Source organism: Gymnoscopelus microlampas (assembly GCF_963454915.1).
Source record: "Gymnoscopelus microlampas genome assembly, chromosome: 9".
Taxonomy (NCBI): domain Eukaryota; kingdom Metazoa; phylum Chordata; class Actinopteri; order Myctophiformes; family Myctophidae; genus Gymnoscopelus; species Gymnoscopelus microlampas.
In genome coordinates this window covers 6,763,398-6,881,212 of record NC_139946.1, presented here as the reverse complement: position 1 = coordinate 6,881,212, position 117,815 = coordinate 6,763,398, and the positions used below count along the sequence as shown (strand labels likewise).

At 40.4% G+C, this 117,815-nt stretch overlaps 9 protein-coding genes across 11 annotated transcripts; 4 read left to right on the top strand and 5 right to left on the bottom strand.

Moving 5' to 3' along the window:
* Positions 1–4,009: 4,009 nt before the first annotated feature.
* On the bottom strand, positions 4,010–11,105 carry LOC311052163 (uncharacterized protein). 2 transcript variants are annotated; one of them, XM_084066985.1, is made up of 5 exons: positions 10,966–11,105; positions 9,600–9,696; positions 8,198–8,287; positions 6,920–7,186; positions 4,010–6,651 (listed from the first exon to the last, which is right to left on the bottom strand). In XM_084066985.1, the coding sequence occupies exons 2-5, from the start codon at positions 9,667–9,669 to the stop codon at positions 6,209–6,211; spliced, it is 870 nt and encodes a 289-aa protein (XP_083923111.1). In that variant the 5' UTR covers positions 9,670–9,696; positions 10,966–11,105; the 3' UTR covers positions 4,010–6,208. The 2 variants fall into 2 exon arrangements, with proteins under 2 accessions (XP_083923111.1, XP_083923112.1); XM_084066986.1 differs by having other exon boundaries at positions 4,010–6,648.
* Positions 11,106–13,763: 2,658 nt separating this feature from the next.
* Positions 13,764–29,828, bottom strand: esyt3 (extended synaptotagmin-like protein 3). Its single transcript, XM_084067695.1, has 23 exons — positions 29,128–29,828; positions 27,359–27,400; positions 26,374–26,508; positions 25,795–25,871; positions 25,476–25,545; positions 25,138–25,227; positions 24,984–25,039; positions 23,744–23,864; positions 23,097–23,273; positions 21,928–22,010; positions 21,587–21,635; positions 21,395–21,484; positions 19,909–19,971; positions 19,741–19,800; positions 17,921–17,992; positions 17,463–17,549; positions 17,014–17,163; positions 15,787–16,163; positions 15,379–15,477; positions 15,033–15,164; positions 14,828–14,933; positions 14,504–14,553; positions 13,764–13,971 (listed from the first exon to the last, which is right to left on the bottom strand). The coding sequence occupies exons 1-23, from the start codon at positions 29,578–29,580 to the stop codon at positions 13,932–13,934; spliced, it is 2,679 nt and encodes an 892-aa protein (XP_083923821.1). The 5' UTR covers positions 29,581–29,828; the 3' UTR covers positions 13,764–13,931.
* Positions 29,829–31,044: 1,216 nt separating this feature from the next.
* On the bottom strand, positions 31,045–45,915 carry il12rb2 (interleukin 12 receptor, beta 2a). Its single transcript, XM_084067971.1, has 16 exons — positions 45,822–45,915; positions 44,650–44,792; positions 42,642–42,908; positions 42,031–42,163; positions 41,617–41,807; positions 40,706–40,851; positions 40,198–40,333; positions 38,384–38,454; positions 37,161–37,374; positions 36,567–36,749; positions 36,173–36,271; positions 35,383–35,538; positions 34,970–35,104; positions 33,711–33,801; positions 33,384–33,471; positions 31,045–32,499 (listed from the first exon to the last, which is right to left on the bottom strand). Exons 2-16 carry the CDS (start codon positions 44,717–44,719, stop codon positions 31,996–31,998), a joined length of 2,484 nt encoding a protein of 827 aa, XP_083924097.1. The 5' UTR covers positions 44,720–44,792; positions 45,822–45,915; the 3' UTR covers positions 31,045–31,995.
* Positions 45,916–46,506: 591 nt separating this feature from the next.
* il23r (interleukin 23 receptor) lies at positions 46,507–63,006 on the bottom strand. 2 transcript variants are annotated; one of them, XM_084066900.1, is made up of 19 exons: positions 62,927–62,986; positions 62,720–62,790; positions 62,596–62,617; positions 62,392–62,456; positions 60,923–61,046; positions 60,415–60,611; positions 59,673–59,796; positions 59,165–59,340; positions 58,012–58,154; positions 56,518–56,725; positions 56,337–56,410; positions 55,553–55,757; positions 53,560–53,760; positions 52,324–52,422; positions 51,789–51,947; positions 50,361–50,501; positions 49,486–49,576; positions 48,861–48,951; positions 46,507–48,202 (listed from the first exon to the last, which is right to left on the bottom strand). In XM_084066900.1, exons 4-19 carry the CDS (start codon positions 62,447–62,449, stop codon positions 47,555–47,557), a joined length of 2,739 nt encoding a protein of 912 aa, XP_083923026.1. In that variant the 5' UTR covers positions 62,450–62,456; positions 62,596–62,617; positions 62,720–62,790; positions 62,927–62,986; the 3' UTR covers positions 46,507–47,554. The 2 variants fall into 2 exon arrangements, with proteins under 2 accessions (XP_083923026.1, XP_083923025.1); XM_084066899.1 differs by having other exon boundaries at positions 62,596–62,614; positions 62,720–63,006.
* A 2,273-nt stretch (positions 63,007–65,279) lies between these two features.
* On the bottom strand, positions 65,280–71,331 carry LOC311051368 (cytochrome P450 2J4-like; the record flags this gene model as incomplete). Its single annotated transcript, XM_084065932.1, has 8 exons — positions 65,280–65,455; positions 67,021–67,162; positions 67,835–68,014; positions 68,648–68,791; positions 68,991–69,164; positions 69,524–69,684; positions 70,684–70,833; positions 71,316–71,331. The coding sequence occupies 8 exons, from the start codon at positions 71,329–71,331 to the stop codon at positions 65,280–65,282; spliced, it is 1,143 nt and encodes a 380-aa protein (XP_083922058.1).
* A 3,780-nt stretch (positions 71,332–75,111) lies between these two features.
* LOC311051367 (cytochrome P450 2J2-like) lies at positions 75,112–82,211 on the top strand (the record flags this gene model as incomplete). The annotated part of the gene is made up of 8 exons (XM_084065931.1): positions 75,112–75,199; positions 75,686–75,835; positions 76,875–77,035; positions 79,789–79,965; positions 80,927–81,068; positions 81,210–81,397; positions 81,583–81,724; positions 81,892–82,211. 8 exons carry the CDS (start codon positions 75,112–75,114, stop codon positions 82,065–82,067), a joined length of 1,224 nt encoding a protein of 407 aa, XP_083922057.1. The 3' UTR covers positions 82,068–82,211.
* Positions 82,212–82,798: 587 nt separating this feature from the next.
* Positions 82,799–88,133, top strand: LOC311052572 (cytochrome P450 2J2-like). The gene is made up of 9 exons (XM_084067570.1): positions 82,799–83,061; positions 84,459–84,621; positions 85,003–85,152; positions 85,880–86,040; positions 86,326–86,502; positions 86,653–86,794; positions 86,923–87,110; positions 87,244–87,385; positions 87,946–88,133. Exons 1-9 carry the CDS (start codon positions 82,879–82,881, stop codon positions 88,119–88,121), a joined length of 1,482 nt encoding a protein of 493 aa, XP_083923696.1. The 5' UTR covers positions 82,799–82,878; the 3' UTR covers positions 88,122–88,133.
* An 8,120-nt stretch (positions 88,134–96,253) lies between these two features.
* On the top strand, positions 96,254–106,174 carry LOC311052573 (cytochrome P450 2J2-like; the record flags this gene model as incomplete). The annotated part of the gene is made up of 9 exons (XM_084067571.1): positions 96,254–96,412; positions 97,641–97,806; positions 98,336–98,488; positions 100,918–101,078; positions 101,787–101,963; positions 102,065–102,206; positions 103,982–104,169; positions 104,500–104,641; positions 105,999–106,174. Exons 1-9 carry the CDS (start codon positions 96,344–96,346, stop codon positions 106,172–106,174), a joined length of 1,374 nt encoding a protein of 457 aa, XP_083923697.1. The 5' UTR covers positions 96,254–96,343.
* A 2,114-nt stretch (positions 106,175–108,288) lies between these two features.
* Positions 108,289–117,202, top strand: LOC311052570 (cytochrome P450 2J2-like). Its single transcript, XM_084067567.1, has 9 exons — positions 108,289–108,533; positions 110,269–110,431; positions 110,955–111,110; positions 111,426–111,586; positions 112,292–112,468; positions 112,565–112,706; positions 114,364–114,551; positions 114,890–115,031; positions 116,389–117,202. The coding sequence occupies exons 1-9, from the start codon at positions 108,342–108,344 to the stop codon at positions 116,562–116,564; spliced, it is 1,497 nt and encodes a 498-aa protein (XP_083923693.1). The 5' UTR covers positions 108,289–108,341; the 3' UTR covers positions 116,565–117,202.
* Positions 117,203–117,815: the final 613 nt, after the last annotated feature.

Here is a 117,815-nt window from a genome sequence, read left to right as displayed (position 1 = left end):
AGTGCAGTCAAAACACACACACACACACACACACACACACACACACACACACACACACACACACACACACACACACACACACACACACACACACACACACACACACACACACACACACACAGTCCGTAAATGCACAATATTTTCGAGCTGCGTTCGCTTCCAGCGTTCGCGCGTCTTACTTGTGTTAATACAATATAACTAGTACATCTGCTGTGGTTGGAGGTGGTCTTCCCCTGGTGTCAATGTCTACATGTGCATGGAAAGTGACATGTCCAGGGAGCAGGCAAAATCAAAATCCAAAACCAGGCAAAAAGGTCAAAACACAAGGCTGGCACAAGAGCAAATCTGGGACGACAAACACACAAACAAACACACACACACACACACACACACACACACACACACACACACACACACACACACACACACACACACACACACACACAGAACAGTATAGGCTAAGGAGCCACAACAAAACACACGTAAAATATGTCAACAAACTCGCTATACAGAACATGAGGGAAGTATAAATTGACAGTGAAAATAATGGGCAATCAACACAGGATTGGCCAGAGGGAATGAGCTCAAGTGGAAAGGAATGTGGTAGTGGCTGGAGAGGGAGGAGAGACAGCACTGGGAAGTGAAGAGACAAGGCAGGTAAAACGTTACAATATAACAGGAACATAAGTGACAGATTGTGACTGTCACGTAGGACAAAGACTGGTTGACAATGTCAATAAAGTTATTTGAAGCAGATGGCAGACTGGATTGTACATTACAGTAAATGCAGTCTTTATTCGAACATCGTTACAGTTACCTCTCCATTGGGAGAGGACATATAAGCTATGGAAATTAGTTTCAGTTCAGTATGTGACAGTAATCTGTCACATACTGATCTGACAGTAAGCTTTTTTCTTCCCTTTCTTCTTTCTATGTCTATGAAAACATGTATCTATGTAATGTTTTCAAATGCATGAATAATACAGTATGACGCAGGACTGCATGGGGAATTGCACTTACTAGGTCTTTCCACGGCTGCTCCAAATCTACCTGGGTCCAACTTGACAGCAGACTGCAATGTAAATGCAGACGCAGTTGATGATGTGTCCTGGAACTTGGGCTTAAGATACAGACACAAAAGTGACAGTCTTGGTGAGGTGAAACTTGAATTAAGGCCTTGGTCTATGTCAACTAATAACTGATAATCTGATACTAATAACCACTATAGTGTTCGTTCAGTAACAGGGGTCTCTCCATTTTTACATCTTTAATAAACACATTTTCAGGTGGGACACCAATTTCATCCAATCAGGAGAGGGAACCACCCATTTATCAGCTTCAATTTTAGTGTTCAGCAAAAAAAAAAAAATCACCAATTTCACTTGTTTTATCCTGTATCATGTATGAGTTCTCTCTCCTAATTTGGTTAAATGTGTATCCTGACCTGAAAATGTATTCAGTGCAGAGCTGGAGAGATAGGGAACAAACACTCTAGAAATTATTATGGGAATTAAGTAACATGTAACAATTAACACTTTTTAACAAATATACTTGACCTACAGCAGTCTTGTTAAACTCAAAAGGTCAAAAATATGTTTTTGTACAGAAAATGGCATGATGAATTGATGGCTTGTTTCCTTAGTAAATGGTAAAATGGTAAATTTAACTTAAACTTAGAACTTAGAAACTTAGAAAGTGGCAAGTGTTAATTGCTATCCTGTATGCAAGTATGCTACTGTATACACATCAATAAACACAATCAAAGTTATTGTGATTTCTACCTGAAGCTGTGGAAGGAAGTGTGCTGAATTGTCAGGAACCTTGGTTAGTTTATTCGTATAGGATGGATTCTGTGGGGGGAGAGACATCATATCATTATAGTACAGTGGTGTACTGTAAAGTAACTGTATGTAATTTTACTTACTGGAGTAATTCCATTTTTCAATAATTTTACTTCTACTCCACTACATCTCAGAAATATTGTACTTTTACTCCACTACAATTATTTTAAAACTTTAGTTATAGTTACTTTGTAGATTTCGATTATTTTTTTACAAAACATACATTACATTACCCACTTAAACCCTAGCTAGCACATTTCAGCCATTTGAAAATAGCTGGTCTACAAGCTCACATGCGTGGCCATATGCATTGTGAGCTTGTACATCTGCTATTTTCTAAAGATTTGTATACATTTTATACATTTGAAAACTTGTGATATGGGACATTCTGCATAATGAGTACTTTCTACTTTTGGAACTTTAAGTACATTTTGATACCAATACTTTTGTACTTTTACTCAAGTAAATGTTTAATTATTTTACTTGTAACAGTATTTCACTACATTGCAGTATTGATACACTTCAGTAAAAGAAAAAAATAGTACTTCTTCCACCACTGCAGTGGCGGAAGAAGTACTAAATGTTTTATTATGGTAGAAAAAAGGCATCGTAGGCTATCAATAGGCTCTATGCACAGCAACCATAGTATGAAGACATTCACAGGTGTTACCAATGATACTAATGAAGGCTCTGTTCCATTTAGTGTAGCACAGTGGTTTCCACGACCCCCATAACTCTGAGTGTACAAATGGAACCAAATGGACCTGTAAGGGGCCATTTGGACTTACGGGGCCATTTGGAAGCCCATGACGGTCCCTGGACCCCAACTGTAGACCCACTGGTGTTTCCAGTGAGTCAACATGCACAATATCAGCACCCTGACTCTGTTTGACCAGAATGGAACAGAGCCTTCATTAGTAACACCTGTGATTGTCTTCATAATATGACTGCTGTGAATAGAGCCTATTCAGCCCATCATAGTCCAAACTTACCCTTTTCTCCATAGCTGTATTATGTTGGTCCAGTTAAACGTTAAAGGGTGAGCGAGATGAATCTTGCTAACCTGAACGTTAGCAACACACATGCATTTATCATTTCAAGTTGGCTGTTTTCTCGCACTTTATTAACATGTCGTCTTTACTAATACTATTCATACAGGCACCCATACAGTTGAAGTAGGCTAGTGTCCAGTTACGTCCAGTTTAATCGTTTGTACAACTAAAAAGTAAGCTGGTTGTCTGTGAAAAGCAAACTTTTGTTTTTGTTTTAGGCATCCGGCGTGCCGTTGCTAAGGCTGTTTCCAGGGAAGCGACAGCAGCCTCCACACTAAACATGGATCACATGTCGGTCGTCTGTCACGACCGTCATGGATGAACTTTAACATTGTGTTTGCACTTTCTCCCTTTCTGGTCCGTACATCTACATACACGTTCAGATTTAAAATATAAAGTGCTTACCCCATGGCCACGGATGTTACAATTCTGTTCGGACTCTCAGAAGTACCCGAATCTTCCGTATTGTTCAATAAAAAGCATTTTAATCCGATCGGTGGACATTTTCTCCGTATTTTCGCCATATGATTTCAACACGCAACCCTATCGGTTGGGAGGTGTATTGCACTCTGATACATAATCAATGAGAAATTGGATCGATCGGATTAAAGTGCTTTGCAATACGGAAGATACGGGTACTTCTGAGAGCCCGCACATAATTGAAACATCCGTGGGCATAGGGTAAGCACTTTATATTTGAAATTTGAACGTTTATGTAGATGTACGGGGCAAAAAGCGAGAAAATGCAAACACTAGGTTGAAGTGTATCCATGACGGTGATCCATGGCTACCTCACACCACCTCCAGTCCAGTCAGATTCCTTTGGGCAGACATTGCGCCATAAGCCGCACTGCTTTCTTTAAACGTATCATTTCTGTAAACTCAAACTGTTCCATTTAAGCAGTTTGGGGAGGTAGCTGTCCTGTGTATAATAAAAAACAAAGCGGTGTCTCTTTTAAGAAGAAAAGAAACGGACACATGCATCAGTCAGTCCCACGGTTTAAAATGACTTGCGCTACAAAAGGAAGTACAATTCACAATACAAGGTTTACTAAACTGGATAACTCATAAAGAAAAAAAATGAGGTCCCCAGTCCCCACGCACACAAATCATGATGACATATGGGACAGACAGATACACACACTACTTAAAGAACGTCATACAATCAGCTTACAGGTTACTGGTATGAAAAGGAAAAAAGAAAGAAAGTTCGGGGAGGGAGGGTGTTAGTGGGGGGGCCAGTTTGGAATTGCAGCCTCCTGAAGGTGTCAGTTAGGGTACAGCACAAATGCTGGTTTACATAATACACAGGACACATTGTTTTCAAAAGAACAGCTTCCAGACAGTTCTGAGTTTGGGCATAGCAGTGACGGCCATTTTGTGGTGCCACAAATCGAAAGCCCATTCATTTTTCACAAATACAAATATTTATATTCATTATTTTAAGTCTGGCTGGAACCAAGCCATCCACACTCCTGGTGAACGATGACCATAAAATATTTGTTTGTGTCATTTTTTTGAAAACCATAAAACTATTAAATATAGTATGTAATATAATTAAATATGTTTTGACACTGAATCAAATAGGTTATGGTCATGAGTCGCCAATAGTGTAATAATTACTGGCAAAATGAATAAAAAATGCATGCAAAGTAGTTTTCCCTCAGTTAACTGATTTAATACCTAAAATAATTCAAATAATACCCCATCAATTGGGCATGTAATAGAATACAGCAAAATTACATTAAATCAAATGATTAAAACTAAGATTCTAGAAAAACAGTTCTACCTTATACAATTGATATGGTTAACATGGTCATCTATATAGATTGAGGAACCATTCAATGGAGTTCAATGGACAGGTGGTGCCATCTTGGGAGGTTTTCAGCAATTACTTTCAATGGTGTGACGTCAAGGACTCGTCAAGGAAGAGAAAGAGCTCGGAAATGTCTCCAAAAGACAATTCAGGCATTTAGCAGACCAGTGGCCTACCCACTGTAGAGGCAGGACAGGTGGTCGCCTGCCCAACTAAGATCTCGCCTCCCCTAGAAAACCCAAATAACCCGAAAATGTGTCATTGCGTACTTAATGTCCTCAAAGTTACGCATCCAACAAGCTTTGAACAAGAGCAGATTGGACCTTCCGTTCCAGAGATAATGGCCAAAACATCTTGAAAACAGCAACTTTCGCCGTTTTTTTATCGCCGAATTTCGACGGGGAGGGGGGGGGCCTCTGTTGACAAGAGCAATATAAATCGCTATATGTTTGTTTGTCTATGCAACTCCCTGCCAACATACAGCTGTTTAATTTGATCATTGAGCTAATTTATAGAGGACCGTAAAAATCATCCTTGGTGTGAATGCACTCTTTTCAGAGCACTTAACTGACTGAAACTCTTGTCACACGGTTAACATTGTGAAAGGAGTTTATCCAGTGTAGATAGATACTCTGGTATCTCTTCAGGTCTCCTGACTGACTGTAACTCTGTTCACAATGTTTTCAGTAATAATAATTATAACTAGAAAAAGTGCTCCTCGGAGCACAACTCTCCGCCAGAAGACTTGTGTTGGTTCGAAGGTCGCGAAGGTCGCTATCCCTCTTGTATATGTAAGTGTCCTATCCATCCTGTCTGGGTAAGTGTCCTCTTCCGTTCATTCTGTGTAAGTGTCCTATCTCTCCTGTCCTATCCCTCCTGTCTATATAAGTGTCCTATCTGTCCTATCTGTCCAATAAGACAGATAGGAACAATTGGACCGCGACTACTTGACTACTTCCGGTTCGAAGGTCTGGGAGTGAGCTAGTGGCCGGATTTTCGGTATTGGAATCTGGCTTATCACAGTGACACATGTATTTATAGGTCGCTATCCCTCTTGTATATGTAAGTGTCCTATCCAACCTGTCTGGGTAAGTGTCCTCTTCCGTTCTGTCTGTGTGAGTGTCCTATCCCTCCTGTCTGTATAAGTGTCCTATGTCATATCCCTCCTGTCTATATAAATGTCCTATCTGTCCTATCTGCCAATTATGTATCAGCCATGCAACCATTTCATGGTTCCCGTCTTACCTCACTCTGACAGTGGCGGAGACACTGTCAGAGTGATGCCATGTATATATAGGCCCGGTGGCGTCACTAGCCAATCAGATCACAGTATTTCACGTGTCACGTGAGGCTTGACCAATCGGTGTGTCATGTTTAGAAAGTGAAAACGCAGTGATAACAATACTCTCCTGGCGGAGAGTAATAATAATAATAATAATAATAATAATAAACTTGTAAAAATAAATTTGTATAGCACCTTTCATGATATGAAATGCAGCTCAAAGTGCTTTCCAGAGCACGAATTTATCATGGCTAATCTGGTGCTTCTTCAGGTGACCTGAGATATAGAAACTCTTGTCACAACGTTTACATTGGAAAGGTTTTTCTCCAGTGTGGATACGCTGGTGTATCTTCAGGTAATCTGACCGACTGAAACTCTTGGCACAACATTTACAGCGGAAAGGTTTTTCTTCAGCGTGGCAAAGCTGGTGCTTCTTCAAGTAAGCTGGCCGACAGAAACTCTTGTCACAATGTTTACAGTGGAAAGGTTTTTCTCCATCTCTGTTGTTCAGGAAGTCTATGTAAGCCTTTAGTTCTTCTGGTTGAGTTACAGCCTTGGTAAATTGTTGATGACTAGAAGATCTTGGTTGATCAGCATCTCCTTGTTTCTGGCTGGTTGTAGAGCTGGTGATTGGAGTCTGCGAAGACTGGGACCTCACTTCTGAGAGTGAGTGAGTGAGAGAGAGAGAGAGAGAGAGAGAGAGAGAGAGGGGGGGAGGGGAGAGGCAGGTTAAAAAAAGAAAAAGAAATGGTGAGTACAAATAGCTTCCATCATCAAACAAGTCAATTATTTAGGAGCACTACGGCTTCCTTGTTAATATTTCTGATTTAATATTTTTTTCATCTTTTATTCCCCAATTTAGTCGTCATACCAACTCCCAGTTTTCCCACACATGTAATTCCTGTCCCTGTGTTTAACACTGACTGACCTCCACTGGTCTCCTCCCAATCATCACTGTCTTCAGTGACTTCAGTGTCAGAATCAAGCTCAGCATCAACTTCAGAGCAGTGTGAAGAGATGTCTTCATCATCATCACTTTTCACTGCTATTAATGTCAACATTGACCCATCAGGCTCCTCTGGTCTTTGAAGTATCTCCTCCTTTTCCTCTTTAATGTGTGGAGGCTCTGGCTCCTCCTGGAGCAGACTGGGGCTCCTCTTTACCTCCTCTTTACACACAACCATGTGCATGATGTCTAGGAGCAGAAAAATAACATGATAGTGAATACTGGATTCCTAAAATGTACATATATTTTTCTATCGTCCATGTTCCCTGTACAAATTGAGCCATCAGCTAATTTTATTGACCAAACATTTACTAACTACAGGTTACTACAGGTATTTCTGCAAACGGAAATTCAGAACATCATGTTTTAGGTTTTAGCAAAATAAATAATTTGAAATGTAATTTGAATTTACATATTAGTTATTTTACCAAACAAGTGAATGTTGTTGCTGCAAACTTGAATCATTAAATTATTAAACAATATTAAACCATAAAACTTCACACGTCAGCTCTGCCGTATAGAACAGGGTTCACCTGTACCTTAATATGTATGTACTGTATGCATTTCCCCTCAAAAGTAGACCAATCACAGCTCATGCCTTTACCTGCATGACATCATGAAACAGAAACTTCTCCACCCATGAAGTTGGGTCATAGTTTAAAATATAGAAATGGTTCTGTGAGTCTTTGAATCTGTTTGTCTGTGTGTCTGTTTGTTCGGGGCGAACTTGACAAACCAATGTACCGATCAGCGCCAAAAGTCTGCACAATGCCAGTAGGCCAAAGAAGTATTTTTCACATCTGATAGAATGACTTCTATACCTCTATACTTAGTGAGATAACCCTCTATTGTTCCACCCTGAAAAGGGATGCTCGAGTTCACGTGGTTGAACCTTAAATCAAGAAGCAGAGAAAAAGCCTGCCAAAGCTCTAAAGTTATTATGCTGCCTTTTTTCTCTCTCTTTTTTTTCCCATTGATCCACACATAAAAGGATGTGCTTTTGGATGTTAAAGATATTATAATTTTTCTTTACAGGTATTGTTATGATGGCTATACATATTGGGATATTAGCATTGTCAAGATGATTTATGAGCTATGATTATCGTATAGTGAAAATAAGACATTGTGGCAGCCCTACAACAGAACAGAAAAAAAGAAGAGAAAAAAAAGAAAAAGAAAGAGAGAGCACATGAAACTTACTGAGGTGTGGCTGGTCTTCAGGTTCCTCCTGTTTAATAGAAATGTCCCTGGCTGAGTCTGGAGAGTTCATCTTCACCTGCAGTCTGGACTCTGAAATCAAACAAGGAAATTAAACAAAATTGAATAAGGACTTTAATAACTGGACACCCAGTGGTGTCAAAAATAGCATTAATATTTGCAGAATGTAAAGGCAATATGGCCTAAGATCAACTCTCCAACATACTGTATGAATCTCGGGTGCAAAGATTATGAGGTTTATCCAGTATATTAGTGATGAATAATAATAATGATTTAAAGTAAAGATAATAAGTTGAAAGTAGCCCATCTGTTTTTAGCGTTTCTGTAGCCAAGCATCCTTATACGCCCACCTCATCACCAAGAATGATTACTATAGGACAGTAATATGGACCTTTGATGTGTCAGAGTTGTAGCAATGGTTTAGAAAACATAGCGTGCAAACAAAGTAGTACGTTATAATTACTACATCAGTACTGAGGACAATGTGTCCAACACTTAAAACAAATATTTCAACTAGAAAAAGGTCTCTGCCAGTTCAGGTATGTTATTGTGGACCAGCAATGTTCGGAATTTGCCAATGAGGATGGAATATGGACGGATTCGTCTTGATCACTTGACTATAGAGATAATGCGTACCGATCTGCATGATGTTGGGACAAAATTTGTAGGAGTACCGGTAATTTTGTAATTTAGCAAAGATCAGCCTCCTGGTGGTGCTATAATAGGGCAAAATTAAAAAGGTTAAAAAGGTTTTTACTTGGCGTCTAGGGAGTGAGCATACAAAGTTTTACACAGATCGGTGCGGATACAGGTTAAAACACAAATAGGCCTGTTATAGTGTTAAAATGATTTGAGGCATCTTGTTCAAAACGGAGCAGTCCTGCAAATTTTGGAAGCCAATCAGGATGGAATATGAGAAATCTGAAAGACCCATGACTATAGAAATACTGTGTACTGATTTGCGTGATGTTTGGAGTACTGTCAAAAAAAAATGTTTCGCAAAGATCTGCCTCCTGGTGGCGCAATAACAGGCCTATGTGAACCATTTGGGAAAGAGGTTCTGCTCTGGCATCAGGTTTCTCTGTGATCAAGGCAACGGTGCCGGAGATTAGCTGTTCACAGACGGACGGACGGGCAGGGTGGAAAATATAGTCTCGGCCATGCCTTCGGCCTGGCAGAGACAAAAATGAATAAATGAAAATATTGTGCTGCATTCCATTTCACAATGACATTCTAGTTTTGTCTTGTGTTTTGTTAGCCTAATTTACATATGTGTACTTTCACCACTCCCTGAAGCCCAAAGTCAAGTGCCAAAGTGTCAAGTCTGTTGTAACAGCTCTAAAACATAACAGCAAATATGAAAGAGAGAGCACATGAAACTTACTGAGGTGTGGGTGGTCTTCAGGTTCCTCCTGTTTAATAGAAATGTCCCTGGCTGAGTCTGGAGAGTTCATCTTCACCTGCAGTCTGGACTCCACACACTGGTAAGAAATTAAGGAATTGAAAAAGGACATTAATGACTGGACACAGTAGTCTTCAGTTACTGAAGTCAAACAACATATTATGAACGTTGGGTGCAAGGATAATGGTATATACAGTTTATATACAGTATTGTAGAAGACATCACGCTAAACTTAAGATTACACAAATGGAAATGGAAATGTATCAAAAGTGATTCCAACGATGCAAATAATGGTGTAAAGTGAATAAGGTGAAAGTAGTAGGCATTAAATATGACCATAGATAGTCTTTTACCATCCATACTGATACCAAGCTGTCTTTTGAATGCTCTGTCTAGGTTTTTTAAAAACAACAAATGCTGTCAGAACAGGACATATGCCAGCTAAGCTTAGCAATGTTTTTTTGTAAACTTTTTATTTTTTATTTCAAAAATAAAAACTTGCCCGGTCGGGCAACCTCAAATCTGCAAATCTGGCAACACTGACAGCATGACAAATGTTTTTAGACAAAATCTTCACTTGACAATCACATTAACATTACGGTGAACAGAGTAAAGATCCTACTCATGTATTGTAGCCTTGATACAAGACTGTCATATATTATCTGACAGTCTGGAGTAGGTTCAAAATAGTCTTTGCACTTTCACACTTGGGGTCCGTACATCTACTTAAAAGGTTAAGCTTTCAAATATAAAGTGCTTACCCCATGGCCACAGATGTTATGAGTATGTACGGGCCCTCAAACGTACCCGTGTCTGCCATATTGTTCAATAAAAAGCATTTTAATCCTGATCGGTGGCCATTTGTTTCATAGTTATAATGTATCAGAGTGCAATACACCTCTCAACCAATAGGGTCACGCAGTTCAAAGCATATGGAGGAGATATGACACAGATCGGATTAAAATGCTTTTTATTGAACAATAAAGAAGATAAGGGTACTTCTGAGGCCCGAACATAATTGTAACATCCGTGGCCATGAGGTAAGCACTTTATTTTTGAAACCTGAACGTTTAAGTAGACGTACGTAACGTACGTACCCCAAGTGCGAAAGTGCAAAGACTATTTTGAAATAACTCCAAGACATATCATTATGACCGTCTTCATTCAAGGCTACTCATGTACAAGCGACGTTTGCACCTCATTGCTTATGTGGAGATTAACCATTACATTGATAATAGTCACAACAATCACATGAATTATAATCTAGCAAGTAACAGCAATTAGATGTATATTCCATATTGAGTCAATAAACACAAAAGAAACCCAACATGAATGAGTTGATCTTTACCTGCTGTTTCAGTGGTTGAGCTGCTAACAAACATTAACGACAACACGGTTTAGAAACGACACGTTTTACTTTTCTTTGTATTTTACTTTTACATAAATCTATGGTATTTTAACGCGTGAACAACAGTCAGTCAACACACCACCATGTTGTTTTCACTACTGCATTGTGGGTATGTTCTTCTTCTGACGACCACTTTGTCTAGACGCAAGTTGGCGTATTGCTGCCCCCTACTGTTGGTCTCGGGTACTGTCCATTGTTTACATACAGTAACAGTACTATGTGACCTTCCAGACCTGTAGACAAGTGTTTCTCAAACTTTTAAATTTCAAGGTCTCCCCTTAACTCTGACAGTATACAAATGGAACCAAATGGACCCGTTAGGGTCCATTTGGTTCCATTTGTATTTGGTTCCATTTGTATACTGTCAGAGTTACAGACTTGTATGGGTCAATTTAGACCCTCCTAAAGGAACCCACAGAGTCCCTGGAATCCACTTTGAGAACCACTGCTGTAGACAAGAGAACATCCATCCAGGAGTAAAGCAGTTCATCCAACTAATACATTTAATGTGTTATTAAAAACAAATTGATAATCAAATCAATAATTTAATACATTTATCAAGCTATTTTGGGGATGTCATTATTTGCACAAAAAAGAACTTCCAGAGCTTAAAGAACAGTGAAAAGAGCCGATCTACAAGCTCACAACGTGTCACGATGCATTTTGAGCTTGTAGATCAGCTAATTTCACTAGTCTTGTGCGACACTGTTGCGCAGCATAGTATAAAATAAGGCTAAAGTAATTGATTAATTCATTGATATATATTTTTAAAATATATATAAAATATATTTTTGGATGAATCAGGAAAGTAATATAGTATAGAATAATCGTGAAGAATAATCTGGTCTGATCACGTCTCATAGAAATGCAGGATACAACATACACCAAATACCATGTTACATGATACATAGTATTTGTAAATAGGGTACAGTAAGAACATCACAAGTTATTTTGTAGCAGAAATATTGTTTATATGAATCATTGCATGCATGGAGAAGAGAATGATGAAACGCATGTTCCAGACAGTTCAGAGTTTGGTTATTGTACCAGAATGTTCTGGGAAACAGGAAAAGGGTTCTTAAGATGTATTGAATGTAATGGATGAATTGCATTGGGTCAGGCTGACCTAAAATGGTCTTAACTAATCATGAGATTTCATATTATTGTGTTCCAAGATGTAGGGCCACAAGTAGTTATAACATCAGACCCACAATCCTATTCTATCAGTCCTCTCTGCAGACCTGGCTCCATTGGTATATTAATAAATGTATACGTCTGAAGATGCATATACTTGTTCCTTCCTGTTTAGTTTAGTTTTTACTTGCTCCGTGTTCCTTTTTTCTATATTCTTTCTCTATTTGAACTCTTCCTGTAACTTCAGATGTTGTATAATTGTAATTGTCCTTAACATCTGTAATCATGTGATGTGAACATGTGACACTAAAGTTCATTCTGAATTGTGCCAAACAAAAATTCTTCCAACCATCCTAAATATAGTAATGTTAAGACATCATAGGGGTGGCACCAAAAGAACAATATTGTTGCAGCCTCCCCACATAACACCTGTAAGCCAGTTGATTTAAACATGTTTCTTTTATTATTGGATATGGTTTTGGTAAACTACAGTTTGTTGAAGCTTGGTGCGGAAAATAATTTCACCAACGCAATAAATGACAATAAGTTGAAGGTGAAGTTGGACAAGTTTATTTTGCCAACATAAAGGTTTACTGAACATATTTTTACAACACAGATACAAGAACATGTGTTATAGCAAAATCTTTTTTTTCTCCATGTGTATCAATATTCAAAGAGACCAAATTAAACATGTACCTTTAACAAAATGCCTTTTTAGCAATCGCCAGAAGGACAAAAAAAAATACAATACTTGCCTATTTAACAAAGATTTACAGAGGGGGAAGCATATGCCATACAGACATAAGAATGTAACAATCTGTGATTGAGCATGATTGTAGTTAACAAAATGTCTGATACAACAAAAGTCATTATGCAAACACCAGTAAATGACTAGTGACTGGGCTTGAGATCAGAAAGTTCCAATTCTTATTCCAAGTGGTCTAAGAATTGATGACTTTGATGGCTTCCCAAACCCATTTCTCCATAAACAAGCACCCTGAGCAAGGCACTTTAAATCCAACTGTTTCAGCAGAAAAACACTTGACCGCCAAATAAGTATGACTATTTATGTACAAACTAGTAAGGAAAACCCAAGTTCAGAAAGATAATTGTATCGAGTAGCCCCCCCCCCCCCCCCCAGATGGACGGAGGACAGATGGACGGGAGCAAAAACATAGTGTCCGGCCTGGCGGGGACAAAATAATCCCAAACCAATCTTTAAAAATAATAAATAAGACTATGTCAGACTGTAACAGACATTTTTTTCTTTCTTTTTTTTTGTTGCAAAGAGCCCATTCGTTTTTCTATGATTAGCAATAGCAATATGGGGTATTGTCAAATTCCCTCTGAAGGCATTGGCACTGTGGTAGACAGTAGAATCCTGTGTTAATTTAACCTTGATTGGACTTTTTTTTACAGTGCAGAAGTGAGGACAGTGGATGTGTTTAAAAGCATAAAAAACATTTTCATTCATTTCATTCATTACTCAGAACGCACAAGCATTCTGTTTGGTTGTGCAAAACACCTTATTCAGAATAAGCAAAATAAGCTCTAGTGACAATTAAGACAATGTGCACTTTGTCTAATGACCCGTTGACAAGTGAAGCTCAACAAAAAAGACTCCCACTTCCACCAGTGTATTTGTTCAGTGGTCAGTCAATTAGTGTTGCTTTTGGACAAATAAACCCATTGGCTTAAATTTTGCTCCGTTGAGACTGGGAAGCAACAAATCCTTTATACTGCTGAGAGCAGAAAGGCTGTCGCTCCTTCCTCTAGTTTGACTTCTTCAGGTCCGGCAGTGTGAGCTCATACCTTCAGAAGAGAAAGAGGTGATATTGATATTGTCAGCCTTAATCACTTTAACCCTGGTGTCCCTATTTTGGACATGTCATTATAGATTAAATCCTTCAAAAACGAATTTTCTTTTTTATTTAAACGGGGCATAAGTAGTTAAACAACGTAACACAAGTTTCTGCCCCCTCCATTTTCTATTTTTGATTCATTGTTGTATTGACAAAGGTTTCTTAGGATCTCATTTTAAGATCCTGAAAACCTCCATGGAGTTCCAGATGGGTAGGGCTTACCATATACTGTAGACGCTACAGTTGTCTAAGTTTACAACAGTAGAGTTGTACAGTGTAGAGAAGATGAATGCCAGCAAACTTGGACAATTACAGTATTTGAAAACAGAAACCGATTGAAGAATGGAGATCTGTCATCTTGCCCATCAAGTCATGCTATATTACTCTCTAGCAGAGCTCCAATACCAGGAGCTACATTCACAGACTTAGATATTCTTGCTAAATCTTTAAATATTCTGGGGAAATTAGAAGAGTCTCTTTACCATTGTGTGAAGCCTTTCTCCAGATCCAGCTGGGAAAGATCTATCAGTACCTGTGGATAGAAGGAAATTTGCTACTGAAATTGAAAAACGTGTGAAGCAAATAAAGAATAAAATAAGAAGAAAAAGCATGCTCCCCAGGGGGAATAGGCATTGTATTTACTTTTTGGTCTCATGAAGAGTGCAATAGTAGATTGTTTACATTATTTTCCAACATGCCAATAAATAGTAAACATTTCTAGGTCTAAAGCACAGGATTCTGCAACTGATTCTCCAATATGAACATAAAAAACACACAACAGAACTTTAACTGTTACCACAGCGTACCTGGCCAATCTCCTTCCTCTCTCGTGTGTGGAACATCCTATTGTTTTTCACTGACACGTCCAACTTTCTGGTGGCAGCTTCTTGAAGGGACTGATCAAATTCAAACCTGTGGGAAAAGGCGTTTGGGAAAAGAAATGCGGGAATGAAATGCTAAAAAGGTAAAATGACCCGTGAACAAATAGTGTGCCGCATGTAATGGACTTACTTTTCATTGAAGACTGGATTGACTGTCCTCCTCTTGACCTGGGTCTTCAAGCGGTGTCTCCAGGACTGGTCAGGGAGCAGGTAGAGACGGACGTAAGAATCTGTGCCATTCTCACTCCAGGGAAACAGATTTCTGTAGGAACAAGACTGGGTCTAATTATATGGAAGGGACGCCGCCGCCTTAAATGTATTCCGTCAGTTTAAGTATATACATTTTTATGAATGCCTATAAGTTCTGATGTATTATGCCAGTGTAGAAGTTAAATATCCAAAGCATCCAGTCAGTACTATTGTGAAATTGTGGAAAAATATACACAACGGATGCGAGTCTGTAGTTTCCGGATTACCTGCAGGAGTTGACCAAGACGATGAGCTTCTTCCTCAGGACAGCGTAGCGTACAGTCAACTGGATCTCTCCAAAGGACCCTTGATGGTTCATGATGGCCCTTCAATTTGAAAAACAATATATTTTTCTCACTCATAACACTTCAGTGTCCAATGTTACCAGACAATTCCGTAGACAACCATATAAAGTTAGGTTGGCAAACGATAAAACATGTACATTGGAAACGCACGCACACACATACATAGCCATGAGCCTAAGATCAAGAACCTTCTCTTCTCTGTGTCCCCAGTACTGTGACCCTCTCTATCCTCTCACATAGATTTAAAAAAAAAAAAGGAGAATGGGAATCCTCTCAGATCGTACAAAGCAGGTCTGAAAGGCCTCATATTTAACCGAGCAGCATACTCACTCTGGATAGGGGTGTCCTTCCGATAGGTCCAAACGGGATGAGGCGATGGAGTTCTCTGACAGCAGGCTGTGGGAGTCGTACCGCCGCATGCGCGGCGTGGCCGGAGCCGTTCGATGCCCGTTGGAGGCCACGAAGGAGTCATGGCGACGGGACACATAGTTGCCGTGAAAGCCGTTGGTGGAATCAGCCATCGGAGATGGAGACAGAGAGGCTTGGCCAGGAATAGCAAGGGTGGAAGGAGGAGGAGCGGAGGGAGAAGACAGGGGAGGAGGAGTTGGGGAGGTGTTGGCACCTGGGGGGGCCTCCACCACTTGTGACTTCGGCGGTGGAGGAGGATCAAGGATGATTTTGGGTGGCGGCCTCTCAAGGGTTAGAATCTAGGTTGGGATTGAGGACATGGCTACTGTCAGTGACATAGAAACATTTTGTAGTGCCAATGTCATATGAAAAATGGGAACCGATGAATCTCTTAATTTTCAGTATTCCACAATAAATCCCCTAACCACTTAAACCCTATATATGTCGTTGATCGGGGTCCGTCAGGGTCTATACTTGGCCCCCCTCAACAAATCTCTCTGCTGAAAATAGCTGATCTACAAGCTCACAAGGGGTCGCGTTGAGAGACATGTTTTCCGAATGTTCACCTATTTTCACTGCATATTTGCATGACATGTTCAGAATAGGGACAGAATAGGGTCAAGTGGTTAAAAAGACACAATCACCCCTTTGAAGTGCATTTCAGTTAATTATTGATAATGATCATAACCGAAAGAAACAACAGTATTTACGTGAATAAAATCCACCTGTATGTTTCGGCATTTCTCATTTTGTGGACAGGCATTGGCCTTGCATGCCCATATTGTCTATATATTTTCTACTTTGCCATAAACACTGAACAAGGACAATGCCCCCGAGGGTATCAGCTAAAAAAAAGAGTTGAAGATTTCACATTCACATAACCTTTTAGAACACCTTTGGCAGCATTTCAGAGACAGAAGACTGCTCAGTGTTCTGGCTGTGAATGAAACATTAACCGTATCACAAATATAGGGGTAATGTTGAAAATTGTGAGTGTCCCTATAAGAACAGGTGGCCAGCAGAACCTCCCAAACTGAGGTACATGTTTATGTTGTAACCATGATGTGCTTGGTTTGTTTGTGTATGTCATTTTGTCTGTCAACACACAAAGTATAGAAATGTATATAATTTATATGCGAGTGTGTTCACCCTGAGAGTGGCCTTCATCTTGATCTGACTGTTTGTCCCAGAGCGTTCTAGCATGAAGCGCTGATCCAGCACCATGTCCGAAGCTTTGAGGAGACGGTCGAGGGACAAGTTGAGAGTTCCCAGCACTGTCTTCTTCTCGTGTTCTTTGACCTGGGGCCAGAGCAAACAGCAAAGGATGCACAAAATGAAACTCTTGACTGAAATAGTGAGTGTATGTATGCATGCATGAAGAGAATGATTCATTATTAAGGGAATGAATGGAAGAATGTTCTCTTTTCTATCCCTCCTTAGACATCATCATGACCTATGGCAATTTTGGTTTCATATATTGCCGATGACTACATTGCAAGCAGAAACTTTTGACCCATTCGGGGGAAAGTAGGTCACACAGGGTCTGACAATTCATCTGGAAGAGACATTTCATGAGGCATGCAGGGTCAGTAGCAGACCTGAACCGTGAGCTGTTCGTTCTTCATGCTGTGCACAAAGAAAGTGAAGCCCTCTTCCCACACTGGGTCTTTAGATGCATATGCAACCTGTGAGGAGAAGAGATGGTGTATTAAAAGGTTGCGCTCCAACAAGCTATATATATATTCATATTAGAGTACGACTATAAAATCCCAAAACAATTGTGTCAGAGAAGATCTGCGAAAATAAAGTACTAAATTCATAATAGGGATCAATAAGTAAATACATTAAAATGTCACTTAATTCTTCAATGCTTTCCCTAAGAACTAGGGAAATATCTCTTTATTTATTCATTCATTCAGCTTGTTATTTAGATTGTATAGTATTTTATTTAGACAAATGCTAGGTTTGATGATCTTGCACTTTGTACTGTATGTCACTCTGGATAAGCGCATCGGCTAAATGGCTAAATTGTCAACTGCATTTTAGAGATGGGTACCTTGCTTTTTTGGACTTGTTCAGCGATGGAGAATTCCACATATGAGTTAGGATTAGCCTTCCTCCTTGTGAGCTGAAAATGGAATCCAAAATTAGATTAGATTGATTTGCATTGTAAAAAGAAGGCTAATTCTCTACACAGGATCAAAACTGTAGTCAGAATTTGACACAGAAAACCTTGATGAGTGTAATGAATGAATAAAAACACTGATGAATTTCAGATTGCTACACTATGTCCTGGTACCATGACCATTTCTGTACTATTCAAATATGTAAAGCAGTTCAACAATATTTACATTTGATTTCCCATCTTACGAAAATGACGAAGGTCCAAATTATTAGTATAATTCAAAAACATCCATTTGCTGAGTCATGATGCAGCCTCCTTGCTTTGAGGTACTTTCACAAGAAACCACCAACGCCCAACATGCTGGAATGTTGGGAGTTTGCCTACATGAATGCAATTCCCCTGCAGGAATGCAATTCCCTTTTATTTTGCATGGAGGCTGCATTCCACTCCTAACACACACCAGAACCCCCGGCGGGCACATGTAAAACACATGTCAGGGTTGGCAAGGGGATAAAGAGATGGATGTTACACACGGCATCCACAGCGAGCACACTGACTGTTTTAACTTGACTTTATAAAAAAAAAAAACATAGTCCTCTGTGTAAACACTGGTAGGTGGTGTAATATATAATACGTCTAACTAATTACAGTGGGGTGTGGCTGTCTTGTGTGCTGGAACTGTATATTTGGACTAAAACTGAGAACTGTGACCACTTCTCTGCATGTGTAATGTATGTGCATAGAGTATATTATGAGTATGTAAAGATTTAGATTCACATATTGCTTTTGTCTGGTACTCGATAAATCTCAAGTGACATACTTATCTCTGCAAGTTTAATCAAACATTAGCATTATTAAGAGGAAATACTGTTTAGACCTCAAGATCACAGAATCAGGAGAGGAATACTACCACGTGTTTTGTCCTACACTTTACATTTCGTCACTGCATTTGCAACCATTGGCCAGCAGAGGGAATGAAGAGGGGAAGTGGGATTCTTCTCCATTGAACTCAATGGACACTGCTGCCATGTTCTATCTGTCGCCCTATTACTTTGAATGGTGGTCACTGTCCACGTTCCCGATATATAAACAGCTGACTGCCCAAAAGACAATTTGATGTCTTTTGGGCTTTCTGAACTTTATCTTCTGCATATTTCTATGTGCTGTGAAACTCTAACCCTGAATTAATACCAGCTAAAGGAAAGCAACAAACACCAGAAGTAACAACACACCCACAATTGATGACAGGCATTCACCAGACAAACAGGAAATACCAGCTGAAGCACCCAAAGAGTGATTTGGACTTAGAGTAGGCATTAGGTTACATTTTTCTCTTGAGAATCTGATATTCTCTGTGATCAACAGACACTCAATATGTTTAAATATGTTCAGAACACTGCATATGCAATCTTACCAAACCATAGCTAACTGTGTCCAAACTTTGACACAAATGTAGTGTGAACATTTTGACTTAAAACTGAGTACCTCGTTCAACTGAGCAGCACTGAACCGACATCTGCTGAATGGAAGTAGTAGTAGTCTTCTGGGGTCAGACATGGCCACGCCAATATGTGACAAGACTACATACACCTGTATGGCCCTGCAAGCTAAACTAAAGCTTAGTCCCCACCAATACTAGATTATGGTAGCCTGTGCTGTACATGTCACCTCTTATGCATGTGTTGGTGTGTGCATGAGGGGGAGTGTGCAACCTTCCCAACTTATAACAAACTGGAAGACCAAAATCTTACCCTGGTTTCTTTTGAATGTTTCCCATGCTTATCGTGGTGGCAGAACTCACTGTCATCTTTCTAGACATAAATTAAAGCATATTATTAGCAGTAATCACACAACAGTCAATGTAATGGACATTAACACGTCTCTATTTACAGCAATAAGGTCTTGAAAAACACACTTACTGGAATGTTTGACGCAGTGTCCAGATACACTGCCAGCATAGCACAGGCCAAGCCATCAGTAGTCTAGAAGAGTGTTTAGGAAACAGGCATATACATGATATGCACATCCAGTCAAGTGTGTGAAAGCAACACCAATACCTTAACCCAGGGGTTTTCAACTGATTTTGACCCAGGGACCACCATCCTGATTAAGAGCAACCTGGGACCACCACTATTGTGCGTGGTGGGTCCATCATAGACCCATCCCACACAATAGTGGTGGGGGGTTCATTCACCGCAGGGAGCTGGAGAAAATAGCTATAATATCAATAATATCTAATAAAATACAGTGATTTTGTTTGAATATGATGGAATATGATTAAGGATTACTGTGATTATGGTAAGCTCACATTTCATATCACACACACACACCATACAGTAAGAACTCCAAGTTATTAAAAGTATAAAACCACCTGCAATACCACAGACCACCGGTTGAAAACCCCTGCCTTAACCCATTTAGACCTGAGGCCGATTTTTTTTTAAACTTCTAAATCCTGACCAAGTTTTCTGAAAAACTTCAAATATGTATTAAAAAAAAATAAAAAATGTTGCTATACTGTCCTGAAAGGTATAGTTACAAATAGGGGTTCCCGCCCAAAATGGGTTAATTGTCTAGTCTAGTCGCGAGATAGACAAAGCGGCGTCACAGGTGCAATGGCGTGCTGCGTTAATCATTAGACTCCCAATCCGTAGACATCGGGTTCGAATCTCGCTGCGGACAATTGATTTTCCACGGTCCAACGCTACTTTTTGCGGACAATTTATTTTCTCAGACAAAACGCTACTTTTACTGAGAGGTTAAGTTTAGGAATAAGGTTAGGTTTAGGCATAATTTTACTTAGGTTAGGGTTAGGAATAAGGTTAGGTTTAGGCATAATTTTACTGAGGTTAAGGTTAGGTTTAGGCATAATTTTACTGAGGTTAGGGTTAGGAATAAGGTTAGGTTTAGGCATAATTGGAATGAGGTTAGGGTTAGGAATAAGGTTAGATCCCTAACTCTTTCCTGCCTCAGAGCAGAGAACGGGACTTATAACCAGAATCAGTTTGAATGGCAACTTACGTTGGTTGACTTGTTTCAGAGAGAGAGAGAGACATACAGAGAAATAGAGAATTCATTATTTAATGTCAACAATCAATAGCGCCCTGTCTCGGTCTCGCACATACTGTATCACGGGAGCCGTGCACGTTTTCGTGAGACGTCGGTTGAAAATGAAAACAAATGCATACATCGGTCTGGATAGCATCCTAGTGAACTATCCTGCAGTGTGTAATCCCTGGTCGGAGATCAATCTATAGTGTGAAAACAGCGGTATATGACAGCCGATTTCAAGAAATAGACTCCTGTAGTGTGAAATGCTTAACGATCAGATGACCCCCCTAACAGAAGCCATAATGGTGTGAATGTGAAGTTTGATAAGAGAATCACAAGGGAAAATTACATTACCTCCTTCAACAGGCTTTGGTCTGTCTGCAGGGAGAGCCACTGGAGTTTCAGATGGACCTCGCCATTCTGGACCCCTTCCAGAGGGTACCACTGCAGAAGGAATATCCATATATGATATACAAAAAGAGAGCCAATAGTGTTCTGGTCATTATTTTAAAAGTTACGTTGTTTTTTTTAAACAAACGTATTCACCTGGTCTATTTCTTTGTCTCGCTTCACGTCTCCAAGGTCCAGGTGATACCTGTTGAGTAAGCCCATTCATAATACAGGTGAACTGTTATCACAAAATATTAGGAGGGGTTCTACTACATAATGACAAATTAGATAGATTCACGAAAGTTGTCACTGACAAAAAGGTGCATTAAACTGATTTCTTATGCTCATTTTATTTCAAACTGCAAGCTGTCTTCAGTTAAATCTATTAATGAGACTACACTACACATTTCGACACAATGCATGCAACGAAAATACTGTAATTATGCATATAATTTGGTGTTGATGCACCCATGTACACATTAGGAGGTTTTCCTTACCTTCCAAGGAAGTCATCTTTGTCCGTGTCCTCGTCAAACAGCTCCATCTCCAGCAACTGGCCTGGGGCCTCGTGGACCACAAACTACAGACATACATACAGTATTCAGTTGGCGGTGGATAGGATTGTTTACATAGTGTAACAAGCAGAGTCCAGAATCAGCACTTTGTGTATCCATTTTGTTTATTCTCGTCTGTTCCTCACATATCTCAGCATTTGCAAACTACAAAATGTTGGATATGGGAATTTTAATAATTTGACAGATTGCATATTGTAAAGCCATGCAGGGGTGTCTCTAAACAATGATGATGATATGAATGATGTTTAGAATTACAGCATAGTGGCGATGGCTCAGGAGGTAGAGTGGACGTTTGGGAGCTAGAAGGTTACTGGTTCAATCCCTGGCTTCTTGTCAAAGTGTCCTTGAGCAAGACGCTGACTGAACCCTTAATTTCTCCTGGGTGTGTGAATGTGAACAAATAAGTGTGATAACACTTTGTAAAGCGCTTTGGATAAAGGCGATATAGATAGATATGCAGTATGAGATTACTAATATGTATTATTTATTTCATTTACTTTTAAGCCTTTCATACTGCCATGTGTTATGCTGTCCTATGTCTATGGTATGTCTTTACAGGCCTGACTGGTTGCATGTAAGCCTTCTACTTAGGGTGTGAGTAAACACCTTGCCCTGAAGGCCTGTCTTTGAATCAGCTGATCAAGATAATTGCCAAAGAACAGTAAATGATTGAATCAGACTCAATTATTTACTCTACCCAATCTTGCTCCACCAAAGAGAGGGTATTATTGTGTCATGTCATGTGACCCTTATCGTTTTCTTTGTCATGGGACCCCTGGGCCTGGCTTGGGAGAGAAGGGTATAAAGAAGACACTAGGAAAATATATGAGGGAAACTTCTTTTCAGAGAGCTTGGAGGGACAGCACGGTGAGAGGAGCACAGAGAGTTAGCTCAGGGTGCAGGCCCCCCTGGGCTTTGGGGACAGGACATTTAAAGAGAAAACGTGCTTGTTTCTGAGACTGTTGGATTCAACAAATAAAACTTGATTCTCATCAGCTTCACCTCACCTGCAAGTATATATTTTTCCATCCCAAAAGACCATTTATAATCTTAAGTAATATCAGAGTAGGATTGTTCCTTTGACAACATACCTCGTACACTTCATTCCACTGTGGGTGCAGGTTCTCTTTGACTGTCTTGCTTTTGAACGTTTTGTCGCCACATGTGACAACTGCATAAGGATCAGACTTTCCCTTTACCAAGCCCATCATGTATGTATCCTTGGCCACCAGGTCTCTAGCCTCCAGTAGATGGACCCTCACCACTCCCTGGGGAACAGAGGCACCAAAGGAAGCCCAACAAAAATAGGTTTTACTCTCATGTACCCGTACACGAGTTGTAACAATAAAGCACAACCTTGAACCTTGAACAAAGTACAGTACATTAATCAAACATGAACATGCACCCCATAAAACAAAAACAAAGATATCTCATACAGGCAAAGTATTTGTTAAAACACAGCCACAAAATGTCTGTGTTTTGTCGGCGTACCAACAGAATGGTTCAAATTGTATCTCTTGTATGCTTAGTCAAAACACAAATTGCACAGCCGTCCTAACAGAAATGACATCATGTTCAACACACAGGATACAAATATGCATTTTTCCTTTTTGTCTCAACATTCCAGAATACCTCAGAGGAACATTGTTCTGTGAGAAAGTAGTTTGACAATGTAGACAAAATGTCGCTGTTAAAAACCGAAGTTTAATTTAGGCAGCAGTTGGGTTGTGTTACTTACGCGAGGCAATGGGAACCTCATGGAGTCCACTTTGACCTGGTCTATGAGGGGGATACACATGCGGTTGGGCAGCACCATCATAGATGCAATGATGTCCATGATGGTGCCCTCAGAGAGCTGACTGGCAGGGGACAGATTGGGTCAAAAAGATCATTAATAGCAGAAAGTAGACACCATGGGCCAACACGATCCAATACAGGCAAAACATGCTTTTCAGTGTTTTTACGGCATGGCCCTGCAGGAGTCTAGCCGCCTCCATAACCCTAAAAGAGGGTTGGTCTGTGTGTCTGTCTGTGCGTCCAGAGCTAATCTCACATCTCAAATGTTTTATTCTTATACAATATAGAAATACTCTTTTAAAAGTAAAAGCCCTGCATTGAAAATGTTACTTGAATAAAAGTAAAACATTATTGGCATCAAAATATACTACAGTACGAGTAAAAGTACTAAAATCTTATATTTAATACTTGTGGGTAGACAGTGAGTAGATAGTGGCTGGATGAGTGGGCCGACGTGCGCCAGGAACCTAACATCTGGGTTTGATTGGCCAACAAATGTCACGATAAAAATGTCACAAACGTGACATCCAGATTTGATTGGCCAAGCTTTGCGTGATGTAGTGCTCTGATCAGCGCTACTACATTTTCAGGCCGCATAGGCCTGAGAATCTACATTTGTCAAACTTTTTTGAAAATAACAGATATACAAGCTTGCAACTCATCACAGGTTCTTCTATTTTCAAATAGCCTAAGTAATAATAGAATTTAAGTGGTTAAAGGAAGTTTTGTATTAATAATCAAATATGCAAAGTAAATAGTAACTAAAGATGTCAAATTATTGCCTCTAAATAAAGTAAAAGTACCTCGACATTGTACTTAAATACAGTACTTGAGTAAATGTACTTAAAAATATTTAAATAAATATTTAGTTTTAATTTTATAATTGAAGTCAATGGGGTTCTGATCGGCCTGAAACCTTGCCCAAATTTGGAATTATACGTTATAGATACTGTATGTCATGGACAACTGACTGTGGATTACTGATATCACAGGCTGGCCACATGAAGCCTGAGATCCACATTGGAGCCATGCCGTTCCCATGTGGATCTCCATATCCATATGATTAGATTTTTAACCAATTTTTTCCAAGGTACAATTTGCAGACAGCACATGCTATTTGTCCACAACATTCTTCACATTCTTTACACTAACACATAATAATGGTTTAAATGGTAGCAAACCTGAAAGCGGGCGTGTCTAGGAGGTTGGTCATGCCTGTCCAGTTGATCTGCAGGGTCTGAAAAATCATTCATTCACCTTTCAATTCAGCTAAATGAATACAGTACCATTCTTAAAGACAGTGAATGATTAGGAATACAATCCATGCAAACTCACTGGACGACGAATGAAAAAGAACGTGACTCCTCCCACTATTGGGGCTTCACCAATGAGAGGCTCCAGGATGACCCTCAGCATCCCGTGAAACTGGAAACATTCAGAAGTTTCATATTGTGACTCAATGCCTCTTAAATCACAACACAACTATCATCATCATTATCTCTTATTTTAAATTGTACAAACAGTAAAGTGGGGAAATATTAATATAGATTTTGAGTACAGCACTAACAGAATACAGTAGCGTTTACATCCTTAATGACAGTGAAACAGTAGCTTATTATATCCATAAACTAAAGCAACTCAGCTGCTAATAGACAGAAAATGAAGACGTCCACCTGAAGACCTTTGACCCCAGCTGTGATTGGTGGCTTCACTGACGTGTCAATGTCCACATCACCGTCATAACTGCAAAGAAAATACAGTATTATTTGTGAAAATAAAACATATGACTGTACAAACAGTGAAAATGTGACAGTATTGTCGGGGAGTCATAAGCAGAATCTACAGATAAATACTGTATTTGATTTTGACCTGAAAATATTGATGAATTTAACACAGATGACATCAAGTGATGAACCGATGACCACAATTACATTACAACACATTGTGTCCACGGGGCAGACATTACCTTTAATGCATTAGCGTGTGACTCACCATATATTCATGTCCAGAACCACCTCACGGCTATCCACTTCATGAGTGAACACTTGCATCCCAGTTATTTTGAGAGGCTGAAATTAGGAAGACATCTTATCAATAGGATACAAAAACGACTTGGTTGTTTCGCATAGAGATGGTGACATCATGGTCAAAACCACTTCAGCCACATGCAATGCTGCTAACCTGGGATCAAATCCTTATCCTACCAGCACTTCCTTTACTGTTTATCTCCTTCTCTGTGTCTTCCATAACTTTCATACTTCATTAAAAAAAATACAAAATGGAGTCACAAAATTGATGGTGTAATTTGGCACACCATCCCTTGTCACTGAAGTGCATCATTACTACTGTACAGTGATCATGTGAGTCACAAGGTGGGAGTTTGTTAGAAGGCAAGCATTGTCTGATTCTTTTCCTGTTAGAGTGGATGTTGGAATGTAAAACAAATGAATGACCTGAATGGCTCTAAAATGCAGCATGACAGCTAGGTATACATAAACAAACAAACACATTTAGATGTACAGACATGAAAAAACGCATATCGCAAGAAAGCTCATTGAGATGCCAACTCACAATGTGTCCAAAGTGAACCTTGGTGAAGGTGAATGTTTTAAGAGCAGGGCTAGACAGTCTGATGGCTGGCTGGATCTTCTCTTTAAGGAGCTTCTCCATAAACATTCCAAAGAAGGGCCAAGCCTGCTCCAGCACCTGGCAACACAGGATCAAACACAACATGTCATGCTTTATTATACATTATTATCATTATTATTATAACATGTCATACAGTCATTGTAATGGCTGAGATATACTTAGTTGCTCATTGTGTTGTGCACTGCAAATAGCCGATCTACAACAAGCTCACATTGTGTGCAATACTGTCGCAACTAAATATACTGTAAATCAGGCTTAAGACTAAGCATTTTCTCTTATCTGCAGTGAGTATCATATGTGTGGCATTTAAGGACACTTTAACCACGTAAACCGAGCATCTGTATTCGGTGGGGAACAATCACCAAAAATATCAGATCTAGATTTGGTGTAGACGCTACACTAAAAAGTCTAGTAGAGGGACAAAAGAGCGGACCAAGTACAGAGCCGACCCCGGTCAAGTTTAATAAGTATAGAGGGTTTCAGTGTAAATTGTGTCAGGTATGCCATAAGCCACGGGAAAAAAGAAGACACTTTCATATGACCTTTCTAAAATTATTGGCAGTCAATTAACTATTCTGTATAACAAATCCCAAACTTCTTACAGCTAAATAGATACAAACATTCATGGTAGAGCGTACCATAAATATTTTGCATTTGTGTGTAAACAGTACAGATATAATGGATAGTAGGACTAGAGTTTCCTCTGCGGTTGAGCGTCCTTTCAACAACTGAGCCTGGCTAATCCTTCTATTCCAACAAAAATAAAACAAATTGAAAGTGAGTCTAACCTGCATTTTCAACTCTTGTACACGTGGGTTATGAATTATGATTAAGGCAGGAAATGATTCTGAATACAATGACTGTAAGAGCATAGAATGAGGTGGGTCAGCTTAATGTTTTACCGTACCTTGTTGAGCCACTGGACTTTCTCAACTTCAGGAAAGTGGACCTGTGGCAAACAGGAAGAGATAGATCATAATACTGTAAATACTGTACATACTGTACCTATACTATGTAAGAGGGATTTCTTTTTCCAGGTACTGATTTCTACTGTCCAGCAGCTGACAGCACGGTGACATGCTTCATTGTGATGATAGTGATAATTATGATGATGGTGAGATGTGTTTTAAATGAATTACCATAAAGTGAGATTCATGATTTGTCCCTTAAATAATAGCTGTTTTTGATCATTAATCAACATCCATTATCCAAAAGTTAAAGTGACTTAAGACACAAATTAGGTAAATTACATCAAATCATAAAGCAATGGTTATGTAGTGAAATAATTCACCACGAATGGAAATGGAGGATGGGTATTTCGAAATGGTATCAAATGAAATGAATTAAATCAATTTCAGAAATTTTAAAGGTAAAAAAATATGTATGTGTGCCAAATAGTATTCAGGGCTTACCTAGGCTTCTCTGGAGTTATAAAGCTGTGGACTGCAACACAAATTGTCCTATCATTTTCCAATATGCAGCATCTGATGCAACTAAGTAGCATATTCTTTATGCAATTGGTGTTTGCATAGAAATGTGGCTTGGATGTTAGAGGAAAGGGAGAGTAAAAGTGTAGGCTACAGTTTACTGTACATAGTTTTACTCTTAAAATTAACTAACACAGCTCTCCTTAAAAATAATACTTTTATGCCTTCCTTTCGAAGCCATGTGCCATTTGTAAATAATAGTGGTATTTCTTAATTGTAACTAAATTGTAATGACATTTCAAAGTTGTGCAAAGACTTGTAATAACTAGCTTCAAGAATATGTAATAGATCTGGCTTTGCCAGACTACAAGAAGACATAGGCCTAAAAATGTAAATAGGCAACAAGACATTTTTTGAAAATTTGCATTTGCGTTCTTTTTCTCTCACACACACACACACACACACAGTGGAGACACTGCCAGTCTGCCACAGCAGAGGTGATCGGAGGAGAGGGGAGGGAGAGAGATGCTCTCTCAAATATGCAACTATGTGAATCATATGTGCTTCTGGTCAGAACAATCTAGTCCCTCTTCTTATGATATGAATCACAAAATAGGCTATAGGTGTGGTTTAAGTGTGAGTGTATAAAAAACCTACAAAGTTAGCACGCATCAGCCTAAGTCTGATGACAATACAATATGGGAAACTACAGTCAGATGATGTCTGAATACAGTGGTGACTGGTGTAAAGTAACTAAGTACATTTACTCAAGACTCAAGTACTGCACTTAAACACTTTTGAGGTATTTTTTACTTTACTGGAGTATTTCCAATTTTCAGTACTTTTACTCCACTACAATTATTTGAACACTTTAGTTACCAGTTGCTTTGTAGATTTTGATTGTTATTACAAAACACAGTAACCACTTCAGCCACATTTCGGCCATTTGAAAATAGCAGATCTGCAAGCTCACAATGCCTTGCAATGTGATGCATGTGAGCTTGTAGATCTGCTATTTTCAAACAATTTTAATACATTTTATTTGAAAACTTGTGAAATGGGACAGTCTGCAAAATGAGTACTTTTACTTTTGTACTTTAAGTACATTTTGATACCAATACTTTTGTAACTTGTTTTACTCAAGTAGATTTTCAATTCCGGACTTTTACAGTTGTAACAGGGTATTTCTACCTTGCAGTATCGATACTTTTACTCAATTCAAACATGCGAGTCCACCACTGCTACATACCCATGTTGCCATACTCAACGTCTTCCTCAACTCCTTGCTGATGACGTGCGTCTCCTTATCCACGAAGTCTATGGCCGTTCCGATCCGCAGGTCTTTCCACTGGCGGTTCTTCTTCCACCAGGTGATCAGCATCATGCACAGCAGGACCCAGCTCACGCTGAGCCCCAGGTACCCCGTCAGGTACACGGGGTAGAACACCAGCACCGCGTTCCCCAAGTACAGGAGGACCTCCATGAGGATCTGGTTGACCGCGGTCGGGGTCAACTTCCCCTGGATCATGGCAGAGCCCACCCCGATCAGCCCCCGTCCCTGATCCGCCGCCGGTCCCGGACCACTTGGATCGGACTGCATCTGTCCGGTGGAGGAGGAGGACAGCGGGTCAGAAGAACCAGGGTCAGAACCCTGGTGAGGTCCAGTGCGCTCCGCCGCTAAAGATGCGTCGCGCCGTCGCATTCCAGAGAGAGATGTTTTTGTTTACTCTCTGGTTAAGATTGTCAATAAAAAAAAACGATATTTAAAAAAATAAAGAAAAAAAGTTTACTCTCTAGTCTGCTTACAGTCGCTTCGATACAAATGTATCTTCTTCCGTGGACACCGATCGCTGTATTATCTCTTTTCTTCTTGTTTACAAACTAGTTAAGAATCAATGCATTGGCTTCCATGGTCGTCACTGTATCTGTTGAGTTTCAGTCAGACTTCCGTGTTGGAAAAATGCAGCAGCAGCAGCCAGGTAGAGACACTCCCTAAGTAGGTTAGGAGTGACACATACACATGCACGCACGCGCGCACGCGCACACACACACACACACACACACACACACACACACACACTTCAAAGCAAAGGAGGATAGGCCTTCTATCTAGTGGAGAGTGGTGTGGTTCAGTGTCTCTGGCTGTGTAGCTATATGGTAACTAATAGCCTATGGTAGGCATGATGACTATAAACGACCTGTGGTGGAAGGTCATTTAAAGTCATCATGCTTTAAAAGCTAAAAACAAATAACATTTGAACATTATCAAAAAAAAATATATTATATTATATTCCAAATTATATTCCATATTATATCCCAACAATCAGTCAAACTGCTGTCAAGAATCAACTTTATTGTCACATCACTGGTGTAAAGAAGTGGGTGATGTGTTTAATTGCGCAAGCTACATCACTTTGTTTTTCAGGAAGGGAGAAGAAAAAGAAGGGGGACAGGGAGAGGGAGAGTAGGGAGAAAATGAAACATTAAAGCATGTCAATGAGAAGAAAATAATTATGTTGATACATACACATAGCATGAGACCAGCAGATAGCACATATGTCATGGAAATAAAAAAAGTAAATAATTATACTGTTCTATATCACATACTGTAAAGCCATAATATACAATGTCTCTCTCACGCACGCACACACACACACACACACACACACACACACACACACACACACACACACACACACAGAAAACATTATTCACATGCATTTTTATGTATATACTACAATTCCAGGATAGCATCAGGCCTGTACCCCAAAATATGCAGAAAAAATACTATGAAATCAACAGTGAAATTGCATAATGAACCATCAACATTACATGAAATAGTGAAATGTGTGACTGCTATTGAAATACACACTGTGACACTGTGGTCACAAAACAAAGTCCTAGGTCTACTGTATGACTAATATAGTGTGTGTGTGTGTGTGTGTGTGTGTGTGTGTGTGTGTGTGTGTGTGTGTGTGTGTGTGTGTGTGTGTGTGTGTGTGTGTGTGTGTGTGTGTGTGTGTGTATATATATATATATATATATATATATATATATATATATATATATATATATATATATATATATATATATATATATATATATATATATATATATATATATATATATATATATATATATATATATATATATATATATATATATATATATATATATATATATATATATATATATATTCTGCATTTTTTAATTGGCTACATCATTTTTGTAAACAGACGTATACAGTACAAGATGATTTGAGGAATTCCAGGAATTAACACAATAGTACAGAAAAAGACATTTGTAGTATGTTGATGCACTCAGCAGGTGGAGAAAACACATATTTCATTGTAATCTAAACCTAACTTACAGCATCCATTGTATTGTCTGTGCTGTTTATTTTGGTTGCAGTACTGCTGTAATCAAGACTGTACAGCAGAGTGTACTGGTAATGCATGACATGGAAGGAGCTAGATGACGAGAGAATCCTGGGAAACAAGATGTGCAATCCATATACAGTGCTGTCAAGTTTCAATGTGGAGAGCAACGACGTACTGTGTGCCCATGTGAAACTGACCGAGTGATTGATATAATGGGCAAAACAGGGGGAAAAATACTAGCCTTGCGTAGCCAGACTATATCACTGCGTGGATATGAGTCTGGTGCTTCCATAAGGACGTTTTTTTTCCCCAAGGGGCGGGATCAAAACAATGGCCCTCGACGCAATTGGTTAGACCTAAAACCAACTACCAATTACAGTCTCTCATATTCGAATACTGGGCCCTGATTGGTCACCCACGTCTTCTGGAGCAGGAAATGGATTCTCTATGGAGCGGTGCCAGACCCAAATCGCAGAGTGCAATTTTTTTTTGCACTCGCAGATTCGTCTGGTCCCAGGCTAGACAAATACATTAAACCTTAAATGCTGATTGAATATGAGGTCAAAACAGTGCAGACTAAGGCCTAATTAGCCTCCATTGCATGACAGTGTCCATCGTCGAAAATAACTGATCTGAGCTGATGACGCCACTTGTCTTGTCTACATGTCTTGTGTAAAAAAGGGGAAAAAAGCAGAAACTCCAGTCTCAGCTTGTGTTACCAATGACATGCGTTCTCGCTATGCATTGTGAAAGAAGTCACTGCAGTCGATTTTGACGGCATCCAGAGTCAACTTCCCCCCACACACCACAGAGTCCAAGAAGGGACTGTCGCTCGGGAAGAAGCCCATCACGTCCATGCAATCTTCCTCCTCGTCCTCCTCTTCGTTCTGCTCTTCTCCTATACCCGACCTGTGCGACGACACGTAGTCGACGGTGGTGTCCCGCGAGCTGTGCGTGTAATCGGAGCTGTCCGATTCGTGGGAGTAGCTCTTGATGTAGGAGGTGTGCAGGTACTGCTGCACCTCGGCCTGTGGCTCCGTCGTCACAGGGCTGAGGCCGGCCTGGGGGACGAGGAGGAGCGAGGAGACGTCAGTGGCGGCTACTCCAAGAGTGGAGGAGCAGCTGCTGCTGCTGCTGCTGCTCTCAACCTGCACCTCCTCAACCTCCACGGTACTGGGTTCATCCTCCTCTTCCTCACTCCCACTGGAGGTACTCAGCTGGAGCAGGAGGTTCAGCTTGCCCTGTTTGGACCAGTGGGTGGAAAAAGTACTTAAGTAAAAGTATCAATACTTCAACGGAGAAATACTCTGTTACAAGTACTTCAACGTAGAAATACGCTGTTACAAGTAAAAGTCTGGAATTCTAAATTTAAAGTAAAAGTACAAAAGTATTGGTATCAAAATGTACTTAAAGTACCAAAAGTAAAAGTACTAGAATATTTGAAAATACCAGATCTACAAGCTCACAACGCGTCGCGATGCGACGCGTTGTGAGCTTGTAGGTCGGCTATTTTCAAATAGCCTATGTATAAAATAGGGCTAAAGTGGTTAATGTATGTTTTATAATGTAATAATTTATATCTGCAAAGTAACTAATAACTAAAGTTTTCAAATAATTGTAGTGGAGTAAAAGTACATTATTTGCCTCTGAGATGTAGTGGAGTAGAAGTAAAAGTACTGAAAATTGGAAATACTCCAGTAAAGTAAAAGTACTTAAGTACAGTACTTGAGTAAATGTATGTACTTAGTTACACCATTGCTCAATACACATGCGTATCGTCGCCGTCGGGCAGAAACTCTGTACGTCCAAAACCGTTCCTTTTCAAGAAATTGGAAAAATAGCCTTTGTAATTGGATCCAATGTAGTTATGAAATCCACAGACAGACCTAACCAGGCACTTTCAACCTGGCGTCTCTAATAAAGCAGATCTACAAGCTCACGACGTGTTGTGAGCTAAGCTTGTAGATTGAGTATTTTCACTGCTTTTGCGTGACATTGTCATTTGACGATGTATAAGACAGGACATTAATTTATAAAAAGATGAGATATGGAGATATAAGGTTTCTGCCCCGACAAAGACAATATAATGTATACTGTATGTACAGTATATTGATCCACACTATACCTTCTCTATGGAACATTCCCGTGCCCATTTACTGTTAGCGGGATCTGGTACAGTATCTGGCATGCAGCAACCTAAAATCCTACAGAACCTGACAGAACAAGATGAGAATTAAAGAATGAGAAGGTGAAGACATTTCCCGTTAAACATGTGGCAACAATTTTACGATTCTTTGATGTGTGGTTCACTTGAGTAAACGAGTGCGTACAATTCTCATGTACAGTATCTAGTGCGGAACCAATGGAATGATTATAGTTCCCCAAAGTTATAGACACTTTTAACATCGTCCAATCAGTGTAAGGTGGTCATGTGTCACTGTGTCCACGTTACCTCCTCCGTAGTGCTGGGATCGTGCAAAGAAGAACCATGATGAAGAGTATGACCACTATAACCACAACAAGTGTTTCAGTTTGTCTCTCCGCTGAATAGTGACAGAGGAAAAAGGATTTAAAGCTTAAGTGTCTCTATAGCTTTTTCCACCAGCCAACCACTTACAGACAATGGAGACCAATATCCTGTTGTCTGTCTGCCCGACACACCACACACACACACACAAACATACAATTGCACGCACGCGCACACACACACACACACACACACACACACACACACACACACACACACACACACACACACACACACACACACACACACACACACACACACACACACACACACACACACACACACACACACACACACACACACACACACACACACACACACACACACAATTATGCTATATAAAACATTGTGCAGTCACAGTCTAAAACGCAAAGCATGCATAGATTTTGCGCATTTATACTTGTATTAAAGTGCTTGAAAAATATTGTATCTGCCGATTTAGCACAAAAGCGATTATGTTTTTTGTGGTATAGGCTACCATATCACTTGTCACTTAAATTGTTGGACGTGAGTGTTGTGTTGAAATCGGATGTGCGGATGTATTTTGATTGTAATCAGTGTGCGCTCATTATGAATCTACCCAGGCAGGGTCGTAGGAAAGGGGGGGACGGGGGGGATTCGTCCCCCGTGGGCCGCGAAAGACACCCGAACCGATCCGATGCACAAAGACACCCGAACCGACCCGAACCGATTTTTTCCCCGAACGTGGGCCGGTACAAATATATCCCCCCCAAGTGGGAATGGCTTCCTACGGCTCTGTACCCAGGCACATCTTAATCGCAATAATGTCTCTAAATAGTAAGGAAATATCTGTGCCATCACTGCACTGGTTCATAAGAGCACCTTTAAGTTGGTCTTAGCGCAGAGCACAAACTCTGTGCATAAGATAGCAGTGCGCCCTGATTGCACCAGACCACACTTCATTTTAAGACCAACACACCCATGGGCCCTAAATAGGCCCAAGATCATTTGTTATCTAGACAACCGGGGTGCCAGCCGTAAAAATGACGACTGCATCGGTCAGAAGCTAGCAATACGAATTGCAATACCCGTTTGCACTGCCTTGCGCCAGGCGGAAGATAGGGACTTTAGTCAGATGCATGAAATAGTTACAACAATAACTGTGGGACAAATGTAACCACAAAAAATTGCCCCAGATTAAACAGAACTTGAAGAATACTTACGTGGGATAATTTTAACAATCTGATCAGGACTTTTAGGGCCCTCTCCTTTGGCATTCCAACCAGTCATCCACAGAGCATAGGTATCAGGAGCCAGGTCCTTCACAGTATACATCATCTCTGATGATCGTACATGATCTGGAACACAAAATCATATGCAGTGAAAAAAAAGGGACTAAACTATATCTGACAAAGTGAAGAGTACTGGAGCAAACAGATAATATTTTATTGGTGCAAAGACAACTGACCATCGTTTCGACCTATAGTGTGTTTTCTACACGTCAGTTTAGATTGCATGAATAAAATATTAATATGCAGAAGAGTTGAACCAGCCATAAACAACAATCGATCTGTGAACCAGAAAGAGTCACACTGTTTTTGGAATGAGCTCTATCGTGTGACATAATTTTACTTACAGGGGGGAGTATCTTCTAAGTCGTTTATGTTTCTTATGTAGATGGCATAGTTGCTAATGCATCCTCCTCGTTGGTCCCTCGGAATCTCTGACCAGGTCACAGTTACTGTATTGTCCCCTTTAACATCAGCTTTGGCCAGAGGCCATCCTGTCGGAACTGTAAACCACATGAAAGCCTGAGTTATACTTATTTGCTAAATGGGTGTCACGCACCAGAAATAGCTGACACATTGTGAGCTTGTAGATCAGCTATTTGCGGTGTGCGACAACTGGCTGAAGAAACCTGTAAAGCTGTTGGTAGGATATGTGAAAAGAACCGATTCCCTTTTACAGTTTTTTTCCCCCACCCAACTGAGGAGCAAAGGACAGGGGATGTCATTGTTTCCTCAGTTAAACGTGGGCCTGTAAAGCCCTTTGATACTGTAACATTGATTAACTACTATAAGCCCTATTTTATACTTTGTTGTATGACGGCAAAAACACTAAAATAGCCGATCAACAAGGTGTTGTGAGCTTGTAGATCTGCCATTTCCCAAATTTTTCAAGAATAATGTATATATATATGTTTTTTAAAGTGATTAAGGGCTATACAAATGCAGTTTAATTGGCTTTATATCTAGCCTGTGACATATGTGCATTTAGTACCACAAATGTTTGCTACTGCGATGCCTGTGGGACTGCATGTTCTAGGAAATAATAAAATAAGAAGAACGTTTGATGAATACGAATAAATTATTTCTCCCATACAGGTCAAATGGCATAAACCCGGTTCAGTTCCTCTCAGGTCTTACCTGAGTCTGAAGTGCTGACATCCATAAAGGTAGATCTGCCCACTGAGCCCTCGTAGAACGCATAAACTGCTCCGTCATAGCACTCAGATTTCTTCATGTCTGCAGACGAGGGATAGTACAAAAAGAGTCAACAGAAAAGGGTGTGAAGGGGAAAAAAGATATTAAGCCATTCAGGTTTGGTAATGGTACTGTAACTGATCAGTGAAGCTTCCAATTTATCCCTTCTAGAATTTTAAGTGCATTCATTCAACAATATTATAGGTTGTTAACAAGGAAAGAAGTCACAATGTTGTCATGATACTTCATGTATTTGTCTAACTTAGTGATGAACTGAAATGGTTTGGATGTGAAATTATAAGCAGGGGTTGAATGAAGCATCCCTCCTCTCTTGTACCTGGGATGACCACCTGGTTGTTATCCTTGCCAAGTCTGACCCACTGCAGTTCTTTCTTCTTTTGATCTGCCGGGTACCACTCTACAAGATATCCAGTGTGCAGTGCTGTCGTTTCAGGCTTTTTCCAGGAGATGGCGCCACTGCCGTTGTTTACAATCACATGAACTCCCTGAGGAGGCTCACCTGGAAGAGGAGAGGAGAGGAGAGAGGACGTATTATAAATAAATAAAAGTACATTACAACAGAGCCACTAAATGTTCTTAATTTGACATTTTTGCTTTAATATGTTGTTAATATACTATACTAAAATACTTTATTTAATTTTTAGTACATTTCATGTCATGTAATATTAGAAGGTGCATGTTATTAGGAAGCTTGTGCTTTTTTGGACATTATGAAGGCATGTCTCTGCTTAAACAATTTGATGGGCAAATACACTTTGACATGACTGGACTTGAATTGGCTACATCAGAGATGCATATCCATAAATACATCCTTAAATGTTCCTACCATAGGCCCATGTGTGGTGCCATTAACAGCCCTGAGTGAGTGAGCTGTGACAGTACGAAGCCTACAGAGGAGAATCAACTATACCTGTGTTTTTGTGAAGAGTGGAAACCTTGGCAGGCGGAGATTGGCCTTTGGAGTTATTAGCAAACACTGTCACTTCACAACTGACGCAGGATTCGACTGAATGATGACTGGCAGGATGAGGGAGGTATTTGTCATTATGATTTCCTGTATTGGGGTTGTGAACTCTGACCGTGTATCCTGATATATTCCCTCTCGCGTTAGAGGCATCCGCTCTCTGCCGTGAAAGAAAAGGTTTCATTTATTTATTTTCTTAGAAAGAGTCAAATCTGCCACCACTTTCTGTCACAAAACGGTCAACAATCTTGTTATTTGCACTTGGTGATGATCACATAAGGAGACACACGAGAAAAGAAACAAGGGATGGAACTCCTGTCTGTGAGAGACTGAAGGGAGAATGTCCATGTCGCTGGGACCTGTCTGCCCTGCAGCATGTACCATACTGTACAGCATGACTACTGTATGTAGAAAGGACGAATCGTGTTAAGGACCCAGCAGTTCTCTTAAGCTCTCCCTTTTCTTGGAACCCGAAACTGTTGTGTCTCTAGTCTGGGTTTCACTTACCTCTCATACGTGTTAGTTTAGGTGAGTGTGTGTGCATAGGTATTATGTCTGCCTGTTTGAGGATGTGTGTGTATGTGGGGGAAGGGGAGTATGTGGTTTATTGTTGCACCTCATACGTAAGTGGTCGAGAGCTGACCTTTAGGTTTGCGTCGAAAATACAAGTGAAATCAGATCAGGAGGTATAACTATAAGGCTAGGACACCACACACATACACACTAGACAGAGAGAACAGAAGAAGGGAACGGGAACAGAGACAGAGCACATGTACTGTGTCTGTGGCAAAGACGGTCTCATGATACATTGGTGTTCCATGTATTATCCCTCATTAACATAACATTGCCGTGTAGAATTGACATTCTCACGGTAGACGACTGTGTATAGATGACAGATAAAGCTCAACACTTAATATTGAGGAGGTATTGTGAAATCTATGTTATCAGCAATGTAGCAAGTTCCTGAGTAAAGGAGTCCAGTGCGCCAGTGACAGTAATGATGACAAATGCAATAAATGTGAACAGTCACTGTGGACATACTGATACACACAGATTAGCCAAGATTGTGCAGGGAGGTGAAGATTTGTGTGCGTATGACTGAGACTGTTGGAAAGAAAAGAACTAGAACTTGTTGAAAAGTAAAGAAAAGAAAATAACTTGTTGCTTACTTTCCAGTGTACGGTTATGGAACTTGATCCAGAGGAAGCTTTACAATACCACACATCCAGTTCTTTGGGGGCTGTAAAACAGTATCACTTTTTATAATAAATAATGATACAAAATGTTGTATACTGTATATAGAACTTTTGATTTGAAGTTTAGAAAGAACAGCAGTTTAATACAATACATTTAAATAAAACAAGCAAAATCAGTAATACAATAAAATAAAACAATATATATATTTTTGATTTTTTTTAAACAACACCAGTAGTTTGAAAACAAAAACAAAGAATGCCTGAAATGTCCAGTGGCTTGACTAGTTAACTAGTTGTATGAATGATGAATGAAATGTGTTTACAATGCTGTTGTTCTATTAGTCATAATGTCTCAGTCATAGCCCACCACTAATATCTATCTGTGAGATAGCTCCAGTGGCTGAAGACAGTCTGCAACTTATTTTGGGGGTCTTGTTGAGAATACTGGTCTCTGTAATGGTGAGCAAACTGAATACAAAGAGGACATGTAGGCTCTCCACAAGATAGAGTTTCAGGAAAAAAACTAAAAAGGACTGTCTCTAAAAATCTCTCAGTAAAAGACCAGACAATACTGAGAAAGAGAAAATGAGCAAGTCATACTGCACATTCTCTCTCCTAAGGTGTCACAAAACAGAATGTTCCTGTGACTGTCTGTGGTAAGTTGCTTCATCTTAGCCATTAAGCTTGTAGAAGCTATTTTACTTCTTTGTTTGCAGAGCACCAGGACAGAACTGAGACATTTCATGGTGTGTAAATAGTTGTTTGTCTGAAACTTTATTATTATGTATTGACTTGCACTAATACCCATCTTAGCCAGGTCACTCTTGCAAAAGAGTGGTTCCAGGGATAAATAGAATAAAATGAAATAGGTGTAGCTTAGGTACCACATGAGAATAGTACCATACCATGGAGCAACTATGGTGATCATTTCACAAATGAAAATGAACATACTTGGCATAAAAGCAATGGAAGATGTTTTTGGACATTGTTATTCTCAGCATGTGACTGAAACATTTAGCCCCATTTTCAGCCCCGCTGAACACTATTAACACTACTTTTATAAAATATCCGAGACCATTAGGGTTTTATGGAAGATGCGTCTGAACATGTATTCTATTGCTAGTTTGACCACTTTAATACTACTTAAAATAACTAACTAGCCGATCTACAAGCTCACAACAATTTTCGGTGTACAATATGCTTCCATTGAAGATTTCTATGGAATACAAATGACTGAAATCAGCTGTGGTAGAACTTTAATCCATGTGTATTTAGTACTTTTACCTGATGCCTGTTCATCTGTCCTAAAAAACTATCGTTTGGAAACAAATATTATACACTGCAAATATGTTTGCAATAATAGAATGCGGTATGTTATTGACCATGATACTGTAGATAACATACCACATACTATACACATTATGCTCGTAAATCTTCCATTGTGTTAGCCACAACCCAACAGCACAGCTTTCAGTGGTTTGGGTATCTTGCAAGATAATCAATACTGAACTGATATCTACCTATCTATGTCAGAACCAAATGAAAGTAGAAAGACAGTGTTTGTTGAGTACTGGTTTATGTAGATAATGTACCACAGAGATTATCATTTTTTGTCTATACACATATTCTGTGTTCTTTCTGTGCACAAGTTAAGTAAACTACGATGTAGAACAATGAGCCATAGGCTGATGTGCTTCATCAGGAAGAGTGCGTAATATACTGTATGTACGTAAGTGCACTCACGCATGTGCGTGCGACCGTGTGCGTGTGTTTCTTTTTTAGCTCACCTTCCTCTTGAGTTGTATTAGTCATACTTTTGCTCCACTGACTCCATAGTCCAGTGCTGAGCCTGCTTCTTGCTCTGAAATCATACTGAGTGATGGGCTCCAGAGAGGAGACCGACTGGACCCTCAACGGACTCGTCTGCAAGACACAATACTTCTGTTATCAGCCTGTTCTCCTTCACGTGCATTTTGCATGAACACATTTCCAACTACCATCTTCACAAATGCTCATTTTAACAAAGATATTAGCCTGCAGAAGTGTGTCACTTTGGCTGTCCTCAGTTCAGATCAGATGTAACAACTGCCATCAAATGAAAGGCCAAAGCTCTGACGTGGAGGTGTGGGGTGGTGGTTTAACCTTAACATTAAGTTGTGCCTTGATGAGACTTCCTGAAATGTCGCAATGTTGCATCGAAATGTTGCACTGACAGTCTTCATGCATGACTGAAACCACAATGCATAGCAAATAAAGGTATGTGGCGTACAAAGCTATATAGTAGTGAGAGCTTACAGCGTTTGAAAAGGTCTTCCAGGTCTGTTGATTTGTGATCCTGTATTGCATCTCTAGGTATTGAGTCATTTGAGCCTGTTCCACCTTGATTTCACAGCTCCGGGAAGAGCACTCAGCTGATGCAAAAACAGGGGGTGATGGCATCACTGTGGAAACACAGAAAATGCAGGAAGACATCGCTAAAATCAGAACAAATGAACAGCATTGGAAGGCAAATCAAGATACATCTATGAGATATGGTGCGTTTTATCAAACAGCAACTAGCACAAGACTTATCAACCCTAGTGCAACCGAACAAAAAAGCACATACAGTAATATCCCCATAAAACTACTTTTCAGTTCGCTCCATGCAAAAGCTTTGTAGGGACCTATTACATAATTTTACACGATAAAATGAATCAAGTAGATGAGGACGGGGTGAGAAAACTGAGAAATCCAATCATTTGCGAGTAGTCAAACGTTTTTCCCCATGTCACTTTAAACATGCTCATGAAACTGTAATGTTAGATACCTGCTGCTATTGTTTATATGCTGGACATGTTTTCCACCTGCACGAGAAGCACTTCTGCCTTCCATAGTGCCATTACCAATTCACTTAATCTTATGTTGGACTTTTTATATTTGATATGACTGTGCCTTCCTGCTATTTGACCTGTTATGTGTTGTGTTCCTCTCCTCTCTATCCTCTCTTCCCTAATTCCTATTCTAACTCTTCCTGTAACAGCAATATTGAGAGCTTGTGCAAAAATAATTTCACCCACGCTTTAACACCTGTAATTGTGACAATAAAGTTGTCAAAAACTTCTGATTCTGAACATGAATAACTAAGGCCACTGCAATCCAAAGCATGACTTCAAATGATGTGATAATGGGATTTGAAGAAGACTGAAAATATGCAGCTGTCATCATACCAATGTTGGTGATTGTGAAGTTGTAGACAGTCGACACCACAGAGCCCAGGGTGTTGTTTGCATGGACCCACACAGAGATCTCCAGGACAGAGCTGGGCACTTTGAAACTGGCATTGAGACAGCTTGAGCCACCAATAGTGCTTTTATAGGGCTTAGGCTCATCTATGCGATTTCCGGATATTGTCCTCACCCTGGAATACATGAGGTAGAGATTTCTTTCGTCACAGGTCTAAGTGTCTGCTGTTACATGATGAAGTATGATATTAAAATCGGCATCAAATGAACACAAATGATTTCTCACTGCCTTTCTTAAAATGAGAAGTGAAATGTAACATTCCATATGTTACCAAACATGTTTGCGTGACTCGTGAACTAAGATCCTTCCAAACGTTTCTCTTTCCCTTTCAAACTCACCACAGCTTGTTTGAAGTATTCCAAAGAGAAGTGTCCTTTCCTCTACGCCAAGTACACACAACCTCTCTCACTTCGCTATGTGTGACAATCTGGTTGCACTTGCATTTTACATCGTCAGGGATGTCTGGTGAAACTATGCAAAGAGGAAAGGAATGAAACACAGATAGTTACGACTGGATAGAAGTATTAACACTATTAATGCTTAAGGAACACAACAAACAGATGTTTTAACATTTGAAGCTGTATTACTATATCCAACTTGCATTACAACTGTACCTTCTCAGTATAGAAAACCTTTGTTCTGAAACTTGCTTCATGCAGTAATGAAAATGCAGAACTACAGTATCCATTTGCTTTCAGCTCTTTGAGATGTACTCTTACTGGCAAATACTGGTTATGTCAGGATATATGATGAATATTTCAATATTCAAATGAACATTACACTATAATACACTCTGCATGTCAGGTGTTTTTTCCTCAGTCCTTCTTCTACTGTGCACAGTGCTCTTCGCCTGTGATCCCGTCAGAAGAACATCTAGCAAGTCGCAACCCACTTTTGAGTGCCTACCCACTGGTTAAACCCTGTTTTAGAGATACAATAGGCTACTAACATGCTGTAACGATGTCCATTCCGCAGGGATCATGTGGCCGGCAGTTGTTACAACGACAGCTGTAGGTCGATCGACTCAGTGTTATGTTCTTCACATTGAGATATAGGGTGGATGAATTTAGATCTTTGTGGCGCGAAATAATCCCGTTCTCTCTCATGGATTTCTTGCACGTGCCCCCCCGGCAGGTAAAGGAGCAGTACACCGTCAAATTGGAGCCTCGTTGCACCACATTTCCCACACTGGACCATATGGTGCATGACTTTTCACCTGTAAAAAGTAAGAATACAAGTGTTCACAATCATGCAGTTCACGATCATGCCATTGAGAGGTCTAATAATGCTTACAGGGTTTTGTGCTACCATTTGACATGTGAGTGTTGGACAGGCTGCAATTACAACATGCATTGCATTTGTGTTGGTGACAAGATGCAATTATCTAGTTCCATCTAAGGCAATCCGAATTTGTATTTATTTATTTACTGATTCTCATAATGCACAGTACTGTCAACAGACAGCTCTCAAATCCAATGCCTATTAGGCCAGTGTTTCTCAACCCTTTTAGGCTGTGACCCCCAAAATAATCATATTTGAACTGGGGACCCCCCAAAATAATCATATTTGAACTGCGGACCCCCCAAATGAATCATATTTGAACTGCGCACCCCCCAAAAATAATCATATTTGAACTGGGGACCCCCCACCCTGACAAGCACTTGGAATTGTAAAAGCAGAGGCATTACATTTTGTTTAACTCGGTTCCATAGATAAATATTGTGAAAATAGCAGATTTACAGGCTCACAACGTATCGCAACGCTTGTAGACCGGCTATTTTCAAATTTCTTTCTTATATTATTTGACAATTAGGCCAATGTTTGACCAGTTTTTATAGTATAGTTTGTTGATTACTTTTGATGCAGTAATGGCATTTTTTCAGTTAATTTCTTTTTTAGTTATTAAAAAGGTCTTAAAGGTAGATTTTTCTGGTTAAAACTAAAGGTTTTGTATTAAAAGGTTAAAGCGCTATATTCTGATAGTAATCATTGCTATAGAGTGTTTGTTCAGTAACAGGGGTCTCCCCGTCTCTCCAACTCTTTAATAAACAGAAAATAAATTTTCAAGTAGGTGAGAACATTTCAGCCAATCAGCAGAGAGTACCCATTCCTCAGCTTCATTTTTATAGTGTTCCAGTTCCAATTTGTTCAGCTCATATCTTTGCGTCATCACTTCCAATTTCACTTGTTTAATCTTTATCCTGACTGAGTTCTTTATCCTGATTGGATAAAATTGGTATCCCGACCTGAAAATGCATTTTCTGTTTAATAAAGAGCTGGAGAGACTCCTGTTACTGAACAAACACACTATAGCAATGAGTACTATCAGAATATAGAGCTACTTTAACACTTATTTTGACCAAAGAAAATCACTTAACCTACCTTTAAAGTCCTAAAATTCCCCCCCCCCCCCCCCCCTCAAATCATGTGGGGACCCCCACTGTATTAGGCTACAGGGAGTCAACAACGTATTAGGCTACAACAGTGGTTTTCAACCCTTTTCATATCAAGAACCATTATTTATTCTGCATTTGAGCCACGGACCACCGTTTGATGAGATTTAGACTCTCAGACCCAAGACTAAGAATCATTTGGTTGTCATTGGATAAGATTTTGTCCACAATGCCATGCTGTACACTACAGTATTGATGTTGGTTCCATAGGAGAGATAACAGGCCAACGTTGATCAAAATAACAATTCTTTAATTAAGTAATGCAGATGTTTAACAATAATGTAACTCTTGAGAGCGTAAAATGAAACCAAATGGACCCGTAAGGGTCCATTTGGTTTCATTTTACGCTCTCAAGAGTTAAACATCTATAAGGGTCCATTCCATTTGGTTACTACCAACTCTCCATCTTTTAGCTGGGGACCACCTGGAACCCCCTCAAGGACCACTGGTGGTCCCCGGACCACTGGTTGAGAACCACTAAGCTACAGGGAGTCAACAGCTTACCTTGGCAAGACTGCACAGCCAGTACAGTGATGATGGTGATGATGGCCCATGTGTAGGGTGTTGTAGCCATGAGTCATCGTCCGTTACACCGCTTATTGCTATGTGTTTCTCACATAGCAGCAGCTGCAAACAATTTCATGTTTCTTGAAAGACAATTAACAAATGCATAATCAATATAATATCCATGTTTCGGCAAAAAAATGTTTAATGAATATCCAGTCCAGTGTTAATATGGTATTATCCCATCCAATTAAACTAGAATTCTAACTTAGCCTATGCGTAAAAGTCAGTGGTGAAAAGTACATTTGCTCAAGTACTGAGTACAATTTTGAGGTATTTTTACTTTACTGGAGTATTTCCAATTTTCAGTACTTTTACTCTACTCTCAAATGCAAATATTGTACTTTTACTCCACTACAATTATTTGAAAACTTTAGTTACTAATTACTTTGTAGATTTTGATTATTATTACAAAACAATAACATACATTAACGCTTCGGCTTCAACCCTATAGATTTCGGCCATTTGAAAATATCAGAGCTCACAATGCCTTGCAATATGTGACAATTGTGAGCTTGTAGATCCGCTATTTTCAAAGGATTTTTTAATACACTTATACATTTGAAAACTTGTGAAATGCATATGAATACTTTTACTTTTGGTACTTTAAGTAAATTTTGATACCAATACTTTTCTACTTTTACTCAAATACATTTAGAATCCTGGACTTTTAGTGGCCCTGAAACCATGGCCAGACTTTTAGCTACTTGTAACAGAGTAATTCTACTTTGCTGGATACTTACTTTAATACGAGTAGCTACTTCTTCCACCACTGCGTAAAAGTTATAATCGCATCTATTATCCGTCTTTTCTTAGTCTAACATCTATCGTAGTATTACATGACGAGATTGACGACTGACCAATATAACGTGATCACAATGTGTAGCCTATAACAGTGGTTCTCAAAGTGGATTCCAGGGACTCTCTGGGTTCCCTTTAAGGGGTTATGGACCCTTACAAGTTTGTAACTCTGACCGTGTACAAATGGAACCAAATGGACCCGTCGGGGAGACCTTAACATTTAAAAGTTTGAGAATCGTTGCTATATAGCCTACTTAAAAAGGTGACGATCAGAGTTATTATAGTCGCTGATCAGTGAATTATATGCTTACCGATCAGACGACCCATCATCATCCTGAATGTTATAGCAAAGCATCCAGGGTGCGTCTGGTAAGGTCCGCGTCTGTCTGTCTGACTGACTGACTGCACATGCGTGGTCAAACCCTCTATATTATGATCTGACAAACTTTTCACAGTTCCACAAATGGCCACACACACCCAGTGGTGGAGGAAGTACTACTCACATTTTGTACTTAAGTATAAGTACCAAGGCAATAACACAATGTAGAAATACTCTGTTACAAATTAAAGTCCTGTATTAAGACTTTAGTAAAAAAAAGTACAAAGGTATTGGTATCAAAATGCACTTATAAAGTACCAAAAGTAGAAAGTACTCATTATGCAGAATGTCCCATTTTACACAAGTTTTCAAATGTATAAACATCTTTTGAAAATAGCCAATCTACAAGCTTGTAGATTGGCCATTTTCAAATGGCTGAAATGTATATAGGGCTGAAGTGGTTCATGTATGTTTTGTAATAGTAATCAAACTACAAAGTAACTAGTTACTACATTTTTCAAATAATAATTGTAGTGGAGTAAAAGTACAACATTTGCCTCAGATGTAGTGGGGTATAAGTAAAAGTACTGAAAATTGGATGAGTTGACGCCTGTGAATGGGCCACAACCAACACAAAATGTATTAATTTCAGTAGATAGTATATGGACTAGGCCATCTTGAATTCTTTCATCATGGCACGCATCCCGAAGCCCACACAGCCTATCAGTCTAGCACAGGGACTTCCCCTATAAGCTTTAGTGACTTTTACAACTGAAGACTATGGCAGAACTGCACTGCATTGTTATGTCTCACAAACAAAACATTTCAACAAAATATGATATATTGACATGTAATTGTGAGTTTGTGTTGGTAGGGAAGAAAACCCTTCAGCAGCTTGTCCCTAAAACACAAAAAAACACAGTCTGACTTAGTGTCTGAATTCAAACACCAGAAATGGAGAGGTCATAAAATAAACTTTTTTTTAAAACATATAGCAGAACAACAATATATGACACGTTTTGTCAGTGTTAACAGAGTTAACTTGAGAACTGCAAGGTACCACCAATGCCATAAGAAAACACTTGTGATGGGAGCAGACAGAAGTCAGAATAAAAATATATAAACACTTTTATTTTGTGGTGCCTTGCAGCGTTCATATTTCCATGGTAGAGCACCCACCAAGTTTCAGGAAATGCACCTGCTATGAGTTGATTCATAACTTAAGGACTGTTGTCATTGGGGGTGGGGGTGAGACCCCTTGCTCAGGAAGTCGATAAATCAACTTAACAGTACTTAAGTCTACAGTTAGGTCTACATAATAGAGAAGACCAACAAATAGATTACTGTAGCTATTTGCAATATAGGAGGGAACCCACAAAAAAATAAATTGCACAAAATTGCACAATTAATAGAGAATTGTCATACATTCTATACAATTATAATAATGTGCTAATCACAACACTGTACATTATTTAACACTTCTTGTTTATTTATCCTTAGTTCAACTAAGGAGTGAGTTTACACTTAAGGGCCAATATAACACAATGTCAGCCCATTCCATGTTTTTCAGATAATGCTTTTGAAAGTCCTTTGCTTAGTAGTGCAGCAGAATGTCCATTTCCCAGTTTCCAATCATTGCAGCAAAATCCAGCTTCAATTTAACCCTTACAGGTCAATTTTTACACTCTTTCTAGTTAAATTAACACTTTGCCGTGCATTGCCCCTCTATATGCATTGGGTGCTGCTGACAGTAGCCAGCTGAGGGAAATAACCATCAGTCAGTGTTGTTTCCGCCATACTCTCAGACAGACAGCTTTGTGTCTCACCAAGCCACGTCTCACTCTCTTGTATATCCAGACACACAGTGTCCATCTCCGCTTCGCTCTTCCCAGGCCTGTCCTCTCTAAAGAGGAGACTTGATATCCGGGGAGTGTTGGGGCCTAAACAGCCACCCATAAGGTCAAGAGTAAGTCCCAGAGATAAATCTGCCTCAACACCGGAGAGCCGGCCTCCCAGTAATCCACCAGGGAGTGCTGGGCAGCCCTCTCCCTGCTCATAGGCTGCTGTAACCCAGCTCAATTCTTTGTCTTCCTTGTTCCCCTCGTCTCGTCCGATGTCCTGTAGATCTGAAGTGATTATTTGGGGTTTATAGCCCATGTCCACGTGTACCAGCAGCCCCTCAGAGGGCATATTCCCATCATCTGTCTCTTGTATTGTGCCTTCCACTGCAGTTTGTCCTGAGCCACAGTTGAGCCCCAGTGTGTGAACAATGGGGTGCTGCTCCTCCTCCTCCTCCTCCTCCTCAATGGGGGACACGACGGGGTCACTGTCGGTGAACGCCAACCAGAATGGCTCAGTGTTCGGTTCCTCCTGCTGGAGATCAAGAGAACATGCATGTCAGAGCTAATAAGGTCAGGGTGGTGGCGCCTGTTGATGAAGTTGTGGTTGAGGTGCTTGTCTGAGAGTTCCTCTTGTGTTTACCCTACTACACTGTCCCTCTCAGCTTTCCTGCCATCTATCCCAATGAATAAAATGGGCTTCACTGCCTACTTCTTAACAAAACAAACAAAAAACATTTCACCCCGGAATGAGTCATTGCAAGTGGACAGTTAATAATCCAGTTTCCAGTAAACAATTGATTGTGAGACTAAGAATATAGGTCAAATTCTATGCAGCAATATCTGTCAAAAGCACTTGTTGAAGTTATTGATATCAAAACCAAGTAGTTGTTGTCAGATGTTGCAAGATGTCAAAGTGAAAGCAGCAAGGAATAGACAGCAACAACTGATTCAACTTCCAGGCTCCAGCTTCAGAACTGAATAGTTTGAGCGTACTGTTTCCAGCTAAATTCAGCTTCTCATCCATACAACAGTGAACAGCAAAAATGGCAACTATGATATATTTTACTCCAGATATCTTTGATGCAGTATGACGTTGTTGCGGTTGCTTTTGGTATTTTATTGGTGCTGTGCAGAATGAGGGAAACATAAAACATAAGAATTGTGTCATTATTTTTTATTTTATTTTTTACCTTAAGTAGTTTGATGGCATTACTGTTTCCCAGTTTTGGTAAGTTTTCAACTAGCCAGGCAGGTCCCATGGATATACACATCTTTTTGACCCTGTATGAGAAGGAAGTTACATTTGACATTGGTGCATCTTCAAATTATCATGTGCCTATTTTGTGTTTTGAGCGAAATACAATAATTCATGTTCTTCCACAGACATCACAAAGTCATTATAAGAATCACAGTTAAGAGTTGGAGGAAGGTCCTTGCACCAAAACGTTCACAATAAAAGTGATGTATTGTTAAAGTGAAGAAGACTGTGGGAAGGAGCTTGAAATGTGTTCTTATTGCAGTAAATATGCAAACCTCACAATTCATAACACAATTATAAAGTATCCCTGAATATAAGGCCACCTGTAAACTGTTGGACACTAGATTGAGGACACTTGTATGTATGTTTTAGGTTTTGCAGCTTTTCTTCTCTTTCTGCTAACCGTTGTGCAATGGCATAGCATGTCGTGCGATGGCATAGCATGTGAAACAGGTGCTAAAACCACACCGGCAGTCATTCTGGCCTCAAATGCAACTGTGATCAAAACAAGATTGGAACATTCTACAACATGTTTGTTGAGCATATCCAACTATTACCTGTTCCTCAGACAACTCCAGCACATTAGGTTGGCAACAAGCATCATGAAGAGGGCTCCAGTGACAACAAAAACAGCCAGCCACCAGCCAACTAGAGGGTTACCAGGAGATGAAGAAACAAATCAATCACTAATCAGATTTCTGTTTTGCCTTCTCTGTTGTGTCCACTGGAACTATAGGCTGTAACATCATTTATAACAGACTACCAAATACTTCAATTTCAAAATGAGGTGGATGGAACCGAATGCTTATCTTTACCTATATTTTCAACACTCAACACCCCCCCCCCCCCCCAAATAATGTCATTTTTTTGTCAAGCAAATTGGTCATGCGACAAAGTATGAATTACCCATAACATATTAACAAATGTGGTGGAAAGTACATTTACTTAAGTACTGTACTTAAGTACAATTTTGAGGTATTTGTACTTTATTTGAGTATTTCCAATTTCCAATACTTTTACTTCTACTCCACTACATCTCAGAGGCAAATATTGTACTTTTACTCCACTACATTTACTTGAAAACTTTAGTTACTAGTTACTTTTCAGATATAAACTATGATATAATGAAACATACATTAACCATTTTAGCCCTATTTTATACATAGGCTATTCGAAAATAGCCGATCTACAAGCTCACAACGCGTCGCATCGCGACGTGTTGTGAGCTTGTAGATCTGCTATTTTCAAATATTTAGTACTTTTACTTTTGGTACTTTAAGTACATTTTGATGCCAGTACTTTTGTACTTTTACTCAAGTACATTTTTAATTCTGGACCTTTAGTGTAACAGAGTATTTTTATATTGCAGTATTGGTACTTTTACTTAAGTAAAGAATTTGAGTACTTTTTCCACCACTGCGAAATGACTGACCTTCAGGGTCTACAGGTTGCAAGGAGATCACGTTCCCTGGAGGCCCCTCGCCTGCTGAGGTGGATGCAGACATAAAGAGATCCAGAGCCCCATCTGGACAGTCAAGCCATCTCTGCCTGGGTTCAGAGCCAGATACGGTCTCTGGAGAGAAAGCAAGTTGTTAGCAGAGTTATATAAATCTAAAACTAAAATATGACTACAGCACCCTTGTTGTTAAACGCTTTTCTTTTCTAAACACAGGTTAAAGTGTTCCAAAGGGCATCTGGAGCAAAGTCCACTAGATTTAATCAGACTCTGATATCGTACAGGAATCAACCTTTCAGAATTTCTTAATTGTTTAAAAAGAATATATATATATTGTTGCTGTCTCCATATTTTAACTTTTTAATGTTTTCTCGTAAATGAATGCTCTATTTATTCATACTACAGTGTCACAAAAAAGTAGAAAAATGTGCCAATCTGCAAGCTAACTTTTTTTTTAACAATTCTAGACATAATAAGGTTTCCATCTGACAGCAACGATATTCTTATCATTGTGGCTGCAATATTTAATAAAAGCTGTATTATCTATTTGGGACATTAATTTAAACAGAATGATGGCATCCATTCCAAATGATATACAAGTTGTTGCACCACAACACATGACAAATACAATCTTTCAGGCCGTTTGTGCAGCTACTGAAGTTCCTGGAATGGGTGAGTGAAATATGCTGGTTAGTAACAGCTTTAGGGTGCATGTGTGCATGCAGGCACATGGTTTCAAATGCACTAAACTTCCTGTTTGTGGTCAACCTAAGTTCTAGAATAGAAACGATAAACTGAAGACCTGAGAACATAAATAGGCCTATATCTCTTTAAGGTCACTGCAGTGTATTTGGATTTTAGTTTCTTACTCTTATTTGAGCCATCACTTTTGACTTAATTATTAAAAAAAGGGAAAAGATAGGCCAGTTACAGCACTTATAAACCTAGTTTATTATCTCAAGGTAGGCTATACAGTAGGTTACATTTATCTGCTAAAAAACATAGAATGAGCCTATGGGATTCTATAGAGAATAACCATTCATCAGAAAAGATGAATGTCTACCATTCACATTTCACTGGATTACTGGAACCAAGATCTGAAAAAAACCCTGCTGATGCTCTGTGGGTTTGTGGGTGGAGAGAGTATCAAAGGAAGGTGCAAATTGATGTTCCATTATGTAAGTGTGGAGCGTAGACAACGTATGCATACTATACACCACAAAGTGAGTTCCCACGCTCATATGTATTTTGTGCGTAAGGCTTTTTATGAAGGACACACACACACACACACACACACACACACACACACACACACACACACACACACACACACACACACACACACACACACACACACACACACACACACACACACACACACACACACACACACGAGATGCTCACTCTGGTGCTGTTCTGTGTGGTTGGCGTCTGGGCTCCTGAGGTAGATACTATAGTTAACGAGGAAGCCTCTCAGCTGGTCTACGGCCAGCTCCTCCCACTGGATTAGAATCTGTCTGGCCTCATGGACCAGCACTGACACCTCGGGACCAGACCGTGGTCCTGAAACACAGGGGTGGAGTGTTGTTAGATTGGCTCATGTAGGACTGCTGTATGCTTCTGTGCACTGTAATTATTTGTCTCATTGTTTGTTGTTTGTTTTGTAGTTATTACATTTTTTGTTCAATTGTTAATGTGGTTGTTGTTTGTTGATGATGTTGTGTATGTATTTGTATGTTTGTTACTCAGGGTGAAAAATTAATAAAGTACTAATCATAACAAAAGATTGGCTCATGTATCCTCGGTACATTTCAATTGTGTAAAATCAATCAAGAGCTAAGTGTAAACATCAGGTGGTGCACATGCAAGGCATGTTTGCACGCTACAGTAAGGAGAAAATAAAAACAGTTGATATGAACAGCTGAGTTGTGAGCCTTACTCTCTTCTTTGGAATAGACCATGCCAGTTGATGGATCACTTACGCCACTGGTTTTCACAGCATACAAAGACACATTATATCTCACACCTGCAGTCAGACCTGAGACAGTATAGGGGGAAATCAGTATTAATCAAAATACTCTCCAACATGGTCTCTTCTAATGGGTTTAACTGTCTTTTTCATGTTTTGATGTTTTATGAATTTTGGTTTTGGTTTTACAATGATTAACCCAGACTTCTCAGTTCTTCCACCACAAAGGCCTTACAAACAAGGCTCCAGACATCCCAAAACAAACTGGTCAGGCTACTGCTTGTACAGCAACTTGCAATGGACCATGGTCTACAAGATACACTACACCACAAAGACACCCCTGTACCTGTCAAACTACTTAAAAAACATCAAAGACGGCCACAAACACAACACCAGAGGGAGCCCCACAAAGCACGTTCAACCCAGATTTGGCTCAAACAAGGGGTTGAATTTGTTCTACTGCTATGCCGCCAAAATGTGGAATGCCCTACCAACAGTTATAAAGTGTGAAACCTTACTCTCCTTCAAAACCGCTCTAAAAGAGCACTTACAGGTGGCTGCAATTCGGAACTGGCCCCTGTAAAAAGTCCAAGCCTGTCACCAGATTGACCAGAAATGCCCCCCCCCCCCCCCCCGCCCGAACTGTTTACTGTACATATTGCTCTTTTACTCATTTATATGATGTTTTGCATAGTATTGTCTATGTGTCTGTCATTAAATGTTTCGATGAATTTAATACACAGGACCCTAATGGTAACAAGCTTTCTTGGGTTTAGTCCTTTTAGCATCCTTTTGTATAGAACTGTACTTTCTGTGCTTTTTTGCAGACTGTTAATAAAGTATTCAATCAATCAATCAATCAATCAAATTCCAACAATAAACACCAAACAGATGTTATACCACACATGCCCACAAGAGGACACTATTTGATCTCGTTTCATGGTTATCAATAGACCCCTTAACAGACGCGCGCAACGAAACCCATTATATCAGGTCTCGTTAGGACGCGTCTCACTAGCCAACACACACAAGAGGGGGTTGGGGTGTGCTGAAACCAGTGCACCCCGAAACAGGTTGGGAATTGATTGCGTGAAACAATCACCTGTGCGTCCAGGCTCAATGTTAGTAAACAAATAATTGGTCTATAGCATCTCTAAGCCACAACAGATGAGGGGAAACATCCAGTGGCTTGAATGGTGTCTTTACTTGTGATAAGTGTTGTGCCAACATCCTTGGAAACTCTTTGCCAGCATAGCTCTTCAGCTCCACTTCTCCATTCCACCACATGGCCCAGCAGTTCACCCCCGGAGCCAGACTGGAGTTCAGCCTCAAGCAGTGACCAGGAGACGACCACGGCACTGCCATTTCCTGCAGGAGCCAGCTCTGTCAGAGCAGGTCCAGAAACACCTACACAATTATACACCAAAAGAAAAACATTACAAAACAGAGCCTCATCCCTTAAGAAATAAATAACAAGTACAATAGTAGACAAATCTCCAATAGGCTCTATGCACAGCAGCCATAGTGTGAAGACATTCACAGGTGTTGCCAATGATACTAATGAAGGCTCTGTTCCATTCTGGTCAAACAGAGTCAGGGTGCTGGTATTGTGAATATTGGCTCACTGGAAACACTCTGTTACACCAGTGGGTCTACAGTTGGGGTCCAGGGACCCTCATGGGCTTCCAAATGGCCCTTACGGGTGTGTAACTCTGAGAGTGTACAAATGGAACCAAATGGACCTTACGGGTCCATTTGGTTCCATTTGTACACTCTCAGAGTTATGGGGGTCGTGGAAACCACTGTGCTAGACTAAATGGAACAGAGCCTCCATTACTATCATTGGTAATACCTGTGAAGGAAGTGAGGATATAAGGATATGAATCAAGATGACGAGGATGGATTTATAAGCTTGCTCCCAAGCTTTCTCGCAAAGGAGAATGCCTGGAACCAGAGTCCAAGCAGAGCATCCAGCGTACTCTGACTGGTCTGTTGAGCTGTCAATTGAAAGTGTCAACAGGAGTCAAAATATGATACTTGACGAGTTCTACAAGTTTAAGCCACGATTCATTGAAAATGAATCGTCATTACATTTATATTTTTGCCCCTTTTCTCTCAATTGAGTTATGTCAATTCCTGAGTCCCCTTGCACTGTAGTCCCTTGTCGCTGCTGACCCCTACTGGAGGTACATGTTCTTTTTCCCAGTTCAGCTCCCAACTGAACAGATGCCCTGACCAACCTGTAGGAGTTGCTAGTAGTGCAGCAACACTCATCTATTGTCTCTATTCACAGCAGCCATTATGAAGACATTCACAGCTGTTACCAATGATACTAATGAAGGCTCTGTTCCATTCTGGTCAAACAGAGTCAGGGTGCTGATATTGTGCATGTTGGCCCACTGGAAACACTCTGTTACACCAGTGGGTCTACAGTTGGGGTCCAGGGACCCTCATGGACTTCCAAATGGCCCCTTACAGGTGTGTAACTCTGAGAGTGTACAAATGGAACCAAATGGACCCGTAAGGGTCCATTGGTTCCATTTGTACACTCTCAGAGTTATGGGGGTCGTGGAAACCACTGTGCTAGACTATGGAACAGAGCCTTCATTAGTATCATTGGTAACACCTGTGAAGGAAGTGATAATATGGCTGCTGTGCATAGAGCCTATTGTGTTCGTATGGATGCCTGGCTCGCAAGCCAGATGCACCACAGAGGATTTGAACCCCAAGTCTCCGGGGTGGTGGGCAGGAACCATATTCTGCACCGCGCCCATACAATGTCCCACTTTTTGCAAATGTTCACACCTTTGTGAGGAGGAATCAGGGACCTTGGTCAAGCCTATCCTAGGCTGCCTATGATATTAGATTATAGTGACGCACTGGGCATCTGATTCGGAGGGAGAGGGGAATGTGTGGTAACTTTTTTAAACCACTTAAACCCTACAGTACATACTTAGTTGACCGGAGTTCCCCAGGGCTCTATACTAGGTCTGCTATTATTTCCCTACACACGAAATCTCTGCGCAGAAAACATAGCTGATCTACAAGCATACAAAACATGTGAGCTTACAGATATTTTTGCCGGATGTTCGCCCCCAGAATATGGATGCTATAGGGTTCATGTGGTTAGAGATATGTTTTCAGGCTACAGTATAATGACATTTTCTTCTGCCTACGCTACGGTATAATCTTACTGCACCTGAGCATCTGAGGTGCACAGCAGCAGGTGGAGATTCCCCATACAAGGTCACAGCACTGACACTCAGTGTCTGAACCTCGTGGGACACCGGAACCGAACAGTGGGTCGCGTTAGCAGGACAGGATGTTAAGGGGTGTCTCTGACGGTTATCCAGGAAGATGTCATAGCGTTGGACCTCTCCACTGTAGTCCTCTGGAGACAGGGCCTGGGTAAAACATTTCACTTTACAGCCCACCACTGAAATAGAACTCATTCATTAAAAGGAGCACTTCACCCGTTTTCAACCTTATCTTACAATAAACGCACAAAAACTCTGTACATAATGTGCATATGTATGTCTGTAGTTCACGTATCTAAAGAATTCTCACACGCATCGACGTGAACACGATGGAGGGCTGTGCCCACGGCCGAGTCGTTCGGATAGGCGGCTGTCTAGAACCGCCGATCCGACCAAAAAAGGTACCATACTGTATTAATGAACATTAGTGAGGACCAACTAAGATAGGTTGAAAATGGGTGACGTGATTGGTTTAGGTCGGTTTTATTCAGATAAATGCACAAGCAGTCTACACAGTAGGCCTATATATCAGTGTCTACAGATATGAATCATTCTAGAGAACATCACATGAGAAAACATGCTGGGAGCATTGTATAGCCTAATTTGAGTGTCCTACTAAAACTAGGTTATAACGTAGACGTGTGCTGGCTAACGAAGGAGGATTGACTCATCAAATGTAGAAACACCTATAACGTGTGAAGTTTTAGTCATAGTCATGCATAATACCTTCCACAAAATAGTCACTTCCCGAAGCTTGTTTGTCTCCTTGTCACATAAAATCCTCCAGACATGTAAGGGACCTAAACACGTATTCAAATAAATGTTATTACTGCTTTGTTGTTGCTGTATTAGCTCCATATTCTAAATATTATTATTATTATTATTGTTAAAAAGAAATCAGGCTTGCCTTTTGCAGGGCTATTCGCCCGAACAGGAGGACTCCATGTGCTGCAGAGAGGCCTCTTGCTGGACTTGGGTGTGGAGGTGGGCCTCATGGCAGGGATGGGTTCTGGTGTTGCTTTACACACTCTTATCTGGAATTCATATTCTGTCAGAGGGGCCAAGCCCCTCAGTCTGACCAGGCCCTTACTGAACTCAGTGTGTTCTCTCAGTACCTGCACAAAAGAACAGAAACACTCTGTGGGCTATGTTACCTGTATAAGCCTAAACTGGAATTTGTAGTGATTTTACTGATCATATCTAGACTTTATTTCTTAGACAGAGTGTAGAGAGTAGAGACAGGAAAGGTAGAGAGAGGGCTGCAATGGAAACAAGCTGTCAGGTTTTTTTGCGTTTATCCTTTTGATTATATGTTATTGTTGCATGTATGTTTTCATGATCAGTAAAGACGTCAATCAATCAATCAAAGAGACATCCCAAACTAAAAAGATTTGTGACTTGACTCATGGTCACGCTTTTGCACTTTTCCACTGCCTGTACTCACTTTATTTACAATGTACTTTGTTTTCCTCTGTAGAAAGTAGGCCCGGCCTACCCCCTCCATGGAGCTGGTCATCATTGTTCTTTTAGAGTGCTAAAAGAACAATTGCAACTTGTGTGGAAGCATTAAAAGTTCATCATGATCCAATGTCTTCTCTAACACTAGCTCTGTCTGTGGGACTTGGTCCCGTAACTGTGTTGTAGTTCAGATAGGGCGTATAGCGAATTTGTAACTTTTTCTGTATCGTATCAAAAAGGTAAAAGTAGATACAGTATACTACACAGATGTATGTAGTTCTGACCATCTGGAAAACATGAATCGTTGGGTTGAAACAACCTTATAAACCAGGGTTTTAGCTATGTTGAGGCGTCTACTTCAGTCTATAAGCAGGCAGAAGTAAAAGGTGATTTCAAGGTAGGATGTTGTTGTTGAAGACATGATTCCTACATCTACAACTTTTCATCATACTGATTACATTTGACAGTTGTCGTCTTGTGCCGCAGCAACACAAAAATGTATAAATGAATAGTCTATTGAAAAAAAATGTGAAAGCAACTAGTGTCTACCGTAGTTACTTTTATAATGCAGAAACTAGTAAAGTAACTCAGTTACTTTTTGAGAGCCGTAACTATAGTGACTAACTAGTTACTACTAATTGAAAGTAACTTGCCCAACACTGGTCATGTTGCAATGACACTACGATTCTCTCTGAGTCAGAGAGAAAAAACACTGCAGATTGGCTGATTAGTCAGAGACTCTGACTAATCAGCCAATCTGCAGTGTTTTCATGTCACCTTCTGGTGTCACTTGGAACTTCAACCAAAAAAGTACCAGGCAGTACCAGGTACTGTATACACAGTACAACGTTTTCCCGATGGAAAACCAAAAAAGGTGAGTAGAATGAAGTTGAGTTCAGTGCCAAAATATATCATAGTTGAATGAAATTGTGTAGACGTTTACCCAGGATCCATTCATAGGCACTGTCCTGTGCCTGGTGTGGGGCATGAGATGCTCTGAGGAGTTTTCCCAGCGCAACGTAGCTGTGATGGAATTATTCATGATCTCAATCTGCACAGACTTAATCTCTGGTACATCTGGTAACACTGGAAAAGGGAACAAAAAGCAGGGACTTCGTGAGATGAGTCCCTTAACAGTGGTCTTCAGTAAGTGAGAAGGATTGTGGCATTAAGGAAGGTTATCACCTTGAAAGGCAATCATAACACAAACATTAACAGCATTTGATTGTTGAACCTAAAAGCAGTGTTGATTTCGTCGACTAAAACTATGATGAAAAATGTTCGTTGACTACCTTTTTTCACTGAAGAAAACGAAATAAAAACTAAGCTATGATGACTGAAACTGAGACAAAATATATTGACAATTTCGTCAACAAATAAAAACTTGACTAAAATGTTAGAGAGAGACTAGTGGAGAAGAGATACAGTCGAACTAAGACAAGTCATTTTAGGGTCGGTTGCGCTAGGCCAGGGTGTGCATGCTGAAAATAGTAGATCTACAAGCTCACAACGTGTCGCAGCGCGAAAATAGCATGCTGCTATTTTCAGCATGCAACCAGGTGTAAAATCAGCCATTACGACGCCATCAAGGCTCCGCCAAAATACATTTTAGTCGACTAAATCAACTGAAGATTTAGTCGACTATAATCTTGTACTATTTAGTCGACTATAATCTTGTACTATTTAGTCGACTGAAACTAGATAAAAACTAAAACATTTCAGAGGACTAAAATATGAAAAAAAAAAAATTTTTTTTAAACTAAATCAAAATTTGCTGTCAAAATCAACACTACCTAAAAGGCATAGTCCTTGCAACAGATGGCAAAAGCGGCAAACTCAGTTAAAGTTCACCACGGTACTGATGCTAGCTGATGAGGCAGTGGTGAAATCATTCAGCATAAAAGAGAGGTTTCACAAATACAGCGAAACAGATGTCCGCTATCTGGGTCAGACTAGTCAAACTGTGAGAACGTGTAGAGTAGTATATAAGCATCTTGAAAGGGACAGCTCACAGGATGACTTACTTCTTGAGAATGAAGTTGTTTCTGACTGATAAACCGCTAAACCTACAGAACATTGTGTGAAAGACAGCTTACCCACATCCCTCACACGGAGGATGAAGGGGTCTGACTTTGATGTTCCCAAGGCATTGGCAGCAGTGATATTCAACTGGTACGTCTCATTTTCATCAAACAGTGTCTTTGGCAGAGAGAAAATATCTGTGCTTTGCACTCCATCGTAATGTATCTGGGTCCCATTTTCTCTGTTGAAACTTATATAAACATATACACACACACAACAAAAAAGAAAAATAAATACACTCACACAAGCACACATACGGTATATATGTATATAATGTATAACACAGGTAACTGCACTGGTTACCTGTATGGTTACCTGTATATTTTAGAATTGATTTTAAAGCACTTGTATTTGTTTACAAAGCACTTAATAACTTGGCACCTTCATATCTATTTTTAAAAATGTTTTGTTATGTTACGGTACAAGTTGTAGTGTTTGCTGTACTTTCTGATGTTTTATCTTTCATTTATTTGCGTAAAATGTATAGAGACTTTTGCCTTAATGCAGTACATGTAACAGTACCTGGTGATGGAGATGTTGTAGATAGTGTTTAGGTGTGTCTCCTGCCCCCTGGTCCAGAAGCAGTATATCAAATTGGAATTCCGTAATGTCTGACAACTGATCTCTGTAGGCTTGTCAGGAGGGACTGTAGAGGCACAGCAAAACAAAACAAAACATAATTGGATATAATTTGACTTCAGTACATCAGAGTTTCAGTACATGTACATCTTCCAACAGCAGAAACAGACACATAATATAACAATATATATATTAAAATATAACACTGTGTTCAGCCAATTCAAAATCACAGTACAGTACATGGCTTATCAAGCAATGACAGAAACGTTACTAATATCTCTAGAACAGTGGGCTTCAAACTTGTTGTGCCCAAGGCACACCAAAGGGCAAGTAGAAATCTCAAAGCACACCTGTATTAATATCCATGCAAAATAGCCTCGATAACACACCTGTTATCACTTATCACTCTGTAAATGTGTTTATTTAATAATAACAAATTACAAGTTTAACCACTTAAGCCCTATTTCATACTTTCACAAATGTTCAAAAATAGCAAAGATAGCAATCTACAAGCTCACAAGCTTGTAAAATGTTTTGGTGCAATTTTTATAGTAGGCTAGTTTATAGTGCATTGCAATAATAAGGTATGGTTGTCACAAAGTCCCAAGGCACACCTATGGAATTGTCTCACGGCAAACTAGTGTGCCTCACCGAACCACTGCTCTAGAAAATATTCTGTACATACATCCACTTTTGAGATCCAGTCCACAGATGGGGTCTCGTCTTCCGTTAATCTTCCGCCAGCAGATTAGGTACTTCGGCCCGGGGACGTTGACCAATCTGAATCTTGCCGTGGTGCAGTTACGCTTAGTTGCAGTTATCTCCTCTAGCTCCTGATGATATCCTGATTGATTTTTCACTTCCAGATAGAACTTAGAAGAACTGAAAGGAAAGGGAGCAAACAAAAAACAAGTTTTAAACCCTTGTTGTATCTGTTGATAGTGTTAAGCATGCAACACAATCAAAGAAAACAGCGCAGACACAAAACTAATACGAAACCACACAGACAATACAACTACAGTAGGCTACAATATGAGGCAGGGACTTATAGTTTCTGTAGCCTCTTCTACACTAGAATATGACAGAAACAGAAATAATAACGTTTTACTTTCTTGAGATATACAATAATGTATAATGACTTGCTGGAAAACAGATACAGTACATGTATTTGTATAATGCTATAGAGTACCCACCGACTTTTACATGTGGTATGGCAGTACACTGTCAGGTCTGTGCCCATGCGGAAGGGTGGCGCTGGCTCCACTGTCAGAGTCCCCTGGCATATGGGCTGACAGCCAACGAGGAGGAGAGGAGAGCCTGTCCATAACAGAGCGATGAGCAGCAGTGACATCTGTATGCAATTCATTCGTTCAAACAACCTTAATGAGGCGAAGCTTGCGAAGCTAGTTCAGGCAGGCAACTCAAGGGATTGTGCCAACCGACCAGGTGACCAGTCACATGCACTCTTCTCCTGGTCGGGGGGGTCATATATACTGCTCTGCCTACCTGCTCATTCTGGCTTCTCTGTCTGTCTGCGTGAGAGGGAGTGAATAGATTCAGAGCCCTGACGCCAAACTATGCTATATATACTCTTATATCTATGCTCAAGTATGCTCAAAACATATATGTTCTAATCCAATCCAAGTTGTCTGACTGAAATCTTTGAAAGGCATTTACATACGGTATAACATTATTAAACTTGCCCAGCAACATTGTATTTGACACAAACAGAGCATGCCTGCTACAATAGAGATACTGTATGTTCAAATTCTGGAACTTTATGTGGCTCAGTGGACTGAGATGCTGTGCATCATACTCAAAATGTCATGGGTTCAGCTAAGTTAGAAGTCGCACAACTCTAAGCCACAATACAATTCCAACCACTTTTTCAGGGTTTGAAGAGAGTTGAGTGGGTTCAGTATAGTTCACACGCCACCCCCTTATACCTCAATATCTGCCTTATTCTACTATACCATGCAACAACAAAGTATACCCAAAATCTATACATACCCTAAAATGCTTTACCCTAAGTTACTTTGTGCTTACTTGTTTTCTTGGCTATTTACATGACTGCGTTGACTAGAGTTTATGCTATTTACTCCAATCTCACACTTTGTAAATCAATCTGGATAAGAGCATCTGCTAAATGCCAAATACTAATTGTAAGTACCTCGGCCAGATCTGCATAAGCAGGACCCCACTTCTCAGGCAGGCAGAAAGAAAACCACAATGGAATCATTTCAATCGTTTTATCTGTGGTATTTAGAACACTTTCTCTCCTTATCTACAATATGTAATCTGTGGCTTTTATCTCTGAGATTATATTTTCATCTGTCTGTGTGTGTGTGTGTGTGTGTGTGTGTGTGTGTGTGTGTGTGTGTGTGTGTGTGTGTGTGTGTGTGTGTGTGTGTGTGTGTTTGCTCCTAATAGTACAGCTTTTGTCCAAAACTCACACAAATTGCAACACATTCATCAATGGAGTCATGCGATAAACATTTACAACAAAAACAACCAATTTTTATATTCCATGCCGATTGGCATCCAAAATGTGCGGGTTTACTTGAAAAAGTAAATAAAAACATCTGCACATTTAACGGCAACATACAAGACAACACTTGTGTAATAACACGGTAAAACACGGTTTCTTGTAACTACAACTCACATTTGAAATTGAGGAGGAATATAACTGTACACCTCCAAACAGTTTGGTAGAGATCCATCTTGTTCCTGTTAATGACAAATAATCCAATGATAAGGCTATACCATTTGCAAAAATCTTGATCAATCAGTAGTGATTAAAATAGATTACAAAAAAAACATCCGATTTGATTAATGTAGGCAATACAAAACAGGACTCGTAGCTTACCTCAGCCATCAATGCCCTTCTGCTTGAAATGAGAAGTAGTGAGAGTTATTAGTATTATTAAGACAAGACAAGACAAGACAAGACAAGACAAGACATTCATGTCAAGGCATGTCATTGTGCTTACCTGTTGAATCAGCTCACACTGTGAGAGGCCTCCACATGTTGAATATCTTTTTGTTAGTTTTTTTGAAAACGCTGAAATGATGTAACATTATGTAGCCAACAAGTCTGATCACAAACCTTATATCACAAACTGTCAAATCATGATCAGTGGCCAGATGTTTGGGTCACCAGCATTTCAGAAATCCTCTTAAAAAGATGAAAGGTTTACCTTGTATTAGCCTATATTATCAAAATATAGAAAGATTTTCTTCACAACTTTATCATCCATGACTAACATTCAGACAGCCTCGCGAGGTGTTTTTGTCTAAACTGATCCTTTTCGTTTACTTTGAACACTCTTAAGCAGGGCACTGACCTACTTTGGAGGCATTTCAACGTGCAAAAACATTCTTGAACCAGTTGGGTGTTCCACTTAGGCAACCACCTATTCACCACAAACACTCCATCAACTCTAAATATTAAACTGTGCAATCTGCTGAGTGTGTGCACGTGTGCTGTTACAGTAGCAGATTATCAAGGAGTGGTGGCCAGTAACTAAGTACATGTTTCTGAAACTTTCTGAAAATGCACTTCGTAATTTGTACTTTTGAATAGGCCTACTTGAGTATTTACTTGAGTATACACTTTGTCCATCGCTTTGTCCACCACTTTGTCCGCAATTAAGAACTTATGAATTCCTACAGAATTCTGACCATAAAGACTGGGCAGCGCAATAAGCTTTACTCTGACGTCTAGATTAGAACTTATTTTGTCATTTTTAGAATAAGGATGATGGCGCTGATCGACAAACCAGAGAATATATGAAAGCTCATCCACATCAAACAGGCCTACACCAGGTGCTGTAAACAGAACAACATAATACAATGGCATTCACTAACACATTTAGCCTACTACAGCATGATAGAATAGAATAGAATAGAAAGATTACAGCTTGCAACACTTCACAATCACATTTCAAGGCATGTTAGATAAACGAGACAGTCACCTTGAGCTTCTGTTCAGGATCCTCTAGACTACTTTAGAGTGTTTATTGTGCCTGGGAACAAACTAGCCTTTAATCTCACCAGATTTTTTTTATTTATTGTTGACGCTCACTTTCCATCTCTAACTTCAAAGATTTTAAGGGGAAACCCCCCAGTAAGAACAGCAAGAATAGCTTGTTTTTAAGATCAAAAAGACCACAAGTGTTTTTCTTTACTCTAGTTTTTAGAATAGTCATCTCTCTCACGATAGAAAATCAGGTCTAAATAACACTCAACCTTTAGGGGGAACTTTTGGAAGGATTTTTTGTTTTTCATATGATCACAATCACACTGCTTGAATACAAAGAATATGACAAATAATGTGTGACATGAAATATCTTATGTGATATCCCCACCCAGGAGGGAATGAAATTCCCCATCAAATGGAATGGGATCATACATGCCTACATAATTCATTAAAAAAAAACTCAACAGATGGCAATGATTGATGACATACAGTACTGTAGATCAGGCGTCCCAAACCTTTTCAGCTCGAGACCCAAGAGAAATGTAGAAATTTGGCGGCCCCCCTGTCGTAACTCTGAGGACCCCCTGTTGAAGACAAAAGGTGTAGTAGTGCATAGCTGCTAAACTTCAGTGATACTGCAACCACAGTGTGAACCACGACACAATGAGCACTGAAACTCACAATCAAAATGTGTGAAATTAAGATATACTTTCATCTTAGAAATGACTCTCCAATGTCAAACTTTTCCAGTGGTGTCTATTAAAAAAGCTGGCAAGATGAAACTATGATCAACATTAAAGTTTTCCTCCAGCATTACGGTTTGACAAAGGATTAACAGACAAACAATTAAGTTGAACTTTTTCAAATTGAATCATATCTGCACAACAAAAAGGGGGCGGCAGTGGCTCAGGGGTAGAACGGCCGGATGGCAACCGCGAGGTTCCCAGTTCGATCCCGGCCTCCCCCAGAGTTATAGTGTCAAAGTGTCCTTGAGCAAGACGCTGAACCCCTGATTGCTCCTGATGAGCAGGTTGGTGCCTTGCATGGTTTCCTCTGCCATCGGTGTGTGAAGGTGTGTGTGAATGGGTGAATGTAAAGCACAATCTACTGTACGTAAAGCGCTTTGGATAAAAGTGCTATATACAGTAAATGCAGCATTTACCATTTACCATCACAATAAAGTAGTATGGTGACATAGATTATGCGAGCACTGAGTTGAAACCAAGTCAAATTATCATATTATTGAATGTTTTGTTTAAAGATGAGTGTTATAGATATTTTTTTTTAAATCAGTTCAGCCTGGAATTGATTGGCTGTTGGGGAGTCTGCCCGAGCATCCCAATGGCCAGTCCTTCCCTGGGCTTGGGACAGCAAGTGGTTTATCGTGGTATGGCACAGAGGCGGTAGGGCTTGGGACAGCAAGTGGTTTATCGTGGTATGGCACAGAGGCGGTAGGGCTTGGGACAGCAAGTGGTTTATCGTGGTATGGCACAGAGGCGGTAGGGCTTGGGACAGCAAGTGGTTTATCGTGGTATGGCACAGAGACGGTAGGGCTTGGGACAGCAAGTGGTTTATCGTGGTATGGCACAGAGACGGTAGGGCTTGGGAAAGCGAGTGCCTCCCAAATTGAAGTCCAGACTTGGCTCCTCTCCAGCTGGAGCAGAGAAGGAGAATCTCTGAAGGAGGGAGGTAAAGAAGAGGAACAGCTCCATCCTGGCCAACTGTTCTCCTAGACACACACGCTTACCTGCAAAGGAGCAATATACAGTACACCAGTTCACTTTAATTCACCATTCTTAAAGATCTCATTTTGTCCAGAGTGAATCATTGTGGCATGCATGGCTCCTTTTTATTTAAATATTCCACTATACAGACTATAAAACAAAGGCAACATGGAAAAACAGAATCACAATGAAAAGCTTGCAAGCCAGATTGGGTCAGACAATTTGTAGTATAATCTATATTTACAGTATCTCCGCCAGGCCGAAAGGCCGGGAGGTTGAAATAAAGTTTTTTGTCCCGTCCGTCCGTCCGTCCGTCCGTCCGTCCGTCCGTCCGTCCGTGCACAGCTAATCTCAGGCACTGCTCGATCGATCAGCTTTGAAACTTTGCATTCACACTCTCAATAGGCCAAGGAAGATCCTCCACCTCACATTTTTCAAATCGGCCTCATAGTGGCGCTATATCAGGCCGCATTACACTTTTGACCTAAAACTCTTGAACCATACTGTATAGGTCTTACAATAAAAAATAATGTCCCCTGAATTCCTTGGACAATAAAGAACGCGACATTCATTCATCCCACAAATTGAATCCCATGGAGAGTCCTCTATATACTGTAGAGCGCACCTCCAAAAGCGCTTTCACTTCTGCCCATAGGGGGTACCACAAAACTCTATTTCCCCCCGCAGGCTCCTCGTGTCCTAACGTCTGCACCCCAACTCAGAGATCAGTGTGTGACCTAGTTGAGTAGCGTGCTGGTTTCGAGTATGCTCTGTATTCACTATCATTTAAACCTACTCTCCAGAATCTGTTTCCCTTCAAAGCCAGGTTGCAGGGTGGATCATCGATTGGAGATATTTTCTTACAAACTGGTCATTCCTTTATTTCCTTATGTGTCCAACATTCCAGCAGACAGGCTTTACAGAAGCTGTGGCTACATGACAAGAGCACAGGATGTCTAAATATGTCTCGACACACAGGACAGGAAAAATCCTCTTCTGAGAGACAGCAGACCTTTTTTTTAAATGGGAAGTCATAGTCTCTGAGGGAAGCTTTAAACACTCTGCTCAATATTGTAATCAGCCAGTCAAGTCTTGTTAAAATCCCACTCAGCTGACACAGACTAAGAAGAAGGTCAAAGTCGGGTCTGTATTCCGTCCTGTAGCTGTGGAAAGTGTTGCGTTCTTGTTTTGGTTTCTCTAGAAATAGACCAATTTAGAGTTGACATCACGGTGCGGTGCCGTCACTGCAGTTGCTCACTTCACAGTGTGGATCAGGCCAGTAAAAATAGGTGAATAGGTCAAAAATAACAATAGAATGTCCCAAACCTCTCCACGGTAAGGACCCCCAAATAGCCACAGAGAAGCACATCTTTCTAGTTCTGTTTTATTCTAATAAAACTGGAGAGCTATTAAAATAACTAAACATTCACCATCAAATAATTATAGGTGCTCAGCTGGAGTAATGTTTACCAATAACCCACCGGCTACCGGGAAAAACAAAGACAAATAAATAAATAAATACCATACAATCACAAAATGTGCAGAAAGAATGGTAGTTAACTAACTTTTGGGGGTGGAAACTATTTACCTGCTGAGAATGGAATGAAGGCCTCCCTCCTCCTAAATTTGCCATCTTGGTCAAGGAAGTGTTGAGGATTGAAAGTGTGGGGGGTCTCCCACTCAGACTCATCATGTAGGACTGAGCTCAGTGTAGGGATGATCATCGTGCCCTGAACGAGGAATCACAACATTGATCCGAACCACTTTATACAGAATTGTGAAATGTTGTGTCATGTTATGTGATCAAATCACCTTCAATCATGTAACACCAAGTCATAGTGTATAGAAGTTTTTTTCTTCCACACAAAAAAGTTCCAAAAAACTTTGGAAGCCAATGTTAGCCAATCAGGATGGAATATAAAAAATCAATCAGATCCTTATTGATCACATGACTACAGAGATAGCCTACTGTGTACCAATTTGCGTGATGTTTGGACAAAATCTGTAGAAGTAATTTAAAAAAATGTGTTTAGCTAAAATCGGCCTCCTGGTGGCGCTATAACAGGCCGATCTGAGAAATGTGGGGCAGCTAACAATGCCGGAGATTAGCTGCTTGCGGACGGACGGACGGACGGACGGACGGACAGACACACACAGACACACACACACACACACGGATGGACTGACGGATGGACGGACGGACACACACGCTCACACACACACACACACACACACACACACACACACACACACACACACACGGACGGACGGACAGGGTGCAAAACATAGTCTCGGCTACGCCTTTGGCCTGGCGGAGACAATTAAGACTAAAAGAAAATGCGAAAACAATTTAGAAAATGTGGTAAAAACCATGGTAGAACAGCACTTTCCCACAGGTGTACCTTTGGGATGGTATATTTCCCCAGCGTCGTGTCGTTGTTGGCTATACGGGGTACATTAAGGGGAATGATGTCGCCCAACCTCTGGATCTCATGGAGGACAGCTTCAGTGTAAGGCATGTTCTCCCTGTCTGAGTAAGAGGGTTCCCGGGATGAAGCAACAGCATCTATTTCAGCCTGGACCTTCTCTGCAAATAAAAGGAAAACACTGCTTGTCGGTGTGTCTCTTACAGATTACAGTAGTACAATGTACATCAAATTAAAGTTCAAAATTATCAACACAAATCAATAGTATTCCGGGCTGGGCAAGAAAGTAGAAAAACCTAAACTGAATAAAATCCACATGAATCCAAACCAAAATTATGGTTTATTTCATTGGTTCTCAAAGTGGGGTCCAGGGACCCCCAGGGGTCCTTGGGGTCGGTTCCAGGGGGTCCCCAGCAAAAGTAGTTAATATAGCATCACAATCATTTTAACCAATTTAACCTTTTATACGTTGGCTATTCAAAAATAGCAGATATACAAGCTCATAGCGCGGCACAGAGTGCCACGCTATGAGCTTGTAGATCTGCTATTTTTCAAAAATCTTGAACATTAGTGAACATTTTTAACACAAATCTTTGCTTCTGGGGGTCCCTGGCACAAGATATTTTCAGATGGTCCGCGGACAAATATTTATCAATTTGGGGGTCATTGACGTGAAAAAGTTTGAGAACCACTGGTTTATTTAACTTACAAAATTCATGCCAGTGACAGCTTCTAACATGTTCAATCCCACAGAATTCACACAACCCATAACTGCACACACAGAAACACCTTGCCTTGTATGTGAGGGTAATAGACCATATACAACAGTCCCCAGTGTAGAGTGGTGGAAGAGGTTTCAGTTCCAGCTCCAAACAGGTCAAAGGAGCAAATACACAAATTCTCCAGATCAAACCCAGAATCTGGGTCTTCTTTCTACCAAGGAAACGTGACAATACAGAGTCAGTGCCTGGTCAACATTAACTGTTACTTCATGATAATATATATCATAAGAGCTTGCACCGTAACGCGCTGTGAGCTTGTAGATCTGCTATATTCACTATTTTAAGGGAAAGTTTTTGGCTATAATAATCGCATGCTCAAAATAGGGACACCAGATTGAGTGCACACATACCTTTCCCACTTCTGAAATGAAGCAGTCAATATAGTCTCTGACCACTGAAGGGTCATAGTCTTCCTTGTGTTCTTTGATCTTTGATCTAACAAAGTCGATAACTTTCTTTGACACCATAAATATCCTCTGGTGAGGCCCAGGCAGCCACTTCAGCCACGGCAGCATGTTGTAAATCTACAGAAATACATCAGACATTTAGCCAGAATGATTTATTTTTGCATTTTGGAATCATGACATTTAAATAATTACAAATACATTTTTTAAATAAAGATTTTCTTTAGCTATAGTTACTTATTTGGAACCACAGAAACAGACAACCACCAAAAAGCTATCGCTATATGGCCACATCCTCTTCAAAATGTCAGGCTTCATACATTGATTCAAGTCATGTTAATGTCGTCCATCTATTTGCAGCATGAATTTTCACACATGACAACAGTCAGAGGTGAAGGTCAGTGTTGCCTTTGCTTTACATGTTTTTGCACACTGTAGGATTCTTACTGGCACTGAAAATGTAAAGATAACTGTCTCACCTGTGACCATATCCCTTGCCCTAAGAGCACTATCTCGCTGAATGCCTGAAGAATACATTGGTATTGCTCATCATCATACTCAAAGCGTTGCCCAAACACCAAGCAGCAGATAACGTTGGATACAGCATTGTTCAACAGTAGGTGGGGATTGAAGGGTGCACCTGAAAAATAGATAATACCATAGATAAGTAATGCACATCTTTTGATACATACATACTGTAGGGTGTAGGCTAAAAGGTTAAAATGTGTAATAGCAAGAAAGGACAAGAGTCTAAAGGGATGTCCACAACAATAACTACTGTATAACTATAACCACAGTTGTCGTTATAGTTGTGGTGTGGACATCAAATTGAGTTAGAGTGATTTTTTATTGGCCATGGTGTGGACAGGCCCTTAAAGCCCTGCTAGTGTGCTGCTCCCTGACCCTAACTGGACGTAGGTGGTTTGAACCAAGTGACATAGTGGCGGGAGTGGGAACGGAGGTAATAAAAGAGTGATAAATGCATGGTGGTTAAAAAGCTACAAAGTGCCTTTAAAAGATAAAGTAAGTGGACATTTAAGTTTGACCTCATGCTGGCATTAGAGAGGAAAGGCTGTGGGGCAATCAAAATCAGAAGGTGTCATCATGCAGTCTGAAACCTACTGTTTATGGGGACCAATGGCCTTTCCTCTGTTCCCCCTTAGGCTAAAATGTTGACTTGCTCAAAAGATATCCCAAACTAATTCATAATGAGTGGACTGCCTTACTGAGAGCCCTATTCCTCTAACACCATCCACAGGCCAGAATCTCAGCCACAATAATGTTGCTTTGTTTATGTTTTTTCTTCATTTTCTTTTTTTTTTATCACTTTGCTTTTAAAATTATGGTACAATATGTGTAATCCTATAGCCACCACCTCCAAAATCTGCCACTATTATTAATTGTGTTGTAGCGCTCTAAGGTTGGCCATGTTGTTTGGTTCAAAACCACAATATTGTTTCATTCACATTTGGGTTCCAACCTACCGTCTGAGAAACACTGCACCTTTCAATCCTAATTAACAGCTGCTTGACACGAGAAAATTCCCCAAATCACTTGAGGCCTAATTATTGATTCATACAGTTCATATACACATGAAGATATGTTGAAAATGGATGAAGTGGCCCTTTAACTACTGTACCTTGCTGATGGGCAAAAGCCTCATTTAGATAGTGGCACTCCTGCTGGATGGAAGGCTCAAGGCTCTTCTTTCCCAGACCAAATTTTCTGAGTGTATGCAGAGCAAATCTCCTCTGTTGCTTCCATTGCTTGCCATTTGACATCAGCAATCCTGTTGGTAAAACAAAACGTTAAAGATGTTAAAGAGGAATAGCCAGGGAACAGGAGGGTAGGATGGTACACTGCCCTCCTATTACGTCCTATGTCATGTCTTATCCAGACTTTACAAAGACACTTGGTCACTTTTATTTACAAATAGCTGACGCAACGTAATCCAGGCCAACAGTGGGGTTAGCAGTGAGTGACAGGGACCAGTGTAGTACATGTTCAGTTCACAGTGGACATGTTGAAGGCTAAACACAGCAGAAGGTAGTAGAAGTAGCCTAACATTAAATGTGGGTGTGTTACATTTAGGTGTTACTGCCTGTGTGCCAGGATGGACAGCTCCTGTACAGTCAACTCCATGCTGGCACACAGAAACACCTACATTTAACACCCAATGTTACATTAAGCTTACAGTACATTAAGTTTACGAAAAGAAACGGGTGCTTTAAGGTTCCAATGGGGAGAAGATTAATACAAAAAAAGGCGTACCTTTATCCCCTACCATGTCATGAAACACTGGTATTGAAGGTCGATCCACATAGTCTTCGCCTTTTTGAATCAAGGCTTCTTTCACAAGCTTGTGACCATTAACAATCACAATCCTTGCACCAAACATTCGAAGGCTGAAAACATTCCCATATTTCTTTGCAAACTGAGAAGGAAAACGCAAATTGTCACCTTTCACAGCTGTCATCTATGTTTATAAAACATGACAGGACAGCTGTACCTGGAGTATCAGGACAGCTTCTTTAGAACCCTATAACAACACTCAATATAACGAGTAGCTTACGCAAAATAGAAAGCTGGAAAATGAATATTATGCAATCTGTAGAGTAGTAAGCTAATACACTTGGCTATTCAGCACTTAAAACACACTTAATCTAATTTAATCCGCACCCTACTCAACTGCATAGGCTGCCATCAACCTTGTAGGCTATCAAAACTTGTATTTTAAACAACTTCAATGATAAGACAGATCAGGAAGCAAGAAGCAGAGGGTAATTATTCACAGTTGATTTGGTCACAGTTTACATTTACAGGCAATTTGAGAAAGCTTTTACAATTGAGAAAGTTTTCTGCTGCACGTATTGTACATAATTATGTTAATGAAGTACCTGGGCGAACTGCAGGTGTATTTTGCCAGTGTCAAGGCGATGTACGTCACCAATAACAGGAAGAGCCCATGGTCCAGGAGGAAAGTCTTTCGGAACTCTGTTCTTCAGAAAATCAACAACAAGCAAAAACATGCTTAGAAATACAAGTAGACTTCTGGCGTCCATCCACATGAACACATTATGCATTATGAACATAATGTCAGAAAACGCTGCCATATTCATGGTTATGAATGCAGGAGTTGTTGCAGGAGTTGCTGTGCTGGTGGGCAAAGATCAATGGGAGAAGGGCGTAAAAACCACACATGCAATTCTCCCCTCCCCTTTGTTTCAATATTGTTATCTCCACTCCACGCCAGGGTGGGGATTACTGTATGCTTTCATTCCTGCGAGTCAGTCTGTCAGTCTGTGACTCTGTGACTCTAATTGTGAGCAACTAATCTACGGCAACCCTGACCCTGGACCGATCGGCATGAAACTACTCCCAGTAGGCCAAGGAAAAACCACCATCCCATTTTTCAAATCAGCCTCATGGTGGCGCTATAACAGAACACTTCACACTTTGGCCTTCACATAACTCTTGAACTGTAGGTTGCACTGTAGGTTGCATAATTATATGACAATCAAAACATTTTTTCCCTGGATTCCTTGGATCATGACGCTACTTCCTATATAGGCCACACCAATTTCTGCCTGACTACATTTTCTGCCTTTTGCGCTTTTTCTTCAACACACACTTTTTGCTACTAAACCTACAGATTTTGTCCAAAACTCATGCAAATCGGTACACATTCTCTCTGGAATCATGTGATCAACATGTATCAGTCAGATCTTTCAGATTCCATTCTAATTAGCTATGATTGGTTTCCAAATTTTGCAGGAGGGTCCTCTTTAGAACAAGAATTAATGCAGCATCCGATTTGCCCAAAATTGTAATCACACACTGTGACAATGACAGTCAAACAGGGTTTTTGTTGACAAAATGCAGCATAAACATATATTTGTACATGTCTGTCAAAATCAAAAGGATAAAACACATTAAAGATTTCCATTGTGATCCTTTGAGTTTACTAAAACAAATTCCTCCAAATAGGGTGCAATCCCCTAGGTGGCGTAGTTGGCTACCCTAATTCTTACAGCCCTGTTACACTTTGAAGGGTGGGATCATCTAGTCCAGGGGTCATCTAGTCTAGTTCAACAGGAGGTCCGGGACCCCTAGGCCGCCAAATCTTTGTGTTATAGGGACTTTATTTTTGTATTTTTACATAAACCACTTGAACCCTCGCCTTCCTATTCTGGGCCGAAAATAGCTTATCTCGGCGAAGAGGTTTGGTGTACAGGGAAAAAAAGAGCAGACCAAGTACCGAGCCAAAGGTCAAGTGTACAAAGTATTGAGGGTTTAAGTCGTTAAATGACAGCAAACACACATTTACCGGGAAACCAATATGTAGTGGGGGGTCCCTGCTTCATCGCTCTCTCAGCTAAGGGGTCCTTGGACTGAAAAATGTTGAAGACCCCTGATCTAGCCTGATTATCAGACCGAAGCGGAGAAGCAGTTCACTCTGTGGAGTGGGCGGGGTCTATGGTCTGGAGCCTAAACTTGTCCTCATGAAGTCGGTCAAGCTCTAACTTGTCCTCTTGGGGACACTGAACTTGTCCTCATGAAGAGTTCAAGCTCTGGTGTTTGTGAATTCCCCTTTCCCCTAGTTAACCTATTAACCTATTAACAAGCTTCTGGTGCTGTTATTCACTCACTTCCACTCCACTCCTCTCTCAAAACACACCATTCAAACCGGGATTTGTCCAGTGGTGGTTTGCAAGATTCTCATCATGATTTTGCACACTTTGTTTGATTGTATGGACCTTAAATGTTGGCTGTTGTTCATTTTTGTGTTTTTGCTGGTGACTGATCTGGTGAAAAACAGGAGCCCTGTCAACTTCCCGCCTGGACCCTGGGCTGTACCAATCCTAGGGAATATTTTTACCGGACTAGACTACAAAACAATAGCCAAGGTTTTCTTTCTTTCTCAATAAACACTAAAACAAATTCACTAACTCAGACAATGAATTGCAGTTACTTGACACTTTCCTTAAAGGGATAGTTCACCCTATCGATTAGTCACATCGATTAGTCAGAGACTTGAATTAATGGATTTTTTTTTGTTGCACCTAAGCCAATAATTTGATGACCAGCGGACCGGTAGGCAGCGGTTCCGGTAGGAGACACGTCTTCAAATTATTGGCTTAGGAATGCCACAAAAACAAAAAAAATATCCATGAATTCAACTCTCCATGGGGTGACTAATCGATATTAGAATAATAATTTTGGGGGTGTACTATCCCTTTAAGTGTATAAACGATGTTAGTATTATTTCAAGCTGTTTCATGACTGTTGTAATTCTGAGAATTACAACAAGAAGAAGAAGAAGAAGATGAGCTGAAATGGAGAAGAATATTCATCACACTTTTAGTTCACAGAGGAGATTGTGTGCACATCTTATGCCTGTATTTAGGCCAGGTGCTGGACATCAAGGAGAAGGTTTAAAGCTCCAAAGACTATTTGACCTTATACAGTAGGTCTTCATCAGGCAAATATCATACTGACAGACAAAGGAACATATATACAAAAATCATTGGCTAATGATAATTTATAACACCTGGGAGTCAGAAGGAGCACAGCACTCTACTCCAATCACAGGGACAAAATACCTGTCTCTCCACCCCTCTGAGGAATAATATTTGCCTGATGAAGACCTGTAAGGTCGAAATATTGCGGCAGTAATAAAGTATGTTATTTTAGACCTTTAAACAGTGTGTGGATGTTTTACCTCCTCCTATCACACTTTTAGAGCATATCACTGGTTTTGGTCATAATGAAGATATAACTAACAATATATTTTTGTGTATTTTTAGGTCAAAAGTCCAATCTGAATGACTTCCTTACAAATACGTGATTACATTAGCAGGTCCATATGAATAATCATTCATGTACATCGATGTACACAGACTCACAGACACAGGTTCCGTGAATGAATAGATACATTATTGATTGACTAACAATATGTGAATCCCATTCAAATTATGACTTCCTATTTCAGCTTTCTGAGGAGTATGGCCCAGTGTTCAGCTTGAGGAGAGGCAGTGACAGGACGGTATTTATCAACGGGTTCAAGATGGTGAAAGAGGCTCTTGTCAACCAGCTGGACAGCTTTGCCGATCGCCCTGTTGTCCCTCTGTTTGATGTTGTCTTTAAAGGCCTGGGTGAGTGGGTGAGTAGGTCGGTGAGTGGGTGGGTGGGTGGGTGGGTGAGTAGGTGGGTGGGTGGGTGGGTGAGTTGGGTGGTGAGTGAGTTGGGTGGTGAGTGAGTGAGCAAAAAAGTGAGTGAAAAAATAAATAAGGTCAAAGTACAAGTGAGCTAGCCTGACAATCAGCCTGGATTTTCATTTAGTTTCACTCCATTATCCTGAATGCGAGGCTAGCGATTGTAGCTTGTGGCTTGTAACTTGTAGCCTGACTGGACAGGCTACAAGTGAGCAAGTGAATGGGAAGAATTGTGGAAATACACACACCGATTCAGAGATGAAGTGAACGGTGTAAAAAAGGGGAGGAGTGAAAGATATATTGTTTGATACTTGCCAGCTAAAAGAGGCCAACAATTATCTTCATCTTGAAACATTATCTCCTCTATTGATTATTAACAGTACTATTTAACAGTTAATAACCTATGTTAAATCAACCATTTTATAGGTATACTTTTCAGCAGCGGTTACTTATGGAAAATGCAGAGGAAGTTTGCCAACACCCACCTTCGCTACTTTGGAGGAGGAAAGAAGTCACTGGAGAAGCACACGGAACTAGAAAGCACCTTCCTGTGTGAAGCTTTCAAAGACGAACAAGGTAGAATTAGTGATTCTAACCTACTTTACATTTGATCTGTCTAACTGGGGGATGGATCGTGAATTAATAGAGTTAAAACTGGGAACAATGTAAATTGCAATAACACTAGTTGGGGTTTCTTGAAGCAGAGTAAAGAACTACAGCTTGACAAGTAATTTGAGTTCTAAGAGCAGAGCACCTGGAATGACAGTTCTGATAGAGTTAATTTAAAACCCATATAACCAAGGGTGAAGACATGTGGATGACATCCTCCTAGTTTTCACAAAATCTGAACACTCATTAATTTCTGTTATTTTCCCTATTTCTTATTTCTTTGTTTATTTATGGATAAAGCCAGGGATAATTGACGGCGAGCCGGTCATTGTTCAGAAATAAACACCGACAGGGGTTTTACCCCTGAAGGGATTTATTTCTAAACAATGCCGTCAATTATCCCGTTTATTACACGGCTACTTAATCGATGAAATAGTAAATTGACCCAAAAGTAACAACAAAACAAAGTATTTCCATGCTTATGGTAATGAAAGGATACCATTAATTTATGCCAGGTGCGGCCGTCCGTCCAGCGTAACTCGGTCACCTCGGAAAACAAAAGGATGTGTTAATCAAATTCTTCAGCCTACACGTATGTCATGTCCTATAATGAGCGAATAGGGGAAGGGAATCAACGTCACGTGATGCCTTTGTTTGGTCTGGCAAAAACTCAAAGAATATGATTATTGCCAGAATCGCGGAACGTTTAGAATATTTGGCGGTCCCGTTTTAATTTTAACAAGATCATGGTTGTTGCAATGACCTGCACTACTATACTTCACCTGTTGCGCTATGATGATGAAACAAACCCATAAAATCGGTCGTTATCCGGAAATAACACAACGCTGTATTCTGAGATTGACAAATCAGAATCAAGCATTCAACCAAGCCGTGTAATAAAAATAACCATTTCCCTGACCCTTGTTTAGCTTCAGCAAATCTATCATTGGTAATGGCTTATGATTTTTTTGTTAACATCACTTTCATAGCGCTGAACTATTCACAGGAAAACCATTCAACCCACACTTCATCGTAAACAATGCTGTGGGCAATGTGGTCTCCGCTCTGGTCTTTGGACATCGCTTTGACTACAGCGATGAAGAATTTCAGAACATTCTGCGATTGGACAATGAAGCTGTATTGCTCGCTGGCTCAGCTAGAGCTCAGGTGACTTAATAATTGTTTATTAGCACAACTAAAACTTACTTGACTTACTTGACTTAAGCCCTTTGCTCCTCCAGGGTGCATAGGCCGTTGACAAATGTCCTCCATTTCACTCAGTTTTTAGCGGTTCTTTCTAGATCTCCCCAGTTGAGCCCACTCTCTGATATTTCTGCCTCAACTCTTCTTCTCCAACTGTTCCTGGGGCGACCTTGTTTCCTTTTCCCCTGGGGGTTCCACTTCAGGGCTTGTCGGGTGATGTTTGTAGCAGGTTTTCTGAGGGTGTGGCCAATCCAACTCCACTTTCCCTTTCGGATTTGTAATTCGATGGCGATGGGATCCTGACTTGTTCTTTTCCACAGGTCCACATTGCTTACTTTATCCCTCCACCAGATGTGTAGGATTCTCCTGAGACAGGTGTTAATGAATGTTTGTAGCCTGTGTGTTGTGTTTTTTGTTGTTCTCCAAGTCTCAGATCCATACAGCATCACCTGTTTCACACTGGAGTTAAAGATGCACATTTTGGTGTTGATGGAGATGTTCTTTGAGCTCCAGATCTTCCTGAGCATGTTAAACACCACTCTAGCCTTCTTTATTCTGCTTCTTATGTCAGCATCTGTCCCTCCGGTGGTGTCCACAACACTGCCGAGGTAGGTGAAAGCTTCTACCTCCTCTAGGGCAGTGCCGTTCATAAGGATAGGGTTGATGGTTTTGATCACCTGTGTCTTTGCTATATTGGGAGTGATTGATTTGATTGATTGAATATTTTATTAGGCAAAAGAATGTAAAACAACACATTTACATTTAAAATACTTTGTCTAACAGGTCCGTTCATAAAAGTCCTTGCGGACTTGTTTCCAATGAGGGCCTTGGTATTCAATTCATAGACATATATAGTGGCACCACAGTTCGAATATCATTACACAAAGAAATAAAAAATAAAACAGCAAAAAAATTATATATATATATATATATATATATATATACATACATACATACATACATACATACATACATACATACATACATACATACATACATACATACATATATATATATATATATATATATATATATATATATATATATATATATATATATATATATATATATATATATAACACTATGTACAGCCAATGGAATAAAAAAGGGGGGAAAGATATGTACAAGAACAGGGGGGGGGGGGGGTCGGCTGTCTAACGGGAAAATGGTACTAGCTCCTCTTTTGGCCTCCTGAAAAGTGATTTTTTAAGGCTCTTTTAAATGAGCCCAGCGAACTGCATTTTTTGAGGGATGGGGTTAGACCATTCCAAACCTGGGTGGCAGTGCTGTAGAAGGAGAATTTGCCCATGTTTGTTTTATGGGTGGGTGGTACCAAATTGTTGTTTGCACTCCCTCTGGTATTGTGACTGTGGGTGTCACTAACCTTTTGGAGGTATTTACTCAGATATGCGGGAATAGGGGGCATATCGGGCAAATTTTCATTTACAATTTTGAAGGCCAGTCCCATTTTTAGTTGTTTAACCCTGTCTTCCACCCTGAGCCAGCCTAGGCTGGCAAAATGGGTGGGAGAAAGGTGGGTCATGGGCCCCAATCCGAGGAGTAGCCGAATCAGTTTGTTTTGGGAGGTTTGAAGTTTAGTCTTCAGTGACACTGAGGTGTTGGAGTACCAGGAGGTGCTAGCATAGTCAAAATGTGGTTGAATCAGGGCCCCTGAGAGGGTCCTGAGGGCCTGAGGGTTGACAAAAGAGGAAACTCTGCCCATAAATTTGGTTCTCTGGTTTACTATTTTGACCACCTTTGTCCCCATGCTTTCACCTGACAGGTATTTGTTGAGAATACAACCCAAATAGGTAATCTCTTCTTTGCTAGAGATAATTGTGCCATCGACTTTGACCTTGAAATCATTTACATCCATCTGTCTGAGGGAATGTTTGGTCCCAAAGAGAATGGATTCAGTTTTCCCAAGGTGTAGTGACAGTTTGTTATCAGTAAGCCAAGTACGGATTTTTGAGAGTTCGGAGCTGAGCGCCTCCTCAACTTGCAGCTTGTCCTCTCCCGAGATCAGGAGTGCCGAGTCATCAGCGAACAGGAACAATTTGCAGTTACAGGCAGCATTCATGTCGTTAATGTATAAAAGGAACAGTAACGGCCCTAGAATGCTGCCCTGAGGAACCCCACAGCTCACCGGGAGGGAAGAGGACATGGTTCCGTTGATGTCAACCACTTGTTCTCTTCCCTCCAGGTAGGATCTCATCCAGTTTAGTGAGACCGAGTTTTATTGCAGTTTGTGAGAGTCTGTCTGCTTTCTCTTGCATTTGTTCTTGTGTATGTGAAAGGAGAACTATGTCATCCGCAAAATCAAGATCATCCAGCTGCTCCCACATTGTCCACTGAATTCCATCTCTCCGCCCCTCAGTTGTTTCCCTCATGACCCAGTCAATTGCCAGGAGGAACAGGAATGGTGAAAGTAGGCATCCCTGCTTGACGCCCGTCTTGACATCGAAACTAAAACTTACAATGCCATGTAAACATCAAGGGCAAATGCACCATATTACTACAGTTTGGCAGTAACAAAACTTAATCAATAACATTTAGCTCTGACATTTAAGTGCCAATGCTCAAAAATGTAGATCAATGACAATGTACCAGCATAAGCCTAATTAACTCTGATAGACTAAAAGGCCGGGAGGTGGAGATTATGTTTTTGTTCAATCACAACAGTATGTAATCTGTTCTTCCTTGATTACCTTTACCAGCTGTACGATGCCTTTCCAAGCCTACTGAAGCACCTGCCAGGACCTCATCAGACCATCCACTCCAACTATGCGGTGATCGTGGCCTTCTTGCAGAGTGAGATAGAGAAGCACCAGGAGGACTGGGATCCAGAGGACCCCCGTGATTACATAGACACATACCTGGCAGAGATAGAGAAGGCAAGTATTGTGTCCCAAAAGAAAAGGACAAAAATGTTTTTGAGATGACAAATGTTCATGCAAGAGGAATAGACTTCAAGGAGCCATGATGGCTTTTGAACACCTGTGGACCCTGGTCTTAGTTAATAGCGTGAAAATGTCCTTTTCACATAGTTTTATTTACCTCTACACGGACAGAGCAATGGACACGTTTCAACCTAACAGGTCTTCAAAGGACATTTACTGTGTGCTGGCATTTTTTTCAGTTTCATGATATTGTTAAGCCGTGCTTTCTCTTAGCTTGCATTATTCTAAAGCTTAATTTATAGTTTGTCACACAATCGTGTCACTTGCCGAAGATTGGTGAGGGACATTCAATTTAGATCTTCTGAAAAATATGTTTTTCACCCTTTTAGAGCATAATTATAGTTAACAATATATGCTCCAGAAAACATATTCAAAGATTATTCAATTTTGGTGAATTTTTATATAGAAATGCCATTATTTTTGTAAAACAAAAATGTCATGCGTGAGTACGTCAGCAACGAATTAAATCAATAATATTCCATTAGAGGGCGGTGCTGCATGTTGAACGTAAACAAACTTGCCACGTTGCAAACGATCATTACAAATGTTACAATCTCTTTTTAAAGCTAAACGGTACACTGAAATATGTTCCTGAAAACATTTGAGATGAGAAATAAGCAATGCAGTAAGAGAAACTTGCTTTAGCACTGCCTAGTCTGATAGTGTATTTCTTTACCTTTGTGGTCTGATGTGACCTCCAGGTGGGTCATGGAATTTGGGCCCCAGGGCACATTCCCCTGCACCTGCTGGCTCCAGGCGTGCAGAATATTTTCTGCCTTTCAAAATAGCAACATAAAAGGTTATATTGCATCCAACATTAAAAGTGGCTGAAAGCAGCTCAATACAGTACATCAACCACATAACAGCATGATCTTATTTGATATCACAATACCAGAGGAAGGGGGATCCCCAGGCTGGGTTTAACATAGAGACATTGAGGATATGCACCCTGGACATCATTGAGGCTGGGACAGAGTCTTCTGCCACCACCTTACGCTGGGGTCTGGTTTACATGATGAACTATCCAGAGGTACAAGGTCTGTGGAACGCTCATCACCACCACTGCACACACATGAAACTGCACATTCCCATTTTCACAAAAAAGTACCCTGCTGTACTGTATGTCTACTACTACCACTTTCAATGAAATCTACATTGTTCTGACCATTATCACACAGACAAGGTCCAGGAAGAGATAGACAGAGTAATCGGACAGTCCCGCCAGCCCAATTTGGCTGATAGACCCAACATGCCCTACATTGATGCTGTCATCCACGAAACCCAAAGGATGGGAAACATTGTGCCTCTGGGTCTCTCCAAAATGGCCAGTAAGGACAGTATGCTTGCAGGATATTTCATACCCAAGGTAAAATAATTTTAGCAAAACATGAGCAAAACTAACCTGACCCTGCCAGGTTAGAGCAAAACATACGAGCAAACATATGAGTAAAGTTAAGGCTGGTTTGAACCTGTGTAACATATATTACTGTCTGAAAGTCATAAAATCAATAATTAAGGGTCTTACCATCAACATCTCCTGACTCTCTCTAGGGCACAGCTATTGTTACAAATCTTGCATCTGTGCTGTTTGATAAGAATGAGTGGGCAACTCCAGAAACCTTCAACCCAGAACACTTCTTGGATTCAGAGGGCCGGTTCCGCAGAAGAGACGCTTTCCTGCCATTCTCAGCAGGTCCCTCCTTCGATACAATTCAGCTTTCAGCAGTGCATTTTATACCATTTAATACATGATATCTAAACATGTGTCATTGTCAATGATGAGTTCTTATATAGATATTTATATTTTTAAATTATTAATATAATTAATATTAATATACTGGCATCATTCATTCTCTGCAGGTAAACGTGTGTGCCTAGCGGAGCAGTTGGCTAGAATGGAACTATTCATTTTTTTCGCATCCCTGCTCCAGCGCTTCACCTTCTCCCCAGTCCCTGGAGAGATGCCAAGCATGGAGGGTGTGGAGGGCTTCACCAATGGCCCCGAGGATTTCAGGATGCTGGCGGTACCTCGCTGATGACCTTATCCCCACCCGCCTTTTGCTTGACAAAATGTTACATATCTTTAACTGGAAAAAGTCTACACTTTTGCCAGTTGAAAATAAGTTACTTTTGTCACCTGAAATAAGAATTAAACCCCAATAACGAATCATGATTATTGGATGAGGAGAAAAATAATGAAAAACTCATTACACTTTTTCATAGACTTGTTTGACATCACTGTCGAGTTGGATTAATGTTAATGTGTATTGTCAGACATTTAACCACCGTCAATACTTAATTAACTTGACCTTTCATTCTGTACTTCCGCTCTTTTTGCCATCTACACCAAATCTCTTTGCCAAAAATAGCGCTGCGAGGCGTTGTGAGCTTGTAGATCTGCTATTTTTGGCTAATGTTCAAGTGGTTAATGTAAAAAAGATACATCTTATCACACAAAGATTTGGCTGCCCCCCTGTAGTAACTCTGAGGACCCCTAGGGGTCACAGACCCCCTGTTGAAGACCCCTGCTTTAGAGATGACTAAAACTAATTCCTAGGGCACAATCCCCTAGGTGGCGTAGTTGGCTACCCTAATTCTTACCGCCCTGCTACACTTGGAAGGGTGGGATCATCACTAAACGTGGCCCCATGAAAAGGTCAAGCTCTGGTGTTTGTAAATTCCTCTTTCCCCTAGAGGATCCCAGAGGCAGCTGTGTTATGTAATACGTCATTGTTAACTGATAAACAAGCTCTGGTGCTGTTATTCACTCACGTCCACTCCACTCCTCTCTCAAAATATACCATTCAAACCGGGATTTTTCCAGTGGTGTTTTGCAAGATTCTCATCATGATTCTGCAAACTCTTTTTGAGTGTATGGACCTTAAATGTTGGCTGTTGTTCATTTTTGTGCTTTTGCTGGTGACTGATCTGGTGAAAAACAGGAGCCCTGTCAACTTCCCGCCTGGACCATGGGCTGTACCTCTCCTGGGGAATATTTTTACTGGACCAGACTTCAAAACAATGGCCAAGGTTTTCTTTCTTTCTCAATAAACACTAAGACAATTTTACTCACTCAGACCATGAATTGCAGTTTTTCCTTATGTGTATAAATGATGTTAGTATTATTTCAAGCTGTTTAATGACTATTATAATTCTGAGAATTGCTTTAAAGGTGAGCTGAAAGGGAAAAATATGTTTATCACACTTTTAGTTCACAGAGGAGATTGTGTGCACATCTTATGCCTGTATTTAGGCCAGGTGCTGGACATCAAGGCAAGAACCATGTATAGACATGCATAGTTCTTGAGATCTCTCAACAAAAGGACTGAACTTACTTCAGCTTAGGATCCCTCTCCTCTGGACTGAATAGCCCACAACATAAGAGTGTTAAATATACCAGAAATGTACTCATTTAATGTAATGTAATGTGATGCCCAACATGACCTGCCTGTTCTAAAAAACAAAAAAAAGAATAAAAAGAAAGTTAAAAAAAGAAAAGAAAAAAAGACATGCATAGTTCTTGCTGGACATCAAGGGCTAGGTTTGGATGCAGGTGGGTGTTGTCTAAGAAAATACTGGAGTGCCTCAAGTCCACCACGCATGTAGTATGTCTAATCTGGTGCCCCTGTTAGTTGGACAAGACATCCTGGGCTCTGTGCACCAGGATTACTGAACATAGGAGTAGTATAAGAACTGGTGGTGAACATAATCCTGTTGCTGCTCATTTTAAAAAGGCCATAATCTCAATAATTCCAGCCGTATGTTGGTGTGGAGAAGGTTGAAAAGACACCCAGAGGTGGAGAGTCTCGAAAGGTTACTTCTCCAACGTGAGACCTATTGGATTTATTTCCTCGATACAAGGTGTCCTGATGGTCTAAATGAGGAATTCGATATAAAGCCTTTCCTCTAGTCTAGGGTTTTACTTTTGTTTGTACTTTCATAGGGACATAGATGTATTCTGGGCTAGCGCTCTATACCTTTGAGCATTCCTCTGAGGAGTGGAGAGACAGGTATTTTGTCCCTGTGATTGGAAGTAGGGTGCTGTGCTCCTTCTGACTCCCAGGTGTTATATATATTTGTCTGTCAGTATAATGTTTGCCTGATGAAGACCTATAGGGTCAAAACGTTGCGCCTGTAATAAAGTACGTTTTTGGACCTTTAAGCAGTGTGTGGATGCTTTACCCTCTCCTCACACTTTTAGAGCATATCAATGGTTTTGGTCATAATGAAAATATAATTAACAATGTATTTTTATGTCAATCAAGGCCAATCTTACTTCCTTACAAATACTTGATTACATTAGCAGGTCCATATGAATCAAATAAATGTAAAGAGACTCACAGACACAGGTTCCGTGAATTAATAGACAGATTATTGATTGACTAACAATATGTGAATATCATTAAAATTATGACCTCCTATTTCAGCTTTCTGAGGAGTATGGACCAGTGTTCAGCTTGAGGATAGGCAGTGACAGGACGGTATTTATCAACGGGTTCAAGATGGTGAAAGAGGCTCTTGTCAACCAGCTGGACAGCTTTGCTGATCGCCCTGTTGTCCCTCTGTTTGATGTTGTCTTTAAAGGCATTGGTGAGTGAGTGAGTAGGTGAGTAAGTGGGTGGGTTGGTGGGTGAGTGAGTGAGTAAACAAGTGAGTGAAAAAATAAGGGTCAAAGTACAAGTGAGCTAGCCTGACACCTGAGCCTCAGGCTACAAGTGAGCAAGTGAATGGGAAGAATTGTGGAAATACACACACCCATTCAGAGATGAAGTTGTGAAAGTTTAAAAAAGAAGTGAAAGATATACTGTTTGAAGCTTGCCAGCTAAAACAGTATCTCCTCTCTTGATTCTTGTCAATGCAGTAATAGAGTATAACAGTTAATAACGTATACATATTAAACGTAAACAACAATAAGTAGACCCAACAAACTCATAATACTGCTGCTTTGTTAAATCAACCATTTTCTCACAGGTATAGCTTTAAGCAACGGTTACTTATGGAAAATGCAGAGGAAGTTTGCCAACACCCACCTTCGCTACTTTGGAGGAGGAAAGAAGTCACTGGAGAAGCACACGGAACTGGAAAGCACCTTCCTGTGTGAAGCTTTCAAAGATGAACAAGGTACGTACTGATCATAAGAGATACCCCTCTGTAGAGATGTACATTGTGGGAACAATGTAAATTGAAATAACACTAGTTTGGGGTTTCTTGAAGCAGAGTTAAGAACTACTGCTCGACTTGTTCAATTAGTTTGAGTTAGTATAAGAGCAGAGCACCTGGAATGTCAATTCTGATAGAGTTGTGGTTCATATAAAACCCATATAACCAAGGGTGAAGACATGTGGATGACATCCTCCTAGTTTTCACAAAATGTGAACACTTCTTAATTTCTCTTGGGGGGGCATTTTTTGCTAATTTTCTCCCCAAATTAGTTATTGCCAATTCCCCATACTGTAATGCATTCCACGTCGCAGCCAACTGTTGGAATGGGAGGATTACCCAACGGACCTAGTGGGCCCAGGCGCCCCTGAGCTAGGGGGGCCCCTGAGCTTGAGCCTCTGCGTGACCGCGTCACTGTTATTAACTTTGCAGGGGCCCGTGCAAAGTGCCCTGAAAAGCCCCTGCAAAGTGCAATGTGCAGGGGCCCCTGCAAAGTGCAATGTGCACGCACGCTGCGTGTGACTTCAGAGGGAGGGATCCAAACAGCAAGTGCAAAACAACCAAAATCTGATGTTCTAATGTCCACGCATTACATCTCTCTTATGAAATACAGATGTTAACAGAAATCTGACCAATGGCTTATGAATTTTATGTTAACATCACTTTCATAGTGCTGAACTATTCACAGGAAAACCGTTCAACCCACACTTCATCGTAAACAATGCTGTGGGCAACGTGGTCTCCTCTCTGGTCTTTGGACATCGCTTTGACTACAGTGATGAAGAATTTCAGAACCTTCTGCGATTGGACAATGAAGCTGTATTGCTCGCTGGCTCAGCTAGAGCTCAGGTGACTCATTTATTATTTATTCTGGCACAACTCAAACTTGCAATGCCATGTAAACATCAAGGGCAAACCATATTACTACAGTTTGGCAGTCACAAACTTAGTCAATAACATTTAGCTCTGCCTCCGACATTTAAGTGCCACTGCTCAAAAATGTAGATCAGTGACAGTAATGTACCAGCATAAGCCTAATTAACTCTGCCAGACTAAAAGGCCAGGAGGTGGAGATTATGTTTTTGTTCAATCATATCAGTACAAAATCTGTTCTTACTTGATCACCTTTACCAGCTGTACAATGCCTTTCCAAGTCTACTGAAGCACCTGCCAGGACCTCATCAGACCATCCACTCCAACTATGCGGTGATCGTGGCCTTCTTGCAGAGTGAGATAGAGAAGCACCAGGAGGACTGGGATCCAGAGGACCCCCGTGATTACATAGACACATACCTGGCAGAGATAGAGAAGGCAAGTATTGTGTCCCAAAAGAAAAGGACAAACATGTTTTTGAGATGACAAATGACCATGCAAGAGGAATAGACTTCAAGGAGCCATGATAGCTCAATACAGTACATCAACCACATAACAGCATGATCTTATTTGATATCACACTACCAGAGGAAGGGGGATCCCCAGGCTGGGTTTAACATAGAGACATTGAGGATATGCACCCTGGACATCATTGAGGCTGGGACAGAGACTGCTGCCACCACCTTACGCTGGGGTCTGGTTTACATGATGAACTATCCAGAGGTACAAGGTCTGTGGAACGCTCACCACCACCACCACTGCACACACATGAAACATTACCATTTGCACAAAAAAGTACCCTGCTGTATGTGTACTACTTGCAATGAAATCTACATTGTTCTGACCATTATCACGCAGACAAGGTCCAGGAGGAGATTGACAGAGTAATCGGACAGTCCCGCCAGCCCAATTTGGCTGATAGACCCAACATGCCCTACATTGATGCTGTCATCCACGAAACCCAAAGGATGGGAAACATTGTTCCTCTGGGTTTCCCCAAAATGGCCAGTAAGGACAGTATGCTTGCAGGATATTTCATACCCAAGGTAAAATATTTTTTGTAAAACATGTGAGCAAACAAGTTGAGGCTGGTTTGAACCTATAACTTAGATTACTGTCTGAAAGTCATAAAATCAATAATTAAGGGTCTTACCATCAACATCTCCTGACTCTCTCTAGGGCACAGCTATTATTACAAATCTCGCATCTGTGCTGTTTGATAAGAATGAGTGGGCAACTCCAGAAACCTTCAACCCAGAACACTTCTTGGATTCAGAGGGCCGGTTCCGCAGAAGAGACGCTTTCCTGCCATTCTCAGCAGGTCCCATGATTTATACATGATATCTAAACATTTGTCATTGTCAATGATGAGTTCTTGGATATTTATATTGTTATATCTATCTATATAATCGAGGACTGACTTCCGCGCGCCGCTGACGCTATAGCCACAGCTCTGTAATCGACTAAACACAACACCGACACACCACATCTCGCCAACACAGTAGCGACAACGTGCGCTCTGAATTCACGGCTGGCGTAGGCTACGTCACACTGCTCACTACACATTTTCCACGTCGCAAAATAATTAATTCCACTCACCACATTACGGACAAAACGCGGGTCCCGACACTCCCAGGGGGTCCGCGGACCACCAGGGGGTCCACGGACCCCCAGGAAAAAAACACTATTTTTTTATATATTTTTTTACTTTTGGAAATTTTAATCCGACGATTTTGGTACCCCAATATACACGCGCCCACGCTGGGCCCCGTGCGCGGCTAGGGGGTCGGGCGCCCGTAGGGGGTCGGGCGCCCGTAGGGCGCCCGGACCTCTAGTTATTCATATTATTAATATGCTGTTGGCATCATTCATTCTCTGCAGGTAAACGTGTGTGCCTAGGGGAGCAGTTGGCTAGAATGGAACTGTTCATTTTTTTCGCATCCCTGCTCCAGCGCTTCACCTTCTCCCCAGTCCCTGGAGAGATGCCAAGCATGGAGGGTGTGGAGGGCTTCACCAATGGCCCCGAGGATTTCAGGATGCTGGCGGTACCTCGCTGATGACCTTATCCCCTAGCTCACACATGGGCAACATACGGCCCGGGGGCCAGACCCGGCCCTTTCACCATCTTAATCCGGCCCGCCAAGTCCTCAAAGAAAAACAAAATCCCCCCCCCCCGCCAAAAAAAAAGGACATTCTAAAAGGCTGCCGTATGTTAATGGTTTTGAGAAAAAAATATTTAACTCGACTCCAATTAATAGTAATTAATATTACTATTTGAGTACTATACCTACTTGCATTCCTCCATCCGTATGTACTCAAATGTTTTATGTTTATAATGTAACAGTGAAACAGTCAACCTTGAGTCCATATTTATAATAATGCAATGTGTTTGATCAGTGACCTATGGAGTGGTGCATATCAGACAAGATAAGATACTGTCTACATTTATAGGCTCATTTAAAAGTTGATACGGCATTGACGTGGATTGTTTTATGCAAGTCATCTTTTTATTGTAAGGCCAGAGTACACCAGAGTGATACAGTACAGCTGTAAATTATTGTTGCGAAGACAAGTACCTTATTGTAGTAAGGTAGGCTACTGTCTACCAAATTCATGCAGTTTTAACATAATTCAGCACCATGTGTTTCAAGTTTCAATTCAATTGTACAATGTGTGGCCCTTCACTCACTTTATCGAAGTCAGTATGGCCCCCTGGAAATAAATCTTGCCCACCCCTGCCCTAGCTATTCACTAGCTCTACGTGCTACAGTATAGCTACAGCAGTGGATCAATTTCTAATGCCAACAGTAACGTGGATAGCGAGCAACCTCGTCTTGTAATCCTACAAAGGGGAAAACAACAAAAAGTAGAATAATTGCTGTTGGTACCGTACGTACACATGCTGTGAAAGTGTACAGTATTTTAATCCAAGACAGAAAGGCATATTCTTCCTATTTATATAATCTAATCTCTCATTTCATCCTAAAGTGCATAGTGTTAAAGTACCTGGCAAACTGCAATATGTATTTTTGCAGCGTGAATTCAATGTAAGCAATAAAAGGAAAAGACCACGGTTTGGATGTGGATGATAGGCAGAGAAAACAATGAGCAGAGCACGCCGATGTATATTATGAACTGTAGGCTGACCCTGGGCTCCTTAATATATATATATATATATATATATATATATATATATATATATATATATATATATATATATATATATATATATATATATATATATATATATATATATATATATAGTCTTTGCATGCATTATCTATAACATGGAAACACAGGAACTTATTCCAGGCCATTTTAATGTATTATTATGCTGTATTTAATGTACCATTCTGGGAAAGGGGTGGGGGGGAGGGTTTGGGAGGACTGTATTTTCTCTGTATTTTTTGAAAAAAAGAAGAGAGATATGCTAATGATATATGTGTACATTGTGCATTGTCAATAAATAAATCTTTAATATTGATTATTGCCTTTTCATGTTATATTTCCCTGATGAGAGCGACTGTGGCATTCAATTCCCCCTCTGGGATCAAAGTATTTCTATTCTGTTAAAACATTTATGATTTTGCTTTAAACTAGGATGTACGCCATATGGTATTTATTCAGTTTGGTATTTGAAAGAGCTTTCTAACATGCAAATACACACTTGACATGATCGCACGAGGTGGGTAAAACTCCAACCTGGCCCAAAGAACAGGTGAATCTCTTGTCCTGAATTACACTTTACCCTAGAGAATCCTATGCCAGCTGTGCTACTGTAATACCACTACCAAGAAACCACTAATAAACAAGCTCTGAAGGTCCGTTTCTCAATGGATTTGTCATCTAGGAGGGTTATTAAACAAATTTAGCCGGGGTGTCTTTTTTAAAACGGCGGGGAAAATTTGTGAGAGACCAAAATCCAAAATGGCGACCGTGAAAATGAACTTTTTAATGGTTTGACCTATAAAGATGCACAATACATGGTTTCAGAGCTTATTTTGTTCAAGGAATACATATTTGGTGTTTATATAATGATTTGACCTATTGTTGACCTTCAAATGCAAGATGGCTGCCAATTATGAGCTCCAAAAGGTTTTTCTTTCAAAATCGTCACAGAGCCTTCTTATTAGGCTCTAATGAAAGCTCTACTCATGATGAGTTGAATAATATACAGTATAAGTACACAGAAGTAATCTCTGAGGTCAATACAGTCAATGTTTGTGTGTAAACAACAGTTACTGAGTTGCAGTTTCCCATTAAATAGTGTAGGCTACTGAGAATATGGTGTCCAGTTCATCCCATCCCATTTTCATAATGAGCCAAAAATAAATTAGCACTATAGCCCAACATAACATAGTATTCTGTATGCAAAGCTAGAAAGGCTAGTTGCTTGAGGTGAATCTAAATGTCAACTCATTGTCACCCTTATTTTATAGTATTATTGCTCCCAGTGTTTCCTGTCTGTCTAGTTACTTTTAACTGCCTTGTCTAGCCAGTCCTGTGATTTTGTCAGTGTTTCCACCTGTGTCCTCCTAGTCCCCCAGCCTATCCCAGTGTTGATTGTCTGTTGAGTTCACCTGTGTCCTATTAATCCCTGTCTATTTAAGCCCTGTGCTTGCACTGTGTTTATGTTGGTCTGTAGACCATTGTCATGTGAGGTTGTTAGTCCTTGTTTTTTGTGCTCAAGAATCTTGGACATTTGATTTTGGATAAGAACCTCTCTCCAGAGCAGGATGCACTGCACGCCCCATCTGTAGTGCTTTCCTCGTAGTGCTTGGTCTACCAACCCCTCCACTACTACCCCTGCTGTAACCAGAGTGTCTGCCATTCCAGAGCCATTGAATCGCTTGTAGATGGCATAGATGGATGACATCAGCTGGTGGAAAGGTGAGGATTGGGAAGATGTCCTTGAACATTTATGGATTCTCTGCCTTGAGCTGAGTGTCTTGTAGATGCAGGTCACCAACAAGAAAGGAGAATGGAATATTCTTCTGCCGCATGGCCTCCACATGTTTCTCCATGATTCATTGAGTCATTCACCACTGCTTGAAGGTTCATTGTATGTTGTGTGGTAATCAGGCTTGCTCTTGTTGGGTGGTGGATGACAGCAGGACTGGGCGTGGTCTTGTACCATGAGTGTCTACACGAGACAGTGCATGTATCACAGAGCGAGCACACTGCAGAGCTCTGTTATCAACCTGGGCGTAAATGTCCATGGCATGACAAGGAGTAAAGATCTGGTAGACATTCTGCACAAGAGCGGTGTCTGCATCAGCTATGCAGATACACTGCTCCTCTATGACCATTGGGCTCTGATGGATGTGGAGGCATCAGCAACCTGCCCACAGGAGTTCGCAGACAGCAAGCCAGCTATTGTGATCATCGACAATGACGACTTCAAGATTGACACTATGACAGGTGAGTCTACAGGAGTCCATCGAACAAATGCCATGTACATGCAGCCAGAGAGCTATGAAAAGAAACCAGGTGAAGAGACTGCTGAAAAGCTCACCAAGAAGAAGGAAATCTCTGCACAGCTAAAGCAGAAGTGTGCAGAACTAACAAAGGTTTGCCAGTACAGATGCCCCCCTGGTAGCAAGAGTGAGCCACCTGCTCGTCCCAGGGTAGATCCACCAGTGGATGGGTCAGCTCCACAGCGTGCTCGCTCTGTCATGCACTGTCTCTTGTAGACAATCATGGAACAAGACCACCACCTGAAGACCAGTGAGTTCCAGGATACAGTGGTGCCCAGTCCTGCTGTCATCCACCACCCAACAAGAGCAAGCCTTATAACCACACAACATACAATGAACCTCCAAGCAAGTCAGTGGTGAATGACATAATGGTGAAACATGTGGAGGCCATGCGGCAGAAGAATATTCCATTCTCCTTTCTTGTTGGTGACCATCCAGAAATGTTCAAGGACATCCTCCCAATTCTCCACCTTTCCACCAGCTGATGTCCTACATCTATGCCACCTACAAGCGATTCAAGGGCTCTGGAATGGCAGACACTCATAAGTCCAAGATTCTTGAGCACAAAAAACAAGGACTAACAACCTCACATGACAATGGTCTACAGACCAACAAAAACACAGTGCAAGCACAGGGCTTAAATAGACAGGGATTAATAGGACACAGGTGAACTCAACAGACAATCAACACTGGGATAGGCCAGTGCCGGCTGCAGACAGTAATAAGCAGGGGGGCATTAATTATTCTAGGGGGGGCACCTGCCTGTCCCTCACGCACGCGCGCGCAGCGCGCGTGCGTGATGGACCCGTGCGCGCCGGCGCGAAGCGCCGGCGCGCGATTTTTTTCGGTTATTGGATGGATATTTTACTTTTTTGGGGTGTTTTGTAACTCTATTTCGGTTAATTCGGTTCATTTACCTTGCCCCTATATGCAACAACAACAAATACAATTACAGCATTAGGCCTATAATGTCTTTAATGTAATGTCGGCATTGCATCTCCACAGGCACAGACTCCACAGCGGGAGAAAAAAAAGGCAGGCTATACTGCGCTGCGCTGCTTGAAAAAAATTAAAATAATAAAAACATCTGGCCAATCTGAACTGGGGGGGCACAAAGTCTAATCTGGGGGGGCATTGCCCCCCAATGCCCCCCCATAGGGCCGACACTGGGATAGGCTGGGGGACTAGGGGGACTAGGAGGACACAGGTGGAAACACTGACAAAATCACAGGACTGGTTAGACAAGGCAGGTAAAAGTAACTAGACAGACAGGAAACACTGGGAGCAATCTAACTATATAAATGGCGACCGACTTCCGCACCCTCGGTGTCGACACCCCACAGCTCTGTTATCGAATAAACAACGCACCGCCAGACCACATGTCGCCAACTGACTCGCCACGGCGCCCGCACTGAATTTACGCCTCGCGTAGGGGACATCTCACTGCTCACTACACCTTTTCCACCGCGCAACATAATTAATTCTACTCACCAAATGTCGGACAAAACGGAAGGGGAGGCAGCTTCGTACCGTTTACCGTGCGCACGACCTCATCACCACAACAGCAGGCAGCCGGTGCGGGGGCTTTTTCCTTTTTTTCCAAAAAATTTTTTTGGTCACCATTTTCTCCAGGCACCATTTCTGGTGTAACGCCACCGCCAGCATGCGCTGGGTTGCGCTGCCATTGCACTCTGCCCATCTCCTCCACACCAACACACACGCAGCTCCTTTGCTTCAACCCCCCCCCCCCTTCTTACGTACCTCCTTTGTTCCACCCAGGCCGTTACTTTCACTTCAGTCATGTCTCGATCACACTATGTCCGTCCTTCACGTGCCATGTTCATCCCAAACACAAAAACAAACAAGTCGGGTTGCCAAGTTCAGGTTGCCAGGTCCTCTAAAAACAAGCGCCAGAAACAAGCAACCACCTTCATGAAAAAAAAAAAAAAACCAAAGGGCTCCGCCATGTTCCAGGGGGGTCCCCGCGCGTCCCAACACTCCACAGGGGGTCCGTAGACCAGCAGGGGGTCCGCGGGGGTCCCCCTCAAACATCAAAAATATATTTTTTTCCAATTTTTTTTTTTTTAAATTTACTTTTCCACAGTTTTACTCCAGCAATTTAACCGCCATGTTCCAGGGGGGTCCCCGCGCGTCCCAACACTCCACAGGGGGTCCGTAGACCAGCAGGGGGTCCGCGGGGGTCCCCCTCAAACATCAAAAATATATTTTTTTCAATTTTTTTTTTTTTTTTTTTTAACTTTTCCACAGTTTTACTCCAGCAATTTCAGTACCCCAATATACACGCGGCCCACTGGGCCCCGTGCGCGGCTGGGGTTGAGGGGGGCGTAGCCCCCCGAAACTCTAGTAATACTATAAAATAAGGGTGACAAATGAGTTGACATTTAGATTCACCTCAAGCAACTAGCCTTTCTAGCTTTGCATACAGAATACTATGTTATGTTGGGCTATAGTGCTAATTTATTTTTGGTTCATTATGAAAATGGGATGGGATGAACTGGACACCATATTCTCAGTAGCCTACACTATTTAATGGGAAACTGCAACTCAGTAACTGTTGTTTACACACAAACATTGACTGTATTGACCTCAGAGATTACTTCTGTGTACTTATACTGTATATTATTCAACTCATCATGAGCAGAGCTTTCATTAGAGCCTAATAAGAAGGCTCTGTGACGATTTTGAAAGAAAAACCTTTTGGAGCTCATAATTGGCAGCCATCTTGCATTTGAAGGTCAACAATAGGTCAAATCATTATATAAACAACAAATATGTATTCCTTGACCAAAATAATCTCTGAAACCATGTATTGTGCATCTTTGTAGGTCAAACCATTAAAAAGTTCATTTTCACGGTCGCCATTTTGGATTTTGGTCTCTCACACATTTTCCCCGCCGTTTTAAAAAAGACACCAGGGCTAAATTTGTTTAATAACCCTCCTAGATGACAAATCCATTGAGAAACGGACCTTTGCTCTCCACGGTCACGGAAGTGCCATATATGACCCAACTAGTACTTCTACAGATTTTATCCAAACATCACGCAAATCGGTACACATTATCTCTAAAGTCATTAAACAGAACTGGTCTTTCAGATTTTTCATATTCCATCCTGATTGGCTAAGAATGGCTTCCACATTTTTCAGGAGTGCTCCGTTTTGAACAAAATGCCACAAATCATGAACACAGCATGCAATTTCTGTGAAATTTTGGATGCACATTCTCACTAGGCCGAGGAAGAAATGCCACTTGAACACTTTCAAATCAGCCTCATGGTGGCGCTATAACTTTTATAATTGTTCACATTCCAGCCTGATTTGCGAATCCTGAATATTGCTGGCCCCCACCAACCTTCAGGTAGGTTGGCCGAGACCTGAGCAGACTAATATAAGGATGTTTTTGTGATCACACTTGATGTAATTTTCCTTTTATACTTCTTGCTGATATGAGATTACTTTTCATCAAACAACCAAAAAATAAAAAAGCCAAGCCTTATTCTTTTGCTGAATAAGCAGCAATAGACAGATTAGGACATGAACTTTGCTTCCATTAATGTTGAATTCTGATAAGTGTCCTGGTGATAGGTGCCCTTAGCACGCTAGGGTCAACCATGTGCAGTACTTAATCTGACATTTTACCCCCATTAGTGACAGTCCCACATTATCACTGTCACGCACTACTGTATACATTCAACTAAATACACATAATCACAGATGGATCAATCAGACCACCACAAACAGCTTTGTAAAAGACGATAACACATGGTTGAATAACAGAACAGGACATAAATGTTACGGTTGGGATTCCTTGTACTGTAAGAGAATTTGATGTATGTTTAATCGATTTATCTTTTCTGCAAGAATGGAATCAATAAATTGTATTTTATTATATATATGCCGTATTAACAAGTTACAGTATATACACCATATACAACTAAATATTTTGTAGGTATATATAATCCAGGATATTGCTTTGTGATGGTTTTTTTTTTCATTTAGATTTTATGAGAGAAAAGGGGTGATAAGTATTGAAATGTGTCATTTTTATTTATTTCATTAATTTATTTTATATGGGAAAAAAATAATTATTAGAAAGGAATCCATCTCCACTTACATATTTAGACTGACACCCAGTGGATTAGTTAAGACAACTAGACCATACCCGGTCGGCGCAGCGCATCCGTGGGGGGATATGCGCACATGATCTGGCAACCCGGGAGGCAGTTCGTCCCATAGCTGGGCAGCCCCGTAACCATGGTGACAGTGTTTGACACAAAAACGCTAATAAGAAGCTGAGATTTGATGAAATTGAAAAAGGGGCTTCACAGTTAAGTTCAGATGGTAATGGTCAATGGCTGTGTGCAAAATCAGAGCAATTGGTCCAGCCAATGAGGAGAACCGGGTAGCTTCACCTCCACTACACTCACCTCCACTACAAACGCACAGAGGTTACTAGAATTATAGTAGGATAGTAGGATGTCCTCCTCTTCCCATCTACCCTGTTTACATGGGTGGCCACTCATTAACATCTAATCTGTAATCAAATCACGTGGTTGGTTCATGGACTAAAGGAAAATGCTATCTCATCGCAAGTAGTTTGTTGGATACCCAAAACAATACTGCTGTGATGGGCACAGTACTGAAATATGCATTATTCACAATGTGGATTTACGCCTTTTTGACAGGCCTTGACTTCAAGGGAATACTGCTGTTTATTTGCGTTTCTCTCCTAATATTTGATTACCTCAAATATAGGAATCCATCCAACTATCCACCAGGACCAATGGCTCTTCCCTTTGTAGGGAGCATGTTCAGTATTGACATGGAGCGGGCTCACATTAGTTTTACCAAGGTAAGGCAAGCCCCCACCCCCCAAATCACAATAGAAGTTACCTTTTCCCAGAGAGCATGTCTAGACCATACTCTTAATTAAAGACAGAAAATATGTTATTTATGTTATTTATTTATTTTACGTGCTTTCAGACCACTGAAGTTTTTTTTTTCTACCAATTTCATTTGGGAATCCATTTGAATCATACCAAGACTATTCTGTAACTATTCCTGAAATAACTATACAGCACAGTAGTGTTATGTTATGGGAACAATGTAATTTTGAAATGTACTGTAGGCATAAGTTGAAGGATATACTGTAGGATAGACCTACTGTACTTGGGAAGTTGGTAGCATAGCTTGTGATGGTCAAAGTTGTATTTCACAAAAATAGGATTACAAAGTTAGCCAGAAAATTGTGAAAAAGATGATAATTGGTTGGTAATACTGCCAACCCCCCCCTTCTGCATTCTAAGCCTAACCCTAATCCAAATTAATGAATTCAAATGTGCTTAATAATAACTTGCATGCAATATCTTCACGAGACAAAGTGAAATTATAAGAACACATACTTGCCAAATAATTCATTTAATGAATACTAATGAACGTCACCTTGCTAAACTAATGGCCTATTTTTTTAAGTTTTTCAGAAAAAAATACAAACTGATCCAAAACAAAACTATATTTCTTAATAATTTCACCCAAAACGTTATAACAAATTATGACTATTAATATACAAATAACACCGTCTGTCAGTTATGTAACATAAGAGATTTAAATGGGTTTAAATAGGATTAAAGACTAAGGCCAAACGATTTGATGATTTTCTCCAGACTTAGGCAATTTCTTTGGCCTAAGTCACAAAAACATGTGACTTAGGCTAAAAGAATGGCCTGTTTTGGCCCAAGTCACACTAGGGAGTTAGGCCATTATACTAGAAGGGGAGGGAACAGCATGATCCTTTTCAATTAGGAAACGATGGTGATTTTACCAGAGGTGGCCAGTGTCATGAGGAGCTGACTGAGGCAAAAATATCATTTTCCTCAAAAAATGACATTAGTTTAGCAAGGTGACATTAAGTAAGTACAGTAATGAATAATATACAGTATGACTCATTAGTCATTAGTATTTGTTGATTTTGATTTGATTGTTAAAAATTTAAATAAATCAATAAAGTATTTGGTCACAAAAATGCTACTTGGTCCGACAATATCAGCTCTTGTTATAATCTCTTGTTATAATGTCCACAGATGGCCGAGGTCTATGGGAACGTGTTTGGCGTGCGTCTCGGCATCGATAAGATCGTGGTTGTGTCAGGATACAAGATGGTGAAGGAGGCACTGGTGACACAAGCAGAGACCTTTGGGGAACGGCCATACAGCCCAATGGCAGACAGAGTTTATTCAGGAAGCTTAGGTGAACTTCTCCGTCTGACTCACATACTATTCATGCATCACCCCTTCCCTCAAACAGTGGTGTAAAGTAACTAAGTACGTTTACTCAAGTACTGTACTTCAGTACAATTTTGAGTATTTTTCTACTTTAATTGAGTATTTCCAATTTTCAGTACTTTTACTTCTACTCCACTACATCTCAGAGATAAATATTGTACTTTTAATCCACTACTATTATTTGACAACTTTAGTTACAAGTTACTTTGTAGATTTTGATTATTATTACTAAACATACATTAACCACTTCAGCCCTATATACATTTTGGCCATTTGAAAATGGCAGATCTACAAGCTCACAAGTACAAAATGTGAGTACTTTTTCCACCACTGCCCTTAAATCCATACAGTATACATGTACACACAATGATTGAACAACACACAATATTATTATTGAACGTACACACAGTAAAATCCTCAGTGTTCATTTAACAATGAACATAACACTGAGGATTTAACTGCGTATTGTCTGTCCATGTTTGTTCATTGAGTAGATGGTCTGTTCGCGAGCAACGGCCCAAGGTGGAAGGCACAGAGGCGCTTTGCCTTGTCCACCCTGCGTAGGTTTGGAATGGGTAAAAGCTCATTGGAAGAGAGTTTGTACGAGGAGTGTCGCTACGCCCAGGAAGAGATGGAGAATGAGAAAGGTAGGTGGCAGCAGTTATGAAGAAAGTACCGTTGAAAAGAAACGGTATTTATAAAATAAAAGATTATTACAGGGACAGAGCTCTCAGCTCTGTACCTGTTTTATTCTTCGCTTTATTCTGTCGCTTCTTCTGCCACTTTTGGCAGTTCTGGCTGAACCGTGCATACGCTTTTTACGAAACTCGGCCATATGGTAGATGGTCACGAAAAACGATCAAAAAATAAATCTCACAATCTTTCGTCCAAAGGTGGCGCTATAGCACTCAATTGAAAATGCCAACTTTGAACAGGTACAACTCATGCCCTATTTGACCTACAGCCATGAAACTTCAATACACATATGCGTCTCCTCATGCTGAAGAACTTTCACACTCTGACTTTTGACCTCTGACCTTTAAATCTCCCACCATTTTGAATTATATGAAAAACAGTCATTGGCTCCTAACTTCTGCATTTTTTCATTTACGGAAAATCCGCTTGCACCGTTTGGTCGGCATAGGTCCAAAGTTCATGTGTAAAACGTTTCGTGCAGATTGCTCAAAAATCCCAGGAGGAGATAGATTTTAACTATTACAGTTTTATGAAAATTATTCATCTGTGCCTAAAATATACATGCAGACTCACATTTCTTTGAAACTTTGCAGAAATGTACAGGGTCATTCCAAATATCACTGAAACCAATCTTACTCCAATTGGCCAAAGGGGGGCGCTATAGCAATTTTTTGAAAATGCAAACTTTAAATAGGCCTAAGTCATGCCTCGTTTGGCCGAAAGTCGTGAAACTTGCTTACACTTGTGCCTTGACTCATGAGGAACACATGTATTGCTTTGATCAGTAAGCTCCGCCCTTAGATTGTCCGCAATTTTGAGCAGTTTGAAAAACACTTGTTTTTGGCAGTTCTGGCTTAACCGTGCATACGCTTTTTACGAAACTCGGCCATATGGTAGATGGTCTTGAAAAACTATCAAGAAATAATTCTTACACTCATTCGTCAAAGGGTGGCGCTATAGCACTCAATTGAAAGTGCCAACTTTGAACAGGTACAACTCATGCCCTGTTTGACCTACAGCCATGAAACTTCGATACACACATGCGTCTCTTCATGCCCGACAACTTTCGTGGTTTGACTTTTGACCTCTGACCTTTAGATCTTCCACCATTTTGAATTATATGAAAAACAGTCATTGGCTCCTAACTTCTGCATTTTTTCATTTATGGAAAATCCGCTGCATCGTTGAGTCGGCATAGGTCCAAAGTTCATGTGTAAAACATTTTGTGCAGATTACTCAAAAATCCCAGGAGGAGATAGATTTTAACTATTGAAGTTTTATGAAAATTATTCATCTGCCCCTAACACACACATGCAGACTCACATTTCTTTGAAACGTTGCAGAAAGGTTCAGGGTCATTCCAAATATCACTGAAACCAATCTTACTCCAATTGGCCAAAGGGGGGTGCTATAGCAATTTTTTGAAAATGCAAACTTTAAACAGGCAAAGGTCATGCCTCGTTTGGCCGAAAGTCGTGAAACTTGCTTACACTTGTGCCTTGACTCATGAGGAACCCATCTATTGCTTTGACCAGTAAGCACCGCCCTTAGATTGTCCACAATTTTGAACAGTTTGAAAAACACTTAAACCCAGGATTTTTCAGCTATTTGTGTGAAACTGTATCATCTGTGTGATCTCCTTTTTCACAGTTTCTTGTCTGTTGGTCCAATGGCGTCTCCCTTAAATAAGTGCCTCACAATCTCAAGGTCGCCAGTTCAAGCCTCACTTGAAGCAGACTTCATTTAAGTTGAATTGCAAACAACATGACTGTATCAATGAATACATGTGCAAATGGTAAAGATAACCTGAAATGCTTATTTGAGAGTACGTACATTCTGAAAATAGCCGATCTACAATCTCAAAACTTTTCAGATAGCAACGTGTTTCTGAGTTTGTAGATCGGCTGCTTTCACTGTTTTCGGTTGCGAGGACACATACAATTTCTCTATTGGTAAATGGTTTGTGAACGAGTGATCTTAGTGTTGGCTAGGTTCATGACAGAAGGCAAGAGTTTATGATCTTCAACAGACAACATCAGCCTGGACAAAGCTATACGACTATAGGTAGTGTTGCAGTGCTCCAGTTTCCATGTCTGGCCCTGTATTATCGCTGCTTGCAGCTATATTTTTATTTGTTATTTATCTAGTGTGGTTCTAGACTCCTACTCTTACCTGTACCTCGCCTATGTTTCATTCTTACTGCTGGTGCTGCTATAACACGTACATTTCCCACTGGGGATCAGTAAAGGTTTATCTTATCTTACCTTATCTTATCAAAGACAACAATACTAGAATGAATAGGACGACATCAAATAATAACTCATTAAATGGAATAATTATATGCAAATAACAGAACAGAGAAATCTGTAATTTTCTCCAGGCAAGCCTTTCAACCCAAAATCCCTACTGGACAACGCTGTGTCTAACATCATCTGCCGGATGGTGTTTGGGAAACGGTTTGACTATAGTGACCACGACTTTCAGACCCTGCTCAAGAATCTGAGAGTAGTCATTCAACTGCAGGGCTCTGCCTGGGTTCTGGTGAGGAAATATCCATCCAACTCATTGTATAGGGCAGTCGTCTCTCTCTCTCTCTCTCTCTCTCTCTCTCTCTCTCTCTCTCTCTCTCTCTCTCTCTCTCTCTCTCTCTCTCTCTCTCTCTCTCTCTCTCTCTATATATATATATTATTATTATTTTTTGTGATAGAAGAACAACAGGAAGAGATACATAACAGTAGAGAAAGATCTGAAGGAACTGATCTCCAGTAGTAAGCACAGGGCAAATGTAGTCTAAGAGAGTGTGAATAACTCCTATCTCAAATTCAGATTCATGCTGTGTAAGAAATATGCTTTGTCACGTAGCCTACTGTATACAAAGTGCATGGACACTAGGGATGCCCCCTTTTTTGTTTAACCTATGGACTGCGGGCAGTTAACCGCGGTTAACCGTCAAGCATGAATACATTGGGTCTATATGTCATTATGTAAGGTTGTTTCCTTCTCTTCAAATGTTTTTCTTTACTTTAGTAGGTATTGTAAAATATTGTATGAGGAACAATTATAGATTATGTTTAAGTGACTTTTTTGACATTATATCGGTTAATTTTGGTTATTTAGTCCTAAACGTTTAGTGATTTCTGTCCCTACTGGACACACAGGTTCACAGGATACAGGTGATACTTTTTGGAGCACACTCACAGTATAATCAAAGTAACTCTTATGTCACCTTAAACTGTTTTCTCACTGTAGCTGTATGAGGCAATCCCTGCAGTCATGAAGCACATGCCAGGTCCTCACAACAAAATGTTTGCCATCTTCAGGGATTTGATTGCCTTCATTCGTCAGGAGGTGAAGACGCACAAGCTGGACTTGGATCCTAGCAATCCCAGAGACTACATTGACGTTTTCATCATAGAAATGGAGAAGGTAGGCTACGTGAGCAAACTGCACTACACATACACTGCACAATATCTGTTGTTTCTTTCACTCTATTGAACTCACTGAGTCTTTTCCCCATGTTTCAATAGCACAAAGGAGAGACGGACCTGGGCTTTGAGGAGAGCAACCTGGCTCTATGTGCTTTAGATCTGTTCCTGGCTGGAACTGAGACCATCTCCACCACTTTGCAGTGGGCCCTGGTTTATCTCATCAAGTGGCCCCATATTCAAGGTACAGAAAGTGTCTGGTGAAATGCAAAGGCCTGGCCCTACACCAAGAAGCTCATAGTCGAATTTAGTTCAGTCAGGAAACTGGTTGATATGTAAACCATACATGTCGAAGTGTTCCTGCAAGACACTTACCGCCTAACAGCCCCCCAAGTAATTTCCCATCCCTTAGGGACAATACAACACTTGCCTTTAACATGATTTTTGTTATATTGTTTTTCCCTGCAGAGTATGCAAATGTAACTATAATGGCTGAGCGACAGATACACAGAGAAGATCTAGTTATCCAGCAACACTATGGTCTGGATAATGAATACAGTATTGTGGGAAAAACTATACGTTGATACTCAGCTGTGTCAAATTCTTTGCACTCTTTATACAAAATATTTCACCAATAACAACAAAAGTGTTTCACAGGAACAATGCTGGTGTAACAAAGAGATTTCCCGAAAGAAAGAATGTTCAAGGTGCTTCGGTTTTGAGACATTAAGCACGTAGCAGCATGAGCTATGAACGATTGGTGTACTAGAGACGGATGGTAATGTGTTTAACAGAGAACTCAAATTATGGTTGAAATCAAATCAAATGTGCTCACACGTATAGTTGCTGATTGGTTATCTGAATGATTATGTCTTCTTTTGTTTGGTTAATGTATTGGGTCTGAATATTGATTTTGATGATGTTAATTATCAGTGCATGTATGTATGTGTGCATGTGTATGTATGTGTATGTGTATATGTATATGCAGGGGTGCACATAACTGGTGCGCAGGTGCGCATGCGCACCCAAAATAAAAAATGCGCACCACATCAGGCGACGCGAGGCGCTTTTGCGCACCAACAGCTGGGACAGGAATTTCCAAGCTTTTATTTTTTAGCAAAACTAAAAAATAAAAGCCTGGAGATCGAGGCTAGGAATTTACTTCCTGAAGCCACACTCACACAATCACTCTAAAGCACCCGTCGGCCCCATGTACAGCCATTATAGGCACAGGGGTAGAGATATGACTCGTGCACGCAGCCAGCAGCGGCTGTTCGAGGCACTCGTCACCGATGATGTGCCAAATATGCCGTGAACGTCCCGATCTGGCGGATAAAATCAGCGCAGCAGCACAGGGCACCAACCTTGGGGGCTTTATGTAACAGCGTGAGAAAAAAAAACGGCGAAAATCGGCGGAATTTAGAAGCAGAGCGTCCTTTTTTTTCTCGCCCCCCCCCCCCCCCCCGTTGACAAAACTGTCCGGTGGGCACCGTGCTGAAGCCCCCCCCCCCCCCCCCCGTTGACCAAACTGTCCGGGCTGAATCACCCCCCCCCCCCCCCCGTTGACAAAACGGGACGGGCGCCATGCGCACCAAGTCACAAGTCCAGGTGCTCTTCTGCGTACCAGACCTAAAAAGTTATGTGCACCCCTGTGTATATGCATGTGCATGTGTATGTATATATGTATATACATGTATGGATATATATATATATTATTATTATTTTTTGTACTTGATTGGGTTTTAGATTGGTATTACTGTATTTTAGAAAAGCTTCCTGTGGACAGGTGATGAAGATTAGCACTCGTGCTATATACACTGTAAACAATGCATCTGGTTTTGTCCATTGTAATTGTGATGTCCATATCAAATAAATAAAACATAACATAACATAACGTTTCAGGGAACAGACATACATGCATACACACATTTACACACATAAATATGATTGTAGAGATGAGGGTGTGTATGACCTTATTTGATTATTGAATGCTTAAAAACCTTCTATTTCATCACACAGAGAAGGTCCAGGCAGAGATAGACAGAGTGATTGGACAGTCCCGCCAACCCAATATGGCCGACAGACCCAACATGCCCTACACTGATGCCGTTATCCATGAGATCCAGAGGATGGGAAACATTGTGCCTCTCAATGTACTCAGGATTGCCACTAAGGACACAACACTGGGTGGTTTCTTTGTACCAAAGGTCAGCGGTGGAAGCTCGTTTTTTTACTTAAGTAAAAGTAGCAATAATTAATGTAGAAATACTCTGTACTTGAGTAAATGTACTTGGTTACTTTCTACCACTGCCAAAGGTCCACCTATTCATACATATTTTAGCCAGCAAAGCAATGTTTGCAAAGTTTGCAATAAAAACAACCACGTAATAGTATGGAGTGCAATAATAATAATACATATCTCGCTACTATGTTCAATCAAATCTATACTTATGAAGATGTGCAACTACAAGCCATCTGTTCACAATAAATGGAATGGAAGTCAGTACAGTAGGTTGTTTCCCCCCTGTGTTGTGTAGGGAACTTCACTGATGCCCAGCCTGACTTCCGTTCTGTTTGACAAGAACGAATGGGAAACTCCAGACACTTTCAATCCTGGACACTTCTTAGATGCCGATGGCAAGTTTGTGAGGAGAGAAGCCTTCATGCCTTTCTCTGCAGGTAAAACTGAGCAAATTCTCTGGTAATAAGACGTATGGCTGGAATTGGCAATGTGTGAAAATTGTGAGTAATAGGCTCTATGCACAGCAGCCATATTGGGAATGAATTGGGCCCCTGCCTTACTTCCTTTTACAGGTGTTACCAATGATACTAATTAAGGCTCTGTTCCATTTAGTGTGGCATTGTGGTTGTCTTATTTTCAAGGACCCCCATAACTCTGAGTGTACAAATGGAACCTCCATTTGTACACTCTCAGAGTTACACACCCACCATAAGGGGCCATTTGGGAACCAAAATGGAGTGTTTCCAGTGAGCCAACATGCACGATATCAGCACCCTGACCAGAATGGAACAGAGCCTTCATTAGTATCATTGGTAACACCTGTGTAGGAAGTAAGAAGAGGCCCAATTTCTTTCCAATATGGCTGCTATGCATAGAGCCTATTGAATATACCATATACACAAACAAGATAGACATAAGATGGAAGCATGAACAGTTGGAGGTAGTTTGTGTTATTATGAACTACATCCAATCTAAATTTGCATTAGGATTGACAAGCAACCCTCCATCAAACAGTAGATCAGTGGTTGTCAACCTTTTCAAGCAGCGACCCCCCAAAATAATCATATTTGAACTGGGACCCCCACCCTGACAAGCACTTGGAATTGTAGGAGTTGAAGCATTACTTTTTGCTTGACTCGGTTCAACACATAAATATTGTGAAAATAACCGATCTACAAGCTCACAACGCCTCACGTTGCGAGGCGTGTGAGCTTGTAGATCGGCTATTTTCTAGCTAGTTTTCTAGCTAGTTTTAGCTAATTTCATAGTTTGGTGATTACTTTTTACAATTTCTTTGCAGTATTAAGAAGGTCATAAAAGTCCTTAAATTGTCACAGAAATGTGCAGATACCCTGTGTACACTTATACTGTATGTTGGTTTGTTTACTGTTGAGTGAGAAAAGAATGTTGCACATTAAACAAATCATGTGGGGACCCACATGTTGAGAACCACTGCAGTAGATTATAGTTGGAGGTGCTGTATTGGAAATAACTATAGAGTTTTGAAGAGTTCACAGGTATATACTGACATAGATATACTGATTCCACACTGTCCCAGGCCCAGCTCTACCTTAGGGTCAACTTTTACACAGAGCATTTTGCGTCATTCTATTTCTATCCTTAAACCACACTTTTATGGATCTAGTTTGACAGTTTGGATCTATCTTGACATTTTGCCACTGTTTGTGGGTGTATTTACAGTATGCTTATGTGTACTATATACTATAAGTGATTTGTGTGTGCTTGTGTTTTGTTTATGGCTAAGGTTATGATTATGTTATGTGTGTTTTTCAGGGAAACGTGTATGTCTAGGAGAAAGCCTCGCAAAAATGGAGTTGTTCCTGTTTTTCGTCAGTTTCTTCCAGAAGTTCAGTTTCTCCACCCTTGATGGAGTAGAGCTGAGTACAGAAGGACTCGTTGGGTTTACACACATACCACTCCCATTCAAGATTCATGCCAAGGTTCGCTAGACATTACATTATTACATTACAGTCATTTAGCAGATGCTTTTATCCAAAGCGACTTACAATAAGTGCATTCAACATACTAGGTAGGGAACGAGATTACTAATCACCAGAAGTCTTAAGTGCATTCTCTTCTAAAACAAGCAACTAAGAGCATACCTAGCGCTAAGGTAAAAGTGCAATATATCAGCTACCTACTTTCTTAAACAGATGAGACAAATAGGAAAAACAAATGAGCAAGAGCTAAAACAAATAATTGTATAGAATAAACAAGGTCCAATAAAACAAGAGCTCGTACAACTAGTTAACAAGTAGGCACGGCAAAGAGGAAGGGTAGTGTTTTTTGAAGAGGTGGGTCTTCTGCCTGGGCCGAAAGATGGGCAGTGACTCTGCTGTCATGACATCAGTGAGTTCATTCCACTCATTCCATTTTTCTTTTTAAACTCCTACAAATGTCTAAACACGCAAAACGGTACATATTATCTCTTTAGTCAAGTGATCAAGATGGATCCGTCCGATCCCTCCGACTTTTCACATTCTAGCCTGATTTGCGAATTCTGAACATTGCTGGCCCACACTAACCTACCTGACCTGGCGGAGACCTATGCTCCGAGGAGCACCTTTTCTAGTTTTGTTAGGTGCTGCAGAGAGATCCGGTTAGCAATCCATCCTTTTCTGAAATGAATGAGTTGAATTGAGTGGCCCATTTATAACCCAGCCAAGAGTTGTCCTCAGAGCAAAGAGTCCATTGTCCTGACCGGTTTCTTTGTGTAACGTCACAAGAGACCTTGAAACTGTCTTTTTTTCTATTACACCACCCTCTGTTTTCTCACTGGTACTGTATTATGTTCTGCCTCGGAGATTTGGAGAAGACTAAGGATGTTTTTGTGATCACACTTGATGTAATTTTCCTTTTGTAATTCTTGCTGATATGAGATTACTTTTAATCAAACAACCAAAAAAAAAGCCAAGCCTTATTCTTTTGCTGAATAAGCAGCAATAGATAGATTAGGATATGGACTTTGCTTCCATTAATGTTGAATTCTGATAAGTGTCCTGGTGATAGGTGCCCTTAGCACGCTAGGGTCAACCATGTACAGTACTTAATCTGACTTTATAGCTTGACATGTTTGTCATTTTACCCCCATTAGTGACAGTCCCACATTATCACTGTCATGCACTACTGTATACTTTCAACTAAATACACATGATCACAGATGGATCAATCAGACCACCACAAATAGCTTTGTAAAAGACGATAACACATGGTTGAATAACAGAACAGGACATAAATGTTACTGTTGGGATTCCTTGTACTGTAAGAGAAGTTGATGAATGTTTAATCGATTTATAATTTATAAATTGTATTTTATTATATATAAAAATGATGTCGTATTAACAAGTTATATACACCATATAAAACAAAATAATTTGTAGGTGTATATAATCCAGGATATTGCTTTGTGATGTTTTTTCATTTAGATTGTACAAGAGAAAAGGGTGATAAGTATTGAAATGTGTCATTTGTATTTATTTTCGTTAATTTATTTTATTAGGAAAAATATATATATATATATATTAGAAAGGAATCCATCTCCACGTACATATTTAGACTGACACCCAGTGGATTAGTTAAGACAATGTCCTCCTCTTCCCATCTACCCTGTTTACATGGGTGGCCACTCATTAACATCTAATCTGTCATCAAATCACGTGGTTCATGGACTAAAGGAACATGCTATCTCATCGCAAGTAGTTTGTTGAGAGCTACCCAAAACAATACTGCTGCGATGGACACAGTATATGCATTATCTTTTTTTTTCTTTTCTTTTTTTAATATATAATGGCAATCATTGAGCATTGGGTTTTGATATAATACTGTAAAATACATTTATAAGATACATACTATAGCTAAACATGAGAAATTAAGTCATATCTGTCTTTCAAGAGGTGTGGCTTAATGCTCTGGTACAGTACACCTTTAAGATTACTATGACTACAGTACCACCTTTGTACACACAAGGAGTGTTCAGGACAGCTTCAGCGTACTGTACCTTATTTTCATTTATCCTTTCTCATGCAACCACACACACAACACTATGCTTTAAAGAGAGGGAGAAGACAATTGCATAACTTTCAACACTGTTGACTGCTGATCCGGTCCAGCTTCACAATGTGGATTTACGCCTTTTTGACAGGCCTTGACTTCAAGGGAATACTGCTGTTTATTTGTGTTTCTCTCTTGATATTTGATTACCTCAAATACAGGAATCCATCCAACTATCCACCAGGACCAATGGCTCTTCCCTTTGTAGGGAGCATGTTCAGTATTGACATGGAGCGGGCTCACATGAGTTTTACCAAGGTAAGGCAAGCCCCCACCACCCCCTAAATCACAATAGAAGTTACATTTTCACAGAGAGCATGTCTAGACCATATACTCTTAATTAAAGACAGAAAATATATTATTTATTTATTTTACGTGCTTTCAGACCACTGAATTACGAGCCACTGTTTTTTAGCGGTGCCAACCGCTCTACACGTGGCTTTGACTTGGTGTCTGTGTGTCTGTGTGTCTGTGTGTCCGTATGAGCCCGGGATGAGCACGGCAAAGAAGCAACACATACAAACACACGCACACACGCACACACACACACACACACACGGACTTGGAGATTGCCTATGCCATCTCTCCTCTCATTTGCCACACGTGCCACCGGTTATCAAAGAGGGGTCCAGGGACCCCCAGGGACGTCCGCCCGTATGAGCACGGGATTTTAAACAGCTATAACTCCAGTTTGCAGCATGCCACCAAGTCCAAATTTGGTATGTGGACTTAGACCACCAATACGGGACAAAGCATGAATTGCTCAAGCCCCGCCCCCTCTGTCTTCCCATTGGCTGGCCTTTAAACAGCCATAACTCAAGTTCGCAGCATGCTACGGAGTACAAATTTTGTACATGGACTAAAACCACCAATAGGGACAAACTGTAATTACTTAAGCCCCGCCCCCTCTGTCTGCCCATTGGCTGGGCTTTAAACAGCCATTATTCCAGTTTGCAGCATGCTACCAAGTACAAATTTGGTAAGTGGACTCAGACCACCAATAGGGACGAACTGAAATGAGTTAAGCCCCGCCCCAAAGGCACCGCTTCCTTCACACAGGGTGTGATTTTTCAACTATACAGCACAATAGTGTTATGTTATGGGAACAATGTAATTTTGAAATGTACTGTAGGCATAAGTTGAAGGATGTACTTGGTGGCATAGTTTGTGATGATCAAAGTTGTATTTCACAAAACAAGGAATACAAAGTTAGCCAGACAATTGTGAAAAAGATAATGTACCCTGGTAATACTGCCATTGCATTCTAAGCCTAACCATAATCCAAATTAATCAATTCAAAAGTGATTATTAATAATAACTTGCATGCAATATCTTCACAAGACAAAGTGAAATTATAACACATACTTGCCAAATAATGAATTTAATGAATACTAATTAATGTCACCTTGCTAAACTAATGGCCTAAGTCATTTTTTTAAGTTTTTCAGAAAAAAATTAAAAACTGATCCAAAACAAAACTATATTTCTTGATAATTTCACCCAAAACGTTATAACAAATTATGACTATTGATATAAAAATAACACCGTCTGTCAGTTATGTAACATAAGAGATTTAAATAGGTTTACATAGGATTAAAGACTAAGGCCAAACAATTTGATGATTTTCTCCAGACTTAGGCAATTTCTTTGGCCTAAGTCACAAAAACATGTGACTTAGGCCAAAAGAATGGCCTATTTTGGCCCAAGTCACACTAGGGAGTTAGGCCATTATACTAGAAGGGGAGGGAACAGCATGATCCTTTTCAATTAGGAGATGATGGTGATTTTACCAGAGGTGGCCAGTGTCATGAGGAGCTGACTGAGGCAAACATATAATTTTCCTCAAAAAATGACATTACTTTAGCAAGGTCATTAGTATTTGTTGATTTTGATTTGATTGTTAAAATAAATCAATAAAGTATTTGGTCACAAAAATGCTACTTGGTCCGACAATATCAGCTCTTGTTATAATCTCGTGTTATAATGTCCACAGATGGCCGAGGTCTATGGGAACGTGTTCGGCGTGCGTCTCGGCATCGATAAGATCGTGGTTGTGTCAGGATACAAGATGGTGAAGGAGGCACTGGTGACACAAGCAGAGACCTTTGGGGAACGGCCATACAGCCCAATGGCAGAGAGAGTTTATGGAAGCTTAGGTGAACTTCTCCGTCTGACTCACATACTATGCATGCATCACACCTTCCCTCAAACAGTGTAAAGTAACTAAGTACGTTTACTCAAGTACTGTACTTAAGTACAATTTTGAGTATTTTTTTACTTTAATTGAGTATTTCCAATGCTCAGTACTTTTACTTCTACTCCACTACATCTCAGAGATAAATATTGTACTTTTAATCCACTACTATTATTTGACAACTTTAGTCACAAGTTACTTTGTAGATTTTGATTATTATTACTAAACATACATTAACCACTTCAGCCCTATAAACGTTTTGGCCATTTGAAAATAGCAGATCTACAAGCTCACAAGTACAAAATGTGAGTACTTTTTCCACCACTGCCCTTAAATCCATACAGTATACATGTACACACAATGATTGAACAACACACAATATTATTATTGAACGTACACACAGTAAAATCCTCAGTGTTCATTTAACAATGAACATAACACTGAGGATTTAACTGCGTATTGTCTCTCCATGTTTGTTCATTTAGTAGATGGTCTGTTCGCGAGCAACGGCCCAAGGTGGAAGGCACAGAGGCGCTTTGCCTTGTCCACCCTGCGTAGGTTTGGAATGGGTAAAAGCTCATTGGAAGAGAGTTTGTACGAGGAGTGTCGCTACGCCCAGGAAGAGATGGAGAATGAGAAAGGTAGGTGGCAGCAGTTATGAAGAAAGTACCGTTGAAAATAAACGGTATTTATAAAATAAAAGATGATTTTATTTGTTATTTATCTAGTGTGGTTCTAGACTCCTACTCTTACCTGTACCTCGCCTATGTTTCATTCTTACTGCTGGTGCTGCTATAACACGTACATTTCCCTCTGGGGATCAGTAAAGGTTTATCTTACCTTATCTTATCAAAGACAACAATAATAGAATGAATAGGACGACATCAAATAATAACTCATTAAATGGAATAATTATATGCAAATAACAGAACAGAGAAATCTGTAATTTCCTCCAGGCAAGCCTTTCAACCCAGCATCCCTACTGAACAACGCTGTGTCTAACATCATCTGCCGGATGGTGTTTGGGAAACGGTTTGACTATAGTGACCACCACTTTCAGACCCTGCTCAAGAATCTGAACGTAGCCATTCAACTGGAGGGCTCTGCCTGGGGTCTGGTGAGGAAATATCCATCCAACTCATTCATCTCATTGTATAGGGCACTCCACACCCTCTCTCTCTCTCTCTCTCTCTCTCTCTCTCTCTCTCTCTCTCTCTCTATATATATATATATATATATATATATATATATTATTTTTTTTGTGATAGAAGAACAACAGGAAGAGATACATAACAGTAGAGAAAGATCTGAAGGAACTGATCTCCAGTAGTAAGCACAGGGCACATGTAGTCTAAGAGAGTGTGAATAACTCCTATCTCAAATTCAGATTCATACTGTGTAAGAAATATGCTTTGTCACGTAGCCTACTGTATACAAAGTACATGGACACTAGGGATGCCCCCTTTTTGATAAACGTTTAACCTATGGACTGTGGGCAGTTAACCGCGGTTAACCGTCAAGCATGAATACATTGGGTCTATATGTCATTATGTAAGGTTGTTTCCTTCTCTTCAAATGCTTTTCTTTACTTTAGTAGGTATTGTAAAATATTGTATGAGGAACAATTATAGATTATGTTTAAGTGACTTTTTTGACATTATATCGATTAATTTCGGTTATTTAGTCCTAAACGTTTAGTGATACACATTTCTGTCCCTACTGGACACACAGGATCACAGGATACAGGTGATACTTTTTGGAGCACACTCACAGTATAATCAAAGTAACGCTTATGTCACCTTAAACTGTTTTCTCACTGTAGCTGTATGAGGCAATCCCTGCAGTCATGAAGCACATGCCAGGTCCTCACAACAAAATGTTTGCCATCTTCAGGGATTTGATTGCCTTCATTCGTCAGGAGGTGAAGACGCACAAGCTTGACTTGGATCCTAGCAATCCCAGAGACTACATTGACGTTTTCATCATAGAAATGGAGAAGGTGCGTGAGCAAACTGCACTACACATACACTGCACAATATCTGTTGTTTCTTTCACTCTATTGAACTCACTGAGTCTTTTCCCCATGTTTCAATAGCACAAAGGAGAGACGGACCTGGGCTTTGAGGAGAGCAACCTGGCTCTATGTGCTTTAGATCTGTTCCTGGCTGGAACTGAGACCACCTCCACCACTTTGCAGTGGGCCCTGGTTTATCTCATCAAGTGGCCCCATATTCAAGGTACAGCAAGTGTCTGGTGAAATGCAAAGGCCTGGCCCTACACCAAGAAGCTCATAGTCGAATTTAGTTCAGTCAGGAAACTGGTTGATATGTGAACCATATGATATCTACATGTCGAAGTGTTCCTGCAAGACACTTACCGCCTAACAGCCCCCCAAGTAATTTCCCATCCCTTAGGGACAATACAACACTTGCCTTTAAAGGAGACACACCATGAATTAAAAAAAAAAAAAGATATTTAATATCATATGGTGTATGTCCCTCAAACCATTTTCAAAAGGTTTGAGCCTAAATCAACACTCAGATATACTCATCCCAAGTCAATTCTCTCAGGCTTATAAAGCACTTTCAGCTGCAATACCAAAACGTCCTGTTGGGCAGAGGGGTGCTACTGAGCAATTCTGTCTGTCAAAATACATGGGCAGAAAGTTTCGTGATGTAAGCAAACATTGCCATTCTGAGATGGTCTGTTCAGACCAAGGGGCAAGGCTTGGATATTTACGATGAGGCCAACACGGAAGCTTATGAATGGCCAGAGTGGCGCTGTTTTACCCTGCGCCGACCTGAAGTGTCAGAAAGAATTTATTTTAGCGCAAGTGAATGGGTTTTTGACAAACTTTAGACTAGATTTTCTTACCGTAATAAAACTTGTCATAAATTCTATATGCTTCCAGTTGCTAGTTTAAAGTCTCCTTTCAATCATCATGATATGCGTTTTGCTAAATTATGGTCCCATTTATTCTAAAATTGACGATAAAGTAGGCTATGCTCCAGGAGGGGCGGGATGATTTGATTGACAACCTACACAACCAATAGCATTCATTCCCCGCCCCCGCTCTTGATTGACAAGCTACCCAACCAATAGCATTTTTGGGGGTGTTTTCCGGTTCGCTGGTCACGTGTCTGGTCTCAACCAATAGCGTTTGAGTTCCGGACGTGGCCAACTGTATATATTAACGATGGAGGAATGCATGTTCCTGAACTATCGGCTTCATTTTCGTTCTGTAGAAAGCAGGGGAGTGGCTTTGTCCATTCTTTTTTACAGTCTATGGTTCAGACACGCCCATTCTGAAAATCTCTGAAATGAGAATGAATGACTGAATGTTAAATAAAAATATTTTTTGGGGTACAAGAGACACTGGGGAGCCCAAAAAATACCCCCCCCCAAAAAAAAAAGTGAAATTCATGGTGTGTCTCCTTTAACATTATTTTTATTATATATTTTTTCCCTGCAGAGTATGCAAATGTAACTGTAATGGCTGAGCGACAGATACACAGAGAAGATGTATAGTTATCCAGCAACACTAGGGTCTGGATAATGAATACAGTATTGTGGAAAAAACTATACGTTGATACTCAGCTGTGTCAAATTCTTTGCACTCTTTATACAAAATATTTCACCAATAACAACAAAAGTGTTTCACAAGAACAATGCTGGTGTAACAAAGAGATTTCCTGAAAGAAAGAATGTTCAAGGTGCTTCGGTTTTGAGACATAGCACGTAGCAGCATGAGCTATGAATGATTGGTGTACGTTTCAGGGGACAGACATACATGCATACACACATTTACACACATAAATGTGATTGTAGAGATGAGGGTGTGTATGACCTTATTTGATTATTGAATGCTTAAAAACCTTCTATTTCATCACACAGAGAAGGTCCAGGCAGAGATAGACAGAGTGATTGGACAGTCCCGCCAACCCAATATGGCCGACAGACCCAACATGCCCTACACTGATGCTGTTATCCATGAGATCCAGAGGATGGGAAACATTGTGCCTCTCAATGGACTCAGGATTGCCACTAAGGACACAACACTGGGTGGTTTCTTTGTACCAAAGGTCAGCGGTGGAAGCTCGTTTTTTACTTAAGTAAAAGTAGCAATAATTAATGTAGAAATACTCTGTACTTGAGTAAATGTACTTGGTTACTTTCTACCAATGCCAAAGGTCCACCTATTCATACATATTTTAGCCAGCAAAGCAATGTTTCCAGTCATTCCAAAGTTTGCAATAAAAACAACCACGTAAAAGTATGGAGTGCAATAACAATAATACATATCTTGCTACTATGTTCAATCAAATCTATACTTATGAAGATGTGCAACTACAAGCCATCTGTTCACAATAAATGGAATGGAAGTCAGTACAGTAGGTTGTTTCCCCCCTGTGTTGTGTAGGGAACTTCACTGATGCCCAGCCTGACTTCCGTACTGTTTGACAAGAACGAATGGGAAACTCCAGACACTTTCAATCCTGGACACTTCTTAGATGCCGATGGCAAGTTTGTGAGGAGAGAGGCCTTCATGCCTTTCTCTGCAGGTAAAACTGAGCAAATTCTCTGGTAATAAGACGTATGGCTGGAATTGGCAATGTGTGAAAATTGTGGGCAATAGGCTCTATGCACAGCAGCCATATTGGGAATGAATTGGGCCCCTGCCTTACTTCCTTTTACAGGTGTTACCAATGATACTAATTAAGGCTCTGTTCCATTTAGTGTGGCATAGTGGTTGTCTTATTTTCAAGGACCCCCATAACTCTGAGAGTGTACAAATGGAACCAAATGGACCCTTACGGGTCCATTTGGTTCCATTTGTACACTCTCAGAGTTACACACCCACCATAAGGGGCCATTTGGGAACCAAAATGGAGTGTTTCCAGTGAGCCAACATACACGATATCAGCACCCTGACCAGAATGAAACAGAGCCTTCATTAGTATCATTGGTAACACCTGTGTAGGAAGTAAGAAGAGGCCCAATTTCTTTCCAATATGGCTGCTATGCATAGAGCCTATTGAATATACCATATACACAAACAAGATAGACATAAGATGGAAGCATGAACAGTTGGAGGTAGTTTGTGTTATTAGGAACAACATCCAATCTATATTTGCATTAGGATTGACAAGCAACCCTCCATCAAACAGTAGATCAGCGGTTGTCAACCTTTTCAAGCAGCGACCCCCCAAAATAATCATATTTGAACTGGGGACCCCCACCCTGACAAGCACTTGGAATTGTAGGAGTTGAAGCATTACTTTTTGCTTGACTCGGTTCAACAGATAAATATTGTGGAAATAACCGATCTACAAGCTCACAACGCCTCACGTTGCGAGGCGTTGTGAGCTTGTAGATCGGCTATTTTCTAGCTAGTTTTAGCTAATTTCACAGTTTGCTGATAACTTTTTACAATTTATTTGCAGTATTAAGAAGGTCATAAAAGTCCTTAAATTGTCACAGAAATGTGCAGATACCCTGTGTACACTTATACTGTATGTTGGTTTGTTTACTGTTGAGTGAGAAAACAATGTTGCACATTAAACAAATCATGTGGGGACCCACATGTTGAGAACCACTGCAGTAGATTATAGTTGGAGGTGCTGTATTGGAAATAACTATAGAGTTTTGAAGAGTTCACAGGTATATACTGACATAGATATACTGATTCCACACTGTCCAAGGCCCAGCTCTACCTTAGGGTCAACTTTTACACAGAGCATTTTGCGTCATTCTATTTCTATCCTTAAACCACACTTTTATGGATCTATCTTGACATTTTGCCACTGTTTGTGGGTGTATTTACAGTATGCTTATGTGTACTATATACTATAAGTGATTTGTGTGTGCTTGTGTTTTGTTTATGGCTAAGGTTATGATTATGTTATGTGTGTTTTTCAGGGAAACGTGTATGTCTAGGAGAAAGCCTCGCAAAAATGGAGTTGTTCCTGTTTTTCGTCAGTTTCTTCCAGAAGTTCAGTTTCTCCACCCTTGATGGAGTAGAGCTGAGTACAGAAGGACTCGTTGGGGCTACACACATACCACTCCCATTCAAGATTCATGCCAAGGTTCGCTAGACATTACATTATTACATTACAGTCATTTAGCAGACGCTTTTATCCAAAGCGACTTACAATAAGTGCATTCAACATAGGTAGGGAACGAGACTACTAATCACCAGAAGTCTTAAGTGCATTCTCTTCTAAAACAAGCAACTAAGAGCATACCTAGCGCTAAGGTAAAAGTGCAATATATCAGCTACCTACTTTCTTAAACAGATGAGACAAATAGGAAAAACAAATGAGCAAGAGCTAAAACAAATAAGTGTATCGAATAAACAAGGTCCAATAAAACAAGACCTCGTACAACAAGTTAACAACAAGTAGGCACGGCAAAGAGGAAGGGTAGTGTTTCCTGAAGAGGTGGGTTTTCAGCCTGGGCCGAAAGATGGGCAGTGACTCTGCCGTCCTGACATCAGTGAGTTCATTCCACCACTGTGGGGCCAGAACAGAAAAAAACTGTGACCGTCTAGATCGGCCAGAGAAGGACCACTGAGCGACGAGGCAACCAGTTGCCCTGAGGCGGCAGACCAAAGTGGGTGGGCAGGGGTGTAAGCCTCGACCATAGCCCGGAGGAGCTGTGCCATTAATCTTTTCCATTTAATACCAATTCCACAGCCTGTAACAAAAACATATTAATAAATAAAACAATACCTTTACCTGGGATATCACATGGTCTGTCTGGCTTTCCTACATATCGCTACAAGGTTATGATCACTGAAACCAATAGGTACCGATACCGCATCGGTACCTATTGGTTTCAGTGATCACTGACTGTTTGAAGGAAAATTGACTTTCATATTTTAATGTAATTGACCTGTAATGTCTTGTTGAATGTCATGTTATGTGTGGACCCCAGGAAGATTAGCTGTTGTTATACACCAGCTAATGGGGATCCAAATAAACTCAATAAAGTCAACTACCTGTATAACATATAACACCACTTCTGTAGTGCAGACCAAGCAGATTAACAGAATGAAGTGAAGGCGAACGTCTTGCTAAAAAAACACAGACATCCTGAAAGCTACACCTTTTACAGTATAACACATTTGGCCACATTTGGTAACTACACAAAAGAAGTGTTTGGAAAGATCTTTAAAGAAGTGGGGTTTTTGAATGTATGTCTGTATCTATGTACAAGTATGTGAATCTGTACTATGCGTGGAGATACCTTGCTTGATTTATATTTTTATGTTATATACTTTTTATTTTTGTACACTTTATTGCTTGCTTTTTATTTCTATGTATACGTGCTTATGTGTATTTTCT

What these genes read in the sequence shown, in the direction of transcription:
- LOC311052163 (XM_084066985.1), bottom strand. Translation starts at nt 9,669, where the DNA reads ATGAACTCTCCAGACTCAGCCAGGGACATTTCTATTAAACAGGAGGAA. An exon ending in TGAAGACCACCCACACCTCA is followed by an intron (nt 8,288 to 9,599) that starts GTAAGTTTCATG and finishes GTTTGATTTCAG; the next exon opens with AGTCCAGACTGCAGGTGAAG. An exon ending in TTGGGAGGAGACCAGTGGAG is followed by an intron (nt 6,652 to 6,919) that starts GTCAGTCAGTGT and finishes ACTCACTCTCAG; the next exon opens with AAGTGAGGTCCCAGTCTTCG.
- esyt3 (XM_084067695.1), bottom strand. Translation starts at nt 29,580, where the DNA reads ATGCGACGGCGCGACGCATCTTTAGCGGCGGAGCGCACTGGACCTCAC. An exon ending in TGAGGTTCCCATTGCCTCGC is followed by an intron (nt 23,274 to 23,743) that starts GTAAGTAACACA and finishes TCTGTTCCCCAG; the next exon opens with GGAGTGGTGAGGGTCCATCT. An exon ending in GTCTTGGTCAACTCCTGCAG is followed by an intron (nt 15,165 to 15,378) that starts GTAATCCGGAAA and finishes TTGTTCCTACAG; the next exon opens with AAATCTGTTTCCCTGGAGTG.
- il12rb2 (XM_084067971.1), bottom strand. Translation starts at nt 44,719, where the DNA reads ATGGCTACAACACCCTACACATGGGCCATCATCACCATCATCACTGTA. An exon ending in CAACCAGGTGGTCATCCCAG is followed by an intron (nt 36,272 to 36,566) that starts GTACAAGAGAGG and finishes CCTCGTCTGCAG; the next exon opens with ACATGAAGAAATCTGAGTGC. An exon ending in TGTCAGCACTTCAGACTCAG is followed by an intron (nt 35,539 to 36,172) that starts GTAAGACCTGAG and finishes TGTGGTTTACAG; the next exon opens with TTCCGACAGGATGGCCTCTG.
- il23r (XM_084066899.1), bottom strand. Translation starts at nt 62,449, where the DNA reads ATGGATCTCTACCAAACTGTTTGGAGGTGTACAGTTATATTCCTCCTC. An exon ending in ACTGGATCTCAAAAGTGGAT is followed by an intron (nt 59,797 to 60,414) that starts GTATGTACAGAA and finishes GTGCCTCTACAG; the next exon opens with TCCCTCCTGACAAGCCTACA. An exon ending in ATGCCATCAAACTACTTAAG is followed by an intron (nt 48,203 to 48,860) that starts GTAAAAAATAAA and finishes CTTGATCTCCAG; the next exon opens with CAGGAGGAACCGAACACTGA.
- LOC311052572 (XM_084067570.1), top strand. Translation starts at nt 82,879, where the DNA reads ATGATTCTGCAAACTCTTTTTGAGTGTATGGACCTTAAATGTTGGCTG. An exon ending in TGTTGTCTTTAAAGGCATTG is followed by an intron (nt 84,622 to 85,002) that starts GTGAGTGAGTGA and finishes ATTTTCTCACAG; the next exon opens with GTATAGCTTTAAGCAACGGT. An exon ending in CAGGATATTTCATACCCAAG is followed by an intron (nt 87,111 to 87,243) that starts GTAAAATATTTT and finishes GACTCTCTCTAG; the next exon opens with GGCACAGCTATTATTACAAA.
- LOC311052570 (XM_084067567.1), top strand. Translation starts at nt 108,342, where the DNA reads ATGTGGATTTACGCCTTTTTGACAGGCCTTGACTTCAAGGGAATACTG. An exon ending in CTCACATGAGTTTTACCAAG is followed by an intron (nt 108,534 to 110,268) that starts GTAAGGCAAGCC and finishes TAATGTCCACAG; the next exon opens with ATGGCCGAGGTCTATGGGAA. An exon ending in GTGGTTTCTTTGTACCAAAG is followed by an intron (nt 114,552 to 114,889) that starts GTCAGCGGTGGA and finishes TGTGTTGTGTAG; the next exon opens with GGAACTTCACTGATGCCCAG.